This window comes from Nycticebus coucang, unplaced genomic scaffold (genome assembly GCF_027406575.1).
Source record: "Nycticebus coucang isolate mNycCou1 unplaced genomic scaffold, mNycCou1.pri scaffold_49, whole genome shotgun sequence".
NCBI lineage: Eukaryota > Metazoa > Chordata > Mammalia > Primates > Lorisidae > Nycticebus > Nycticebus coucang.
Window position 1 is genome coordinate 998860 of NW_026515580.1, and position 144179 is coordinate 1143038.

General features: G+C 42.6%; 2 pseudogenes; one reads left to right on the forward strand and one right to left on the reverse strand.

Moving 5' to 3' along the window:
• Positions 1 to 19041: 19041 nt before the first annotated feature.
• Positions 19042 to 102437, forward strand: LOC128579362 (F-box only protein 36-like; annotated as a pseudogene).
• Positions 102438 to 116902: 14465 nt separating this feature from the next.
• On the reverse strand, positions 116903 to 135230 carry LOC128579363 (monocarboxylate transporter 14-like; annotated as a pseudogene).
• Between the last annotated feature and the right edge of the window lie 8949 nt (positions 135231 to 144179).

The window sequence follows — 144179 nt, forward strand, 5'->3', positions numbered from 1 at the left end:
ATTCCCCAAACTTCTTTCCAAAAAGGTCGTGTTAGCTTGCATTTCCACCAGCAGTGTAGAAGTGTTCCCTTCTCTCCACACCCACACCAACATCTGTAGTTTTGGGATTTTTGTGATGTGGGCTAATCTTACTGGAGTTAGATGATATCTCAAAGAGGTTTTGATTTGCATTTCTCTGATGATTAAGGATGATGAGCATTTTTTCATGTGTTTGTAGGCCAAGTGCCTGTCTTCATCAGAGAAGTTTCTGTTCAAGCCCACATAGAAATGGGGTTATTTTTTCTTTTCTTGTTGATTAGTTTGAGTTCTCTGTGGATTCTAATTATCAGACCTTTCTCAGAAGCATAACCTGTAAAAAATCTTCTCCCAATCTGAAGATTTTCTGTTTGCTTTACTTACTGTGCTCTTGGCTGTGCAAAAGCTATTTAGTTTGATCAGATCCCAGTAATGTATTTTTTTGGTGTTGCTTCAATTGCCCAGCGGTTCTCCTCATAAAATATTCTCCCAGGCCGATTTTTTCTTAAGCTTATTTAATGAAATAAATTTTAGTTTTACAACAGATCTTCACAATTTAATATAAATAAACTGCATTATAACTTGCTATCCTGTTGTGATTATTTTTTTAAATTTCAGTTAATGTGAGAGAATAAACAATTAGGTTACAATGTTTGTGTTTGTTAGGGAGAGTCCATGTTGTAGTGTATGTATGTCCTGCACTCAGAAGCTGTGCCATATGCCCTTACATTGTGCCTAATAAGTGAGAGCACATTAATCTCCCTCCCTCCTCCTTCTCCTTCCTCCCTCATTCCCTCTTCCCCCAACTTGAATTTGATGGGTGTGTCTCTTATGTGAGTATTTGTTTGTCTGCTGCTGCGGTTCTCAACCTGTGGGTCGCGACTCACAGAAACTATATTAAGGGGCCATGGTGTTAGGAAGGTAGAGAGAAGTTTGAGAACCACTGGCCTACTGGCTTCATATTAGTATTGAGTATATTGGATACTTACTATTCCACTCTAGTGATACTTAGCTAAGAATAATGTGTTTCAATTCCATCCAGGTTAATACAAAAGATGTAAAGTCTCCATATTTTTATGGCTGAATAGCATTCCATGGTGTATATACATCACAATTTAACAATCCATTCCTTGGTTGATAGGCATTTAGGTTGTTTCTATGTCTTTGTAATTGCAAATTGTGCTCAATAAACAATTGATTGTAAATGGATGTGGATTGAAGGGAACACTTCTATACTGTTGGTGGGACTGCAAACTAATACAGCTTCTTTTGAAAGAAGTACAGAAAATCCTCAAAGAACTCAAAATAGACCTTTCATTTGACTCCACAATCCCATTACTAAGCACCTACCTAGAAGAAAAAAAAAATCATTTTATCATGAGGACATTTGCACTAGATTGTTTCTCACAGCTATTTATCCTATTTAATGGCTTTGCCCAAATCTGGTCCAAGAAAAGGGCTTATAGATGGTTAAGTCCCAGGATATGTGTGGATGGAGCCATTCTGCTCCTATTATAGCCTGGCCAGGAGATGGGACACAGCTGTGATCACAATCCTCACAGTAGAAATTCTGGAGACAAATCTCTGAGTTGTCTCACCATGACCTAGAGCCTTTCTCCCTCAGTCATTTATAAAAGGGACATTTGATAGACCTTTAGGGGAAGGGGCCCTGAGGTAACACAGGACCTACATTCTTCCTCTGGCCCCACAAGCCACATGTGTGTTGTGTCCCCAGACTCATGGCCCTCTGTCTCAGTGCATTGGTAACTTGCTCACAGCCTTCTGCAAAGGAAACTTCGGGAATGTGGTAACTTTCATGCAGTTTGGAGCCACCAGCTCCCATCAAGAAGCTCTATAAAGGTGAGGAGTGCTGTGCCCTGGGCTACCCCCTGAGCAGGAGGCCCATTGTAGACTAGGATGACAGCTTCAGAGGTGACTCTTTGCTCTGAGCCCCAGGAAAAGCTCTAAGACATGTTATCTGTTGTCTTTGCCAAGTGTTTTGCTCCACTCTCACTGTATTTCACCCGCTCTAGCTCATTAGAGATATAACTATCATATCTGGAAGAAAACCCTAAATATCTAAGGTCATAAATGCACTCAGGTCCAGGCTTCCCATTCAGGAATGACCAATGTGTGGCCCTAGGGCACCATGCAGAATATTTGAGACCTTTTTTTGCTTCTCTGCAGTGTTGAATATTGCAAAACTTAAGCACAGACCTTTATTTCTTTTTTCTTTTTTCTTTTTGTTTCTCATCAGCTTTCATTAGTGTTTTTGTATTTTAGTGTGGTCCCAAACAACTCTTCTTCTTCCAATGTACAGCGGAAAAAAAACAAGGTTGGACACCCCTGGTTGTCAAACCATTGATTTACCTTGTGTAATTTTATCATCTAATAGTTGCATATCAATGTTGAGAAACGAGGGCACTAAGGGGCTGGAGATACCTTTACATTTTCCTGATCTCTGGAAATGTCTCCCCTGAAGTAAGTAAGTAAGTAAGAAGTAAGAAGCTGTGTATTACCATATTATAAACATATTTCTTTTTTCTGTTTCTGTATCATTAACTACTTTTGTTATCAGGAATAGCTGTTAAAATTGGCCAGATTCTTGCAAAATCCATTCATACAATAATATTTTTTGTGATATAATAATATAGTGTATTCTATTAAAGACTTTATTATTATCAAAACAACCTACATTTCAGGAGTAAATTTCACCTGACAATGATGTGTCAATTTTTAAGTCTGGGGTTGAATTCAGGTGACCCAATCATATATCACCCCTGAGAGACTGAAGTCTAGACAGTGGCAGCAGGGGTCACTGTAGGCCTTGCAAGTACATGTGGGTAGGGAGCAGCCAGAGCTGCCTAATTCCCAAAACTCCCCAGAGCTGGGGCAGTGGAGTCTGCACTCATTGGAACAGACTCAGCAGTTGCGTCCTCCATGGGCTGGGCAGAGTCTCCTGCTCACAGGCCTGTGGAAGGTCACAGCAGCTGCTTCCTTCCTTGTCACTCCCATGGGGCAAACTGTGAATTTCACTCATCGGACCAAAAACTAAGCTCAAATGTCAAATAGTACTCAGGGTGGGGCAGAGACCTCCAGTTGGCAAAACAAATTAGTTTGAATGCCCCTCCTCCTTTTGGACAGTGGAGAAGATAAAAGAGCTCCAGGCCTCTCAGCCCTGCTCCAGGGCCTCAGGAGTCTGTGTCCACTGTGGCCTGGACTCCTCTCCTCCTCGTGCTCCTGTCCCATTGCACAGGTGAAGACAGGCTGCAGGTGCCTGGGCTGCTACCAACTCCTCTGGTTCAGACCAGCAAGACTCTTAATCTTGGTCTATGCCCCATCACCACAATGCCTGTGTTCGCAGGTTCCCTCTCCCAGCCTGTGCTGACTCAGCTGCCCTCCCTCTCTGCATCCCCGGGATCATCAGCCAGACTCACATGTACCCTGAGCAGTGACCTCAGTCTTGGATACTATGCAATATATTAGTTGTAGCAGAAGCCACTCCCAGGTATCTCCTGAGCTATGTCTCAGACTCAAGTAAACACCAGGGCTCTGGAGTCCCCAGCCACTTCTCTGGATCCAAAGATGCCTTGGCCCATGCAGGGATCCTGCACATCTCTGGGCTGCAGGCTGAGGACAAGGCTGACTATTACTGTCTGATACGGCACAGCAATTCTAATGTTAACACAGTGCTCCGGACCCAGGGGGAAGTGAGACAAATACCTCCTGTCCGCTCTCTGGATCTGATTCAGTCACCCTGCTGGTGGCCCTGACAAGCCCAGCTCAAGGTGACATCTAGTGTGAACAGCTAGTGTCCTCAGGAGAGCAGCCCTGGCAGGGCCATATTCTTCCCTTCAGTTCTCTTGACAGAATGAGCCATTGCATTTACTCTCTCACCTCGTTCACCTCGTTCATGTTTTCCCAGGAAGATACCCTTGTTCATGGACAGAAAATAAATCTTCCCAGTAGAGATATGAGGGGAATCAAGAGAGGTTGATCACTGCCATGTCCCACCAGAGTCCAGGAGGGGCTCATAGTGCTGTGATCTGCACTCGAGGATCTCCTAGTGCCCAGATTCAATCTGGGTTCACAAGACAACTCCAACCAACAGACATGGATGCATCCTGTATGCTAAAAATAAAATAGCAAGTATGATGAAATAAAACTGTTATCACTTATGATAGAATCAAAATGAAATACTTAAGGATAAAGTAAGTAGGGACAAAATGATACAAAATAATTAAATATTAAATAGGTGAAGAAATACTCTATTTTCAGTTTGTGTTTTCAAATACTTAATATGGCTAAATCAATATTTCCCAGTTTTTGATAGATTCACTTCAAGGTCTTCCTATAAAATATGCTTTCAGGGAATGATAAGGTAGAATTCTCAGCTAAGAAATAAAAAGCGTAAGAAAAGGCATCAAGAAACATAGCTCTGGGTCAATCTGCTCATGTTTCACATAACCTGACTATATCTGAGGAAGGGGTGTGGAGTGATAACAAACCAAAAAAAAATGTGGTTTGTATTTTGGAAAAAGTAGAACTTTATTGCTAATACAGTTCCTGCCACAGGCAGGAACACAGGAACAATAGTTTCACAGAAGAGACTTAAGAAGCAGGATTTGATACTGGGAGGAGTGGTTGAATAAACATATTCCACAAGATACAGGGGAGTCATGAATATTCAGGAAGTAGAATCATGAACATACATAATGATGCTTCTATCTCTTTCTGTCATGGCCAGGAACTCAGTTTTTATGTGTTTCTGCAGTGCTTGTGAATAAGAGGGCCTGTTCAGTTAGCAGAGGGCTTAGGATTTCTTTTTATTTTATTGTTGGGGATTCATTGTGGATTCAAAGAACCAGGTTACATTCATTGCATTTGTTAGGTAAAGTCCCTCTTATATTGTGTCCCTCTCCCAAAAGGTGTGTCACACTCCGTGACCCTCTACCTTCTCCCTGGTTCCCTCTCCCTGCCCTCCCCTTACCCCACCCCGCACTGTGTACTAGGTCATTATTGTCCTCATATCAGACTGGAGTACAGAGGATTCTTGCTTCTCCATTCTTGTGATGCTTTACTAAGAACAATGCGTTCTACTTCCATCCAGGTTAATACAAAAAAATGTCAAGTCTCCATCTTTTTTAATAGCTGAATAGTATTCCATGGTATACATATACCACAGCTTGTTAATTCATTCCTGGGTTGGTGGGCATGTAGGATGTTTCCACATTTTCTCAATTGTAAATTGAACTGTGATAAATGGTCTAGTGGAAATATCCTTACGGTAAAAGGATTTTTTTTTTTTTACTTCTGGGTAGATACCCAGTAATCAGATTGTAGGATCAAATGGGAGGTCTAGCTTGAGTTCTCTGAGGGTTCTCAAAACTTCCTTCCAAAAAGGTTGTATTAGTTTGCAGTCCCACCAGCAGTGTAAAAGTGTTCCCTTCTTTCCACATCCACACCAGCATCAGCAGCTTTGAAATTTTGTGATGTGGGCCATTCTCACTGGGGTTAGATGCTATCTCAGGGTGGTTTCGATTTGCATTTTTTCTAATAATTAGGGGTAATGAGCATTTTTTTCATATAATTGTTAGCCATTTGTTTTCTTTAGAGAAGTTTCTATTTATCTCTCTTGCCTAGTGATATAAGGTATTGTTGGCTCTTTTTAAGTTTATTAATTTGAGTTCTCTGTAGATCCTACTTATCAAGCTTTTGTCCAATTCATAATATGCAAATATCCTTTCCCTTAGTATAGGTTGTCCATTTGCTTTGTTTGTTGTCTCCTTAGCTATACAGAAATTATTTGGTTTAATTAAGTCCCATTTGTTTATTTTTGTTGTTGTTGCAATTGCCAAGGAAGTCTTCTTCATAAAGTCTTTCCCTATGCCAATATCTTCCACTGTTTTCCTCTGACTTTCTTTGAATATTTTTATCATTTCATGCCTTAAATTTAGGTATTTTATCCATCTTGACTCAATTTTTGTGAGTGGGGAAAGGTGTGAGCCCAGTTTCAGTCTTTTACATGTGAATATCTAGTTCTCCCAGCTTCATTTATTGAATAGGGATTCTTTCCCCCAGTGTATGTTCTTGTTTGGTTTATCAAAGACTAGGTGGCTGGGTGGCGCCTGTGGCTCATCGGGTAGGGTGCTGGCCCCATATGCTGAGGGTGGCGGGTTCAAACCCAGCCCCCGCCAAACTGCAACAAAAAAATAGCCGGGCATTGTGGCGGGCGCCTGTAGTCCCAGCTACTCGGGAGGCTGAGTCAAGAGAATCGCCTAAGCCCAAGGATTTGGAGGTTGCTGTGAGCTGTGTGACGCCACGGCACTCTACCGAGGGCGATAAGGTGAGAATCTGTCTCTACAAAAAAAAAAAAAAAAGACTAGGTGGCTGTAAGATGTTGCTTCCATCTCTGGGTTTTCAATTTGGTTCCAGATTTTCAGTTCACAGTCTTCCATTTTGGCCAAAGCGTACCAGAGGCAGCAGTGATGACTGAACTCTGTTTTCTCCCCTCATTGACAGTGTGGACTGCCCATTTGCGCTAAAGCCATGTAGGCCCTCACTGGGACCCTGATGGATAAGGAGAGCTTTAGAGTCATAAATTCTTACAGTCGATTAAACATTTTGTGTAAAACAGGACTGGAGTAACATAGGAACTCCTTATCCCCTTGAAAACTTTTAAGCAATGCAATTCAAAACCAAAAGTTAAAAACAGGTTTATAAATTAAGTTTACAAACTTACATGTATGTGTCAAGACACTGTAGTATTGCTTGTAGTCACAGACATGTAGCAATTTTTGTGAACATAAGCATTTTGCTAAGACCATTCTATCTCTCAAACTGGCCCTTACAATTTCCAACCCTTCTCCCTCCTGTGATGTTTCCTGGGTCTAGAGGGGGAACAGTCTGCAGAGTAACAGAAATAGAAATAGAAATAGAATAAAAATAGAAAACAGTAATAGAAATCAAACCAAGCCCCGTGAGATTTCAGATGAGGAAGCTGTGCAAGCTTTGTTAAGTCATCTCCAGTTTTCAGGATATCATAACACTTTTTTTCTTCTTTTACAGAAGTAAAATGAGAGATTATTATAATAGCATTAATTATCTGACAATTAAAGAGGAATTTGGCTATCAGAATGGAAAAGCATTGTTTTTAATTAGGGAGTCAAATAAAAACATCCTGAAGTAAATTCTGACCTTTTCTTATGTTTTCTTCTTTTGTAGACAAGAACTAAGTAGTATTCAGTCCAAACTTGGGATAATTTGTTATTAAAAAAACTCTATAAACAGAAGGACAAGACTAGCATTTGATAATGGATTTTTGATAATTTATTTTTCTCCTCACTTTTCCATTTTTACCAAAGACAAATCATATTAGAGCCAACTTACTCGCAGACTAAATTTTAGCCTCCTTATACCTGGCTTCAGTATATGCACAAAGTTCAGTGAAGACAATCATTAGCCGTATAAAGGTTTGTTTGAAACACTGGCTTTGCTAGAATCATCACCTCCTTTTTAAAAAGAATTTCAAGTTACTTGGCCCAGGCACAGTGGCTCATGCTTCTAATTCTAGTGCTCTGCGAGGCTGAGGTGGGTAGATTGCTTGAGCCCACGAGTTTGAGACCAGCCTGGGCAAGAGGGAGACCTCATCTCTCCTAAAAAAAAAAAAAATAAATAAATAAAAATAAAAATAAAAAAAAAAACTAGCTGGGTGTGGTGATAGGCACCTGTAGTCCCAGCTACTCAGGAGGTTGACACAAGAGGAACACAAGAGTTTGGAGGTGCTGTGAGCTATGACACCAGGGACCCCACTCTACCCAGAGACTCTGTATAATAATAATAACTAATAATTAACAAAAAAAACTTGTTTTCATAAATAAATCTCCTGTATATGGGTCATTATGAAAAGTTTTGAGATACCCCAAGTTATGAAATGTGAAATCTATGCAGATGGAAACAAATGAAGCCCTCCCAGTAACACTGATAAGCAAATAAATTTTAATAATTAATAATAATAATAATTATTATTATTTCAGATTACTTAAATGTCTCCTCAGGCGAGCCAGGGAGGTAACTTCCTATATATCCCCACATGAACTGGGCAACTCCTCCCTTTCAAGGTGCCAATGTAGGTTGAGGTTCCTGGACCTATCAAAAAGTAAGTTCTTCCCTTTCCACAGATCAGGGAACATTATAAATGAAGTATCAGCTCAGCATTTGTTTTTCCAGATGGGTTTTTATTGACCTTATTAAACAACCTGATTCCTCGAACCAGTCTGGGTATATTTGAAAATATGTCAAACCACTCAAAGAATTGGTAATACAACCCGTATCTCTAATTATGTCCTTTTATGCAAGTAATAGAAAAACCAATTATGGTTGGACTTACCAAAATGCCTATATTGCCACGACATAAGAACATGTATGAATTGTTTCCAAATTCTAGAGAAATCAAATAGAGGAACAAATAAATGTTTTGAATTACTTACAAAATATACTTTACCAATGTGTTATACGTTACAAATAGCTTATAAGTTTTCTTTTATTCTGGAAAACAAAACAAAATAATTAGCAATGTTTTTGCTAATTATTTAGCAAATCTAAATGGTCAAAAATTTAGATCTAAATGGTCAAAAATTTAGATCTGTCCTATGTAATTAATTTTGGAACTGCTTGAGGTTGGATTATAGATTTGTTGAGATGTTTGCCTCAGTCCCTCCTTTTGGGGTGTCAGCCCTCACTATGTCCATCATCAGTGTTGACAACTTTAGGCATTTATGCCTCATCATGAGACTCATCAGCCATCCCATGCAACTGCAGCTCTGTATGGGAAGCAATTCCTCATTCAGGACACAGAATCTCCCCAACGGACAAAAAGTATGTTGACATAGTTTTAATTTTTGTATAATACATGGGTCACTATGAAAGTTTTGAGACAGTAGACTGTGTTATGGTCCATTATTTCACTTCCAAGAAACACGGTTGACAGCATCCTTTCTGATTCACCCTTGCAAGTTTCAACTTGCTTTACTTATTGGTGTCACTGGGAGGGATTCATTTGTTTTCATCTGCATGGATTTCATGTTTCATAATCTTGGGGCATCTCAAAACTTTTCATAATGATCCATGTATAGGAGAGTTATTTATGAAAATGAGTTTTTTTATTATCCAAATGTGATTAGGAGGTTGACAACCCCAAATAGGTTACTGAGGCAATGAATGATTTCTATCAAAGGAGGTTTATTAAGCCGAAATGTGAGGATATGTCCAGGAGAAAAAAGAACTATAAAACAAACAAACAGAAACAATATGACTGCTTCTCCAAGGGAGAATTTTGGAACTATAATTTTTAAGTTGCATAGGGTACACAAAATAAATAAAAGAAGCTGAAGGGCACAGTGAGGCAAAACTGTTGCTTTCTTGTGAGGCCTAGGAAATGTATCTTTGACATAAGATAAAGATATTGTTAGAAGAGGGGAAAAAAGACAGTAAAAACATCAATTGTGTAGGTGTCCCTGGGTAGGTGAAACGTTGAATCTTTCCTTGTCCCTGTTCTACACCTGGAGAGATAAACTTGTAATTCTTTATTAGTGTAGACAGGGAGGGGACCCAGGCATCCTTGTCCTGTGTGAGAGACATTTCAGCCTGAGTGAATCCCTCCTTATTCAAGTGAGAGGGAGAGGGAAACGAAGTTCACTGTGAACATGTATGCACCACCACAGGGGAAGCAAGGGCCATGAAACATGAGATGCAAGCACAACTGTAATAGTTTTTCTATGTAATAAAAAATTGAATTTGATATTTCCTGTTGTTGGCTTGGTGCCCTGTAGCTCAGCGGCTAGGGCATCAGCTACATACACCAGAGCTGGAGGGTTCGAACACAGCCTGGGCCTGCCAAACAATAATGACAACTCAACCAAAAAATAGCCAGGAATTGTGGCAGGTGCCTGTATTCCCAGCTACTTGGGAGGCTGAGGCAAGAGAATTGCTTATGCCCAAGAGTTTGGGGTTGCTGTGAGCTGTGATGCCACAGCTCTCTATCCAAGGTGACATAGTGAGATTCTGTGTCAAAAAAAATATTTTTTTCCTGTTGTCTGTAAACACAATAACTTTTTAAATTGCATATAAAATCACGGTAAAAAAACAAAAAACAAAACAGCTTACAATAAAAAAGAATGTTTCAAATAATAACATTGCAAACCTAAAATGTTTCATATCTTTATATTCAGTTATCTATATGGGTGGGTTTTATTTACATGACTGTAGTAATTATTCCTTCTTTATTCCTTTTTTTTAAGCATTGTCACTGCCTAGTGATAAACTCACCAATATAGGGCAGCGCCTGTGGCTCAAAGGGGTAGAGTGCTGGTCCCATATGCCGAAGGTGGCGGGTTCAAACCAAGCCCCGGTCAAAAAAAAAAAAAAAAAAACTCACCAATATAAACATTAACAAATCAACCCGTATACCTAAAGCCCCCCCATTATAATGCCAGAACTCTTGCATTTGTAATAAAAATTACAAGTATATTTTTATTTTATTTTTGTTTTGATCAATGACATCTTTTGTTTTATTTAATTGTTTCTCAAATACATTATATTTTAGATATCTTTAAAATTTATAGATCAATAATTTCTCTCAGATTTATACCATCCCTGATAGCACTCATTTCTGAATATGGGCCATTTATTTTTATTCTCTAAATAAAATATTATTTTTATTTCTCTCTTTCTCCAAATAGGATGATGTCAGAGCTATCAGGCACCAGGCTCACCTGGAATCAGACACTGGTAGAAGCAATTTAAATTCCTAACTCTGCCCATTTTCACATACTGAATGTGCCTGTCATTTTTGCTCTTAAGAAAAATACTGTGCAGGCAGCTGCCATGGGTCCCTCAGACCTGCCTTAGGGTCTTGGAAGATCCATTCCTAGGGGAGGAGCACAGATCACAGTACATGAACGTATAGCTATGATTTCAAGTCTGTGGAAATTAGAATGGGAATAAAGAATTCCTAGAATAACCCTTTGGAAATGTTCCTGATGGGCGTCTCCTGTCACTCCTCTGTCATTGGAGAGAAGAGCTCCCTTTTTCACCAGCACTCTGGGAGGAAATCTCTGGCCACCAGGTAGGGATCATATATAAGGAAAGACCTGGTCACCCCCAGTATAGGGAAGTGAGTCCATTCTGGCTGGTCTCTGCTCTGGACTTGATCCTGACCCACAAAGACTGTGTCTACAGGGAATCCACCTAGGAACAGCTCAGGGAGCCAGGGACAGATTCAAATGAGGAGCCCAGTAGAGCAGGAAGATTTCCCTGAGCTGATGGGGAGGTGACAGGAGCAGCCACCTGACCCAGCCTGAGTCAGGGGGCAGCGGACAGAGCAGTGGGGAGGCAGGGCTGGTTATGGGACACTCTGGTCACCATGCCACATGATGGTGTGTCCAGGTTTGGCCACCAGGGGAAACATGTGGCTCATTTCTTCATGGTCTCAGGGTAATCAGAGCTGGAACCAGCCACCTGCTCAATTCCAACTATGACCTCCCCACCTACTGTGACCACACAGCCCTGTCCCTGCCTGCCCCTGACACCCTGACGTTGAGTGGCCTGAGCAGGGCCCAGGGTGGGAGGCTCATGTGCATGGATGGGGACTACCCTCTCAGGGTAAGAGGAGGGGACAGGCAGACCTGGGGGAGCTGTGCTTCAGCTGTGGGCACAGAAGGCAGGAATCAGGACATCCTCACCATGGCCTGGTTCCCTCTCCTCCTCACTCTCCTGGCTCACTGCCCACGTGACCAGACCTGGGCCAGGGGAAAGGCCCTGGGGAGATCCTGGGGCCCTGCTCTCTCCTCTTGTCTCCAGACCCAGAATCACCATGTCTGTCTCTCCTTTCCAGGGTCCTGGGCACAGTCTGTGCTAACTCATCTGCCCTCCGTGTCTGGAGCCCGGGGGGAGATGGTCACCAACTCCTGCACGGGAAGCAGCAGCAACATAGGGGTGGGCATTATGTGCACTGGTACCAGCAGTTCCCAGGAATAGCCACTAAACTCATCATCTATGATAACAGAAAAAGACCCTCAGGTGTCCCAGACCTATTCTCTGGCTCCAAGTCCAGCAGCTCTGCCTCCCTGACCATCACGGGTCTCCAGAGTGAAGATGAGGCTCATTATTACTATCAGTCCTATGACAGCAGCCTAGATGCTCCCATAGTGCTCCAGGGCCAGGGGGAACTAAGACAAGAACTCGCTTCTTACCCCTCAAATGGGTGAACACCCAGCAGCTGATGCTCAGGCCTGACATGTGGCTTTTGCTGCTGCTGCTTCTGTCACCCTTGGGCCCAGGTGCAGCCATGGGCACCACAGATTGGAGCCTCCTCCCTTTCAGTCCTCAGAGTCACTCACAGCAGCCAGGAAAAGGGCCTCCAAGGAAACAGCATGCCCTGCTCCACTGCATCTGGGGAAACGTGGTCTGTTGTACTGAGTTCCAGGGCCTGGCAGGCCCAGCTGTGTCATCTCAGAACCCTCCTCTGAAGGGGGAACCCTGAGTCTCCATCCTCCTGTCCATGTCCAGGACTTCCCAGGGCTGTCTTTTTCTCATTGGTCCTGAGGGTGGATCCAGGTTCTTTTCATTTTTCTTTCTCAGCCTATACTTTTTAATAAATCTCTTGTCATGAAGACATAACAATAGATGGCCCATATTGATCGTATAAAAGTAGGTACATTTTGAAATTTTTATGCATCCCTGAAAACCTCAGCACAGTGGAGAGATCAGTATGGGTGCCGATCCCCTAGCCTCCTCCTGACCCTTTGTAATACCCCTACGCCCTCCTGGGCAGCCCTGGTTCACCTCCTGTCAGTGCTGTTTGGTGTCTTGCCGCACCCTCGGCACCATGCCGCAGCGAGGTGGCGCTGTCCGCGTTGTAAAACGATGGAAAGGAGGTCAGTGCTCCCCGGAGCGAAGCCCCCAGCACCCCCAGTGTGCACAGCAACAGAAATGTTGCCTAGCATGCTGTTTTTGTCGCAAAAACTCAAAGGGTATGGCTTTTTCGTTAAGAAAGACCTTCATGTTGTGCTGAATGTCTGTTTGTCCTGATAAGTAATCAATAAGGTTTTAAATAATGAACACAATGGTTTACTGATCCAGATATAACACAAAAAGTATGACTGTGCCAGACTCAGTGGCTCCAAGTAAGCCTGCACAACAGCATGTTCCCACCATGAATGTCAGTAAACTGATACAATACAGACTCAGAAAACAAGATGTTTCAACACAACATGCACCATTACCACCTGCAATAAAACTTTACTTAGAAAAACATCTTACTTCACTAATTTTCATAAGTAATACAAATCAATAGAGTAGTTTAGTGTTTAACAAACAATTAATTATGAATTAAAGTATAGGAGTAAAAATATATATATATAGAAGTAGTCAAGCATTATACATAAAAGAATATGTCCAATTATTTTAAACAAGATTATAAGAAACTAAAAGAGTTGCAGAACTGAGAGGAGTTATAAGCCTTGACATTCCTAAGATGAAAAGAGTAACCAGGTGTTACTGATAAACCATCCCCCAAAGCAAAAACCTTGAAAACATGTAATGCATGATAAACCGCATATGCAGACACAAAGATAATTTATAAGCATAAGCAAAATAAAGATTGCATTGTTTGAACCTTGGAAAGAAAATGTATAAATACCAACATATGCTCTCAGTAAATTTTGTAGCTGCATACTTTAACCCGTAGTGTGCCAGACTGTCATTCCTGCGCCGACCTCTCAACTTTCCTCGTTCCTTCTCCCTACTTTCCCTCGGACTGGAGCCCACCGACAGGGCGGTCCATGGCAGTGTCTTTTCTCTGGATTTACAGATTTCCCATTCCATTTGCATCCGGCTTCTTTCACTCTGGTCACTTCTGTGGAGAGTCTCTGCGTTATCGTTGAACTGAATTCCATCCCATAGAGAGTTCATTATACCTTGAGGGACCCTAGGACCAATGTCTTTCATGGTTGTTCCTCACTAAAAACAACAATAACAAAAACAAAACATTTATTTATGTGTATTTTTTCTGATAAAAAAATACTTTTTCCCCCTTGGGTCCTAACATGAGGCATCCTCTAGGCACTGGGTCTTCTGTCTGGAGGGATGCTCAGCCCTGCTGTCCCCTTAGGCTATTATTTACTCACCTCTAACCAGTCAGTACTAAAATTGTGCCATATTCTTCTGATTTTTTTTTTTTTTGCAGTTTATGGCTGCGACTGGGTTTGAACCCACCACCTCCAGCATATGGGGCCAGTGCCTAACTCCTGTGAGCCACAGGTGCTTCTATTCTTCTGATTTTTAATCAGAACAAACTCCCAACTTAAACTTTGTAAAAGCACCACCTCATCCTAGATTCTTAATTCTGGCCCTTTGGATTCTCTCAGTAGCAGTGACCAAGATGCTGATTTTTTCTTTTTTATGTCACCCTCTGTAGAGTCCTGTAATGTCACAGCTCACAGCAACCTCCAGCTCTTTGGCTTTGGCGATTACCTTGTCTCAGACTCCTCAGTAGCTGAGACTACAGGCAGCCGCCACAACGTCAGAACAACACAACGCCCGGCTATTTTTTTCTTATTGCAGTTTGGCCGGGGTCGGGTTTGAACCCACCACCCTCGATATTTGGAGCAGCACCCTGCTCACTGAGCCACAGGCGCCACCTAAGATGCTGATTTTTATGTTCCTCCCAGTGGGGACCTCTTGTTATAGCGTGAACAATTGACCACCAGACAGATAAAATTCAAATGCCAATCAGGAGTCTTATTAATTGGCCAGCCGGCTGTCTCCCTAAGTCTGGAGAGCAGCCCCGACCAGTTGGGGAGTCTGGGTTTTTATAAGGCATAGGTAGGGTAGGGGCTGGTTGAGCTGATGCAAGCAAGCTGTTGGATTTTAGAACCAGCCTTCACTGAAGCAGACCTTGCAGGTGCGGTTAGCAGATGAGCAAACAATTTTCAAAAGAAGTCAAATTCAGTAAACTCTTATCCCATTCCTTCATTCCTCCCTCCTCCCCCCGCACTAGGTCTAAGGGAGTGTTTTCACCATTTCAGGGCCGAGGTGGCCTCACAGAATTCTAATCTCAGTTCCCCCTTCATTCCTGTTCCTTGTTGGGGGGTTCAAGAGGTTGTCAGTGATGGAGGGGGTACCCGTTTCACTCTGTGTGTATAGACATCAGTTCATATGTGCGCCTAAATCACTGTGTTTCTTTGATACAATTGGGACTTCACTGTTGATTGAGGATTCTTAAAATAACTTGTCTTGCATCTATTGAACGTATGCAATGTGATATTACAGCATAATTACACATAGAGAGTGAAAAATACTGATGTTAACAGGGGTGGTGCCTGTGGCTCAAAGGAGTAAGGAGCCAGCCCCATATGCCAGAGGTGCTGGGTTCAAACCGAGCCCTGGCCAGAAACTGCAAAAAAAAATACTGACACTAACCAATATGCCCTTTATCTCATATAGTTATCTTTTTGCGCGCGTGTGTGTGTGTGTGTGTGTGTGTGTGTGTGTTGTGGCAAGGCAGAGCCTCCTGGCTCTTGGGAACTAGGCAGAGCGAAAACCTGAAGAAAGATCCTGGGAGGCCAGGCACTGTCAAAGTGGAGCCATGACTCCATTTTCCGATGGATACTTACTGAGATTCAAACAAAGAATTGTAAGGGAAAATGTTACCATAAATGTCACACTGTGTAACAGGAGGGTAGGACATGCAGAAAGGGCAGATGTGACTGTTTTCCTGTGTGGATGTATCTAGCATGGGACACGCGAGCTTTGACACCAACTCCGTATTGTTCTGACGGGTATCTGCCTTAGCTATTTCTGCCTAGTTAAGTGATTAATTAGTTGTGGAAATGGTTGCAGCTGTTGCTGCTGACACACTCACCCTATTCTGCTATGCACGCGACTACAACTTTGTTGCAGTTCACATGCCCTGCGCTGTCTGACCTGGACATCCTGTTCCTCTGCACATCTTGAGATGTCTTCCTTACACGTTTCCCACACCTGTAATTGATGGCTCATGAAGCTTTTCTTTATCTCTGTCACAGTCACATAGCGAGCAAATAAGTACAAGGTTAAGCATAAAGAGAATAGCAGTGATTAAAGATTTCTCCACAATCATTGATTAACATAAAAAGAAACAGCAAATATCATTTCACAAAGGGATTCATATAAGGAACAAATGAATTTGTTCTTCCACAGTGTGTGTGGCAGGGAGGCAAGAACAGCTAAAATCTGCTCCTTTATCCCAAATTCCTTGAGCGCACAATTGTATTACCCATGGTTGCCATGGTGAACATTAGGACCCCCATCTACATATGTGATTTTTGTATATTCTGACCTTTCCTGGGACCCACATGCAGTTTTGTTCCCTTATCTCAGTCTGTTCTTGAACCCATAGCTTTTTAGGTCATTCAGTGTGTGACCTCGTGAAATCCTGCCAGCAGTTTTATTATTACCTCCCAGGCAGTGGCCTCCGAAAGAAGGATGCATGTGGCCTGAGGGAAGGGTTCCCCTATTTAACAAATAAAAATACTGAAGATCACTTGCATGTGAATTTATATGAACAGCATTAAAAAATAAATAAAGTTTGGTATAAGTGTGTCCCAAATAATGTTGCTATGTCCAGGGTACTTTTGAGGACTTAGAAAGGAAGGCTTATAAAACAAATCCCTAACCTATGCCCTAAGGTTTGCTCTTAATTCAGTACAAATATTCACACCATAAAATGCTAGAAAACAGTTGGTGGAGCTCTTTTGTGGTAACTGTTTTCTCTATTTTACATGACTAGACATTGAAGCTCAGAAAGGGGAGGGCACTCACTTAGGACCCATAAGTCAAAAGCCAAAATCATCCCCGGACTCAGCTGCACCTGAGGCCACAGACAAGCTTCACAGCCACACGGTGGGCTGTACCACCCTCTACCTCATCCTAAAAACATGTAGAGACAGGTTTTGGGAACAGTGTCTTGGTGAAGAGTCTGACTCACCTGGACCCTGTCCTGAGCACACTTGTGGGGCAGAAGGGAGTAAAGACAGCTGTCTTTAAATTCTCACTGTCCCTCCAGATACACTTCAGTCCAAAGTCCATCTCTGAGGACACACAGGGGCCCACACAGGCTTTCTCTCTCCTTTTCCATCCACCCTGCTGCCCTCTCAAGGGCCCAAACCCATAATGAAGTCCCATCTTCACCATGGAAGGGCAGCTTTAGGTCCCTGAAAACACAGCCCATAGCCTACAGGAGAAACACCTGCTCTGGGAAATGAGGACACCCTCCCCTTTGCAGTTCCCTGGGTCATGCTATGATGGAGCCTCCCCATCAGGGGTGAGGATGGAGCTCAGTCAGACAGAGCAGCGGGAGGAGAGAGTCGGGGAGAGGGCATCACATTCTCAGGTCTCCCATACTTGGAAGCCTTGGGGTGGTGGGGTCACCAGGTTCCTTTGCATTTTTGCTCCCCTGCATTGTGGACGGATTCTGAGTCTCCTACAACCACCTCACAAATAATGACAGCAAATACAGTCACCCTGAGGGTGGTTCCAAGGGGAAAGGACAAGGGATTTAGACTTAGCTGAGCCGGGCAGGAGGCTGCAGCCTTAGGAGGCTTCCAGGTGTAGAGAACCAGAGATTCCCAGGTGAGCATGGAGGCAGAGAAGTTAGGCAGCTGAAAGGCAAGGGATCCTAAAGATTCCCAGCAAGCCATCAGTAGCTAGGGAGAGACAAGGCAGGGGCCCCTCCAGTTTGCAGAAGGAACTTGTTCCTACACTGTGGATTCTGGACAGCTTGCCTCTGAAACTTTGAAGCAATTTATTTTGCCTTAAGCCACCTAGTTGGTGGTACATTGTTATGACAGCCGTGGGAAGTTATTACACCAAATAACAAAGGTAAGTATGTTTTGAATTTGAACACTCTTTACTCATGCAGATTTCTAATTTTTCCACAATTATGATCATATTTCTATTCATCTTTCTGTGTTTATGCACCACCATTGTCATTTAAGTTTAGTATAAATTGTTCGCTCTGTGTTAAAGACTATAATTTATATGATGACTTCATGTTTTCATTTTTGGTACGGATACAAAATTGTAGCTTTTGGCTAATTCTAATTGCTTATTAGTATCAATAAATATGAGACAGCCATATTAAAATCCTTCTGGTCATCTCTGTGGATCTGTGAGCTCAGGAGAAGGTTCCTTCCATGTTCAGTGGGAGGCCAGGAGTGCACCATGCCTGGAACATCCTGCACAGAGTGGGGCACAGGAGGGTAGTTTGCGGGGCTCACTGGCAGGAGGCGCAACAGACTGAGGCCTGAGGAACAATCCTTCACCAAGCCCACCAGCTCCCTCCTGCCTGTGTCAGACCAGAGACTCTCAGACGTTCCCGTGCGCAAGGGTTACCCGGGATCCTGTCACACGTGGACTCTGACTCAGGAGATCTGGTGGGAGCCTTGAATTTCTAATAAGTATCTTTCCCCACAAAATTCACATCACTAAATCTAAATAATAAGAATGATTGAAAATACTGGGAAAAGGCACTAGAGAAATTAAAAAAAATATTGACAGAGAGAACTAAAGGGTTTTGATTAGGAATTCCCCAAGTCTTAGCCACAAAATGACCACTGACCACAAAGGACGGCTGAGGTCCTTGGAGAGAGTTTACATTCTTCAGAGATGAAAGCAAACATATTCCAAACCTTCTCTATACCTGGTGTTAATCCCTGGCTCCTCCAGTGTCCCCACCAGCTTCTCCCTTTTCTGGCCTGGCTCAGTCACCTGAGCAGCAACCTTGTATGGCTGCTGCTTCCTCCAGGGCTCCCACAAGGGGCAAAGCAAACCTCCCCCTCCTCAGTCTGCAGGGATAGCTGAGCCCCAGCCCAGGGTCAGGGAGGGGCTGGGGAGTCCCTGGGTGGAAACACATTTGCATGAGCAGCCCTTCCTGTGCAGAGGCTAGAGAAAAGAAGGCTGGGGACAGCCCAGCCCCACTGTGGGACCATGGCCTGGGCTCCTGTCCACCATGGCCTGGGCTCCTGTCCTCCTCCTGATCCTATCTCAGTGCTCAGGTAGGGACAGGCCTCAGAGGCCAGGAACAGCCCCTACCCTGACTCTGGATCTTCTGGCAAAGATACCTGAGAAACTTTACCATGGATTCTGACCCAGTAAGAGTTTTTGTCTGTCTTTGCAGGTTCCCTCTCCCAGACTGTGCTTACTTAGCCGCCCACCCTCTCTGAGTCCCGGGAGCATCAGCCAGACTCACCTGTACCCTGAGTAGTGGCTTCAGTGTTGGTAGCTATTCAATATCCTGGCACCATCAAAAGCCAGAACGCCCTCCCTATTATCTCCTGAGATACTACTCAGATTCAGATAAGAACCAGGGCTTTGGAGTCCCCAGCTGCTTCTCTGGATCTAAGGATGTGTCGACCAATGCAGGGATCCTGCACATCTCTGGGCTGCAGGCTGAGGACGAGGCTGATTACTACTGTGCCATATGGTACAACAGTGCTTCTCACAGTGACAAACACAATTAGGGAAGTGGGTCAAAAATGGTTATGCTTATTTTCTTTATGTTAAATGTATCCACACTACTATGATTTAAACAAATCAGATTATTTTGGTTACTTACCAAATAATTATGAGATCTAACAAAAACAAATGCCAATCCAATTGCTCAGCCAACAGAATTACAGACACTATTGAAGAGAAATTTCTTCTGCTAAATTGCACCTGTACCCCAAATTCTGTCATCTTCAGAAAGCAGTTTATAATTAAAATTTGTTTCCATTTGATCAGCCTGGTTATCGTCCTCCCAGGTCCCCTTCCCAGCTCTGAGAATCCACTTTGGCCCCAGTGAGACTCCCTTTCCTCCTTCCAGCACCCACAGCAGTGCAGTCCATGGCTGGCCTTGCCCACTACACTCTGGGAAATGTGAAATGAAGGACAAGACTTCAGTTATATGGGGATGGAGGACAAAAAGAAACTATAACTGTGAGGCATTTTTGAAAAAATTTTGTTATCCATAAGTTGAATAAGTTGAATAGAGGCAATATTAGATTGTTCCTTTGTGCTGAAAGCCACTCCAAGTTGAAGTTTCACACATCCACTAAGTTTACGTAGCACAGAAATTTGTACCCCTCTTCATCCCAAATTACACACTCTCACCTGTTGTCAAAAGCTGAAGTATATACATTTTAATAAAACTTTAGATTAGAATATATCATGCAATAGAGTAAAATACAGTTTGTTTCCATAGTAACATGGATTATGCATGAAATTAATCCCTCTGAAAATGTTCTATAGCTCAACGCACACGCTGCTGACCTTGCTGCTAATTAAGAGATGAATTACTTTGAGATAGCAAGTTGCTGTTCACATCAAATCCATTCTTCACCTCGCTACTGAACATGTCAAAGGCATGATAATTCTTTTGCATGCAAATTATGGTTTTATAAAATATATGTTAGTATTTATCACTTGCTCAACCAGTGGTGGATACTACATATGAATACGTTTGTATTCTAAGTTGTTATTTCAATTTAAAATCTTGGATGAAATTAAAGTCTTATGCTTGTATTTCATATTATTTTTCAATCAGATCAGCATGGTTTTTGGCATCTGCTGAACAAGACATGTTTCTAGTACACACTTACATGTTCGACCATCTGCAGAGTAGATGCTCATGTGACGTGACTGTCACTCTTTGAAGCTACAAGTTCTTCAAGGCAAGAAAGTTTGGTGAGTTGTCTTTTCTTGAGATGCTTTTGATAAACACATTATAGTCTTGTTAAAGTAGACACCATATTCATCTTCAGGCTGAAAGGATTATCTCCTCTCCCCAAACACTCACCCTTTATAATGTACCTTATCTGCTTTTATGATATGTCTATTTCTTGAGTCACAGAAATTGTTAAGCCTCAGAGTTGGCCTTAATTCTCTCTGTGAATCGTATGGTGAACAGAGCTGGCCACGGGGGATGGAGGTAGGAATCCTCCATGGCTCACGGAACTGCCGTCTTTTTCCGCACAGCTGTCCTGTTCATCAGACCTGCACTGTTCCTCCTCGTGTGACATCTGACCTGAGTCCCATCTCTGCTCTGAGAAAGCTGCCTGGAACCAACCCTGGAATTTCTACCCCTTTCTCTCTCTCTCTCTCTCTTTTATTTTTTTTTTTCTTGTTTATCACATATGTCCTTCTCTATCTAGAGAGATCTAGCTCTAGATAACTAAACCCACACAGTCTGCAGAGGACAAAGTGCCTGGCCAAAGTGCCTGACCCAAACCCCATCCTCAGTTCCGAACCATCCAGCTCTCAATGCTGCCCTCAGCTGCCCACACTTCCTCCTCCCCTTATCCTTAAACATCCCTGTATGTTTAAGGCCACTCGGTTTACTGCAGTTTGTCACATTGACAATAAAAATAACAAGAAAAGAATGAAAACGAGGGCCCCAAACAGTCGCTCATGCCTGTAATCCTAGCACTCTGGGAGGCCAGGGTAGGTAGATTGCTTGAGCTCAGGAGTTTGATACCAGCCTGAGCAAGAGTGAGATCCCTGCTCTAAAAATAATTTCCAGGTGTTGTGGTGGGCACCTGTAGTTCCAGATACTCAGTGGGCTGAGGCAAGAGGATTACTTGAGCCCAAGAGTTTGAGGTTGCTGTGAACTATGACACCACAGCACTCTGCTGAGAACTACAAATCACTCTGCTGAGAACTACAAATGAGACTTTGTCTCAAAAATAAAAAAGAAAGAAAGAAAATGAATGCAAGTGAAAGGAAGAGGGGTGCTTCTCTAAAATGATATACAAAAGTGTTGGTGTAGTTTTGAAATTGGAAAGGAAGTAGAGATTGGGAGAACTCTGAGAAACCAGTTAGAAAAGCCTAGATCAGCAGTTCTCAACCTATGGGTCATGACCCCTTTGTAACAATGAAAATACATCCTGCACATCAGATATTTACATTATAATTCATAACTGCTAACTAAATAGTAGCTAAATAACAGTAGCTAAATTATAGTTGTGAAGTAGCAACGAAAATAATTTTATTGTGGGGGGGGTCACCACAGCATGAGGAACCGTATTAAAGGGCTGAGGCATTAGGAGGCATTAGGAAGTTTGAGAACCACTGGCCTAGATAGATTAAACGTGATGTCCCGAGAAATGTGGATGCTGAAGGATCTGCTGGGGTCAGTAGGAAGTGAGGAGCATGGCAGGGGACAGCTGCATTGTCACAGGGGCACCCAGTGCTGCACAGAGAGACTGATGGTGGAAACATGGCTGCTAATAGTGCTCCTGGTCTACTGGGGGAAGCTCATGAGGAATTAAGGGACACATTTTGGTGAGCTGGCAGAGAGAGCATCATTCTGGAAGGAAGCCAAGCTTTCCTGTGTGGCGCTGTTGTGTGGAAAGGAGAACTGGTAAGCCATGAACCTGGATAAGTCATATAGTGCTAATATTTTGAATCAAAGTAGTGAATGTGCAACATGGTTTATTCCGGTACATATAGCAAAATTTATGAAGACAGATATAAATTGAGGAAGAAAGTCTTAAACAGAATGAAATGAAGGCATAATAATTTGGAAATTAAAGGCATCCATATTATGCTAATTACTTGCTTGTTGCCTCTTTCCAAGGATACCGAAGTGTAACCATCACCCACTGCCTTTCATTCATTTCCTCCCTTGTCCGGAGAGTGGTCCAGGCCTCTCACAGGGAAGGTGGTCATGTCAGCAGTTCCTGTCCTTCGTAGGTATCCAGGTGTCCACTCCTCACTCTGCTGTCTCCAGATGCAAACTAGTGATCCTTGCTTGCTGAATCATTCACAGAGGAAGGGGTGGAGATGGACCCAACACTCCTTAGCCCTGTGATTTTACCTGAGACCTCTGAGGGCCTCATTTTATAGAAAATTCTGTGAGGATTACAGGTGCCCTCCCCACTGGTAATGAAGTTCAAATGATGCATCAGAGGTGATCAGAGGTGATCAGAGGTCTTTGCAATGAGCTGTAGTGTTCCTGGTGCTCACTAAGCGTTGATTCTCCCAGCTAAATCACTGTGCTGCTTGTGCCCAGGAGTTCCACAAAGACCACACTGCCAAACAAGCCAAATTCACAGCCGGCAACTGCCTAAGTGTCCCAACATTGGGTTTCTGAGAGCAGCCCCGAGTGCTTAAGGGGTCGGGTTTTTAAGGCTTGGTCTGCATCCTGGTTGGCACCAGGCTGTCCAGGTGCATCTGGGTAGATAGCAAGCAAGCATTGTACAGAATTTTGCAGTTAGTTAGCCATACGTCATGCATGTTTGTTTTAATATTTTCCTCTATACATCTTAGTTTCAGTATTTTTCCTCTTACATCTTAGTCTCAGTATTTTTGTCACTTGGTATTGTTTAAAAGTCAGTCTGGGAACAGTTAGTACTTCCCAGTTTGTCTCCCAGGGAGTTAGCCAAGCAAGAAACTGGGAATGAACTAGAAGCAAGAAATCAATTAGTACTTTCTCATTTATCTTGGTAGTGATCTAGACTTATTTCATTTCATTTGAAAGCTTGCAGTCCAGAAATTTGCTAGGAGTCAACTGGTATTTTTCCATTATAGCCTAGGCCTGACACCTTTCTGTCTTAGCCTAGGCCCACTAGGCCTATCACTACTGTGGCCGCCACTCCAGCCTCCCCTGTGCTCTTCAACAGAGCATTACTTTTGCACCACTCTATCCACCACGGTGGGGTCCAGGAAGCGGTAGGGTAAGTCTCCACCACCTGGATCCTGTCTTGTTATGCTCTGCGAGTCACCCGTGTAGGTGTTTATGCTGCCTCCTGTCTGGCTGTCCTTCCAAACCCCTCACTGCTTGTCCACTAAATTTCATTAGTCCCAGGAGGCAGCTGTCAGCACAACATACTTTGAAGGGGTCATGGGTAGTCCATTTGGTAAAAAAAATACTCCAGGGACATCCCTTCCTTATCCTGAGAGCATGGTGCTTTTGCACTCAACTCTAATGTGAACTTTTATGTGCACTGCATTTTGAAAACATGGGAATGATGATAATAAAAGAAAGGAATGGGAGAACTGGACGTGCCAACTGTGAAGGGTCCTGAGATTTCTGCCGATGAGACAAATGCAGTGTGGGAGACAGGTGGGATTTCTAACGCCATGAGCTTTACTTCATTCTGTATCAACATCAGGCCTCTGATAGCTGAGGCTTCTGTTTTCTGAAAATTTACTGAGTGGCAGCTGTCCCTCAAGATGCCCTTAATGATCTCTGACCCCTGGTACTTGTACTCTTGTACGTACGGAGTAGGGACCACTTGTGTAATTAGTAGGAAATTGAAGATATTACAGAGTTTGATTTCTCCTGTGGGGCTGTAATAGTTTGCACTTTGCATCTGCTCTCTCAGATCACCTGCTCTTGGGAAAGCTAGTTGCCCTGTTGTAGGGACACTCAAGTAGCCCCAGGCAGAGGCTCATGTTTCTGGGAACCGAGGTCTCCTGACACCTGTCTCGTGACCCAGTGCATGTGAAAGTTGATTTTCCAGCCTCCTTATGTCTGTAGCCACCATGGAAATTCTACTGTCATCTCATGAGCAAATCTGATCCAGAGCCACCCTGCTAAGCTGATTCCAAATTCCTATCACATGGAAATTGTGGGATCACACTTGTTTGCTGTTTTAAGCTGCTACATTTTTGAGAATTAGATGGGAAGTAACAGACACTGACCACACCCAGAGAGGGGAGTGGCAATGTGTGAGGGGAGATGGGTCCCCACTTTTATTGTCTGCCTTTAGTGAAACGTGATGGGACCGTGATGAATGCCAGCCCACTTATGATTCCAGTGGCCTGTGTACTGCACCAGCCCTTTCCGTTTATTTTTATTTATTTATTTTTATTTTTTTTTTGTAGAGACAGAGTCTCACTTTATCACCCTTGGTAGAGTTTCATGGCATCACAGCTCATAGCAACCTCCAACTCCTGGGTTTAGTCAATTCTTTTGTCTCAGCCTCCCGAGTAGCTGGGACTACAGGCACCTGCCACAACGCCCGGCTATTATTTGTGTTGCAGTCTGGCCAGGGCTGAGTTTGAACCCACCACCCTAGGCATAAGGGGCTAGTGCCCTACTCACTGAGCCACAGGCACCGCCCAATTTGTTTATTTATTTATTTTTTGAGACAGAGTCTTAAGCTGTCATCCTCAGTAGAGTGCTGTGGCATCATAGCTCACAGCAACCTCAAACTCTTGGGCTTAAATGATTCCCTTGCCTCAGCCTCCCAGGCAGCTGAGATTACAGGCACCCACCACAATGCATGGCTATTTTTTGGTTATAGTTGTCATTGTTGTTTAGCATTCCTGGGCTGGATTCAAACCTGCCAGCTCCAGTATATGTGGCTGGTGCCCTAGCCGCTCATCTATAGGCACTGAGCCAGCACTTTTTCTTTTAATCTATGACTCAGGTGTTAACATCCTGCAAGGAATTCTGCACATTTATTAAATTTTGTCAAGTTTCCCTGGCTAATCATTTGAATGTCAATTAATCAAAGTTTGACATAGGTCATATTTTCCAAATCCTGACTTTTTAAAACTGAATTCCTCAAATTCAAGGTCCTGATCTTCCTGTTGTCTTTGTCCTTCACCTGCCAGAGTCTGTCCAGGGCAGATGGACATGAGCTGTCACTCCCCTGTTCCTCTGAGCACTAAGGGGACACCTGTGTGCACTGCCAACCTTCAATAGGGAAGCTGATGATGTAACAAGCGGGGAACCCACTGGGAAAGAGACGAATAAAAAGACATCAGTTCCAAATTCTGTACGGCTGATGACTGAAGAGAACTTTCCAACCACAGTTTAGAAGAGATATGATTCTAGTTTTTCACCTCAGGAGGTGAGTTTGATAATGACTGTCCAAATGAGGAGGAAAGGAGGCCTTTTCACACTCCTCTGTGAATGCGGCATCAGAAACTCACAAAGTTAGGGCAGAAAAGAGAGAGGAAGGACGGGAGAGCCCAGGCTGTTAGCAAGTCCCACCCCAAAGACAATGTGAGTACCCATGTACCTGTCCAGGGAATGAAGGGAAACCAGTGAGGTTACATCCACATCCTCGGTGACAAAACTGTTGTTACCACTCAGACATCCCCCCTTCTTCCTCCACCCCCACCCATTTTTCTCTTCCCCTGATTTGCCCACGGTAGCCTTCCATGACTTCCCCTGTCCTATCCCTGTGGCTTGAACCTTCCTGCCTTGTATGACTCATTTCATAAACATTTTTGTAATGGACAATGACATCTTTACAAAGTCCCATGAGAGGAGATATTATACATATTTCAGGGCCCTGTGGCCCAGCTGTAATGACTCACTGGTGCACAGTGCTGTGGTGGCGAGGGCAAGGCCAGCTGTTCCAGGGCAGGCAACACAACATAAACATAAACCCGCACAGTGCCCTCCTTCTACAGAATCACCCAAGAAATAGCAGACCCATGGAAGTGAGAATTTCTGTCATTCCCCAGCACCCCACACCATGTGCAGTCTGAACACTTGTGCATGCTACTCCATCATATAGAAGGGTCAACTCATCTAATAATAGTGTTTTCCACATTTGTCCCTCAGCAGGAGCCCACTGTCCACTCAGACCCAGGGCACAGTCGACTCCTGCCCTGGTCCCTGGGGAAGGAGCTGCTCAGGGCTTTGCTCCCAGATCCCTCTGCATCCCCCAATCTCACTGCAGCTTCCAACACTGGACAGTCATCACATCTCACACATGGCCTCTCCTAGGGAGCCAGGAGTCCTCACTGGAAAGGCTGATTATGACCATCGGTCACTCAGGACATAGCAGTATGTGGCCGTGGACTCTGTGGACTGACAATGACCAGGCTGTCAGCATGATAACCATGTGGAGCACATCTGGGTTTTACGTAACTTGGGGCTCCACAGTGCCCTGCCGATTACCAGAGGTCCCTTTCCGACTTTACACCGGGGACCTTGTCACCTTCGTGCCTGTCTGTCGACCAGATGTCTCCTCTGCGTGCTTTGGCCTAATCTTTCCAGCAGGTGGCGGCCGTGTATAAGTTCTGGTCCCTCTGAGGCTCGGAGCCTCGCCTCGCTGCTCCCCATCCCGTGTTCCTTCTTTCCTGTTCGTGTTCTCTCTCTCTCTCTCCCACTCTCTCTCTCTCCCTCCCTCCCCATCTCTCTCCCTTTCTCTCCCCCACCTTCTCTCTCTCCCTTTCTTCTGAAAGGTTTGATCTGACAATACGCTCTGCTTGACTCCTGTGTAACCACAAGAGCTAAGGAGCGAACTCGGCAGTGTGTGAGCCCAGGGGGTGTGTAATTTCTATCTAAAAAAAAAAAAAAACAAAAACAACAACTCTTCTTCATTCACTTCTAGACAACCATCTAGGACAGTATATGTGTGTGGGATTATATATTTATTTATTTATTTATGATTTGGTGATACGCTCTCACTCCACCTTCATTGGGAGGAGCAGCGTGGCCCCATCACAAGTCACAGCAAACTGGAATTCTTGAGCTCCAGAGAAGCTTTTGCTTCACACTCCCGAAAAGCTGGGACTGTGGTGGGGAGGTTGCCTGTCATCTCCTGTCTCCACTGGCCTCTGCTTCCCAGAATGCTAGCATTACAGTGGAGATCAAGCGCCCCGGCCCCGCAACTTCTTTCTGTGCGTATGGAGCTGTTCCGCAGAGGACAGATCCGTCCTCTCAAAGCCCAGTGGGGAGGCGGTGCGGGTCAGGGCCGGGACAGATCCTAGGAGTTCTTCCCTTCAACCTCGGCTCGGGTCAGGTCAGGTAAGGTCAGGTCAGTTCAGCGCCTGAGTGTTTGGCTACTTATCTCTCCTGTAAAACGGAACAGATCAGAAATAAAGGTCAAAAACTTAACTGAGGACTGAAGTTTTTTTTAGGGACTAGAAATCGGGGGTGGGGGGAGAGGAAGGGTTTCTGTTCCAGGAACTGTGCTACGTGACTATTTACCTCTTTATTTGATTGATTTTAATATTTATTTATTTATTTTTTAATTTATTTGATTTTTTTTTTTTTTGGCGAGGCAGACTCTCACTATGTCACCCTCCGTAAATTGCCGTGGTGTGATGTCACAGCTCACAGCAACCTCCAAATTTTGGAGTTAATGATTCTCTGGCCTCAGCCTCCCAAGTACCTGGGACTACAGGAGCCCACCACGAGGCCGGGCTATTGTTGCTTTGTTGCAGTTTTCATTGTTGTTTTACCTTCCAGGCAGGGCTGGAATCCGCCAGCCTCCTCGGTTGATGTGGTTGGTGCCTTAACCACTGTGCTATGCACAACCTCCCCACCCCTCCCCACCCCAGCCTATTTATTTATTGAGTATTTTTCTTCTTCTGTGGTTTTTGAATTTGGCCGGGTTTGAACCCGCCACCTCCGGTATATGGGGCTGGTGCCCTACTCCTTTAGCCACAGGCAATGAACTACATTTACTCTTTGATTTTCCTTCCTTGTTTACTTCCTTCCTTCCCTCCCACCTTTTGTCCCTCCCTGCCTTCCTTCCGTCCTTCTTTCTTGTTTTTCATTTTATCAGTTTTTGGCCAGGGCTGGGTTTGAACCTGCCACTTGAGGCAAATGCGGGTGGGGGTGGCGGGGCGGCCTGCAGGCGAACTCTTTCAACTAAATGATTTTGGGGATGGGGCAGTTTTTTTTGCTACCCACCACCTCTGTATATGGGGCCGGGACCCTACTCCTTTCACCAACACGCCCCACCCGTTATCTTCTATTCTTTCTATTTTTTGTAGAGACAGAGTTTCACTTTATTGCCCTCGGTAGAGTGCCGTGGCGTCACACAGCTCACAGCAACCTCCAACTCCTGGGCTTAGGCGATTCTCCTGCCATAGCCTCCCGAGTAGCTGGGACTACAGGCGCTCGCCACAATGCCTGGCTATTTTTTCTTTGCAGTTTGGCGGGGGCTGGTTTTCAACCCGCCACCCTCAGTATATGGGGCCAGAGCCCTCCTCTCTGAGCCACAGGAGCTGCCCCCGTTATCTTCTTTTCTTAAAAATCGCTTCCCCCTGCCACACATACATCTCTCCAGAGAGGGTGAAACCAGGTTTGGGAGAATGATATTTAACTCAATCGAATTAGGCTGGGCAATGTGAGGTGGCTCAGGTCTGTAATCGTAGCACATTGGGAGATCTAGGTGGGCGGATCGCTTCAGCTCACTGAGATGAGCTCCGGAAAATTTTTTTGTTTGTTTGATTGTTTGTTTGTTTTCAAGGTCTGGCGGGGCCGGGTTGGAACCAATGCCCACGGTATAATATGGGGCCAGTGCTCTACTCCTTGAGCCATGGGATGCGCCCGCTCACACGCGCACACACACACGCGTTTCTGAACTGAGCAACTGCGCGCTGAGGCCCCAGCACCTGACCTCTTGTGGGCCTCCAACTGGCTGGGGAGTGTGCCGGTCCTCTGTTTCTGCAAGTTGTTGACTTGCTCTGACTGCGTGGCCAAAGGCAACACTTTCCGGGTTTCTTTTCTCCTCTTTTTTCCCTTCTTTCTCTCTTTGTCTCTTTCCACATCTCACACGTGTGCTTGAACACATGATCAGGACGCTTATGAACTACTAAAGGAGACGCTGTGACACACATCCGTCCCTCTTTCCCTCTCTCTCCCCTCTCTTTCTCTCCTTCCCTCATAACCCCTTCACAACCCCTCACCTCCATATGAAACGGGAGCTAGCTAAGAATGAGCACCCCTGGGTTCTCCTGCCAGGAAGGCAGGCAGGCAGGCATGCATGATACCCATGTGGAGCACATGTGGGTTTTATGTAACTTGGGTCTCCACAGTGCCCTGCCGATGTGGGGATGACCAGAGGTCCCTTTCTGACTTTACACCGGGGATCTTGTCACCTTCATGCCTGTCTGTTGACCAGATGTCTCCTTCTGCGTGCTTTGGCCTAATCTGTCCAGCAGGTGGCGGCTGTGTAGAAGTTCTCGTCCCCCTGAGGCTGGGAGCCTCGCCTCGCCCCTCCAAACCGCGTGTTCCTTCTTTCCTGTTTGTCTTCTCTCTCTCTCTCTTCCTCTCTCCCTCCCTTTCTCCCCCCTCTGTCTCTCTCTCCCCCCCTCATTCTCTCTCTCCCTTTGTTCTGAAATGGTTGTTCTGACAATATGCACTGCTTGCCTCCTGTGTCACTACTAGAGCTAACGAGCGAACTCATCAGTGTGTGAGCCGAGGGGGTGTGTCGTTTCAATCTAAAAAAAAAAAAAAATACAACTCTTCTTCATTCACGTCTACACAACCAGCTAGAACAGTATATGTGTGTGGGATTATATATTTATTTATTTATAGATTTTTTTTTGCCGATACACTCTCAGTCCTCCTTCACTGGGAAGAGCGGCGTGGCGCCATTCACAAGTCACAGCAACCTGGAATTCTTGAGCTCCAGGGACGCTTTTGCTTCAGACTCCCGAACAGCTGGGACTATGGTGTGGAGGGGGGCGGTCGTCTCCTGTCTCCACCGGCCTCGGCCTCCCAGAATGCTAGCATTAGAATCGAGATCAACCGCCCCGGCCCCGTAACTTCTTTGTGTGTGTATGGAGCTGTTCCGCGGAGGACAGATCCGTCCTCTCAAAGCCCAGTGGGAAGGCGGTGCGGGAAGGGCGGGGACAGATCCTAGGAGTTGTTCCCTTCAACCTCGGCTCCGGTCAGGTCAGGTCAGCGCCTCAGTGTTTGGCTACTTATCTCTCCTGTAAAACGGAACAGATCAGAAAGAAAGGTTGACAAATTAACTGAGGGGCGGCGCCTGTGGCTCAGTCGGTAAGGGGCCGGCCCCATAGACCGAGGGTGGCGGGTTCAAACCCGGCCCTGGCTGAACTGCAACCAAGAAATTGCTGGGCGTTGTGGCAGGCGTCTGTAGTCCCAGCTACTCGGGAGGCTGAGGCAAGAGAATCGCTTAAGCCCAGGAGTTGGAGGTTGCTGTGAGCTGTGTGATGCCATGGCACTGTACCCGAGGGCCATAAAGTGACACTGTCTCTACAAAAAAAAAAAAAAAAAAAACTTAACTGAGGACTGAAGTTTGTCTCTGGACTGGAAAGCAGGGGTGGGGGGAGAGGAAGGGTTTGTGTTCCAGGAACTGTGCTACGTGACTATTTACTTCATTTGATTGATTTTAATATTTATTTATTTTTTCTTTCATTTGATTTTTTTTTTTGAGGCAGAGTCTCACTGAGTCACACTCCGTAGTTTGCCGTGGTGTAGTGTCACAGCTCACAACAACCTCCAACTCTTGGGCGTTAACGATTCTCTGGCCTCAGCCTCCCATGAACCTGGGACTACGGGAGCCTGCCACAACGCCGGGCTATTTTTGCTTGATTGCAGTTGTGATTGTTGCTGTAGGTTTTTAAAAACCAGATTAAGATGTTTCCTTTCATTTCAAGTGTGCTGAAAGTTTGTGTTTTGAATGGACAGAGAATTTTATTTATAGAAACAACAAAAAAGATCATTTACCTATATATTAAAATTTAAGTTACTGTTTTTCTCTATATCATTCTTCGAATTACTGGAGGTTTTTTTTTTTTTTTTTTGCAGTTTTTGGCCGGGACTAGGCTTGAACCCGCCACCTCCGGTATATGGGGCCTGTGCCCTACTCCTTTGAGCCACAGGCACCGCCCTACTGGAGTTTTTTTTGTTGCTTGTTTTGGGGAGTTTAGGGATTTTTTTTTTGTTGTTGTTGTTGTTTTGCAGTTTTTGGCCAAGGCTGGGCTTGAACCTACCACCTTCAGCCTACGGGGCCGGCGCCCTACTCCTTTGAGCCACAGGCGCTGCCCAGGGATTTGTTTTTTATTGAGACAGATTCTCACTCTATTGTCCTGGGGTTGAGTGTCATAGTTTAATAGCTCACAGCAAGTTCAGACTCCTGGGCTTACTCAATCCTCTTGCCTCAGCCTCCGAGGAACTAGGACTATAGGTGTGTACCCATATGCCCAGCTAGTTTTTCTATTTTAAGTACAAATGAGGTCTCACACTTGCTCTGGCTGGTCTTGAACTCCTGAGCTTGGCAATCCACCGACTTAAGCCTTCCAGAGTGCTGGGATTACAGGTGTAAGCCACCACACCTGGTCCCAGATCACTGTTAACTGTGCGCTTTCTGGGTCTATGATCGCCGCATTCTGCATTGATTAAATAACACTTATCACTCTCATTGTTGTCACTGTGCATTTGGTGGCAATCTCCTGGATTGCTTTCTATAAATCTCCCCTTACCTGCTTCTCCCCATCTTTTGAGTCCCACACAAAATGCTCACTTGTCATTTGAAACCAATGAGGAAATAAAGAACCATTCAACAATTATTGTGATGACTGGGTATTAAAATTGTCACAAAACAGAGCAAAATTAACTAAATCTTATATACATTTAAAACTTACTATTTTTAATATTTATTTATTTTTGCAGTTTTTAGCTGGGGCTGGGTTTGAACCCACCACCTCCGGTATATGGGGCTGGCATCCTACTCCTTGAGCCACAGGCACCGCCCATATTTTTTTTTTTTTTGAGACAGAATCTCACTTTGTCAACCTGGGTACAATGCTGTAGCATCATACCTCATAGCAACCTCAAACACCAAGGCTCAAGAAATCCTCTTGCTTCAGCCTACTGAGTAGCTGGGTGTATAGGTGCAAGCCACAGCACCCAGCTAGTTTTTCTATTTTTAGTAGAGATTGGGCCCAACTACTTTTTCTGTTTTTAGTAGCAATGGGGTCTTGCTTTGCTCAGACTGATCTCCAACTCCTGAGCTCAAGCAATCCACCTACCTAGGCCTCCCAGAGTGCTACAGGAGAGTGCTAAGATTACAGGCGTGAGCCACTGTGGTTGACCTATTTAAAACTTTTTGTATCAATTGAAGAGCTAAGTGTTACACACAAAAACATAACACTCGAAAATACCATAACAGAATATTATTTTAGGGTGGCACTGGCCCTATATACCAAGGGTGGCAGGTTCAAACCCAGCCCCGGCCAAACTGCAACAAAAAATAGCCGGGTATTGTGGCGGGCACCTGTAGTCCCAGCTACTGGGAGGCTGAGGCAAGAGAATCACCTAAGTCCAAGAGCTGGAGGTTGCTGTGAGCTGTGATACCATATAACTCTACAGAGGGCAATGGAGTGAAACTCTGTCTCTAAAAAAAAAAGGAATATTATTTTAAATCCAGATCTGGAAGCCATAGGGAAAAGAATGGGAGATCAAGTACATTTGAAATAAAATGTTGATTGACTCATGCCTGTAATCCTAGCAGTTTGGGAGGCCAAGGCAGGTGTATTGCATGAGCTCACAGGTTTGAGACCACCCTGAGCCAGAGCAAGACCTTGCCTTTAAAAAAATAGATGGTTGGGCAGCGCCTGTGGCTCAGTGAATAGGGTGCCGGCCTCATATACCAAGGGTGGTGGGTTCGAACCCAGCCCTGGCCAAACTGCAACAAAAAAATAGCAGGGTGTTGTGGAAGGCACCTGTAGTCCCAGCTACTTGGGAGGCTAAGGCAAGTGAATCACCGAAGCCCAAGAGCTGGAGAATGCTGTGAGCTGTGACGCCACGGCACTCTACCAAGGGCGACAAAGCGAGACTGTCTCTAATAAAAAAAAAAAAAAAAGAACAAAAAGAAAGAGTGGGAGAAAATGTTGGCCACATATATAGTAGGCACAATTTTTTTTTTTTTGATACAGAGTCTCACTATGTCACCCTTGGTAGAGTGCTGTGGCGTCACAGTTCAAGCAACCTCTAACTCTTGGGCTTAGGCGATTCTCTTGCCTCAGCCTCCCTGGTAGCTGGGACTATAGGCACCTGTCACAACGCCCAGCTATTTTTTGTTGCAGTTGCCATTGTTGTTCTAGCTGGCCCAGGCTGGGTTCGAACCTGCCAGCTTTGGTGTGTGTGGCTGGCACCGTAACCACTGTGCTTCGGGTGCTGGCATGATTGTTAATCGTATAAATTAATAAGGTAAATAGCCTCAGGAGTAAATAAGCAAGTTATTTGAAGAAATATACACAGCTACTAATTATATCAAAAGATGCTTCATCTCACTAGCCATCAAGGAAATACAATTTAAAATTCACAAGATACAGGTTGCATGTGGTGGCTCACACCTGTAAATCTCAGCACTTGGGTAAACTGAGGTGGGAGAATCACTTGAGATCAAGAGATTGAGACCAGGGCGGCGCCTGTGGCTCAGTGAGTAGGGCGCCGGCCCCATATACCGAGGGTGGCAGGTTCAAACCCAGCCCCGGCCAAACTGCAACAAAAAAATAGCTGGGTGCTGTGGCGGGCACCTGTAGTCCCAGCTACTCGAGAGGCTGAGGCAAGAGAATTGCGTAAGCCCAGGAGCTGGAGGTTGCTGTGAGCTGTGTGATGCCATGGCACTCTACTAAGGGCCATAAAGTGAGACTCTGTCTCTACAAAAAAAAAAAAAGAGAGAGAGAGAGAGAGAGATTGAGACCAGCTTGGGCAATAGCAAGACCTCAGATAAATTTAAAAAATAGCATGGTGGTGTACACCTGTAGTCACAGCTACTCAGGAGGTTTCGGCTGGAGAATGGCTTCACTCCAGGAATTTGAGGTTGCAGTGAGCTGCAGTGAACCTGTTACACTGTAACCCAGGCAACAGAGACTCCATTTGTTTTTTTTTTTTTTTTTTGTAGAGACAGAGTCTCACTGTACCGCGGCTCACAGCAACCTCTCTTGGGCTTATGTGATTCTCTTGCCTCAGCCTCCCAAGCAGCTGGGACTATAGGTGCCCGCCACAACGCCCGGATATTTTATTTTTTGTTGCAGTTTGGCCGGGGCTGGGTTTGAACCCACCACCCTCGGCATATGGGACCGGCGCCCTACTCACTGAGCCACAGGCGCCACCCTTTTTTTTTTTTTTTGAGACAGAGTCTCAAGCTGTCACCCTGGGTAGAGTGCTGTGACATCAGAGCTCACAGCAACCTCCAACTCCTGGGCTCAAGCAATTCTCCTGCCTCTGCCTCCCAAGTAGCTGGGACTACAGGCGCCCGCCACAACACCTGGCTATTTTTTTCCCTTTGCAGTTTTTGGCCGGGGCTGGGTTTGAACCCACCACCTCCACCATATGGGGCCGGTGCCCTACCCCTTTGAGCCACAAGCGCGGCCCACCCAACTACTTTTGGGTTGCAGCCGTTGTTGTTTGGCGGGCCCAGACTCAGGCCCACCAGCTCAGATGCATGTGGCTGACGCCTTAGCCGCTTGAACTACAGGTGCTGAGCCCAGAGACTCCATCTTAAAAGAAAAAGGTAAATTAAAAAAAAGAAAGATAAAAGAAATACGAAATTTTCCACTGGCAAAAAATTGAGACTATCCAGATTGGCAAGAAAAGTTACAGATCATGCCAACAATACAAAGAGGAAACTCCTTCCCTCAAGAAGCTTGCAGTCTAGTGGGAAGACAGATAGATAACAGAAGACAACAAGTGGTTTGAACAGAGGAGGTAAGAGCCAGGTCTCATGAGAGCATTAGAGGGAATCCTGAGTAGGTAGCCAAGGTGGTGGTCAGGGAAGACTTCACAAGGACAAGATCGGAGCTGAAACTGAGGACAGAAGAGGTGAGGATGGTAGTCTGGGCAGAGAAACAAGGCTAGAAAAGCTAAGGTGTATGGATGCAGAGCTTGTTCCAGCACATGTGAAAAGTAATATGCTATATTGTATGAAATAAAGCTGAGAGACAGAACCCCCAAGAAGTTGACAGAGAGCAGATTAGGAAATGGGTGGCAAATCAAGAATTAAGACTTAGGGTCTGGCATGGTGGCTTCGGTCTGTAATCCTAACACTCTGGGAGGCCAAGGTGGGAGGATTGCTTGAGCTCATGAGTTCAAGACCAGCCTGAGCAAAAGCAAGACCCCATCTCTACTAAAAATAGAAAAACTGAGGCAAGAGAATCGCTTGAGCCCAAGAGTTGGAGGATGCTGCGAGCTATGATGCCACGGCATTCTACCCAGGGAGACAACTTGAGACTGCCTCAAAAAAAAAAAAAAAAAGAATTAAGACTTAATTTGGCCAATCATTGGTTTTGAAATTATCCTTTAGTTTTGCTAATAACTGTGCTTCTGAGGTTTCTTAAACACTTAAACCTCCTCTTTAAAAATATTCTTAACTAATTAAAAAATTATAATACAAAAGAAATACCTATAATCTCAAATGTATTTATTATATAACACATTTTAATGCCTTGTGCTTAACTTGTGCTTCCAAAATCTAGATAAACATGTTTTGGTGCAGGCTGCAGACAAAAGCATCTGTCATCACTGTGAATTCAGTAGAATTTCTTATAAATGTTTCATTGTTTGGGGAAGCTGAGCTCTGACCAACCCTCTGGATTTGTGCCTATACAAGTCAGGTATAATTGGAACAGAGAGAGAGAATGAAAATCACAAGTCTTAGATCCACCAGCCCAGCACAACATCTTGGACACTGACAGTTAACAAAAATACATTGACCACCTTATGACAATAGTATCAAGCTAGGCTGGGGATGGTGCCTCATGCCTGTAATCCTAGCACTCTGGGAGGCTGAGGGGGGTTGTTCGCCTGAGCTCAGGAGTTTGAGATCAACCTGAGCAAGAGCAATATCCCGTCTCTACTAAAAATAGAAAAACTCTAGCCGGGCGTTGTGGTGGGCGCCTGTAGTCCCAGCTACTCGGGAGGCTGAGGCAAGAGAATCGCTTAAGCCCAGGAATTGGAGGTTGCTGTGAGCTGTGTGAGGCCACAGCACTCTACCGAGGGCCATAAAGTAAGACCCTGTCTCTACAAAAAAAAAAATAGAAAAACTCATCAAGCGTTGTAGTGGGTGATGTAGCCCCAGCTACTTGGGAGGCTGAGGCAAGGAGATCTCTTAAGCTCAGGAGTTTGAGGTTGCTGTGAGCTATGATGCCATGGCACTGAACCCAGGTGACAGAGTGAGACTGTATCTCAAAAAGAAAAAAAAAAAAAAAAAGAGAGAATCTTTAAGACTACCAGCTATATAATTCCAGAGTAGCAATTATAGAGAAGCAAATAGGGACAGTGGCTGATTATTATTATTTTTAGCTAGGCCAGTGCCTTCGTAGAGTTTTAGGCCCTTACCACCGTTCTTGCCTTGCACCCCTTTATTTATTTGTAAAGGGTAGTTTCACCTGCATAAAAGTGTCGGTTAGTACCTTTGGGTCCCCCATCCCAGTTACCTGGTGCAATGGTTCTTTATCATGAGAAACACATAGAGATCACCTTGATAAGGAATTGGGGAAGCTGAGCCGAGCATGCTCCTGAGAAGTGAGGACCAGCAGCTCCCAGGGCCAGAACAGCTCTAGCCCAGCTGTGTCAGCAGCAGAAGCCTGCTAGGGCCTCTTTGCTGCTCTTTCACAGGACTCAGGCACTTCCCCCATCCTTTGATCTCTGTGTTCCTGCTTTTTCCACCCCTGCAAAAGGCTCACTTCTAGGGTTCAAGTTCCATTTCCTCCAAAGAGAGGATCTGTTTCCATTCATCCACTCATCCCTTTTAGGAAGCTTTTTCCCACCAAACCTCCTCAGTGGTCACAGTTGGACCTACCTCTTGCCTTGCTTTGGGTCATGTGGAAGGACCTGATGTTCTTACCACTAGCCTCTCTCTGACTTCTTGTGGTAATAGTGCCCTGATTTTCCATGAGAAAATCCTGCCTCCTTCACCCTCAGTCTGTATGGTGTGAATGTTCTTATAGGGGGGAACCAACATCCTCACTGTCCATAGTGATTCAGAAATGGACCCACTACTTAGTCCAAGGCAATTAGATGCTGAAACTCTTGAGAAAGGCATACTTCCTTGATCCCTATAGTGACAAGAGCCAGAATGTAGCAATCATCTTTGTCACACCAGGGATAACCTGCCTGTGGATATAGCCAACATAGAAGGGTAAGGAGCCAACCGGTGAAAGATTGAGTCTGTGGTGAAATCAGTTAGGGCAGCTTTACTGTTATGTAAGTCAGTGAGGTCCACCAGCTTAAGAAGGTTTTCTATCACCTATAACTGAAAATGCCCAAACTGGTCCAGGTCAGATGTATACCCTGGTCTAATCAGCAATGGCTATAATAGCAGGCCAGATGTCACCCTCAGCGCAAAATGTCCTCAAGAAAAGTCAGCCTTAGAGACAGGGGCTATGGGACAGGCAATGTGAAGCTCAGCATTTCTGCCATAAATAATGTTATGCAAAGCAACGTTAGTAGAAGTTTGGAGTTCATAAATTGCAGAGGCTATGGTTATGATACCAAAAGTAAAAAATAAAAATAAACAAAAAGCAGTAGCCTTGAAAAATTCATGGTGTTCATGAAGATGTGATAGGTCCGGGACCTCTGGCCTCTTGGTGATCTTGCTAGCACGTACTGTGGCCATGTGTGTGTTTGAACCTAGACGTACTGCTGATGTGGACATCTCCCAACATCCATTCCTCAAAACTCCATGAGGTGCGATGTGTTGAATCAGATGCCTGATACACAGCATGTGTTTGCTGAGTAAAATTCTTCCCATGTTTCAGAGAATGCCTCTCCTATATTCTCCACTTTAGAAATCAGCAGTGTTTGAGGAAGTAAAGTGAAATGAAATCTAAAATAAAACAAAGCTAGCAAACACAGGACACTTTAGAAATCAGCAGTGTTTGAGGAAGTAAAGTGAAATGAAATCTAAAATAAAACAAAGCTAGCAAACACAGGACATACTTGTGTGGACAGTTTAAGCAAATTTACATACCACGTCAAAATACTTGCATTCATTTACCAGTTCCATTATGACTTTACAGTTGTTTTATAAATATTATTCTGGCAGGACTCCAACTAGGAAAGTCATATCACATCTTTAAACATGAGGAAATCAAACAAATGGCTTAAGGCAAAAAGATAGGATTCTTTTATTAGTACCTGAAAGTCCAAACTATGTTACCATTTTAAATATAGAAAACTAAGTTCTTAGAGGCTAGCAAAAGTGGTATTTATTTTATTTTTTTAGAGACAGAGTCTCACTTTGTTGCCCTCATTAGAGGACAATGGTGTCACAGCTCACAGCAACCTCCAGCTCTTGGGCTTAGGCGATTCTCTTGCCTCAGCCTCCCGAGTAGCTGGGACTACAGGCGCCTGCCACAACGCCCAGCTGTTCTTTTGTTGCAGTTCGGCCAGGCCCGGGTTCGAACCTGCCACCCTCAGTATATGGGGCTGGTGCCCTACTCACTGAGCCACAGGCGCCGCCTGCAAAACTGATTTTTTTATTTATTTGTTTGTTTTTGTTGCAGTTTGGCCAGGGCTGGGTTTGAACCCACCACCCTTGGTATATGGGCCCAGCACCCTATCACTGAACCACAGGCACCGCCCAAAACTGGTATTTTTAAGTGTAAAATATTTAGTTTTATTTGGAAAAGAAACTTTAAGGATTTAGGGATTTGTGAACTACAGTTTGAAATAGTTTAGACAGCTAAAGATCTTTATTTATTTTTTTTTTAAGAGAAAACTTAAAAATATTGAGGCCGAGTGCCATGGCTTATACCTGTAATCCTAGCCCTCTGGGAGGCTGAGGTGGGATTATTGCTTGAGCTCAGAAGTTTGAGACCAGCAAGCCCTTGTCTCTACTAAAAATAGAAAAATGAATTGACCATTGTGGGGAGCACCAGTAGTCCCAGCTACTTGGGATGCTAAGATAGTAAGATCTCTTGAACCGAGGAGTCTGAGGTTGCTGTGAGCGAGGTTAATGTCATGGCATTCTAGCACAGGGCAACAGATTGAGATTGCCCCATAAGAGAAAGAAACTGATTGAAGAAATTCAAGAGAATGTGGTTTATTACTGTTCTGTTTTATATGAGGAGTGGTGGGCATTACTGGCAAAGCCACAAATTAGGAGTAGTGTGATGGTAGAGAAGGAAGGGGTGGAAGGAAGACAGCAGTGTGGTGAAGGAGAGTTTGCAAATCAATCATAACCAACACTATCAGAATGGCGTGATAGTTATGAAAAACACCTAGGCCATTTTGAGCTGTCTGGAATGCACTTTATTTATTTATTTATTTAGAGATGGAGTCTCACTTTTGTCGCCCCCAATACAGTGCTGTGCCATCATAGCTCAGAGCAAACTCAGATTCCTGGGCTCAAGCGATTCTCTTGCCTCAGCCTCTTTAGTAGCTGGGACTATAGACACCCACCACAATGCCTGGCTATTTTTAGAGGCGAGGTCTCACTCTAGCTCAGGCTGGTCTCCAACTCATGAATTCAGGTGATCTGCCTGCCTCGGCCTCCCAAATGCTGGGTTTATCGGCATGAGCCACCTCACCTGGCTGGAATGCACTTTAGCTCTCTGCTCTAATCACTAGTTTCTCCCTAATTTGTGCAAAATTTAGTATATGTGGATTTCCTTCTTTTTATTTATTTATTATTATTATTTTTTTTTTGAGACAGAGCCTCAAGCCTTTGCCCTGGGTAGAGTGCCATGGCATCTCAGCTCACAGTAACCTCTAACTCCTAGGCTCAAGTGATTCTTCTGCCTCCGCCTCCCAAGTAGCTGGGGCAGGCGCCCGCCACAATGCCCAGATATTTTTTGGTTGCAGCCGTCATAATTGCTTGGCAGGCCCGAGCTGGATTCGAACCCGCCAGCTCAGGTGTATGTGGCTGGCGCCTCAGAGGCTTGAGCCACAGGCGCTGAGCCATGGATTTCCTTCTATATATTTTCTCTATCTTTAAAGATTTTCAGTTCAAGAATATTCTTATTTGGGATAAACGTTAAAGGATGAAACTAGGAATTAGGAAGATAAAAAGGAGGTAAAACAGAGTAGAAACTTTGTAGGTGCTTCCCTGGGATGGGATGGGGTGGGAAAGCCAAGGCAGGTACTAAAGCCCCAGGGCTGCACTTCCACAGGACATGTGGACCCAGGTGGATGCAGCCAGATGTCTGTGCCTAAGGTGCTGTGAGTGGAGCCTCTGCAGGTTTGTTTATGGGGATTCTGAGAGTATCATCTCTTGAACTTATCCACGTCTTTTCGGTCCTTCATTCAGCCTCCTCTTGTGCTACTCCTCCATGTGGAACACATTTCCCCCAGTCTTTGCTTAGTCATTTCTCCCATTCTCATATCTGTCTTCATCTCTGCCAGGAATCCCTTAAACTTGCATTTTTCAGGGGTGAGTTTGAGGAGAAAGCTTAGGAAATCATAGGTCAAATAAAGGTTACCCCCAATTTTTCCATCTTCAACAGTCAAGGGACTCTGGATAATGGCAGCTACCAATATGGGAGTCATAAAAGCAAAGAAAAATAAACACTTGAATAAGCAACAAAATGTTGAAGAAAATACTTCTGGCGTGATCATCAGCCAGCAACATCAGTTTCTTAGCATCTCGTAGGGACTAATGGTAAGAGAGAATTTTTATTTTTTTTTTCTCCAGTGGTAAAATAGGACTTATATTAGAAGTTAGAAGGGAATACACAAGTAAAAGGCACCAGAGCTTCTGGAAGGGGGAAAGAAATGAAGAACTCACTCAGGAGTCTCTGCATGGACTCTTTTATCTAGGGGTTTTAAGTCTAGAGGATTACACAAGAGAGAATCTCTTTTCTAGCAAATGAGAGATGAGCCTTTGCTAATACAAGGTTTATAGTCTAAAAGCCACAAGGTTGGGTGGCGCCTGTGGCTCAGTGGGTAGGGCACCAGCCCCATATACCAAGGGTGGCGGGTTCAAACCCAGTCTGCAACAAAAAAATAGCCGGGCGTTGTGGAGGGCGCCTGTAGTCCCAGCTACACAGGAGGCTGAGGCAAGAGAATTGCCTAAGCCCAGGAGTTGGAGGTTGCTGTGAGCTGTGATGCTACGGTACTCTACCGAGGGTGACAAAGTGAGACTCTGTCTCAAATAAATAAATAAATAAAAGCCACAAGGTCTGTGTTCAACTCACCTTAGGTGACAAAGTGAGACTCTGTCTCAGATAAATAAATAAAACCTGCAAGGTCTGTGTTCAACTCAATTTAGCTCTTTATTTTATTTATTTATTTATTTATTTATTTATTTATTTATTTATTTATTTATTTTTGAGTGTCTCAAGCTATTGCCCTGGGTAGAGTGATGTGGCGTCACAGCTCACAGCAACCTCCAACTCCTGGGCTTAAGCGATTCTCTTGCCTCGGCCTCCCGAGTAGCTGGGACCACAGGCGCCCACCACAACGCCCGGCTGTTTGTTGTTGTTGTTGTTGTTGTTGCAGTTGCCATTGTTGTTCTAGCTGGCCTGGGTGGGGTTTGAACCTGCCAGCCTTAGTGTATGCGTCCTACCCACTGAGCTATGGGCACCGCCCATGAATTCAGCTCTTACCACAATGCTGAGCACAGTAGGAATTTAGTAAATATTTTTTGGATTAGAAATTGTTAGTACTGTTTGTTGTAGCATTTTAAAAGTATACACTTCAGCATTATACAAAGTATCCATGTAACAAAATCACTTGTACCCCCTTAATATTTTTAAATAGTAGAAAGGGGGAAGAAGCAAATACGAAGCGTAAAAATAGCACAAAGGAAGGAAGTAGGTCAGGAAGAGTTTTATACAGGATGTGACTATAGGATTTGAATCTCAGAAAAATGGAATAGATACTTTACAAGGAAAGAAAGGGTGAGCAGGAACATTCTAGGGAGAAGAGATCCATTTTAGCAGTCACTAAATTTGTGATACTATAGTCGTGGAAGTGTAGGTAAAGTGCTGAAAGTGGGCCACAGTCAGGAGCTAGTATGAGATGACGCAGAAGAAGTAGCAGGGCTCTCCTGGGCCTCCTGGGCCACCCCTGGGATTTCGGCCATAGGAAGTAAGGGAAGATCACATGCACAGCAGCATCTAAGAGGCCTTCAGCTCCTGTGTTGAGGACAGCCTGGTTCATTCAAGTGTAGAGGCAGAGAACTTTCTTTTTTATTGTTTTTATGAGACAGAGTATGACTTTGCCGTCCTTGGTAGAGTGCTGTGATGTTATAGCTCACAGCAACCTCAAACCCTTGGGCTCAAGTGATCCTCTTGCCACAGCCTCGCAAGTTTCTTTTCTTTTCTTTCTTTTTTTTTTTTTTGCAGTTTTGGCCGGGGCTGGGTTTGAACCCACCACCTCCAGCATATGGGGCTGGCGCCCTACTCCCTTGAGCCACAGGCGCTGCCCTCTTTTTTTTTTTTATTGAGACAGAGCCTCAAGCTGTCACCCTGGATAGAGTGCTGTGGCATCACAGCTCACAGCAACCTCCAACTCCTGGGCTTAAATGATTCTTCTGCCTCTGCCTCCCAAGTAGCTGGGACTACAGGCACCTGCCACAATGCCTGGCTATTTTTTGGTTGCAGCCATCATTGTTGTTTGGCGGGCCCAGGCTGGATTCAAACCTGCCAGCTCAGGTGTATGTGGCTAGCACCTTAGCCGCTTGAGCCACAGGCGCCGAGCCAACCTTCCAAGTTTCTGATAGGAGATTTTGTCACAAGCCTCCAGGGTACCATGGAGATGAAAAAAATGTCAAATGATGTTAAAGAACCGAAATTAATAGAATTTGACCATGAAGTTGATGTTTTGTGATGGCAGAGCTAAGAGTCTAGAATGACTCAATTAAAGCCACCAAAATTAGGACTGTAGGAAGAGGACAGAGAAAGGAAGATGATAAGATCAGTATTTTATAGCTGGGTATAAACTATACTCAACTTTGCCTGTAGATTACACAGGTAGGTGTGCACAGTAAGCAGGTGGATAATTCAGTAGGCCTCAAGATCAAGAATGAAGATAACAGATTTTGACTCAGCAGTATCCAAAAGCTCTATTTGAATGAGGTTATCTAGAGAGAGGAGAGAAGTTATGAAGGACAGAACTTTGTCATTTAAGAAGTCAAGGCAGAGGGACACTTGTGCCTCCATAGTTTCATGTTCTTTTTACTTTGGGGGTATTAGGTGTACATCACTGGTATTGGTATCATAAGCTACACGGGTTATCTGAGGATCTTTCCTCGTGAGTGATGAAATGTGTTTGTAGTGGAAACAGTCTGATAAAACAGTGTTGGTAATGGCAACGCATCATGTTCTTATATGATGTTCACAGGAGTGTAAATTGGTGCATCCTTACTGTGGCAGAAAGCATTAGTTGCCCCCAATAACTACTCTACCTTTTCCTTAGCAAATGATCATCTGACATTTAGTTGTACATACAAGCTGCAGAGGAAAACAAAAGACTGCTTTTCTCAACCTCCCCTGAAATTCCATCTAACCTTATGACCAAATTTTGGCCATTGAGATATCAGTGGAGGTGATGACTATGATTACACAGAAGACACCTTGAGAGCTAGACCCTTTTCCACCTCTTCCTGCTATCTAGGATGCAGATTCAATGCCTAGGACTTGAGCAGGTATCTCCTAACATGCAGAAACAGCAAAACTCTGAAGATGCTGGAGAATCAGAATGGAAGGGGTCTGGTTGCCTGGGGCATGGACCACCTCCTCTCTCATGTTAAACATCTGTCTTCCATAAGCCATCCTGTTGGGTCGTCTCTCACATTAGGTTGAATTCAGTCCTGACTGATAGGTTTCTGGAAGGATTTAGCTGATGTAATATGTGCATATTCTTTACCCCAGCAGCTTAGGATATTAATAAATTACCTTAGATTGGGGTGGGAAGATAAATTGCATAGAGTTACTTCAGTGTACAAGCCCATTTGTAAAAACTCAAAATTTCAGTGACATTTATAAGTTCTTATTCTGTGTGCATAAATACATTGTTATATTTAATAATGACTACTATAGATATATTTCTAAAGAAAAACTTAAATCTTAGGTGTCCTAAATCAGTGAAAATTACTCTGAAACCATAAATACATTTCCTTTCCTCACCACAGTTTCTCAGGGAATTTACCCTCAGGAGATGATCACACAAATTGGGGTAGGGGAGCATACTAAAACTCCTTCCATAGATAATTGTTAACCAAATTGTATTTCTGTATAAAGAAGTATTGTTGAGCGACTAAAAATGATGTTGGTATATTTAGACATCACAAAAATTGATGTCTATGACATTAAATGAAAGATTACACATGAGAATGTTTAAAATTATCCCGTTCATGTAAAACATTACACACACACACACACACACACACACACACAGACAAATGAATCTATAAATGTGTATAGATTCTGAGCAATGTCTGGTAGATGTCTGTAAGTGTAAAAATACTTGAATATTCTTTAATGTCTGGAAATTGGATTTTAGATTTTTTTTTATTTTCTCCCCGTGATTTATATTATTATTTGAACTATTTATGATAGCTTTGTCATTGTTATAAAAACTATAAGACCTGTTTAATTTTTTAAGTGTTCTGTTTTTTAAAAAAATACCATTAAGAAAATAATATAGAAAGTTTTGCCAGCTAACGTTTCAGGAAGAGGTGTGGACATTTCATCAAACAAAAGAAAGTACTCTCCAGAAAAACGGACTCACCTTTTTGTGGTAGTCCATATTAGGTCGAGACATTTTAACTTTCTGCTGATAAAACAATTGTAACTTAGATGACAGCTTTTGGATAACATTTTTCCTTTTTTTCATTTTGCATTTTACAGGTCTGAGAGGTTGCAATGAGGAAAAGCAATATATTTATGGTTTTGGAGCAATCTTTGGTAATTTAGAACTCTTAGTTTTAATTTTTTCTTTATACATATATCCATAGTAATAATTATTAAATTGAGCAAAAATATTTATGCACACAGAACAAGAACTTATTAATGTCACTGAAATTTTGAGGGCTTTTTTTGTTTGCTTGTTTTCTTGAGATAGGGTCTCACTATGTCACCCTCGGTAAAGTGCAGTGGTGTCACAGCTCACAGCAACCTCAAACTCTTGGGCTTAAGTGATTCTCTTGACTCATCTTCCCAAGTAGCTGGAATTACAGGCAACTGCCACAATGCCTGGCTATTTTTTGATTGTAGTTGACACTCTTGTTTGGCAGGCCTGGGCTGGGTTCAAACCCTCCAGCTCTGGTATATGTAGCTGGCGCCCTAGCTGCTGAGCTACAGGTGCTGAGCCTGTTTTGTTTTTTTTGAGACAGAGTCTCAAACTGTCACCCTGGGTAGAGTGCCATGGCATCATAGCTCACAGCAACCTCCAATTCGGGCTCAAACGATCCTCTTGCCTCAGTTCTATCTTTATTTTATTATTTTTTTTATTAAATCATAACTGTATACATTGGGAGGGGGATCGGTGGGATCAGTTCTATTTTTAATAGAAACAGGGTCTTGGTTTTGCTCAGGCTGGTGTGGAACTCATGAACTCAAGCAATCCACCCACCTCGGCCTCCCAGAGTGCTAGGATTCCAGGAGTAAGCCACCATGCCTGGCCAAATTTTGAGGGTTTTTTTTTTTTTTTTTTTTTTGAGACAAAGCCTCAAACTGGGTAGAGTGCTATAGCATCACAGCTCATAGCAACCTCCAACTCCTGGGCTTAAGCAATTGTCTTGCCTCAGCCTTCCAAATAGCCGGGACTACAGGTGCCCGCCACAATGCCTGACTATTTTTTGGTTGTAGTTGTTATTGTTGTTTGGCAGGCCTGGGCTGGATTCAAACCCACCATATCTGGTGTATGTGGCTGGCGCCGTAGCCGCTTGAGATACAGGAGCCAAGCCAATTTTTAGTTGTTGTTTTTTTTTTTTTTTTTTTAAGAGACAGAGTCTCACTTTATCACCCTTGGTAGTGTACCGTGGCATCACACAGCTCACAGCAACCTTCAGCTCTTGGGCTTAGGCAATTCCCTAAGTAGCTGGGGCTACAGATGCCCACCACAATGTCTGGCTATTTTTTTTGTTGCAGTTTGGCTGGGGCCCGGTTCGAACCCACTATCCTCGGTATATGGGGCCAGTGCCCTACCCAGTGAGCCACAGGTGCCACCTGAATTTTGAGTTTTTAAAGATGGGCTTTTACCCCAAAGTAACTCTCCATTTTCCACCCGCTCTAAGGTCATTTATCATTTTTTATGTTTTATTTCACGTACCTTAATAAAATCTTTATTTATGAGGAAAGCAGGTACATTTAAACAATTTGTAGCAGTTAAATGGAAATCAAATTGTAAGACATCTTAAATAAGTAGAGCTATGTATAGTCTGTTTACTTTTAGAACTAGGTAAGAGGATTGCTCAAGCCTAGGAGTTTGAGGTTGTTGTGAGCTATGACACCAGGCAATAGAGTGATACTGTCTCAGAAAAGAACTTTTAGAACTGTTCACCCCAGAATTTCCCAATGTTAAAATCCTGTAATAATGTATCCTCTTCCTTTTTTTTATTTGAAGGATTGTCTGCCAGCTTGATTAGAAATAATCTGAGGCCATTTCAGTCCTACTGCCTGAGAATCCCTTCTTTTTTTATCGTGTTAGTTTTCCCAGTGCCTGTCCTCACCATTTCAGAAAGAAGAAAATCAGGAGATCTTTTGCAGCCCCTTGTCTGCTTTAAAGTGAGAAGATTTGATTTAATTATAGTTTTAAATGTATTTAATATGATTTAAATACTAAATTTTACTTAGAAAATACTCTTTACTCATCCACAGAAAAGTGCTTTTGTGGTAATTTCATAACACTAAGTATTTCTCAGTTGTTTAGATTGTTAAGGTTATTATTATGATTTTGTTTTTGTTTTTTTGAGACAAAGTCTCACTTTGTCACCCTTGGTACAGTGCCATGGCGTCATAGCTCACAGCAACTTAAACTGTTAGGCTCAAGCAATTCTCTTTCCTCAGTCTCCTGAGTAGCTGGAATTACAGGCGCCTGACACAATGCTCAGCTATTTGTAAAGGTGGGATCTCCCTCTTGCTCAGGCTGGTCTCAAACCTGTCAGCTCAAGCAGTCCACCCGCCTTGGCCTCCCAGACTGCTAGGATTACAGGTGGGAGCCACCTCACCCAGCCAGTTTTTTCTTCTTGAATTTTACATTAAGATAAATAAATATATAAATGCATAATGAATATAAACAAAAATATATGTTTAAATAGAAATGAATTAATATAACATCATTCTAAATGTTCATATATATAAATCTATAGATGTAAATTTAAATATAAATATTATGTTCATAAATAGAATTATCTTCCAAAGTATAGATTTATATAGTTTATATCCCATATATTAATAAATTCTAATATCTAGAAAATGTCATTTTCAACAATATTGTTTAACGGAAAAGTCCCTGACCTTTTTTGATTTGATTCTGCCATTTACTGTCTGTGTGTCGTTAGATAAGTCAATGTATATATTCAATACTTCATTTCAGAAGCCTTTGTTGACTGTGTGCCCTTCGCCATAATAGACCCAGCAAATAAAAATAAAAATCTCTAAGATTTAGAAATTGCTTTGGAGGGCTCGGCACCTATAGCTCAGTGGTTAGGGCATCAACCACATGCACCAGGGCTGGTGGGTTCGAACCCGGCCTGGGCCTGCTAAACAAAAATAGCTGGGCATTGTGGCAGGTGCCTATAGTCCCAGCTACTAGGGAGGCTGAGGCAAGAATCGCTTAAGCCCATGAGTTTGAGGTTGCTGTGAGCTACAACTCTAGGGCACTCTACCAAGGGCGACAAAGTGAGACTCTGTCTCAAAAAAAAAAAAAAGATAAATAGTTAAGGTTCCCTGGACTACATTCCTGCTGAATGAAACTTTCTACCAAGGATCCTGGGTGGAATTTGGATCACAGAAGGCCTGAGTACGATGTGGAAAAAAGGGATTTGCCGCACCCTCGGCACTATGCCGCAGCGAGGTGGCGCTGTCCCCGTTGTAAAACGACGGAAAGGAGGTCTGTGCTCCCCAGAGCGAAGCCCCCAGCACCCCCAGTGTGCACAGCAACAGAAATGTTGCCTAGCATGCTGTTTTTGTCGCAAAAACTCAAGGGGTATGGCTTCTTGTGAAAGAATACTTACTTGTTATGCTGACTGTCTGTTTGTCCTGATAAGTAAGCAATAAGTCTTGTCAGAATGAACACAATGATAGCTGATCCAGAAACAGCACAAGAAGTATGACTGTGCCAGACTCAGTGGCTCCAAGTAAGCCTGCACAACAGCACGTTCCCACCATGAATGTCAGTGGGCTAAGACAATGCAGGCACAGCAAACAAGACGTTTAAACAAGATGTTCCAACACGACATGCACATCACCACCTGCAGTAAAACTTTACTTAGAGAAACATCTTGCTTCACTAATTTTCATATGTAATACAAATCAATAGAGTAGTTTAATGTTTAACAAACAATCAGTTATGAATCAAAGTATAGTTACTAATAAGAGTAAAAATATATAGAAAATATATATAAAAGTAGTCAAGCATTATACATAAAAGAATATGTCCAGCTGTTTTAAAAATAAAATCATAAGAAACTGAAAAGAGTTGCAGGACTGAAAAGAGTTGTAAGCCTTGACATTCCTAAGATAAGAGGGAGTAAGCAGGTGTTACTGATAATCACCTCCCTCCGGAGAGCAAAACCTTGAAAACATGTAATGCATGATAAACCGCATATGCAGACACAAAGATAATTTACAAGCATAAGCAGAATGAAGATTGCATTGTTTGAACCTTGGAAAGAAAATGTATAAATACCAACATATGCTCTCAGTAAATTTTGCAGCTGCATACTTTAACCCGTAGTGTGCCAGACTGTCATTCCTGCACCGACCTCTCAACTTTCCTCGTTCCTTCTCCCTGCTTTCCCTCGGACTGGAGCCCACCGACAGGGTGGTCCGCGGCAGGGATTCTAGGCCATGGATGCATGGATGCAAATGCTGGAAGATACTGCAAGACAAGGAATCTTTAGAGAACTTTGTCTTGAAAATCTCAGAACATTATGGGAAGAGGGAACCAAGTAGGATGTCAGACACTACAGAGACATAAAGATGGATGTGTCCTTAAATGTGGAAGCTGGAGGGATCCTAGTAACATTTACAGCATGGATTTAATAACATGATAAATATAAATGAAATATGAAATAAAGACAAGAAAAATAGGTAATTTTTCTTTCTTTCTTTTTAAACCTTTGATTTTTATTTATTTATTTTTATTTTTGTGGGCGGGGCTAGGTTTGAACCCGCCACCTCCGGCATATGGGACCGGCACCCTACTCCTTGAGCCACAGGCGCCGCCTATTTATTTTTTTTGCAGTTTTTGGCTGGGGGTGGGTTTGAACCCACCACTTCCGGCATATGGGGCTGGTGCCCTTCTCCTTTGAGCCACAGGCACCACCAAAAAAAATAGGTAATTTTTCTAAGAAACTTGTTTGTAAAGGAAGACTAAAGAAGGCTCAAGTTGTAGAGAAAGCATCATCAAAGGAGTGCTCTAGTTAGAAAAGTTTGAGGTGGGATGCAGTGGCTCATACCTGCCTTCTTAGCAATTTGGGAGGCCAAGGCAGGAGGATTGCTTAAAGACAAGAGTTTGAGACTAGTCTGAGTAACAGCAAGAGGTTAAGGCAGGAGAGGCTAGGAAAAGAGGATCACTTGAGCCCAGGAGTTTGAGGTTGCAGTGAACTAGGAAGACATCACTGTACTCTCTAACCCAATGGTTCTCCACCTTCCTAATGCCTCCTAATGCCGTGTCCCTTTAATATAGTTTCTCATGTTGTGGTGACCCCCAATCATAAAATTATTTCCATTGCTATTTCATAACTGTAATTTTGCTACTGTTATGAATTGTAATGTAAATATCTGATATGCAGGATGTATTTTCATTTTTACAAAGAGGTTGCCACCCACAGGTTGAGAACCGCTGCTCTAACCTATATGACAGAATAAGACAGAACAAGGGAAGGGAGGGAAGGGAATGAAGGAAAAAGTTTGTGTGTGTTTAAAGTGAAGGGGAAGAAGACAATGTAAGAGAAAAGATGACAAAACAGGAGAGAGGAGAGACGTGGTATAACTGAAGTAACATGAGCTTTGGTATTAGACCTGTGTTTTTTTAATTTTATTTTTATTTAATTTATTTTTTTTTAGAGACGGGATCTAGCTCTGTCATGCAGACTTGAGGGCAATGATTATAGACTTGAGCCATTGCACCCAGACAGACAGACCTAAATTAGAATCTTGTTAGCTGTGTGACTTTGACCAATGAAACTCACCCTCTGATGTCATTTTTTGCAATGAAGTGAGACCCTAATACAGAAGTGAAGTTTCCTTATTCATTCATATAATTAACCTGTACAGCAGGTGCTGGACGTGGAGAGATAAGACACATAATAGCCCCTGTCTCTAGAAAAAAAAAATTAAAACCAACGCTCAAGCCTATAATCCTAACACTTTGGGAGGCTAAGGATTGCTTGTTGTCAGGAGTTTGAGGCCAGCGTGAGCAAGAGCAGGATCCAATTTCTACCAAAAAATAGAAAAATTAGGCTCAGCACCCGTAGTTTGGTGGTTAGGGCGCTGGCCACATACACCAGGGCTGGCAGCTTCATACATGGCCTGGGCCTGCCAAACAACAAAGACAACAACAACAACAACAAAAAATAGCCAGGTGTTGTGGTAGGTGCCTGTAGTCCCAGCTACTTGGGAGGAAGAGGCAAGAGAATCTCTTAAGGCCAAGAGTTTGAGGTTGCTATGAGCTGTGGCGCCATGGCACGCTACTGAGAGCAACATAGTGAGACTTTGTCTCAAAAAAAAAAAAAAAAAAAGAAAGAAAGAAAAATTAGCTGGGTGTGGTGATACACCTTTAATACCAGCTACTTGGGAAGCTGAGGCAGGAGGATCACTTGAGCCCAGGAATTTGAGGTTGCAGTGAGGTATTATCCCAGGGTGACAGAGCAAGACTTTGTCTCTAAAGAAAATTAATTAATTAGTTAATTAATTAATATTACTGATACCCAAGTTCTTTGGCAAATGGTAATGTTCAAAGGTTTGCAGAGTTTTCTTGTAATAGGCCAACTAGGAAATATTATAGGCTTTGTAGGCCATGTATGGTTTCTGTTGTATATTCCTTTGTTTTGTTTGGTGTTTTTCACTTTACAATGTATGCTGGTAGGCCAGGTTTGGTGGCTCACACCTGTAATTCTAGTACTCTGGGAAGCCAAGGTAGGTGGATTGCTTGAGCTCATGGGTTTAAGACTAGCCTGAGCCAGAGTGAGGCCCCCATCTCTATTAAAAATAAGGAAACTGAGGCAAGAGGATCGCTTGATCCCAATAATTAAAGGTTGCTGTGAGCTATCCTGTGACCATGGCACTCTACCCAGGGTGACAGTTTGAGACTCTGTCTTAAAAAAAAAAAAAAAATGTGTTCTGGTAAATGCTTTACAACTGACTTCTCCAAGGAATATGCAACATGCCAATTTCTGTGGTGTAAATATATATATATATATATATATATATATATATATATATATATAATTTTTTTTTTTTTTTGAGACAGTCTCAAGCTGTCGCCCTGGGTATAGTGCCATGATGTCATAACTCACAGCAACCTCCAACTCTTGGGGTCAAGCAATCCTCTTGCCTCAGTTTTTCTATTGTTTTTTTTTTTTTTTTTTTTAATAGAGACAGGGTCTCGCTCTTGCTCAGGCTGGTCTCAAACTGGTGAGCTCAGGCAATCCACCCATCTCGGCCTCCCAGAGTGCTAGGATTACTGGTGTGGACCACTGCACCTGGCCTCTGATGTAAATATTTCTGTGGCTAAACTAAGGCAAATAGTGGGAGTATAGATAAATGGTGGATTAGAGGGGGATTTAGGAGTAGAATTGAATCTTAGTGTTGGATTGAATGAGGGATGTAGAAGTACAAGGTCTCCCAAATTTCTGTCTTGGGTGGTTGGGATTGGGATATCATTGAAATAAAGACAAAGAAATTAGCAAATATATTCCTCCCCCTACTAAAATATAACCTCCATTGGGATAGGGACTTTTAATCATTTTGTACATTGCTTTATCCCTAGCTCCTAACATCACTTTGCAACTATTAGTGCAAAGCTAATAGTTGATGCTCAATAAATATTTGTTGAGTGAATGACTGTTTCCTAATTAAGCCAGTGGAGAAATCACTGCTGACTTAAACAGTGGCAGTATCCATGAAGCAGCATGAAACCAGCTGTGGTGGGTAGAAAAGTAGGGGTGAGGAATTTGAAACAAGGCACAAGACTACACTTTGAAAGAGTTTGTGTCAGAAACAGGAGATAAGTTGGACAGCAGCCAATGGAGGAAATTTTACGTTTATTTTACATTTATTTGTCTCAGGAAAAATCAGTCTTAGCATGTAGCTTCAGTAATGCCCAGAGCCAATCTGAACTCTAGGACAAGGGAAACTTGGCCAGGGCAGGTGACAAGAGCAATGGGACCAGGAGCTTGCTTTAAGATCATAGTCCAAAGAAAAAAGAGCTGACTCTGTAGGAAAGTGAGGGCAGCATGTGAAGTGTGAAGGTAAAGTTAGCTCTGTGCAAAATCAGAAGTGTCAAAAGACAAATTTAGTAATAGATCTAATTGACTGTTATGTGCTATTCAAGGATAGGGCAGCCTCCATTCTGCAAAACAGAACGAGCACTCCCATCGGGCAGTAGCTTTTGTAAGGTGGAAAACAAGGAAACAGAACAATAGAAAAAAACTGATTGGGTCACATCCCGTTACTTCAGGTTACTTTTTTGCAAGGGTTAAAGCATAAAGGACTTCCTTATTATGCTGAGTCAGGTAGACTGGAATCTCCTGTTTTCAGGAAAAACTTGTTTGTTTTGGGACCTATATGGTTCCTGACAACTTCAGTTTGATAGTGTGCATTTAGGAGGAGTGACTCCATTTTGATTGTTTAACAGAAATGAGCAAATGGAAACAGGAAAGATCTTGTCAAATACCTGCAGATAGATGATTTGCTCAATTTCAATTTAGCTTTAACAGAAAGGGTCTGGGATTGTTTCGGCCAGCTGAGCCTGAGAACAAACCTCATAAATATTGGTATTAAAGCTCTTGCCAAATTTTGCACTGTGGTCATGGATGTAAAGGATGTTAGGGAAAATAACTTATTAAATAAAATATATATATATATATATATATATTTTTTTTTTTTTGTAGAGACAGAGTCTCACTTCATGGCCCTCGGTAGAGTGCCGTGGCCTCACACAGCTCACAGCAACCTCCAACTCCTGGGCCCAAGCGATTCTCTTGCCTCAGCCTCCCAAGTAGTAAATAAAATATTTTATTTAAACTTTATTTTTCAAGAAAATACTTTTTACCGTCAGGCGCCATGGCTCACGCCTGTAATCCTATCACTCTGGGAGGCCAAGGCAGGTGGATTACTTGAGCTGGGGGGCTCGAGAACAGGCTGAGCAAGAGCGAGACCTTGTCTCAACCAAAAATAGAAAAACTAGCCAGGGCATTGTGACAGGTGCCTTTAGTCCCATCTACTAAGGAGGCTAAGGCAGGAGGATCACTTGAGCCCAAGAGTTTGAGGTTGCTGTGAGCTACAATGACACCACAGTGCTCTACCCAGGGCAACAGAGTGAGACAGTCTCAAAAGAAAAAAAGAAAGAAAACGCTTTTTTCTCCCTAAGAGGATATTTTATAAATTATTTTATTTTATTTTATTTTATTTTATTTTATTTTATTTTATTTTATATTTGAGACAGAGTCTTACTATGTCGCCCTTGGTAGAGTACTGTGCTGTCACAGCTCACAGCAACCTCAAACTCTTGGGCTTAAGTGATTCTCTTGCCTCAGCCTCCCAAGTACCTGGGACTACAAGTGCCTACCACAATGCCCAGCTATTTTTTGTTGCAGTTGTCATTGTTGTTTAGCTGGCCCAGTCCAGGTTCGAACCCTCTAGCCTTGGTGTATGTGGCTGGCACGGAGCCTTTATAAATTATTTTAATTGCTATATCTAATATAAATTTTTTAGGCATTGCTTTAAGTTGTATATTTGGAAGTTTATATTATCATAACCAGATTGCAAAACCAAAACTTTAGGTTTGATGGAGAACTTTTCCAAGAATTTGTTTATCTTTCTTTAACCCTCAATATCTGCTTTCCTCCCATATACCCCTTCCCTTCATTATGTTGGGGGGTTTCCAAGACAACACTTTGAGATGCAAGGGCTTAGGGAGTTAGTTTTAAATTTCAGAAGGCCAAACAGTGGGTGAGGGCTTAAAGTTTTCGTTAATACCATGTGTCCCAAAAGTCAGCCCTAAAGTCGCCATACATCAGGGAAATGGGCACCGATTTTTGGGACACCCTGTAGATTAGCTAGCAAATACACAAAGCCTCTCTCTGACCAAGCAAAGCTCCCAAATTGCAAGAGGGAGAATAGATTCTGAGAGGAGGAAAACAGAATTTAGATGCTACTGGTCCCGGTGGAAAGTCCTCTGCTATTTCCTTCCAACCTAGTTTGGAGGTGAAGGTCAGCAACCCAGTGGCTGAGCAGACCTCCACCCTACTTTCCTCACCAAGGCCACAGATGAACAAGAGAACTGGCTGAGAGGCCTGTGGTACTTCCTGTCCCAGTATGTTACTAAAGAGAGCAATGGTTGGACGGGCCTGAGACACCCTCCCAGACCCTGCCTCAGGCTCGTTCAGGATTTGGGGAGCTATAAGACTCCTTCTGTAGCCCCTAGTGGGGCAGCCATGACCTGAGCAACTGATACCAAAGAATGGACAGGACAGAGGAGAAGTCTTACCTGATGCTGGCTTCTAGAACATGGCACAAAGAACTCACGACTACTCCTGAGAAACCTGGACGCAGTCCCAGTAAAGACGTGAAGGAGGCACCAAGCTGACCGAGATTTGGTTTAGGAAACACTCACTCAGGGTTTCAATGGAGAGAGACACTTTTCCCTGTGTGATTTGTTCATTTTGCCATATGCATTTATTGCCTATTGGAAAATAAATAACATTCATCTGGGACTACAGGCTTCTGTCACACACAGCTAATTTTTCTATTTTTAGTAGTGGCAGGAGTCTTGCTCTTGCTTAGGCTGGTCTCAAATTCCTGAACTCAAGCAATCCTCCCAGAATGCTAGGATTTCAGGCATGAGCCACTTCACCCAGCCTGCTACTGCATTCATGTCCTATATGTAAACAATTTAAGTAATGTTAATAATTTGATGGGAAAAAAAACTAAAAATGAACTGACACCTGTAGCTCAGGGGCTAGGCACTGGCCACATACACCAAGGCTGGTGGGCTCAAAGCTGGTCCAGGTCTGCTAAACAATGACAACTACAACAGCAACAAAAATAGCCAGGTGTTGTGGCGGGTGCCTGTAGTCCCAGGTACTTAGGAGGCAAGAGAATTGCTTAAGCTCAAGAGTTTGAGGCTGGTATGAGCTGTGACAGCACTCAACCCAGAGTGACAGAATAAGACTGTCTCAAAAAAAAGAAAGAAAGAAAGAAAACTAAAAATGTGGGCACATTCACATGTATCACTTCATTTCTCTTTTTTTTTTTAATTTTTTTTTGTTGTTGTTGTGGATTCATTGAGGGAATTTCTTTTCCTTTATTTTTAGAAATCTATTGCCCCTGCTAGAGAGCAGTGCCTCACAGCAACCTCAGACTTCTAGGCTCAAGCAATTCTCCTCCCTCAGCCTCCAGAGTAGCTGTGACTACAGGTGTCCGCTACACCACCAGCTAATGTTTTCTATTTTTCGTAAAAACTGGGATCTTGCTGGGGTCCAGGCTAGTCTCAAACTCCTAGCCTTAAATGATCCTCCCTCAGCCTCTCAGAGTGCTACAAATGTTGGCATGAGGCACCACGCCTGGCAGTATCACTTCATTTTTATCCTCCCAGAACATTGTAAGCAAGCTGTCATTATCTCCTTACAGTTGAGGAAACAGATTCTAGTGTTCTCCCAAGGTCACCCAGCTAGTAAGTCCTTAAGCCAGAATATCCCTCTGGCTCCTAAACTGCTGCCTGGAACAACTCTCAAAACCCCACTCACAGGGCCAGGCACAGTGGCCCATGCCTGTAATCCTAACACTCTGGAAGGCTGAGGCAGGTGGATTGCCTGAGCTCACTTAAAAGACCAACCTGAGAAAAAATGAGACCCCATCTCTAAAAAATAGCCGGGTGTTGTGGTGATGTACTATTCCCAACTACTCAAGAGGCTGAAACAAGAAAATTGTTTGAGCCCAAGAGTTTGAGATTGCTGTGAACTATGGTGCCACAGCACTCAACCCCAGGACGACTGAGTGAGACTCTGGATAAAAAAAAAAAAAAAAAAAAAAAAAAAAACACTTATGCCTTCACACTGTAGAACATAGTGATATCCTGTCCATTTTTATATAATATCCATGTTTTAGCCTCTTATTGCTTATATTCTTTATTACTTATGTGACTTTTCCTGAATGATAAGTAACCATGTTAGATTTTTTTTATTAAAAAAAATTTTTTATACACATTCTTCTCATCAGCCCATGGAACATACTCCAAAATTAACCACATCCTAGGCCACAAATCTAACCTCAGCAAATTTAAAAAAATAGAAATTATTCCTTGCATCTTCTCAGACCATCATGGAATAAAAGTTGAACTAAATAACAACAGGAACCTGCATACCCATACAAAAACATGGAAGCTAAACAACCTTATGCTGAAGGATACATGGGTTATAGACGAGATTAAGAAGGAAATCACCAAATTTTTGGAACAAAACAACAATCAAGACACAAATTACCAGAACCTCTGGGATACTGCAAAGGCAGTCCTAAGAGGGAAATTTATAATACTGCAAGCCTTCCTCCAGAAAACGGAAATAGAGGAAGTCAATAACTTAATGGAACATCTCAAGCAACTGGAGAAAGAAGAACACTTCAACCCCAAACACAGCAGAAGAAAAGAAATAACCAAAATCAGAGCAGAATTAAATTAAATTGAAAACAAAAGAATTATACAACAGATCAGTAAATCCAAAAGCTGGTTTTTTGAAAAGATCAATAAAATAGATAAACCTTTGGCCAGCCTAACCAGGAAAAAAGTAAAATCTCTAATTTCATCAATCAGAAATGGTAATGATGAAATAACAACAGACCCCGCAGAAATTCAAAAAACGAATACTACAAGAAACTCTACTCTCACAAATATGAAAATCTGAAAGAAATCGACCCATACCTAGAAGCACACCACCTACCAAGACTTAGCCAGAACGAAGTGGAAATGTTGAACAGGCCTATATCAAGTTCTGAAATAGCATCAACTATACAAAATATCCCTAAAAAGAAAAGCCCAGGACCAGATGGCTTTACGTCAGAATTCTACCAAACATTTAAAGAAGAACTAGTACCTATACTACTAAACCTCTTCCAAAATATAGAAAAAGAAGGAATATTACCCAGCACATTCTACGAAGCAAACATCACCTTGATCCCCAAACCAGGGAAAGACCCAACAAGAAAAGAAAATTATAGACCAATATCACTAATGAATATAGATGCTACAATACTCAATAAGATTCTAACAAACAGAATCCAACAATACATCAAAAAAATTATGCACCATGACCAAGTGGGATTTATCCCAGGGTCTCAAGGCTGATTCAATATACGTAAATCTATAAATGTAATTCAACACATAAACAAACTTAAAAATAAAGACCATATGATTCTTTCAATTGATGCAGAAAAAGCTTTTGATAATATCCAGCATCCCTTCATGATCAGAGCACTTAAAAAATTGTTATAGAAGGGACATTTCTTAAACTAATAGAGGCCATTTACAGCAAACCCACAGCCAATATCGTATTGAATGGAGTTAAACTGAAATCATTTCCACTTAGATCAGGAACCAGGCAAGGTTGCCCATTGTCTCCATTGCTCTTTAACATTGTAATGGAAGTTTTAGCCATTGCAATTAGGGAAGAAAAGGCGATCAAGGGTATCCACATAGGGTCAGAAGAGATCAAACTTTCACTCTTCGCAGATGATATGATCGTATATCTGGAAAACACTAGGGATTCTACTAAAAAACTTTTAGAAGTGATCAAGGAATATAGCAATGTCTCAGGCTACAAAATCAACACCCAGAAATCTGTAGCCTTTATATATACCAGCAATAACAAAGCCAAACAAACAGTCAAAGACTCTATTCCTTACACAGTAGTGCCAAAGAAGATGAAATATTTGGGAATATACCTAACAAAGGATGTGAAAGATCTCTACAAAGATAACTATGAAACTCTAAGAAAAGAAATAGCTGAAGATGTTAACAGATGGAAAAACATACCATGCTCATGGCTGGGAAGAATCAACATTGTTAAAATGTCCATACTGCCCAAAGCAATATATAATTTTAATGCAATTCCTATTAAAGCTCCATTGTCATACTTTAAAGATGTTGAAAAAATAATACTTCGTTTTATATGGAATCAGAAAAAAACCTCGAATAGTCAAAACATTACTGAGAAACAAAAACAAAGCAGGAGCGGGCGGCGCCTGTGGCTCAGTCGGTAAGGCGCCGGTCCCATATACCGAGGGTGGCGGGTTCAAACCCGGCCCCGGCCAAACTGCAACCAAAAAATAGCCGGGCGTTGTGGCCGGCGCCTGTAGTCCCAGCTACTCTGGGAGGCTGAGGCAAGAGAATCGCTTAAGCCCTGGAGTTGGAGGTTGCTGTGAGCTGTGTGAGGCCATGGCACTCTACCAAGGGCCATAAAGTGAGACTCTGTCTCTACAAAAAAAAAAGCAAAGCAGGAGGAATCACACTACCAGACCTGAGACTGTAGTATAAATCCATAGTGATCAAAACAGCATGGTACTGGCACAAAAGCAGAGAAGTAGATGTCTGGAACAGAATAGAGAACCAAGAGATGGATCCAGCTACTTTTAATTGATCTTTGACAAGCCAATTAAAAACATTCTTTGACAAGCCAATTAAAAACATTAAGTGGGGGGCGGCGCCTGTGGCTCAGTGAGTAGGACACCGGCCCAATATGCCGAGGGTGGTGGGTTCAAACCCAGCCCCGGCCAAACTGCAACAAAAAAATAGTCAGGTGTTGTGGCGGGCGCCTGTAGTCCCAGCTGCTCGGGAGGCTGAGGCAAGAGAATCGTGTAAGCCCAAGAGTTAGAGGTTGCTGTGAGCCGTGTGATGCCATGGCACTCTACCCGAGGGCGGTACAGTGAGACTCTGTCTCTACAAAAAAAAAAAAAAAAAAAAAAAAACATTCAGTGGGGAAAAGATTCCCTATTTAACAAATGGAGCTGGGTGAACTGGCTGGCTGTAGAAGATTGAAACTGGACCCACACCTTTCACCATTAACTAAGATAGACTCTCACTGGATTAAAGATTTAAACTTAAGACATGAAACTATAAAAATACTTAAGAAAGTGCAGGGAAAACTCTTGAAGGAATCGGCCTGGGTGAATATTTTATGAGGAGGACTCCCCAGGCAATTGAAGCAGTATCAAAAATACACTTACTGGGACCCTATCAAAATAAAAAGCTTCTGCACAGCCAAAAACATAGTAAGTAAAGCAAGCAGACAGCCCTCAGAATGGGAGAAAATATTTGCAGGTTATACCTCCGATAAAGGTCTAATAACCAGAATCCACAGAGAACTCAAATGTATTAGCAAGAAAAGAACACATGATCCCATCTCAGGGTGGGCAAGGGACTTGAAGAGAAACTTCTCTAAAGAAGACAGACGCACGATTTACAAACACATGAAAAAAAGCTCATCATCCTTAATCATCAGAGAAATGCAAATCAAAACTACTTTGAGATATCACATAACCCCAGTAAGAGTAGCCCACATAACAAAATCCCAAAACCAGAGATGTTGGCGTGGATGTGGAGAAAAGGGCACATTTTTACACTGCTGGTGAGAATGCACACTAATACGTTCCTTCTGGAAGGGTGTTTGGAGAATACTTAGAGACCTAAAAATAGACCTGCCATTGGATCCTATAATTCCTTTACTAGGTTTATACCCAGAAGACCAAAACTCACAATATAACAAAGACATCTGTACCAGAATGTTAATTGCAGCCCAATTCATAATAGCTAAGTCATGGATGAAGCCCAAGTGCCCATCGACCCACAAATGGACTAGCAAATTGTGGTACATGTTTACCACGGAATATTATGTAGCCTTAAAGAAAGATGGAGACTTTAACTCTTTCATGTTTATATGGATAGAGCTGGAACATATTCTTCTTAGCAAAGTATCTCAGGAGTGGAAGAAAAAGTATCCAATGTACTCAGCCCTACTATGAAGCTAAATTATAGCTTTCACATGAAGGCTATAACCCAACTATAGCACAAGACTATGGGGAAAGGGCCAAGGAAGGGGGAGGGAGGGGGGAGGTTTTGGTGGAGGGAGGTTAACGGGTGGGGCCACATCTACGGTGCATCTTAGAATGGGTACAGGCGAAACTTACTAAATGCAGAATACAAATGTCTACATACGGTAACTAAGAAAATGCCATGAAGGCTACGTTGAACAGTTTGATGAGAATATTTCAGATTGTATATGAAACCAGCACATTGTACCCCTTGATTGCACTAATGTACACAGCTATGACTTAAAAATAAAAATAAATACATTAAAAAAAAGAGTATTCCTAAAGTTACAACTGTGTAAGGAGAAGTGAAACAAACACCTACCATCTCTATAGTGAATTGGCGTGATCTGTTGTGATGCCTCACCCCTGTAATCCTAGCACTTTGGGAGTCTGAGGCAGGTGGATTGCTTTAGCTCAGGAGTTTGAGACCAGCTTTGCGTTGGGGGGGGGGATTCTATAATAAATTGGTAAGTTAAAATAACAGTTTCTTATCAGTCAACTCTAAAATTCTGGTTTTTAAAAATTATTTATTTAGGTATGCCCATGACTCAATGGTTAGGGTGCCAGCCACGTGCTCTGGGCCTGGTGAGTTTGAACCAGCATGGGCCAGCTAAACAAACAAACAAAACAAAAATAGCTGGTTGTTGTGGCGGGTGCCTATAATCCCAGCTACTAGGGAGGCTGAGGCAAGAGAATCACTTGAGCCCAGGAGTTTCAGTTTGTTCTGAGCTATGTCACCACAGCACTCTACTGAGTGTGACAAAGTGAGACTCTGTTTCAATTTTTAAAAAAATTATTTATTTATTTGTTTCTTTGCCTTCTCCCCCACTCTTTTCTTTCCTATTTCTTTTCTTTTTCAAGACAGAGTCTCACTTTGTTACCTCAGGCTACAGTGCCATGGCATCATGGTTGCTGTGAGGCTCACAGCAACTTCAAACTTCTGGGCTCAAGAGATCCTCTTGCCTCAGGCTCCTGAGTAGCTGGGACTACAGGTGTGGGCCACCATGCCTGGCTAGTTTTTTTAGATTTTTTTCTATTTTTAGTACAGACAGTATCTGCCTTTTGCTCAGGCTAGTCTCAATCTCCTGAGCGCAAGCAATCCATATGTCTCAACCTCCCAGAGTGCTAAGATTACAGGTGTGTGCCACCCTGCCTGACCTGTTTGTTTTTAAGGCTAGTCTGGTGAAACAGTAGGAGTGGAAAAGGAATCTGTAACTGGCTGTGATCAATTAGTTGTAAACATCCGTGCACTCAGACCAGCCTAAAATTCTTAAGATTTCAGCCAGACCATAAGAGTAGATTAATGGCACATACAGTCATTCTTAGTCTGGTGCTATACCTGGTTCCTGTACCTTTTTCTAAAATGAAAGTGATAGGGTGCAACCTGTGGCTCAAAGGAGTAGGGCACCAACCCCATATACCAAATGTGGCCAGTTCAAACCCAGCCCCCAGCCCCGGTCAAAAACTGCAAAAAAAAAAATAATAATCATAATCATAAAATGAAAGTGATATTATTTTTTGTTTGTTTGTTTTTGCAGTTTTTGGCCAGGGCTGGGTTTGAACCCACCACCTCCAGCATATGGAGGCCAGTGCCCTACTCCTTTGAGCCACAGGCGCCACCCAAAAAAGTGATATTATTGTTAAAGTAATACATTTTTGTATTGTTTGTTTTCTTTCCTTTTTTTGTGTGTGTGTGTGTCTTTGTGTGTGTGTGAAGATGGGCTCTTACTATGCGGCCCAGGCTCAAACTCCTTAGCTTAAGTGATCCTCCCACCTCACCTACTTGAGGAGCTCAAATTATTGGCCTATACCTCAGTGCCTGGCTAAAAGTAATACATTTAAAATTCTTTAGGTATTGCCAGGCATGGTGGCTCACTCTGTAATCCTAGCACTCTGGGAGGCCGAGAGGGTGGATTGTCAGAGCTCACAGGTTCGAGAGCAGCCTGAGCCAGAGCAAGACCTTGTCTCTAAAAGTAGCTGGGCATTGTGGTGGGCGCCTGTAGTCCCAGTTACACAGGAGGCTGAGGCAAGGGAATTGCTTGAGCCCAAGAGTTTGAGATTGCTGTGAGCTGACACCATGGCACTCTACCAAGGGCAACAAAGTGACACTCTGTCTCAAAATAAATAAATAAAAATAAAATTCTTTCGGTATAATTTTGTGCATTCCTCATATTAATCTACTTAGAATTTATTTTTGAGTGTGTTGGAGGTAGTTTAGCTTTATTTCTTTTAGATGGCTGTTTTAGTGTGTTAATACTGTTTGTTTAATAAATCATTCCAAATTTAAATGATGCCTTTCCATATGTTAGTTTTCTGTGTATACCTGAAGCTACTTCTGAACTGTTTTTTTGCACCAATCCATCTGTTTACTATATGCAAATACCATAATTTGAAAGCTGTTCCCAAATGTGAAAAAAAAAAAAATTTAGACAGAGTCTCACTTTGTTGCCCTCAGTAGAGTACTGTGACATCATAGCTCACAGCAACCTCAAACTCTTGGGCTCAAGTGATTCTCTTGCCTCAGCCTCCTGAGTAGCTGGGACTACAGCTGTTTTTAGAGATGAGGTCTCCCTCTGGCTCAGGCTGCTCTCAAACCCATGAGCTCAGGCAATCCATCGCCTTGGCCTCCCAGAGTAAACCACAACTCCTGGGTACATTTTAATATATTGCAAAACATTACTCTTTTTTGCCTACAATTTTCTCTTCTTTCTAGTTATTTTGCTTTCCCTTATCTATTTTTTTTTTTGAGATAGAGTCTCACTATACCACCCTCTGTAGCATGCTATGCCATCACAGCTCACAGCAACCTCAAACTCTCAAACTCACTTTGTCACCCCTGGTTGTGTGCCATGGTGTTATAGCTCACAGCAACCTCAGATTTCTGGGCTCAAGCGATTCTCTTGCCCACAGTGTTGCCCAGCTATTTTTAGAGGCAGTGTCTCGCTCTAGCTCAGGCTGGTCTCGAACTCATGAGTTCAGTGAATCCACTCTCTTTAGCCTCCTAGAGTGTTGGGATTACAGGCATTAGCCACCTTGCCCAGCTTTGGGAGACCTTCTTTTTTTTTTTCAGACAGAGTCTCAAACTGCCACTCTCAGTAGAGTGCTATAGCATCACAGTTCACAGCAACCTCAAACTCTTGGGCTTAAGCAATTCTCTTGCCTCAGCCTCCCAAGTAGCTGGGACTATAGGCGCCCACCAAACACCCAGCTTTGTTGTTGTTGTTGCAGTTGTCATTGTTGTTTTAGCTGGCTCAGGCCGGGATTGAACCCACCACCCTCCGTGGATGTGGCTGGCACCCTACCAACTGAGCTATAGGCACTGCTGGGAGACCTTCTTAATTCCGAATATTTATTTATTTAGAGACAGAGTCTCACTCTGTTGCCCCAGTCTAGCGTGCCATGGCATCAGCCTAGCTCACAGCAACCTCAAACACCTGGGCTCTAGTGATCCTCCTGCTTCAGCCTCCCAAGTAGCTAGGATTATAGGCAACCACCACAATGCCTGCCTAATTTTTGTATTATTATTATTAATATTATTTAAGACAGAGTGTTACTACGTCACCCTTGGTAGAGTGCTGTGGCACCACAGCTCATAGCAACCTCAAACTCTTAGGCTCAAGCGATTCTCTTGCCTCAGCCTCCCAAGTAGCTGGAACTACAGGCACCCACCACAATGCCCAGTTATTTCTTGTTGCAGTTGTCATTGTTGGTTAGCTGGCCCGAGCCTGTTTCGAACCCGCCAACCTTAGTGCATGTGGCTGGTGCCGCAACCACTGTGCTATGGGTGCTGAGCCTAATTTTTTGATTTTTAGTAGAGACAAGGTCTTACTCTTGCCCTTGCTCTTGCTCAGATTGTCCTTGAACTTCAGAGCTCAGGTGATCCTCCTGCCTCTGCCTCTCAGAGTACTAAGATTATAGGTATAAGCCACCATGCCCAGATGTATTTTAAAATTTAAATATAGGAAAAATATTAATTTTCTTAAATGCTGGATACAGCATAAACATCAGTAGACACCTTCATCAAATGAAGGATTATAAATAGTAACATAAAAAATCCTTTTATGGGGGCGGCGCCTGTGGCTCAAAGAGTAGGGCACCGGCACCATATGCCTAAGGTAGTGGGTTCAAACCCAGCCCCAGCCATAAACTGCAAAAACAAAAAAAAAATCCTTTTATGAATTGATAAGAAAATGTTAAGTTAAGGTAAAATAAACACAATATGATCATGCATATTACTAATTCAATACTTTAAACAAATCATACTATGTTATAGAAATATTATTCTGGAGCTAAAAGCAGTAAGCCAAATAGACAAATACTTCTGCCTTCTTGGACTGTATAATCTAGTCAGTGGATTCACTTCCCAATATATTCTGGAGATTACCCTATATCTGATATCCTCTTCATTGTTTTTATTTGTTTGTTTGTTTTTGAGACAGAGCCTCAAGCTGTCACCCTGGGTAGAGTGCTGTGGCATCACAGCTCACAACAACCTCCAACTCCTGGGCTCAAGCAGTTCTCCTGCCTCTGCCTCCCAAGTAGCTGGGACTACAGGTGCCTGCCGCAATGCCAGCTATTTTTTTGGTTGCAACTGTCATTGTTTGGCGGCCCGGGCTGTATTTGAACCTGCCAGCTCAGGTGTATGTGGCTGGTGCCTTAGCTACTTGAGCCACAGGCGCCAAGCCTTCTTCATTGTTTTTAAGGTTGTGTCCAAGTTTATTCAGCCAGTTCCCTGTTGCTGGACCCAGATTATTTATTTTAGCTTTGCCAATAATAGTTCAATGAAGAACCTTATATAGATGTCTTTTGTCATTTCATATGTGTGCAACACTTATCTGTAGGATAGAATGCTATGAATGAAATTCTTAGATCAAATGATAAAGGATCTGTAATTATATTAGATTATACCAAGTTTCCCTCCATAGGTTTTGTACCACAATGACAAGAGTACCTGCCTATATCCTTGTTAAGGGAGTGTTTTCATTTTTTTAGATTATGCCAGTCTGAATAGATGAAAAATAATATGTCAGTATGATTTTAATTTGCTTTTCCATTATTATGAGTAAAATTGAACATCTTTTTATCTGTTTATGGGCCATGTGAATTTTTAATCCTATGAACTATTTGTTGATCTTTTCTTTATATCTACAAACTCTTTAGAGAGATTATCCCTGTCTGTAATATTAATTGCAAATGGTTACCATAGTTTATCATTTTTTTGACATTGTTTTGATGTGTTTAAAAAAAAAGATTTGAGGTGTGCTTTTAGTACAGTAATTGTCACTCTTTTCAAGCTCCATGAATTTGACATCAGCTCCCTCATGTCCCTTTTTGATCAATCCTCTCTCTCATTCCCAGCTCCAGGTATCACTAACCTAATTTCTGTTCTGCCTTTCCCAGCATGTCCTAAGTGGAATCTTACAGAACATAGTCTTTTCTATCTGGCTTCTTTCCTGTAGCATAATGCTTTTGCAATTTAACCATGTTACTGCATGTTCAGTATTTCTTTTTATTCCTGAGTAGTATTTTCTCATATGAGTGTGCTATTCATTTAGCAGTTGATGGATATTTTGGTTGTTTCCAATTTGGGGTTATTAGAAACAGATTTATTTTAAACATTTCTATACAGTCTTTGGAGATCTTGCCATGCAGAAATTTTTTATGTTTGTATAGTTGCATTTATCAATCTTTCATTTTGTGCTTTATGGATTTTGAGACACAGTTAAAAAGATTAATAAAAAGATTCACCATATTTTCCTTCTAATATTTGTATGGTCTCATTTTTTTTTTCATGCAGATGTTTGATCTATTTGGAATTTATTCTGGTGTGAAGCATAAATCAATTTTCTTTTTTCCACATGCACTTTCAGTGGTTCACAAATCTTTTTTTTTTTTTTTTTTGAGACACTATGTCATCCTTGGTAGAGTGCTGTAGCATCACAGCTCACAGAAACTTCAAACTCTTGGGCTTAAGCGATTCTCTTGCCTCAGCCTCCCAAGTACCTGGGACTACAGGTGGCTGCTACAACACCACCTATTTTTTGGTTGTAGTTGTCATTGTTTGGCAGGCCCGGGCTGGGTTCAAATCCACCAACTCTTGTATATGGCTGGCGCCCTAGCCACTGAGCTACAGGCGCCGAGCCACAAATAAATCTTTTTAATCTGATCTGAGAAGCTCTACTTTACAGTTATTTATAATATTTAATGTAATATTAAGTATTATTATATTAAACTTTCAGCATACAACTTTACAAACTTAATAAATTCAATTATAAATAAATCAAGTAAATTTGTGTAAAATTAAAAACACGCCATTTTCATTGTATTTTGACTAATGTTTAGTTTATACATCTGATAGATTACAATCTCAAACATTAGAAAAACAAAAAATCTCGGGCGGTGCCTGTGGCTCAGTCGGTAGGGTGCCGGCCCCATATACCGAGGGTGGCGGGGTCAAACCCGGCCCCGGACAAACTGCAACCAAAAAATAGTCGGGCGTTGTGGCGGGTGCCTGTAGTCCCAGCTGCTCAGAAGGCTGAGGCAAGAGAATCGCTTAAGCCCAGGAGTTGGGGGTTGCTGTGAGCTGTGTGAGGCCATGGCACTCTACAGAGAGCCATAAAGTGAGACTCTGTCTCTGCAAAAACAAACAAACAAAAAAAAAACCTCAAACATGTAAACACTGTTTACAGAGTTTATCAAATTGTTTTAAACAATATAAATTAAAGCCACTAAACTTATAAATCTAGCAAATTAAATTTTCTAAAGTTTAAATACAATTTACAGACTTGATTAAATAATCATTAGCACTTTACAACCACAATTTAGGAGGAGGAGGACGATGAAGAGGAGAAAGCCTTCAGGTGTGGCTTCCAAACAACACGTAAACTAGAATGGCAATGTAATTTGCAGTAAGAAATACAAGCAGGCCAGATGCATGAGCCAGCCTTGCGCATGAGCCAGCCTTGCCTTAGAGCCTCTCCTTGCAGGAAGCCCTGTAGGAGTCCAGATTATCAGAAACACAAAACAAGCGCAGTTGGTTGGTCAGAAAGTCTCTCTCCAAAGGCAATGGATAGCTAAAACAATTTAGATAAAGAAGAATAAAGTGGGAAGAGTGGTATCAGTCAATTTCGAGACAGTATTTGGCTATCATAATCAAGTCTGTGCAGGACTGGTGAAGGAATAAACCTTAGATCAGTGGAACAAAACAGAGAACCAGCAATAGACTCATGCAGATTTGGCCAACCTATTTTTGATCAAGGTGAGCAAGCAATAAAATAGAGGAAAGATAGCCTTTCCAACAAATGATGCTGGAGCAGTTGGACACCTATAAATAATTTTTTGTTGTTGTTGTTGAGACAGGGCCTTAAGCTGTCACCCTGGGTAGAGTGCTGTGGCATCGCAGCTCACAGCAACCTCCATCTCCTGGGCTCAAGCGATTCTCCTGCCTCCGCCTCCCAAGTAGCTGGGACTACAGGCACCCGCCACAACACCCAGCTATTTTTTGGTTGTAGCCATCGTTGTTGTTTGGCGGGCCCAGGATGGATTAGAACCCACCACCTCAGGTGTATGTGGCTGGTGCCTTAGCCGCTCGAGCTACAGGCGCCAAGCCTATAAATAATTTCTTAAAAGACCTTGACCCAATATAAAAATAAACTCCATGGGGCAGTGCCTGTGGCTCAAAGGAGTAGGGCGCCGACCCCAAATACCGGAGGTGGTGGGTTCAAACCTGGCCCCAGCCAAAAACTTCAAAATAAATAAATAAATAAATAAAAATAAACTCAAAATGAATCATGGGTTTAAATGCAAAATATGAAACATAAAGCTTTTAGGAAAACAAATGGGAGAAAAATCTTTAGGATTTAGGACTAGTTCTTAGACTTGACACCAAAACCATGCTCACAGCAACCTCAAACACTTGGGCTTAAGCAATTCTCTTGCCTCAGCCTCCCAAGTAGCCAGGACCACAGGTGCCTGCCACAATGCCCGGCTATTTTTTGGTTGTAATTGTCATTGTTGTTTGGCAGGTCCGGGCTGGATTCGAATCCGCCAACTTCAGTGTATGTGGCTGCCGCCCTAGCTGCTGAGCTACAGGCTCTGACCCAAAGGAAATGTTGAATATATTTTGATGATGTTCAGGACATCAAGGGTAAGGCTAGAATAGCTCTGATGGCCATTCCAGAAAGAGTTCCAAAATGAAGAGTAAACTAGCCACTGGCACCAGAGCATAGCTTCTCAAGGGGAGTACTCCAAAGATGACTGTAATGATTTCAGCAATGAGGTACATATCACTTTTTCTAGGATGCATTTGTGTTCTTAATTGTCAGCTACCTGGGAGGCTAAGGTGGGAGTAGTGTTTGAGCCCAGGAGTAGCAGTGAACTATGATCAGTGCCACTGCACTCCGGCCTGGACAACAGAATGATACCTCATCTCCTTTTATTTTTTATTATTTTTTTTGAGACAGAGTCTCACTCTGTTGCCACAGGTACAATGCTGTGGTGTCATAGCACATAGCAACCTCCAACTCTTGGGCTGAAGTGATTCTCTTGCCTCAGCCTCCCGAGCAGCTGCACCTGCCACAACGCCCAGCTATTTTTAGAGATGGGGGTCTCGCTCTTACTCAGGCTGATCTCGAACTGGTCACCTCAGGCAATATACCTGCCTCTGTCAATACTCTATCTCGTAAAAAAAATGTTTTTAATCCTGAATGGTAGTAATTTTATGCAATGGAAAGAAAAGCAACATTATTAAAAACAGCAAAGATAGGCCAAGGCAAGTAGATTGCCTGAGATCCCGGGTTTGAGACCAGCCTGAGCAAGAAATAGCCTCGTCTCTAAAAATAGCCAGGCGTTGTGGCAGGCACCTGTAGTCCCAGCTACTCGGGAGGCTGAGGCAGGAGAATTGCCTAAGCCCAGGAGTTGGAGGTTGCTGTGAGCTGTGTGACGCCACGGCACTCTACCAAGGGTGATAAAGTGAAACTCTGTCTCACTATGTTGCCCTGGGTAGAGTGCCATGAGACTTTGTCTCAAAATAAATAAATAAATAAATAACCATTTCCTTTATCTTCAGGTAAAGAGAAAAGTCATGGGGGCCAGATCAGGTGAGTAGGGAGGGTATCCCAACACAGTTATTTGTTTACTGGCTAAAAACTCCCTCACAGACAGTGTCCTGTGAGCTGGTGCACTGTTGGGATGCACAAGCCATGAGTTATAATAGGACAAGATTACCAGTTTTCACTCTTGCCAAGTTTAACAAGAAATGTAATGGTTGTTCATTGCTCTAATTCAAACTCCAGCATTCTTGAGAGAGCACACAAAAACACACAACAATAACAAATGCCACTCAGCAAGACACTGCCATATGTCGACCCAAATACACCCATGAGACACTGGTATACCAAGGTTATCAATGATATAACAACCTTACTGAGTTGTTTGTACAGTGCTGCTAAGGTAAGGGTACAGTGGCAAGTTCACAGACTTAATCATCAAATCTCATATAGTTGTGAACCACCACACTCAGGTCCCCATTCCAGGATAAATTTTTCATAGCTGAAAAACTAAGTGTGGCTCAATTTAGGCAAATGGAATCAAACACAGACATATAGAAGAACTTCAATGATATAAATTTGCACTAAAACCACATCATAATTGTTCATAGTTTGAGAATGTCATGTAATAAAATAAAAAACGATTTAAGAAAATAATATCTGACTGGGTGTGGTGGCTCCTACCTGTGAGCCTAGCATTCTGGGAAGCCAAGGGAGGTGGATTGCTTGAGCTCAGGAGTTTGAGATCAGCCTGAGCAAGAGCAACACCTGGTCTCTACTAAAAATAGAAAAACTAGCTGAGTATAGTGGCACATGCTTATAGTCCCAGCTATTAAGGAGGCTGAGGATTGCTCAAGCCGGAGAGAAGTTTTTTTCTTTTTTTTTTGAGACAGAGTCTTAAGCTGTCATCCTGGGTAGAGTGCTAGAGTGCTATGGCGTCACAGCTCACAGAACCTCCAACTCTTGGGCTTAAGCGATTCTCTTGCCTCAGCCTACCAAATAGCTGGGACTACAGGCACCCACCACGACGCCCAGCTATTTATTATTTTTGTTGCTTGTGGTTGTCAGTGCTATTTGACAGGCCCAGCAATTCGAACTCACCAGCTCTGGTGTGTGTGGCTGGCACCCTCCCTGCTTGAGCTACAGGTGCCAAGCCAAGCCCAAGAGAGTTTGAGTTGCTGTGAGCTATGATGCCAGGGAGCTCTACCCAGGGTGACAGAGTGAGACTCTTTTTCAAAAAAGAGAAGAGAGGAGAGGAGAGGAGGGGAGGGAAGGAGGGAACAAAATCCAGCTTGACCTAATAAAAGATCTAATTTCATAAACTCTTCGTGACAAAATATATCTCAACTTCACTCTGTGAAATCCCCTAATTATATATTATTTCCAAAACAGGGAGAAAATTGATCTTGTGGAATAAAAATGATCTGCAAGGGAAAGCAGAGACCGCAGGATGGACAGCCTTTACACATGTATTTCCTAGACAAATACTTAGAAAGATCCAAGTTTGTCCCTATTTGGTATGTAGTATCTAGCACATCACTTTGTTCCTTCCTGAGCAACTTATTTTATTAACTGGATACATAGATGACTCTGCTCAATTATGCTGTCAGACAAATAGTTATAGCAAGGTACACAATTCTTAATGATGATTAGAAAAATTGGGTTATCAGGTTTTGTTTTTGTTTTCTTTTTGAGCCAGAGTCTCACTCTGTCACCCTGAGTAGAGTGCCATGGAATCATAGTTCACAGCTACCTCTAACTCTTGGGCTTAAGCGATTCTCTTGCCTCAGCCTCCCGAGTAGCTGGGACTACAGGCGCCCACCACAATGCCCGGCTATTTTTTTGTTGCAGTTTGGCCGGGGCTGGGTCCGAACCCGCCACCCTCAGCATATGGGGCCGGCGCCCTACTCACTGAGCCACAGGTGCCACCCTATTTCTCAAGTTCTAACTAGTGAGCTCTTGTGCTGATGATTCTGATTTTTCGTTATCGTAATTCTCTTATGACATCATCTTTAGAAAGAAATGTATCCATCTCCAATAAATTCCTCAGAATAAATTCTTATAAGTGGAATGTCTGGGTCGGAAGGCATGGATGTCTTTTTTTTTTATTATTGTGAAACCAATTTACATTCCTCTCAATGATTTGTTAAAAGGCTGCCAAACCAATACAGGGTTTTATCACTTAAAAATACTTTACCAAACAGTCTATGAAACTAGTGTATGGTGCCCCATAATCACATTAATGTACACAGCTATGATTTAATAAAAAAAAATACTTTATTAGTTTGAGAGAAAATAAGTGTTAGAAAATGTCTATTATTCTGTTTTAATAAGTACAGTGCATGGAACATAATTGAGTCTTGGGGCTAATTTGTGATTCTGAATATGAGTTTTCTGTGTGGTACTCTGTAGACGTGTCGGTGTAGTATAAAGGTTGTATAAAGAAGGGGCAGCGCCTGTAGCTCAGTCGGTAGGGTGCCGGCCCCATATGCCGAGAGTGGTGGGTTCAAACCCGGCTCCCGGCTGAACTGCAACAACAACAACAAAAATAGCCGGGCATTGTGGCTGGCGCCTGTGGTCTCAGCTGCTTGGGAGGCTGAGGCAAGAGAATTGCTTAAAGCCCAGGAGTTGGAGGTTGCTGTGAGCTGTGAGCTGTGTGAGGCCACGGCACTCTACCCAGGGCCATGAAGTGAAACTCTGTCTCTACAAAAAAAAAAAAAAAAAAAGATTATATAAGAAGGCTTTGCGCCTCAGAAGGAACTCTGTTGAGTTTTCAGTGAAGAGGCTTGAATTCTGATCCTTACCAGCCAGGTTTCCTTAGGCAAGCGTTTTATTCTCAGTAATTTACTTTAAATACCTTAGAGGAGCCAGTAGAAAGCTTGAATCCCTGCCGTGGGGATTGGCATAGAGGCCATTGTGAAGCACTGCCTTCTAAATCAGCTCTGGAGGGTTTATTAATTAGTATAAGGAATGTCAGAAACAATATTTTGTTGATGAAATGAATGGTGTGCAAGATCTGAGGCTGACAAGATTGTACAAGCATCTCTGCCTGTTGTTGAACCAGTTAAAAAGTAAGCTTGGCAGCAGAGCCTTTTGGAGTAGTGCCCTGGGCTGGAGCTTTATTTGTTCCAGAATCTCCCAACTTAACAAAATCCCAGGATTTTGTTGCTTGACCTGGCTAGAAGGGTGGCTAATTATGTCATCATAATATAGGGGCACTTGTCTTAAGGAGAAACTTTTCTGGGCAGGGTGCTGCAGAGTGCCAAAGTGGACACTGCTCCAGGAACAGGTCGTGGACTCATGGTGCCTGCTTGATAGTAAATGTCTTTCTTGTGACAGAATTCAAACTGAGGCTCGTTAGGTGTCAAAAGGTGGTGGGAAAGTACTGCAAAGAAGCAGGCCAAGTAGAATTAATAGTAGAGATTTATTATTTTATTTCATTATTATTATTTTTTGAGACAGAAAAAATGTCTCACTATGTTACCCTTGGTAGAGTACCATGGCGGTACAGCCCACAGCAACCTCAAACTCTTGGGCTTAAGCAATTCTCTTGCCTCAGCCTCCAAGTAGCTGGGACTACAGGTGCCTGCCACAATGTCCAGCTGTTTTGTTGTTGTTGTTGTTGTTGTTGTTGTCATTGTTCAGCAGGCCTGGGCTTACTTGGAACCCACCAGCCCAAGGTGTGTGTGGCCACTGAGTTATAGGTGCCAAGCCCAGAAATTTATTAATCTGCAAACAGATGGGCTTACACTGAATATGGAAAACGGTGACAGCATGGAGTGAAGGTAAGGGGCCTCTTTGAGACGGGGTTGAGTCTTGTCTGATGAGTGTTTCTGGCACCATTCAGGAGGTGCCTGGTATGCCAATCATAACTCAGTAACAGAGAAGTCATATAAAAAAAACAGAGGCCATCTGCTTTGTTGCCTTTTAGAAGGTGGAGCGTTATCTGCTGTAAATCTTCTACAACCTGGAAGGATTATTTCACAGAACCAGAAGAACCACTGCAGTCCTATTCTTTGCTTAATGAATGTCTAGACCCCTTGGAGTTAGAGAAAGACTGACAAGTCCTATTTGCTTAAGAATAGTTAGATCCTTTGGAGGTAGAGGAAGACTAACAAGTCCTATTCTGTTCTTAATGAATGTTGAAACCAGGGTAGATAAAGACTTAATGAGTGTTTAGCCCTCCTGGCTCCTGGAGGTAGAGAAAGACTAACAGGGTTTGCTTTCATGGTAATACAGCATCTGGGGGTGAGGTTGTGGGGAAGGACACAGATCACTTCTACTCTAATTTCTCTGAAACTCTTTGCTCATTTTCAAGATCATGGGAGATGGACTAAATAATTTCTGACTTTTCAATTATTCCTAAAAGTTCTAGATTATGTGGTATAAAGAATGCGGGCAATGGGCGGTGCCTGTGGCTCAGTCGGTAGGGTGCCGGCACCATATAACAAGGGTGGCTGGTTCAAACCCGGCCCCAGCCAAACTGCAACCAAAAAATAGCTGGGCGTTGTGGCAGGCGCCTGTAGTCCCAGCTACTTGGGAGGCTGAGGCAAGAGAATCGCTTAAGCCCAGGAGTTGGAGGTTGCTGTGAGCTGTGTGAGGCCATGGCACTCTACCGAGGACCATAAAGTGAGACTCTGTCTCTACAAAAAAAAAAGAACGTGGGCATTAGAATCAGACAGCCTGACATCTTCATTCAACAGAAAGGAAATATTTCTAAAACTTAATATTAAATAATCATTAATAGAAAGGAAAATTGATGTGCAGAGAGATTCAAATGTCTAGGCCTGTCCTGCTTCAAATGCATGTTCTTTCTTCCCCTCACAACATATACCCCTCTGTTATGGACTAAATTTTGTCTCCCTCCAAATTCTTTTTTTTTTATTGAGACAGAGTCTCGCTTTGTCATCCTGAGTAGAGTGCTGTGGCGTCATAGCTCACAGCAACCTTAAATTCTTGGGCCCACGCGATTTTCTTGTCTCAGCCTCCCAAGTAGCTGGGACTATAGGTGCCCACCACAACGCCTGGCTATTTTGTTGTTGTTGTTATTGTAGTTGTCATTGTTGTTCAGCAGGGATGGGTTCAAACCCACCGGCCCCAGTGCATGTGGTCAGCACCTTAACCACTGAGATACAGGTGCAGAGCCTCTTCTTTTTTTTTTTCCTTGAGACAGAGTGTCACTATGCTGCCCTCAGTAGAGTACTATGCCATTGCATCTCACAGCAACCTCAAACTCTTGGGCTTAAGCGATTCTCTTGCCTCAGCCTCCCAAGTAGCTGGGACTACAGGTGCCCACCACAACATCAAGCTATTTTTTTTGTTGTTGTTATTGTTTTTGTTCTTGTAGTTGTCATTGTTGTTTAGCTGGCCTGGGCCAGGTTCAAACCCACCAGCCCCAGTATATGTGACTGGTGCCCTAACCACTGAGCTACAGACGCCGAGACTGAATGACACTCTTTCATGTGTCAAGTGTAACAGTGCCTTCCCTGGCCATGTCGTGTCACTCTCTGTGAACTGCCCACTCGTTTTTTCTTTAAGTCTACAGCACTCAGTAGTCCCAAGCAGTCTCCCACCCAGGTATTCTCCAGGATGGTCTCTGCGTAAGCTTGTGAGTTGACCCAGTTGGCCATATTCAGGGTAACACAGCCAAAAGCTACTCTCATCAAGTCTGCTATTTAGATAGTGAAGGACAGAGAGCCGGGCAATTACTTTGATTGGCTTCCCAAATTATGGGATATCTGTTCTCACACATCTTCAAGAAAAGGATAAACATTTGACTGTGGTTGATTTTAACATCAATTGACCTGAGAGACTTTGATTTTTTTTTTTTTTTTTAAGATGGTAGTTACCCACCAACCACCCCTTTGTCCCCATATTCCCTAGGCTGGTCGGAAACTCCTGAGCTCAAGCAATCCTCTTACCTCAGCCTTCCCAGTAGCTGGGACTGTAAGGATCTACCACAGTTCAGATAATTTGTCTATTTTTAGCAGAGACTTGTCTCCCTCTTGCTTAGGCTGGTCTGAAGTCCTGAGCTCAAGCAAAAACTTCCCAGAAAGCTAGGATCGCAGGCATAAGCAACCCTGCTGGACACCCATGGATTCTTTTTCTTTTTTTCAGAGATAGAATCTCACTTTGTCGCACTTGGTAGAGTGCTGTAGTGTCACAGCTCACAGCAACCTCCAACTCCTGGGCTTAGGTGATTCTCTTGCCTCAGCCTCCCAAGTAGCTGGGACTATAGGTACTCACCGCAATGCCCGGCTATTTTTTGTTGCAGTTTGGCTGGGGCTGGGTTTGAACCCTCCACCCTCGGTATATGGGGCCGGCGCCCTACTCACTGAGCCACAGGCACCGCCCCACTGATAGATTTTTAAGATTCCTTTTCAGCAGTATGGTTTTGTGACTCTAATCTCTAAGAAAAATGTTCTTTGATGCCTTGAGTTCACTTCTGGTTTGATGTGATACCAGACTGCAAAGTGATAGCTGATGCTGAATACAGTATAAGTACCTATCACAGTGATTTTTTCAAAACCCCAAAGTTAACATAGCTCTTGGTATTGACATCAATTTTAATTCATATAACCTTCCATTCAATTATATGTCATCTTTAGATGGTGGAAGATTTCTCTAAGGAGTGAGCATCGATCAACAAAACCTGGAGAAGTAAAAGAAACACATGAAGACTTCCTAGAAAATTCACATCTTCAAGGTAAGGAAGGGAACAGTTTATATACTTAATATTGTTCAGTTCTCTTTAATCAGTGATAGGTTTTGTCAGAGGAGTTTCAAATATATCATCACTTGAAATATTGATATATAATTATGTACTTAGATATAGAATACTAGATCTTTTTTTATTAGACAGAGTCTCACTTTGTTGCCCTCCATAGAGTGCTCTGGCGTCATAGCTCACAGCAACCTCAAACTCTTGGGCTCAAGTGATCCTCTTGCCTCAGCCTCCCGAGTAGCTGGGACTACAGGTGCACGCCACAAGGCTGGTAGTTTTAGAGATGGGGGGGTCTTGCTCTTGCTGAAGCTTGAACTCCTGAGCTCAAGTAATTCACCTGTCTTGGCCTCCCAGACTACTAGTATTATAGGCATCAGCTACCACTCCCAGCCCAGAATATTAGATTCGTTAAAAAACAGAAAATTAGGGAGGCGCCTGTGGCTCAGTGAGGAGGGTGCCAACCCCATATACCGAGGGTGGTGGGTTCAAACCCAGCCCCGGCCAAACTGCAACAAAAAAATAGCCGGTTGTTGTGGCAGGCGCCTGTAGTCCCAGCTACTTGGGAGGCTGAGGCAGGAGAATCGCCTAAGCCCAGGAGTTGGAGGTTGCTGTGAGCTGTGTGACGCCACGGCACTCTACCGAGGGCAATAAAGTAAAACTCTGTCTCTAAAAAAAAAAAAAAAAAAAAAAAACCTGAAAATTATTAACTTATGCTGAAATTTCTTTTTTTCCTTTTCTTTTCTTTTCTTTTTTTTTTTTGAAACAGAGTCTTACTATGTCATCCTCAGTAGAGTGCCATGGAGTCACAGCTCACAGCAACCTCAGACTCTTGGCCTTAAGTGATTCTCTTGTCTCAGTCTCCCAAGTAACTGGGACTACACACTCAGGCCACAACCCTGGCTATTTTGTTGTTGTTTTTGTTATTGTTGTTTAGCAGGCCTTGGGTGGGTTTGAACCCACCAGCCTGGGTATATGTGGCCAGTGCCCTAATCACTGAGCTATGGGCACCAAGCCCTAAAATTTCTTTGTTAAAAAAAAAAAAAACCCGAGTGTTAAAGATTCCAGATTAACACATGTATTCCATTAATGAAGTCAAGTAAATATATTTTTTTCACAAATTGGGCAGTGCCAAAATGTTGGGTTTTAAGGCAGCTGCCAATCTCCTAAAATGTCAGGGTTCTAGGCAGGTACCTGGGTCCTTTTGGAATGCTCTTGTTCAAAAAATGACTAGACATCTCAAGGTAAGGCAAGCATGAAACAAACTTTATTAAGGAAGATAAAGATAGGTTTACAGAGTAAGAAAGTTTACAAAGCAGAATTCCTTCACCACAGACAACAAATGGGCTTCCTCTGTCAGGGCACGTCGGCATTCTGGGAGGCCAAGGCAGGTGGATTGTTTGAGTTCAGGAGTGTAAGAGCAGCCCGAGCAATAGTGAGACCGGTCTTTACTAAAAATAGAAGAATTGAGGCAAGATGATCACTTGAGCCTGAGGTTGCATGAGTTATGACACCTCAGCACTCTACCCAGGGCAACAGAGTGAGACTCTGTCACACACACACACAGAAGTTAAGGCACTGAAGAATTCTCAGCCCAGTGGCTTACCAATTAGTTATTCTAATTAATTCTCAATATGAACATTTAAAACATAAAAAGTAGTATTAGAAATATTTTACCTCAAAATATATTTCTTCTACATATTTTGGGATGGCTGTGGTGGGTCTCACAGATAGAGTTAATGCTGCAAAGCTGTCTTTTGTGTATATGTGGAGAGGGGATTTGCATCTGTTGAGAAGGCAGCCAGGTCTTTCCTATCCCAATCTAGAAAAGATTAACTTAAGAGTCAGACACTTTTAAAGGTCTGAAAAGAAACATTTACAAACTATTCTTTCTGTGGTCTGCTACCTGTGAGGTTCATTTACATAAAAACCCACCTTTGCTGGCTGCCTAAGCCTCTTTCTTCCGCCCCCAAAGTGTTCTGCTGCTTCCAAGCCCGTATTCTTTCAAAACTTCTGTACCTCACTGAAGAGTTGAATCTTCATTCTGAGGGTTCCTGTGTATACATGTTATATAAATTTGTATCTTTTTTCCTACTATTAATCAATTTGCCCCATGTCAGTGATATTTCAACAAACCTTTAGGAGGCAGGAGCCTTTGCTTGTAACTCATAACTCAGCTTCAACAATACTCAGAGCGTGGCCAGACCTGTACATGAACTCACTGTTTCCACTGGCAAATCCCAGTTGTTACATCATTTCATCTGAAACTACTTAAGTATGTGTCTCTAAAGGGACTGTCTACGACTAAGCCCTTTAGTAATTATTCCTTAATAATAAAAATTTTTAAGTGGAAGGTACCTTAGAGTAGTCATAGTTAACAATATTATTTAATACCAAGTACTTCACATGCATGTTCTCATTTTTGTTACAGTATCCTTGTGAATTAAATATTATCCCTATTTTACAAGTGACATTCAGAAGGGATGTCATCTTCTAGGGTTTTACAGCTAAGGACTGACATTACCAAGACTAAGCATTGAAAGCTAAAACTTTAGGTTTGGCACCTGTAGCACAGTGGTTACAGCACCAGCCACATGCACTGAGGCTGGCGGTTTTGAGCCCAGCCCGGGCCTGCCAAACAACGACAACTGCAACAAGAAAATAGCTGGGCGTTGTGGTGGGCACCTGTAGTCCCAGCTACTTGGGAGGCTGAGGCAAGAGAATCGCTTAAGCCCAAGAATTTGAAGTTGTTGTGAGCTGTGACGCCATGGCACTCTGCCGAGGGTGACATAGTGAGACTGTCGCAAAAAAAAAAAAAAAAAAAAGGAAGTTAAGTGCACTTACTATCTGTTGGGGGTCAGGGGTCCCGATTCCCCGAACTCAGTTGACCTGGCTCAATTACTGAGCTCAGCTAGAAAGTTCATCCAAGGCAGGGTGGTAGACAAAAGCAAAAGTGAGTGGAAACTGAAATCAAACTGGAGCCGCATAGGCAGTGTGGATAGGAAGCAAAAGTAACCTATACAAAGGGGTAACAAAGAGAGATTTTAGTTGGGAAGAACAAAGAGAAAGTTTAGAGCACTTCCAAAGAGAGTTGGAAGTGGGTCCCTCTCCTGCAGGAGAAAAGTCAAGAGAAGGAGACAAAGGCCTGCAGGGCTGTAAATACTTTCTCCATTTGAACCTGGCTGTAAGTCTGTCATTGGCATCTCTCCGCCTCCAGGCAGTGTTGCCCCTTTCTATTGGTCATTGACTGTCTCTTTCCATTGGTCATTGGTTACCTAGGTTAGTTCACATCCACGTTCTTCTGGGCCCTCCAGACTTCCTGGTTCAGCAGGTCAGGTTTTCCTCTCACATCTCTTGAAGCCCTTTTCTTAGTTTCTCTTCTCATTAATCTTAAAAGGTAAATGCTGAGTGGATCTTTGATAAGCAACATTTTTTTTTTTTTCTGAGACAGGGTCATCACTTTGTGATCCAGGATGGAGTACATGAGCATAGCTCACTGCAACCTCAGACTCCTGAGCTCAAGCTATGTTCCCACTTAGGATTCCTAAAAAGCTGGTACCATGGGCGCGTGCCAACGTGCCTTGCTAATTTTTCAGTTTTTTTGCAGACAGGGTCTTGCTGTCACTCAGGCTGGTCTTAAACTCCTGGCCTCAAGTGATCCTCCTTTGCCTTAGCTTCCCAAAGTCCTGAGATTACAGACTTGAGCCCCCGTGCTCGGCCTTGTTGAGTTTCAAGGCAGCTGCCTGTGTCTTAAAATGTCGGGATTTCAGGCAGCTGACTGTGTTCGGGGTTCTTGGAGCACTCTTGGTGGAAAAATGACCAGGCACCCCAAAGTAAGGCAAGTGTGAAACATAGTTTATTGAAGAAGAGACAGAGAGATTTGCAGAGTAAAATATAGATGTACAAAGCGAGATATATTTGACATAGACAGCAAAAGGACCCCGCTAGCATGGGAAGTAAACAAAGAAGCCTTGAACCTGGGGGAGGAGGAGGGCATTTTCTTTATATTGCCTGGGTAGGGCCTACCTCGTGATTCAGAGGTCACCTTGGAAACAGTCTGAATGGGCTATAGACCTCCCATGAGCTCTGAAAACCATTGTGGGGTGCGGACTGCAATGTTGATTTAGGCTAATGACATGATAATTAGTCTTAAGGCTAATCGCCTCCAAGACTTCATTGCACCTGTTGCTAGGCCCATGGGCTAGCAATAACAATCAACTCCAGTCAGCAAGACACTGCTGTTCCCAGCCCAGCATGGTGGCTCACACCTGTAATCCTAGCACTCTGGGAGGCAGAGGCAGGTAGATTGCTTGAGCTCACAGGTTCAAGACCAGCCTCAGCCGGGGCAAGACCTCGTCTCTAAAGAAAAAAGCTAAGTGTTGTGGCAGGCACCCATAGTCCCAGCTACTTGGGAGGCTGAGGCAAGAGAATCACTTAAGCCCAAGAGCTGGAGGTTGCTGTGAGCCACGGCACTCCACCCAGGGCGACAAAGTTAGACTCTGTCTCAAAAAAAAGAAAAAGAAAAAGACACTGCCATATGTTGACGTAACATAATTGTTAGACACTGATACACCAAGGCTATAAAACTTTGCCAAGTTGTTTGTACACTGCTATCAACATAAGTACATAGTGGCAAATTTATGTACTTAATTGTCAGACTCTCTGGTCTCCCGCTTTCTCGTGTAAGACCTTTGTGATGACATTGGGATCACCAGATAATCCAGGATTATCTCTACATAGGAAGATTCTTTATTTTTATTATTTTTATTTTTTTTATGAGACAGAGCCTCAAGCTGTCGCCCTGGGTAGAGTGCTGTGGCATCAAAGCTCAAAGCAACCTCCAACTCCTGGGCTCAAGTGATTCTCCTGCCTCTGCCTCCCAAGTAGGTGGGACTACAGGTGCCCGCCGCAACTCCCAGCTATTTTTTGGTTGCAGCCATCATTGTTGTTTGGCAGGCCCGGGGCTGGATTCGAACCAGCCAGCTCAAGTGTATGGGGCTGGCGCCTTAGCCTCTTGAGCCATAGGTGCCCAGCTGAGATCCTTAAATTAATCATACCCGCAAAGTCAATTTTTCCCTGAGGTCCTATCTTCACAGGGTTTGGAGATCAGGACGTGGACATCCTTGGGAGGGATTATTCTGCCTCCTACATAAGAGTATGTCAAAACAGCCTCAGTTGCAAAATCAAAAGCATTGCTGAATTTTTTCCCCCAGATTTGCTTTTTTTTTTGAGATAGAGTTTCACTTTGTCACCCTCAGTAGAGTGCTGTGGCGTCACAACTCACAGCAACCTCACACTCTTGGTCTTAAGCCATTCTCTTGGCTCAGCCTGCCAAGTACCTGGGACTATAGGCGCCCGCCACAATGCCCGGCTATTTTTTTGTTTTTGTTATAGTTGTCATCATTGTTATTTAACAGGCGTGGACTGGGTTTGAACCGGCCAGACCTGGTGTATGTGGCCAGCACCCTAACCACTGAGCTATGGGCACCGAGCCAGCTTTACATTTTTATTTTAATTTTTTTTTAGATTTTTATTTTTTGTAGTTTTTGGCCAGGCTGGTTTTGAACCCACCACCTCTGGTATATGGGGCTGGCACCCTACTCCTTGAGCCACAAGCACCCCAGAGTTTTATTTTTATTGATTTATTTTTTGGATTTGCATTTTTTTTTGAGACAGAGCCTCAAGCTGTCGCCCTGGGTAGAGTGCTGTGGCATCACAGTTCACAGCAACCTCCAACTCCTGGGCTCAAGAGATTCTCCTGTCTTAGCCTCCCAAGTAGTTGGGACTTCAGGCACCCGCCACAATGCCAGGCTATTTTTTGGTTGCAGCCATCATTATTGTTTGGCAGGCCTGGGCTGGATTCGAACCTGCCAGCTCAGGTGTATGTGGCTGGCACCTTAGCCACTTGAACCACAGGCGCTGAGGCTGGATTTGCATTTGTAAGAGACAAAACTGGCAGGCAGTGCAGTGGTTCATGTCTGTAATCCTAGCAGTCTTAGAGGCTGAGCAGCTCACTTGAGGCCAAGAATTTAAGACAAGTCTGAGCAAAAGTGAGATTCCATCTGTACAGAAAATAGAAACATTAACTGGAGCCACCTGTAGTCCCAATGACTTGTGAAGCATGATAATCCCTTGAGCCCAGGAGTTTGTGGTTGCAGTGAGCTATGGTGATATTACTGCACTCTAGCTGCTCTGACATGAGACTGCCTCAAAAAAAAAAAAAAAAAAAAAACAATCCGAGTTTGGTGGCTCATGCCTGTAATCCCAGCACTCTGGGAGGCTGAGGTGGATGGATTGCTTGAGCTGAGGAGTTCAAGACCAGCCTGAGCAACAGTGAGACCTTTGCTCTACTAAAAATAAAGAAACTAGGGCAGTGCCTATAGCTCAGTAGGTAGGGCGCCAGTCCCATATACTGAGGGTGGCAGGTTCAAACTCGGTCCCAGACAAACCTGCAAAAACAAAATATAGCCAGGCATTGTGGCAGGCGCCTGTAGTCCCAGCTACTCGGGAGGCTAAGGCAAGAGAATCTCCTAAGCCCAAGAGCTGGAGGTTGCTGTGAGCTGTGACACCACAGCACTCTACTGAGGGCAACAGAGTGAGACTGTAGAAAGATCACAAAATACAGATATAGAAGGAAGAAAGTAAAAGTCATCAGATTTAACCTCTGTTTATTTATTTATTTATTTTTTTGTAGAGACAGAGTCTCACTTTATCGCGCTCAGTAGAGTGCCATGGCATTACACAGCTCAAGCAACCTCCAGTTCCTGTGCTTAAGCGATTCTCTTGCTTCAGCCTCCCAAGAAGCTGGGACTACAAATTTTTTTTTTTTAAAGTAGGCCCTGGCAGCCCTCTAACCACCCCCAGCCCTCTAACCATTGAGCTCCAGGCACCCAATCTCTAGTCTAAATTTAAACATCTATCTTTCCAAACATGTTTCTATTTGTTTATTCAGAGGGCTGGGAGCGTGGGACGATCCTGGTATTTTTCCTACATCAAACATGGCTAGGTAGACTGTTATATTAGCTGATTCCTTATGAACTATCTCCTAATTTGGAAAATAAGTGAAAAAGAGTGAAAGATATTAGGCAGGAGTAAAAAGAAATTTTAGCAATAGTCATCTGTTTTTCTCCTTGCCTCTCTGCTTTGTCTATGGTATGAAGATAGGGATGAAAGAAGATAAAAAGGGAAGAAGAAAGTTTGGTAGAGGAACACATGTAAAAATAAGAGAACAAAAATCAATTACAGGCAGCGCCCATAGCTCAGTGAGTAGGGCATTGGCCCCATACACCCAGGCTAGTGGATTTGAACCCGGCCCAGGCCAGCTAAACAACAAAGACAACTGCAACAAAAAAATAGCTGGGTGTTGTGGAGGGCGCCTGTAGTCCCAGCTACTTGAGAGGCTGATGCAAGAGACTCTCTTGAGCCCAAGAGTTTGAGGTTGCTGTGACACATGGCACTCTACCAATGGTGATATAGTGAGACTCTATCTCAAAAAAAAAAAAAAATTATAAAAATCAATTAGAGACAGTGTCACACAGACCAGCGTCTTTTTCCTCCATGTAGCTGCCCAATTGGAAGAGCTGTAAGGGTTATGCAGAGACTAGTGAAGTCAGTGGTGTAGGCTGGAGTTCATTGCTGAAGGGATCAAGTGGGTGCAGAAATCATTGTGCTAAATACTGAGTGTCCCTAAAAGATTCTGATCTCTGAGCAGGGAAAGCAGTTGAAAACAAATGTCTCAAAAGTCCACGTCCAAAGGCAGTTTGGGGGAAGTAGGCATGACTTCACATAGCCTAACATCACTCCCAGGGGAAAATACGCCCTAAGGGTGGCACCTGTGGCTCAGTGAGTAGGGCGCTGGCCCTATATATCGAGGGTGGCGGGTTCAAACTGGCCCAGCCAAACTGCAACAAAAAAATAGCCAGGCATTGTGGTGGGTGCCTGTAGTCCCAGCTCCTTGGGAGGCTGAGGCAAGAGAATCGCCTAAGCCCAAGAGCTGGAGGTTGCTGTGAGCTGTGACGCCACAGCGCTCTACTGAGGGTGACAAAACAAGACTCTGTCTCTTAAAAAAAAAAAAGGAAAGAAAGAAAATACATCTTAAAGCTTGCATCTCACTGATTATTGCTATAGCTTTTATGTGACTGCACATGATAACCATATTGGTTTGTTGGTTTCTTTGAATTACAGTTCAAATTGCCTTAATATTTTGTGAAAGAATATTAGACTATAGCTTCAATTTGTGTGAAGGTAAATTTGACTTCCTTGAACGGCTCTCAGACAATTTGCTCCTGAGTATCATATCTTATCTGGATCTTGAAGATATTGCCAGGCTTTCTCAAACATCACGCAGATAATCAAAGGTAACAGTCGATTTTATCATGTCTGTATAGAATTCTCCATGGTGCTTTTTCAATTTTTAAATAAAATAGTAGTGGTTTATTAATTTGCATCTATCTCAATGATCATTTGTTGAGTACGGACTTGGTGATGGACACAGTCCTAGGCACCTAAGCAGCACAGATGAAAGAAGGTTTCAACCTTCAAGGAACTTATAGTCTAATAGCAGAGATCCATACAGATACAAATAATTATAATATAGTGAGATCAATTCAACAAGGACTGTGTGTGCAAGGGACAAAGACAGTGCAAAGGGATTTTTTTTCTGCCTGGCTTCACAGAAGTGGGTTACTTTCTCTGGGTTTTGAGGGGAAAGTAGGAGTTTGACAGGTGGTCTGAGTCAGGGAGCATTCCAAGTCCAGGAACAGCTCAGGCAGAGGCATGGTGGTATGAGAAAATAAGGCAGGTGGTAACTACCCCACACCCATTTCCATTTCTTCCAGCACCTGTGTGTGTGGCAGGCTGCCCATTGCAGTGCCTAGTTCTCCTTCTTCCCCCAAGCTGACAAGATAAACTCTCAGCAGAAGATCCAAGAAAAGAAAAAACAGTGCTGATTCCAGCCAGTGTCAAGGGCTTGACGTGACCTTTCTTAGTTCCATTTCTTGGGTCCTAGAAGGTGCCTTGGTTCCTGACCCTTCAGTCGTTTCTTCAGTTGTGAATCCCTGACCCCCACCCCACATTCATACACACACTAATTTTCCATTAACTCCCTTTTGGGCTTAAGTTAATCAGAGGTGGACTATGTTCCTTGCAACTGAGAAACCCTGACAAGGTGATACTGAGCTATAACATATCAGGGCAATGTCCCTTTATAAAAAGACATATATTTTCTGAGGTGAATCAGATTATAATCTTATTACCTAAAAGCCAACATTTTTTCACAATAATGCCATAAAAATGTTTTATTTTTAAAATTAAATTTAAGTAATTCAAGCTATACTATAGTATTTAATATATGTGCATATCCCTTTTGAATATAGAAATATATATATATATATAACCTTATCTTAATTTTTTTCTCCCTGAAAATGGAGGGCCCCAAACAAGTACTGTTGTATATATTTTTTTGGCTATTAAAAAAAGTCTATTAGGGCCCAGGAGTTGGAGGTTGCTGTGAGCTGTGTGAGGCCACGGCACTATCCCGAGGGCCATAAAGTGAGACTCTGTCTCTACAAAAAAAAAAAAAAAAAGTCTATTAGGGGTGGCACCTGTGGCCCAGTGAGTAGGGCGCCAGCCCCATATACCGAGGGTGGCAGGTTCAAACCCAGCCCCCGCCAAACTGCAACAAAAAATAGCTGGGTGTTGTGGTGGGCACCTGTAGTCCCAGCTACTTGGGAGGCTGAGGCAAGAGAATTGCCTAAGCCCAAGAGCTGGAGGTTGGTGTGAGCTGTGACAGTACAGCACTCTACAGAGGGTGACAAAGTGAGACTCTGTCTCTAAAAAGAAACACACACACACAAAAAAAAGTCTATTAAAGTTGAGATTTTATACTTACTGCTGATAAGCTGAGTATTTATACTGTAAATGAAAAGAGAACCGTAAGTAAATAAAATATCCTAGTGAGGATCTATGAAAAGCTTCCAGCAGGGCCTGGGTTTGCTTCTGAGAACAAAGGATTTGGTAGGAAACAGCCGCTCCTGCAGCGTCTGGTGGTATTTATTATTTTCATGGAGCAACTGTCTTCTCTCCAAGTCTTATTTACTTCTACTTTCTATTACTCTTGCTCTCAATGTCCTGTTATCATTTTAGCTCAGTCTTGAAAATATCCTCCACAATTTGCCTGGTGCTCTAAAGTATGGCTTTTCCAGGTTGCCGATTTCAGCCCTCAGCGTCCTTGTAGAGCGGAGTTTTTAGAAGATAGAACATGACTCAGGCTGGTGCTTTTTCTTTCCGTGTAATGTTGACCATATCTCTCGTCAGTCTAAGTTTCACCTGTGCGCTATTTACCGATTGTGTCTCTTCATTTAGAAATTATTTTCATTTAACTACTTTTTTTTAAAGTATAAGTTTATTTTATCTTTTAGAAGGAGAAAGGGAGTGAAAGAGGAGAAGAAAGTGGGGAAAGAGAGAAGAGAGAGCAGGGAGACGGTGTGGCATCCCATCATTTCACTGCTGTTTTTTAATGAAAAAAGCCTTCCACTGCAAATTCCTGAGGACAAGGCTGTTACCAAATGATCTGTGTCCACGCGCAGCTCTTTCATCTCAGGGAAGGTGGTGTTCCTCTCCTATTCAAGGTCACTGCTACCTGCCACCTGGCTCTGGTTTATTTCCTTCCTCCTCTGTTTATTGTTGTTATTAAAAAAAAAAAACAACTATTTATTTGTAAATAATTTTAGATTTATAAAAGTGTCGCAAATACAGAGTTTGCACATATATATATGTATGTACCCTTCACCCATCTCCCACAATGTTGACATCTCCCATAACCAGGATACATTTATCAAAACTAAGTAATTAATATTGGCACAATATTATTATTATCATTTTTTGAAACGGAGTCTCACTTTGTCACCCTTAGTCACGGCAACCTCACACTCTTGGGCTCAAGTGATTCTCTTGCCTCACCCTTCCAAGTAGCTGGGACTACAGGTATCCACCACAACGCTCAGGCTGGTCTCAGACTCCTCATCTCAGGCAATCTACCCACCTCAGCCTCTGAGAGTGCTAGGATTACAGGCGTGAGCCCCTGCACCCAGCCGTGGTACAATATCATTAACTAAAATGCAGACTTTATGGTTCGGCGCCCATAGTTCAGTGGTTAGGCCCATAGCCGGCCACATGTACCAGGGCTGGTGGGTTCAAACCTGACCTGGGCCTGCTAAACAGATGCCATGGCACTCTTCCAAGGGTGACATAGTGACATTCTGTCTCAAAAAGAAAAAACAGACATTATATGGATTTCATTAGTTTTTGTATTGTTGTTCTTTTGCTGTTTCAGGGTCCCATGTACCTTACTATATTGCATTTAGTTCTGATTTTTAAATCTTTCCCCCTCTGTTCATTTATTTTTTTCTCACATCAATTTTTTTTTTAGAGACAGAGTTTCACTTTGTCACCTTCAGTAGAGTGCTGTGGTGTCACAGCTCATGGCAACCTCCAGCTCTTGGGCTTAGGCGATTCTCCTGCCTCAGCCTCCTGAGTAGCTGGGACTATAGGCGGCCACCACAATGCCCGGCTATTTTTTGTTGCAGTTTGGCCAGGGCTGGGTTTGAACCCACCACCTTTGGTATATGGGGCTGGTGCCCTAATCACTGAGCCACAGGCATCACCCATCAATTTTCTTTTTCTTTGTTTTTTGCAGTTTTTGGCCGGGGCTGGGCTTGAACCCACCACCTCTGGCATATGGGCCGGCGCCCTACTCCTTTGAGCTACAGGCACCACCCTTTTTTCTTTATTTTTCTGAGACAGATTCTCAAGCTGTCCCCTTGGATAGAGTGACACAGTGTCACAGCTCACAGCAACCTCAAACTCTTGGGCATAAGCAATTCTCTTACCTCAGCCTCCCAAGTAGCTGAGCGGTGCCCACTACAATGCCCAGCTATTTTTCAGTTGTAGTTGTCACTGTTGTTTGGCAGGCCTGGGCTGGAATCGAACCGCCAGCTCTGGTGTATGTAGCTGGTGTCCTAGCCGCTGAGCTACAAGCGCCAAGCCTCTCATGTCAATTTGATCCTTCCAAGAAACAGAAACTCTTTGTTCTCATCCAATCTCTTTTCTTCTCTAAAAATGGTTTACATAATAGTTCAGTAAACTAGCCTCATCAATCAGTCTGTGATTGTTTAATAATCTGTGATGAAACAAGAAAAATGAGGATAGTGTAAAGGGTTTTTTTTGTTGTTGTTTGTTTTGCAGTTTTTGGCTGGGGCCGGGTTTGAACCCATCACCTCCGGTATATGAGGCCAGCACCCTACTCCTTTAAGCCATAGGTGCTGCCTGGCATAAAGAGTTTTTTATAAAGCTAAACTTACCTCATGTCAATGACCATCCTTTATTTATTTTATTTCATTTTATTTTATTTTTGGAGACACTATCAAGCTGTCACCCTGGGTAGAATGCGGTGATGTCATGGCTCACAACAAGCACCAACTCTTGGGCTCAAGTGATCCTCTGGCTCAGTTTTTCTGTTTTTAGTAGAGTCTCATTTTTACTCAGGCTGGTCTTGAACTTATGAGCTCAAGCAATCCACCTGCCTTAGCCTCCCAGAGTGCTAGGATTACAGGCATGAGCCACCGCACCATTTAGTGGATGGTAGGACACTCATATTTTGGGGAGGATTCAAGTGTCCCTTCCTTTATGAAAGTTGTCCTTACTTGGAAAAATTTAAAAGTCAGCAAACTTTTCAGTTCTTTATTTTTATTTTGTTTTGTTTTACATTTTTTTTTAATTTTTACATATACATGTGTTTATCAGGTTTCCATTTTTTTGCCTTCACAAAATTAAAAAGGCTTAAAATTTAATAACAATAACAATGATTAAGATAAGGACTAGAAACAAAAACCTCGTAAACAACCAAGGTCTTTACAAGGACAGAGTCTCTCTTTGCCACCCTCGGTAGAGTGCCCTGGTGTCATTGATCACAGCAACCTCAAACTCTTGGGCTCAAGCCATTTTCTTGCCTCAGCCTCCCAAGCAACTGGGACTATAGGCGCTTGACACAATGTCCAGCTATTTTTAGAGAAAAGATCTTGCTCTGGTTCAGACTGGTCTGGAACCTTTGATCTCAAGCAATCCACCCACCTCAGCCTCCCAGAGTGCTAGGATTACAGGTAAGCCACCACACTCGGCCCATGTTATTATTTTTATTTTATTATTATTATTATTATCATTATTATTATTTGCAGTGTTTGGCCAGGGCTTGGTTTGAACCCACCACTTCCAGCATATGGGGCCAGCACCCTACTCCTTTGAGCTGCAGGCACTGCCCTTGTTTTGATTTTTTTTTTTATCTTATAGCCAATTTATTATAATTATTATTATTATTTTTTTTTTTTGAGACAGAGCCTCAAGCTGTCGCACTGGGTAGAGTACCATGGCGTCACAGCTCACAGCAACCTCCAACTCCTGGGCTCAAGCGATTCTCCTGCCTCTGCCTCCCAAGTAGCTGTGACTACAGGTGCCTGCCACATCACCTGGCTATTTTTTGGTTGCAGCCGTCATTGTTTTTTGGCAAGCTCGGGCTGGATTTGAACCTGCCAGCTCAGGTGTATGTGGCTGGTGCCTTAGCCACTTGAGCCACAGGTGCCGAGCCTATAATGTGATTTTCGGTCTTCTGGATATATACCTAGTAGAGGAATTGTAGGATCAAATAGCAGGTCTATGTTTAGATCTCTAAGTGTTCTCCAAACATCTTTCCAAAAGGAACATGTTAGTTTGCATTCCCACCAGCAATGCAGATGTGTTCCCTTTTCTCCACATCCATGGCAACATCTCTGGTTTTGGGATTTTGTCCTTGTTTTAATTTTTAAAGAATTCACTGGTCTTATGCCACCCAAAATTCTGTGTGGCATTGTCTACTGTGAGCCTAGCCTCCTCGCCTAGTTCCCCCTGGGTCCATGGCTGCAGTATATCCCAATTACAAGAGATGCTCAACGTGATTTGTATTCATCTTTTGTTATTGGTGTATATTGAGTATTACAACTTTAATATAGGTTTTTTCTTTCTTAAAATGTGTATACATTTTTTACACCCTCTGTATATTGTTTATCATCTATTGTTTTTCCTACTTCACAACATATTTTCAAGATTAAAAAAATCAGTACATATGAATCTTCCTTAATATACAAAAGCATCATAGGATATCATTGTATAGACAGTTCATAACTTATTTAACTGGGTGTATATTGATAGGCATTAGGTTGCTTCCCCTCTGCTATTTATAAATAATGCTTCATACTTTGTATAAAATATGCATGTTTACCTGTAGAAAAAAATTGCAGTACTTGTAACTATTTAAAATAATCAAATAGGTCAAGCACAGTGGCTTGCACCTATAATCTCGGCACTTTGAGAGGCTGAGGTGGGAAGATTGCTTGAGCCCAGGAGTTGAAGACCAGCCTGGGCAACATGGTGAGACCTTTCCTGTACAAAAAGTAAAATAATTAGTTGGGTGTGGTGGTTAACACCTATATACTTGGGAGGCTGAGGCAGGAGGATCACTTGAGCCCAGGAGTTTGGGGCTACAGTGAACTATGATCATGCCACTGCACTCTGGGCAATAGAGAAAGTCTGTGTCTCAAAAACAAAAAACGAGACAAAATAATAAATAAAAAAATCCAATAAATATGTTGAAATGTACAAGATATAGGTAGTATACAGAGAGATAACAATGTGTGTCTCCATGAGTCTGGATAATGAGAAAGTTAAGTATGTACTCAGGGGACAACATTTATTGAACATTGACTATATTTCTGGCATTTCACTAAGCACTCTAATTACATTATTTCACTTAGTTCTCATAGAAATCTTAAAAGTAGATATTACTATTATCCTTATTGAACCTCACTGGTCACATAGCCAGTGAGGGGCAGAACTGAGGTTCCCTCGGGTGCCTGCGTGCAGTTGAGGAGTCATCACCCTGTGAGCCAGACACAGTGTTAGGTGCTGGAGACCTGAAGGTGAACAGGTACATGTGGTCCCTGCCTTGGGGAAGCAGGTGCTCTGGAGCAAGCAAAGGAAGACTGGAATGGCTTGGAAGGAAGGCTGGAGAGCCGGGTGCAGATCTGTAGGCACGTGGTCAGGGTGTTGTTTTAATGGAGCCTGCTGAAAGCGGGACCTGCAAAGTTACCTCTATGAGACAGAAAGGTCCTCAAGGCCAGACTAGATACCCCAGTATTGGGTCTGTGTGACACCCGTGAGACACAAACTGTATGGGGACTGTGGACGGGAAGGTGGCCCTAGCCCAGACAGTCCATGGTGGTGTCTCCTGGTTAAGGATGGAAGCATTCCCTGTCATAGACAATGCCACTGGGAATCAGGATCATCCATCTCCTTGCCTTTGCTCTGGGTCCTTGTGGACAAAGGCCCGTGGCCTGTGGGCCCAGAGCCATGACTGAGCAACTGAAAATTATGTGGGCTTGAGGGTTACATTTCTCAGCATAAACAAGTAAAGAGACCTTCTGTGCGATCTGGCAAATACCAGCACAGCCCTGGAAGGTGATTCCAGTGTCTCAGTCCACTGGAAAGTCAGAGTCCTACTCAGAACAAGGGCCAGTATGGAGTGAGTCAGGTTGACCAAGGTGTGCCGTGGGCGCCTCCTGGCTGGATCCAGGTGGCACTAGGTCTTGATGCTCTCCTCTTCCTAAAAACTGCAGCAGATTAGACCTGAAGAAATCTCCAGTGCAGCTAGATGAGAAGACTGCCCAGCCAGGGAAAGGGCCCATCAAGACAGGTGTTATATAAACACATGTATCTTGGTCATGATTCAGGAATAATCATGAGACCCACTGAGGAAGAAAATCTTTGCTCTGTCACTTTTTTGACTGTGGAGAGACAGATTTTCCCTTGTGTTCCACTAACTGCCTACAACCATGATTCTGAGTTCCAGCCAAGAAGGTCAAGCACCTGGAAATCAGGATGAAATCCAGATGCTAGGCCCAGCCCCTGAGTGTACAATTTGGTAGGTCTGAGATGGAACCACCACTGGTGCCCTTTATACATTTCATTGTGTCTGTAGTGACCCAGTTCTAAGGGTTTGGTCTAGGAATTTTCTTTTCTTTCTTTCTTTATTTTTTTTAAAACAGAGTCTCACTTTGTCACCCTCAGTAAAGTGCTGTAGCATCATAGCTCACAGCAACCTCAAACTTTTGTGCTCAAGCGATTTTCTTGCCTCAGCCTCCCAGGTAGCTGGAACTACAGGCACCCACTACAATGCCCAACTATTTTTTTAGAGACAGGGTCCTGCTCTTTCTCGGGCTGGTCTCGAACCTGTGAGCTCAGGGCAATCCACTGTCCTGGGCCTCCCAAATGTTAGGATTACAGGCATGAGCCACCATGCCCGGCCTTGGCCTAAGAATTTGATAAATGAATATTAAAATTCTATAGATAAAATGTTTCCAGAGATACTAAAAGGCTGGAAGCTTGTTGGGCAGGCGTTCTTATCTTCACTGTACACAGGCAGTGTGGTGCATTTAAATCAGCACTATGCCAGAGAGCTGGCTTCTGTTCTTAGCTCAGCTACTCCCCACCATGAGCCTTGAGCCGCATCCTTTACTCTTATGTGTCCTTTTTGACTCTAGTTTCCTCACCTGCAAAAGGAAAGATTTTAACTATTTAAGCCCTAGAATTCCTTGCAACTTCTGATGGTGTATTAAATTACACACCACCACCAGGGGGAGCTAAATCCTGGACTGGTTGTGCTTTGGATCCAAGCAGCTGAAAACATAGGTGGGTTCCTTGCATTTTGCAACCTGCCAGCTTCTGAGCACAAGAACTCCTGGGTTTGGGGGAAGGGGTCATAGATGAGGGCATTTTGTAAATCAACTTATAATATAAAACAAAATTGTAAGTAGTTTCATTATACAATATGATGAGTCGTAGTGGAAATTTTAGCTTTCTAGAATTCCTTCCTTTCCCCCCAACCCTTGTAGTTTTCTCCCTAATCTCCATTATACAAAACACACTGATATCTTCAAATTTACTGTGCTAGTAATGGGATAGTAAGCTACATTAGTGATGGAATTTGGATCTTTTAAGGAAGGTTCAGACAAATAAATGTCTTAATATTGAAAAACAAACAGATCTGCCTGGGCACCAGTGGTTAGGGCACTGGCCACATGCTCCGCGACTGGTGGGTTTGAACCGGGCCTAGGCCTGCTAAACAAAAAAAATAGCCGGGCGTTGTGGCGGGTCCCTGTAGTCTCAGCTACTTGGGAGGCTGAGCCATGAGGATTTCTTGAACCCAAGAGTTTGAATTTCCTATGAGCTAGGACGTCATGGCACTCTACCTAGGGCGACAAAGTGAGATAACTATCTCAATAAAAAAAAATCATCTGAACCTTCCTTAATATTAAGACATTTTCTAAGAATTTTCCTTTGTTATTTATATTTAGATTGTATTGTGATCTGAGTAGAGAAATTTTTTTGTTGTTGTTATTGAGACAGAGTAGCTGAGACTACAGGCGTCCACCACAATGCCTAGCTATTTTTTAGAGACAAAGTCTCACTCTGGCTCAGGCTGGTCTGGAACCTGTGAGCTGAGGCAATCCACCCACCTGGCCTCCCAAGTGCTGGGATTATAGGCATGAGCCACTGCGCCTGGCCCTTAAGTTAGTTTTAATTTTTAAAAATAGATAGGGTCTCACTGTGTTGCCCAGGCTGAGATCTTGAACTTCTGGCCTCAAGCAATTCTCCTGTCTTGCCTTCCCAAGTAGCTGGGACTACAGGCGCACTGCTGTGCCTGCCTAGAGTACTTTTAGAAGAGCACGAGATGTAGAAGAGTGCTGGCTGCTTTCTGTTCAAAAGTGACTGTAGTGGGGTAATGAAGTACAGATGGTGCTTATGTTCCTTTCTCCTCAGGAGGAAGGAAGTCAGAATGCTTGGAGCAAAGCATGGCAGTGGCAGGGCCAGGCCAGGGTTGGTGTTAGTACAAGTTTGGCTGTTTGGGGTTGGGGGTAGGGTGGGTAGTGGGTGGCTGGGTGTGGGCCATGCTAGCTGCAGTGATGATCCATGATAGGGACACAGCGATCAGGGCAAACTCAACTCACCTTCAGATGGCTGTTGGATGTGTTTAGGGGCATCTGCTCCCTGGTGCTCACATGGGGTTGCAGCTTGGGAAGGATAGGCAGAGATGGTGGTGGCAACTGGCAGAGCATGTCTGGGTTGGGGCAGAAGCAAACCCAGCTCCTTTGAACATGAGTGTGTGTTAGGGGTTGGGGTTTGGTAATAGCTCAGGCCTCCATCCCAGGGACACGGGAGGCGTCTCCACAGGTGCATTCAGGGACCTACACCCAGCACAATCTCTGAAATGCTCAGGGTTTCAACCCTTAGGTGTGGTGCTGTCCACCCCAGACCCATGCTTGCCCACAGATCGGGATGAGCGAAGGCTCTTGTTTTCCCTGCCTCCCACTGGCCAGGGCTGGTTGCTCAGGGAATGCCTAGCAACACTGCACCCTAAGAATGTAGGTGGGTCTACTTCTCTTGAGTTTAGTTTCAATGATCTGGAGGGATAGGACATTCCAGAACTCTCTCTGAAAGGATGATCAGAATTGTAACTAATGCAACGTTGTTTTTAATTTTTTTTTAATTTTGCTTTTAATTTCAGCTGGCTTTCACTCTTCTTAGTTTGAAGGATTTATTTTTTTTTTTTTTTTCCTTTTTCTTCCTTTATTGATTCTCTTGCCCTTTGCCTCCTAAGCATGAGCTGGGATTACAGCTGCTGGCCACAATGCCTGGCTTTTTTTTTTTTTTTTTTTTTTGGTAGAGATGGGATCTCACTCTGGCTCACTACAGCTCATGCTGGTCTCGAACCTCTGAGCTCAGGAATCCACCGGCTTCGGCCTCCCACAGCCCTAGGACTACAGGCATGAGCCACCACGCCCGGCCTAATACAACATTTTTTAAAAATTCACCTTACATTTGGGCTTTTTTGTTTCATTCCATCATCAGTACAGAACATATTATACTTCTTTAACTGAGAATCTGTTTTCTTCAATATTCTGTTGGTATCCCTCATACCTGGCAAATACAGGTTCTAAAGAAATGCCTGTATATGTGGATAGAGGATGGGCGAATGATTTGGTACTTTAGGTCTTTAAATTTGTCTAAATGATTAATTAGAAAAGAGAAAGTACATTTTCTCTGGCCTTAAGCTCTGTAAACATGAATTAATCAGTCACGTTATTTGCTGTCAGCAAATATGTGTTCCTTGATATGCCTGTGTTTGTATGTGACTTCCGATTCTTCCATTCTGTGAATTGAGGGTCTTTCCTGGCCTTTCCAAACTCCCAATTATGGCAACTGAACTGTCCACCCAGTAGTTTACTACCCACGAGGCCTTTCTTTTTAGAGTTTTCTGAGACTTGGGTAAGATGGCATGCTGTTCTTTCTCTTTCCTGCTCACTAATTACATATGTTCCAGTACTTTACATATGTTGTTCCTAGTTCTCACAGCATAAAAATGTTTATTTCCATATGAGCATAATAACTATTATTTACTGAATATCTACTATGTGCTAAGCATTCAGTGCATATAATCCATTGTAATCCTTGAAACAGACTTGTGAGATGGGTAGAGGCTGTCTTGTCCTGATTTTATAGAAGAGGCGGTAGAGGCTTAAAGTACACAGATCATGAGGAGCAGAGCCACATACTGCCCCTGAGCTGTCTCACTCCATGGCTGATGTTCTTTTTTTTTCTTTTTTGAGACAGAGTCTCTCACTTTGTCACCCTCAATAGAGTACTGGGGCTTCATAGTTCACAGCAACCTCAAACTTTTGGGCTTAAGCGATTCTCTTGCCTCAGCTTCCCAAGTAGCTGGAACTGCAGGTGTTTGCCACAATGCCTGGCAATTTTTTGTTGCAGTTGTCATATTTAGCAGGCCTGGGCCGAGTTCAAACCCACCAGCCCTGGTGTATGTGGCTGGTGCTGAACTATGGGTGCAACACCCGGCTATTTTTTAGAGAGAGGGTCTTGTTCTTGCTCAGACTGGTATTGAACTCCTGAGCTCAAGCCATCCACCTGCCTTGGCCTCCCAGAGTATTAGGATTACAGGCATGAGCCACTGTGCCTGGCCACTGGCTAATTAAAAAAAAAAAAAAAAAAGAACATCAGCCATGGAGTCTTGTAGCTATGGAGTCTTGCTCTGTTGCTCAGACTGGTCTCTAACTCCTGGCCTAAAACAATCTTCCCACCTCAGCCTCTGGAAGTGCTGGGATTACAGGCGTGAGCCAGCACATTCAGCTTCCTGTCTTGACTCGTAATTGATATTGTTTCTTATTTCACTGAGAAATTAGAAGCAATCGTAAGAGAACTGCCTTGTTCCCTGTCAGGGTTATCAGTGCCTCCTTCCTCTCCCCATTTTCTCTGTTCATTAGAGTTGATAAATTCTTTTTATTGTTATCCATGGACAAACCTCTACTTCTGGCTTCCCGCTCCTCTGCTCATGCAGTTGTCCCCTTTCTGTCCTGCATCGTTAATTTGATTCCCTCTACTGGATCATTGTCATCGGCACTGAAGTATAGTTTTAAAACAAATTGCCTTGACTCTACTCCCCCTTCTGTTCTTTTTTTTTTTTGAGACAGAGTCTTACTTTATCACCCCGGGTAGAGTGCTATGGCATCGCAGCTCACAGAAACCTCAAACTCTTGGGCTTAAGCGATTCTCTTGCCCCAGCTTCCCAAGTAGCTGGGACTGCAGGCACCCACCACAGCAACTGGCTATTTTTTGCTTCAGTTGTCATTGTTGTTTAGCTGGCCCAGGCTGGGCTCAAACCCACCAGCCTTGGAGCATGTGGCTGGTGCTGCAACCACTGTGCTACGGGCGCCGAGCTCCCCCTTCTGTTCTTAAGGCAGAAGTTTTCTTTCTTTCTTTTTTTTTTTTATTGTTGGGGATTCATTGAGGTACAATAAGCCAGGTTACACTGATTGCAATAGTTAGGTAAAGTCCCTCTTGCAATCATGTCTTGCCCCCGTACAGTGTGACACACACCAAGGCCCCGCCCCTCCCCCGTCCCTCTTTCTGCTTGTTGTACTTGCTTCTCTACTTCTTCAGTTCCTCCTGACTTGGACTCACTCTACCAGGCATTCGTCCCCACCACGCCATGAAATTGCTCTTGCCAAGGCCACCCTTGTGTATCATTTTGCAAAATAGACCAGTCATTTTTTAGTTCTCATCTTGCCATGCAACATGCTAGCTGCAAAGGCATTTGGGAAATCTTTCTCCCCTCCGTAATTCACAAAGACAACTCCATCTGGCATAAGGCAGTTGAAATGGGTGTTGAGCAGATCAGTCCACAGCATCCTCCTTGGTCTTATCTTTCGGCCATTCTCATCCAAACACACTCTTCTTCCCACACTTAAACTTTGAATGCCCTTGCCACTGGCATGTTGGATACAGCCTAGCCTTTGTCAAGCAGACCTCCCTGCAGGAGTTGTGGGAGGAAGATGTGAGCAAGGCGAGGCAGCCTCCACACACACAGAGACCAGCTTTCATGGCAACAGTGCTGGAGGCACCCGGGAGGGCCTCAGGCCTGGCTCAGGGTATCCTTGCGTTCATCACAGGTGCCTTGTTGGGGAGCAGAAGAAGTTAAATTTCTACTGGAACAGTCTGTTTTGTTTTTCAATCTGTTGTTGTTCATGGCTATATAGCATTGCACCTTTCCCTCTTACTTTACTAGATGTTCTGTGAGCTACCTCTTACCTACATTGCATCCCTTTATGCTTAAGCTGCCTAGAATAGGCTCTGCAATTTGACACCAAGAGCCCTTGTCCAATACGATAGGCATTTCATACAGGTGAGGGGGATGAGTGCATAGGCTACTGAAAATTGTGGGGCAGTTCACCCCACACTAAATGGCCCCAAACTATAGGGATTCTAGTTTATAATTCTCTTTTCTATTTTTCTCTTGCCATTTCTCACCTGTCATTCTTCTCTGCGTTCAGTATTGTGCCTCTGATAGTATCAGCCACCCTTCTAATTTGCTGTGGCTAAACTGCTAAAGGCTAACAGCTGCACATGAGGTGAAAATGAATCCTAGGGAAAGAAAGAATGTCCAGGCCTTTCCTGCAGAATCAAGGGTATAGATTTAAGCACTCTGGTTCCTGACAGCTGTTTTAGCCATTCAAGTGCCTTTTCTTCTTTGTCACTATGTGCCTAAGTTTCCAGAGGTTCACATCCCCTAAACCCTGACCTCTCTTTAAACAGAGCACAACTGGATTCAGTATTGTGGACTCTCAGAGATTTTTACCATGCCTCTCTCCTTTTCCTGTTAAGTGGTAGAGTTGCCCCATAAAACATTTTAAATGGTGAAAGTAATTTTAACCTAATTTTTATTATATCAGTAATAAGGTGAAGTCTATTATTCACAGGCAGGTAATCTTCCCTGTAGACAATCTTCACTATAGGCAATCATTATCTATGGATAATCTGATTTCCCACCCCATTATTGATCTTTGAAGAGTTCATCAGCTTCTTGCCTTTCTTGGCAGTGAATATAGGAATCCTCCCTCCCCCCAACAAGCTTCTACCCCTTAAAAAATTTTTTTTAAGTGGTGGGCACCTATAGTTCCAGCTGCTCGGGAGGCTGAGGCAAGAGAATCACCTAAGTTCAGGAGTTGGAGGTTGCTGTGAGCTGTGATGCCATGGCACTCTACCAAGGGTGATAAAGTGAGATTCTGTCTTTAAAAAAAAAAATAAATAAGTTGTATAAAACATTTAATTTATTGGTCTTTGGGGGGAATTAGGTGCATCACCACTGTATTAAACTGAGCCATTAATCTTGTAGCTTCATCAACATTAACTGGTTCACTTTGATGAGGCTGCTGAGGATCAATTCTTTCTGTACAGGTTTCAGGGAGTGGCCTTTGAGAAGAGTACAAGTTCCTTTTGTATATTTACAAAAGCTTTATTCACTCTATTAACATTTTCATCTTTCATAATATTTATCTTCTGAAGATTAGTGGTAACTGGTTTTTCTTTGTAGGCTTGAAGTTTTTTTGGCTGGCTATGTGAAATACATGCCTGGACTTCGGCCTCTTAATTTGTTCTTGGCTATTGGCAGATATTTGATATCCACACGCAACTTCCTAGAGTCCCGGTGACACCATTTGCATGCGTCCAGGCTTGTAACATTTATTGAAACGTTTTACCTGGACAATTTTAACATCCATTCCTCAAATTCTTAGGCCAAACCCTTAGAATTGGGTTACCGTAAACACAATATAATGCACTAAGGAGACCAAGAAAAGCAAGAGAAATGAGAGAAGTCAGTTACCTGGGCAATTCGTGGAAGTTCCTACACAGGGGGCATGTGAGACAGGGCCAGTGTGCCCTGGCACCACCAGTGCCTAGCTCTCTCCACTTCTATATTGTCACATGTGACAACCCCCAAATAGAGGAGATATAAGGGAAAATCAGGTTGGTGATTAACTTCCTCAGATGCACGTGTGGCATGTGGTGGAGCTAGGAAGTGTCCATCACTGAGGACTTCTCACGGCACACGTCTGTGTCACCACTGTGTAAGGCCAAATATCCCAGCGCCTTTAAGTTTTACTTCTATAAACGAAAATCCATGGCTGTCACTAAAGTCAGAGACACTAAAGAAAGATAACTGATACTTTAACATCAGGAAGGATCTGGGGGTGTGTTAGGTAAGGGGCCAGGAAATCTCCTTTTTAACAGTGTGTAGTAGCAGGAGACTAATGAGAGTAGATGCGTAATTAATACTGAGGTAGTTGTAATATTAAGAAATCTTAGGTAAATGGAAGCTGAATTATGGCAGCTTTGAAATTGGTGGGAGGGCAAAATAGTTTCGTACGGATACATTGGGCTAGGGAGGGTCTTGTCTGTCCTTAACTTTGTGGCCCTTAATTAAAAGCCCTCAGACCACAGATGAACATCCAAGTTACATTATTCTTGGAGAATGGCTGACTTTGCCTTGTGGCATCTAGGCTCAAGGAACAGGCAGGATCTTGCAGTCTCCTCTGGTGCTGGGTGTAGTAGCAGGTATGCCAACACTCAGAGCAAAACTTGTGGATGGGATGCTGGCTCCTGAATGGTGGATTTCAGCCATGTTGGTTGGCAGTCTCTGAGGGCGGCTTTGTTCATTGGTGCATTTCACGCCTGCAGTGAAGGGAGCGGTTACCTGCATAAGCCCAGGACTGGGGGAGAACTGGCTTAACCAAGGGTTTAAAATGAGTGTAAACAACATGAGTTATCAGCATTTCCACCCCAGAAACTTATGCAGCACTGGGTGGAAGATTGATCAGCTATACCAATGTTAGCCTCTATTATGGGGATAACTGGAAATTAGTGACATAATGTTGTATAGGAAGCCAAATTGTCTATAACTATTTTGCATTTTAGATGAGCTCAACACTTGGCTTATTCCATTGATCAAGTACTGCTTTATCCTTTAGACACATTGTTGTGCTTAGATGATTGGTGGACTTGCCTTTTTCCTCAAAGAGGAGGTTTCTTAAGGCAAGGCCTGGGTCTGACTCACCTTCATGCACACACAGGAGAGGGGTGGTGACTTTGTGAGTAACACCTGTGTGCTGTAACTACCTCTGACTTTTTCCGCCCACAGTTATGCATGTCTGAGAAACTGTGGGAGCAGATAGTCAAGTTGTCCTGCGACACCATCACTCCAGACATGCAGGCCCTGGCAGAGGACATGGGCTAGAGGCAGATGTTCTTCACCAACAAGCTCCAGCTCCAGTGGCAGCTCTGCAAGAGGAAGCAAAACCACAGGAACCACAGAGAGAAGCCATTATACGGGCACATTTTCCTGCTAGCAGGGGACTGAGGCATGGCTGTGTTTCTCGTCCATGTCCAAATCTCTTCCATCTCCTTAAGAACTTAGAGGTTTTGCTGATTCAGGGAGCCATTTGAAAAGCACAGGGGATCTGCACACAAATGCAGCAGAACCTGCCTACCTAGTGCCTTGTTTGAATCACTATGTATCATTTTAACTGTGGCCCAGCCACGTACAAGGGCTATAGGACAGGAAACCTGCCCTATCCTGACACCCATTGAGGCTTCCGCTATGTATATGCAATAAATGATTATTAACAGGTTCAAAAACAAATCAGTTACCTACTTTATCTAAGCATTCAAAAGCATAACTGGTCTTTTAAATTCTTTTCTGGCATTATGTCATCTGAGCCCATCCATGGAGTAGTTAGCTGAGTGGCTCCCCGGGAAACTGAGGGGCAGGTGCCACTGAAGACAGTGGGGTGAGTGTAGCTGCCTTCGCCACTTTGTCCTTGTTTTGTTCCATAAAGTCTGTATTCGGGGCCCTGTCCCAGGACTCCAGGCTCTGTGCCCCCCAGTAGACAGACTCTGACCTGGCACTGGGGCTTGGCTGGAGAAGTCCAGGCATTCTGCTTGCAGACCTGGTTCAAAGTACAACTTTCCAGGACATCACATTGTTAAATAAACCTGTAAACAGTTCTTGGGCGGCGCCTGTGGCTCAGTGGGTAGGGCGCCGGTCCCATATGCCGGAGGTGGCGGGTTCAAACCCAGCCCCGGACAAATTATAAAAAAAAAAAAAAAAAAAAAAAAAAAACAGTTCTCAGAGGGATGCTGTTTCCTGGAGGAAGGGCAGCTGCACTTTTTGAAAAGATTTTAAAGAAAGTCTGTGGGTAACTAAGTGAAAATAGAAGTACAGTTTGCATTCTTTTAACATGTCTGAGGGGTAAAAACAGTGCAGTCTTTGGGGAGAAAGGTCTACCTTACTGAGAAGAGTCATTTAAAAATTCTTTTCTCCCTACACTTTTAGTTAATTACCCCTGGATAATTAACTAACTCACAGCAGCAAATAATCTAATGACTTTTTTTAGGTCACAGAGCAAAGTAGCTTTCTTTCTCTACATCATCTTTTTTTTTTTTGAGACAGAGTCTCACTATGTTGTCCTCGGTAGAGTGCTATGGTATCACAGCTCACAGCAACCTCAAACTTTTGGGCTTAAGTGATTCTTTTGCCTCAGCTTCCCAAATGGCTGGGACCACAGGGACCTGCCACAATGCCTGGCTATTTTTTTGTTGTAGTTTCATTGTTGTTTAGCAGGCCCGGGCCAGGTTGGAACCCACCAGCCCCAGTGCATGTCACCAGCACCCTAATCACTGAGCTATGCCAAGCCAATGCATCGTCGTATTAATCTTATAAGGCTTTCTTCTCTGTCGCCTCCACTCTTCTACCCAGGAAAAATAATGTACATCCTGTGCCAGGGACACTCCCCAGGATGTACCAGGCCCTCCCAAATGGACTCTGCCCCTTCTTCCCACCTAAGTCCTTTCAGAAGGGCTCAACAGCATGGCTTAGTGACAGATTTTTTTTTTTTTTTACCATTAAAATTTATGTTACTATCAAACTGGATTTTAGCCTCCATTCACATACCCTTGAAACCCAGTCACCTGGGCAGCACCTGTGGCTCAAAGGAGTAGGACATTGGCCCCATATGCCGGAGGTGGTGGGTTCGAACCCAGCCCTGGCCAAAATAAAAAAAAAAAAACCAGTCATCTTACTCCCCAGTGCCAATGTGACATTCTACCTAGCCCTCTCTGCTTCTCACTGTTACAAGTCCACAGTCCTAAGTGTCCAGGGACATCTATGAAATCAAGTGCAATCTGTTTCCTGGCAGATGAGGAGCCATCAGAGTTGCGTTTGGATTTAGTCCAAGGACAGAGCAAAGGTTTGTCAAGAGACCCCAGCCTCATTCCCTGGCCAGGAGAGTCTTCCAGGGTGTGTGTGGATGACCGGCAGGCAGCTCCGAAAGCAGGAGGGTATGTCTGTCCCTGAGCTTCTGGACATCACTCGTGACCTGGTCTCCAGTGACAGAACACAGGTTAAAACCATGAGTATGCACACACGGCCACAATTTAGTATGTTGACATAATTTGTAAATGTATAACTTCAACTCATTTGTAACATCAGTGCGAAGTGTCAGGAGCTTAAAGCTTCACATGTAGTGTTTTATCAACAAACTGAGATTCTGAAATCGAATGATGAGCATTATAGTCAACATTCAACATGAATCAATAAGAACACAAATATGGCCACTTGAAAACACTATATAACTACATATATCCAATACATATAATTTATGTTTTACATACAATATACACTTACATGTAGTATACAACACATAACAAAATATTATTAAAAAGATGCTAAATTATAATTTAAAATATGTTATTAATAGATTAACTATTGTTAAATAACAGTTAATATATATTATTTTAGTAATTATTTGCCCTCATAATTTGAGTGCCTTATTACTTGATTACAATTATTTTTGCTAAAATATTAACAGTAACATCAAGCTGACATCCTGTATGTCACCAGCATCCTTAGTGGGTGAAACATTCTTCCCTTCTACCGCCCTCATCACCCAAGGTCCCACTGATGATTCCATCTGATGGAAGTAGGTAGCGATGGTCTTCCTCTGCCCTTGTTAATGGCTTTCATGTGAATGGATAAATCTGCCTCACTTATGATATAAGATTTCAAGAGTGAAATGCCACAGTATTTTATCATCTTGTACTTTGTCATCTTTCCAGTTAAATGTGTTTGTATTCTGTTACCATTTCCCTTTGCAATTATAAAAGTAAAATGCTGATATTTTCTAATGATTTATATATTTAGTATTATAAAACAATTTACTAACATAACAAACATAACTAATTTATAAACTAAAATAATAAATATATTTTACTTAATGTTAACTTCTGCTACTACTTTTTTCTTGAACAGATGGGCATAGTATGTGCATTAAGCCTCAGTAATATAGAATCCAAGAAATTTTATTTTGCTGAGTAGGCCCTGGAACTTAGGCTGAGATTATGATTTGGGGAGAGACGGGCAGCAGGGTTAAGGACAATGTGCTAAGTACCCACTTGAAGCCACTTGTGTACACCATGACCATCAGTCCTCATTTTTTACCTCCTACTGGCGCCTAAGATGCTAAAGAATAATATAAAACAACCAAACTAAAAATGAAGCATGAATAAAATTTTTTGCTCTGAGTTTTAGTGTAATGACCTTCACCTTCAGTTTGTGTTAAGACCGTATACTTAGGCCAGGCGTGTTGGCTCATACCTGTAATCCTACCACTCTGGGAGGCCAAGGTGGGTGGATCGCTTGAGCTCAGGGGTTCGAGACCAGCCTAAGCAAGAGCAAGACCCTGTCTCTACTAAAAAATAGTGGGGCATAGTGACACATGCCTCTAGTCTCAGCTACTCAGGAGGCTGAGGCAACAGGTTTGCTCAAGCCCAGGCATTTGAGGTTGCTGTGAACTATGACACTATGGCACTCTACCCAGGGTGACAGACTGGGACTCTGTCTCCAAAAAATAAAAATGAATAAAATAAAAAACAAAAAAAAAATTTTAAAGGCTGGTTAGTAATTCATTAAAAAAAAAAAGACAGTATACTTAAATAGTGTTTAAGCTTTTCAACAGTTAGTTTCAACTAGAAATGGATGTCTGATTGGTTGTTACAAACATCAAGCCATAGGCATGGTGTGGTGGCTCATGCTTGCAATCCTAGCACTTTGGGAGGCTGAGGCAGGAGGATTGCTGAGGCCAAGAGTTAGAGACGAGTCTAGGCAACATAGCAAGAACCTGTCTCTACAAAAAATAGAAAAATTAGCCAGGCATGGTGGTGGATACTCTATAAAGATATGTGCACTCCCATATACATTACAGCATTATTCACACTAGCCAAGATATGGAAACAATCTAAATGTCCTTTGCTAGATAGATGGGTAAAGGAAATGTAGCATATCCTGTATTATTATTATTATTATTATTATTATTATTATTCAGTCTTCAAAAAGAGGAAGATCCTGAAATTTCCTACAAAATGTATGAATCTGGATGATGCTACACTAACTGAAATAGGCCAGAAACGGAGGGGAAAATATTGCATAATCTCACTTTCTCTCTCTTCTTGCTTTTTAAATGAAGTATTCAATATATAGATAATGTTACAGAAGCTACCAGTGGTGGAGGCTGGGGGAAGAGGATATAGGAGGATGTGTCAGTCAAAGGACACAAAATTGCAAATGTGTAGGCTGAACCGGTTTAGAGATCCAAAGTATGACACCAAGACTCAAGTTCATAAAATTGTATCTGGGATTTTATTTAAATAAACATTTTATTTACTCTGGTTACCCAGAAAAAAAAGTATGTAAGATAGAGATTGTTAATTTGTTCCACTATGGTAAGCATTTTATAATCTATATGTATTCCATAGCATCATGTGGTTAACCTCAAATATACCAAGAACATTTATTTTTTGGGGCAGATGATAGCTCACTGCAGCCTTGAACTACTGGGATTAAGCAATCTTCCCACCCGAGCTACTTCCCAGTAGCTGGGACGACAAGGGGAGATCCCCTGCGTGCAGGGCAATTTTTTTTTAAACAAATAAAAACATCGAGTGAACAAAATGCCACCTCACGAAAGAAAAACTGCAAATACAGTGAAGAGCATAACAATATGTATTAAGTCATTTTACAAAGTAAAATTAATATCTCTGCTTCACCTTTCTCTTGTTTTAAAAAGAAGTCATCCTCACGATGAGGGAGCATCAGTTTGCTCTTGTAGCAAGGAAGTGTCAGGGCAGGGAGCTACCTAGGACATTATGTTCCTGCTTATCATATGGTTTCCCACCCAGGAAAATTATTTTCAGTTGTGAAATCTATTATTCCATTAAGAAAGTCTCAGACACATTGATCTGTGGACACAGATTGAGTTGGAACAACAGAAAAAAATGGCAGGTTCCATCTATTGCCTACCATGTGCTAAGAAAGAAACAGGCGGTAAACAATTTAATTCTTAGAGCAACCCTTGAAGGTAAGTGATATTATTTTTGTCTTATTTCTCTCCAGGTCTACAACCTGTGGCATGAGCCTTGCCTGATCAGCCTCCTGATTTTGGAAATGAAGTTTTCTTGGAACACAGTGTACATGTTATCTATGGCTGCTTCATGGGGCAGCGGCAGAGTCAGGTACTAGTTATACAGACCACATGGCCTGCCCAAAACCGAAATTGTTCTTGGACAAGTTGATTTTCCCAGTTTCATAAAGCTGAGACTCAAATCTCTACCATCTAAGGCTGTGTTCTTCACCACCAATGCCACACCACTTCTCCTTTCATAGCCAACACCATGTTTGACCAACAGGACTTGACAAGGTGACAGGATTTGTGCAAGTCTCATTTGAAACTGTAATAGGAAGGGCCTTGAGCATGACAGGAGACCATTCTAACTAGGCTGCCCGGGGAACACTCCACTCGGTTTCTCTTCTTGCTACTTTCCGCCACTTGACCAACTGGAAACCTGCTCCTCCCAAGGAGTTCTGACCTCTTTCTGTATCCCCTGATGATGGAAGAGGAAGTGGGATTGGCCCTCACCTCGCTCCCCAGTGCCCCTGACCACTGTCTCTGCTTTTCGCTGTTAGAGGTCCCCGCAGTCTGACTGCGGCACTGTCACTGCAGGGATCGCCCTCCACCACAACCTCTTCTGAGGTGACAAATGCTTTCTCTTCCCAGTCTGCAATTCAACACCAGTGTTACCTCTCCACCTTGCAGTTCTCTGACCGCGTTGACTCTGGAGACCTCCAGTACATATCGGCCACACTCCAGCATGGCCAACCTAGCCGCTACCACTCCACAGCTCCTACATCTGAGACTTCTGGTGGGGAGCCCTTCATTCTTGAGGTGAGCCTCCTTGCCTTCTTGAGGAGTTGCCTTGTTTCCAAAGCTCACTTCTTCCAAGCTTCTATGAATCTGCTCTTTGCCTTAAACTGGGCCTCCTATGGCCTGTCTCTTCCAGTAGCCTCTTGCTGACTGTACTGACTCCCTGCCCTCTCTGAGCTCAGGATTAGAGAGGCCCTGAACAACACTCGAACTGTTCTTGCCTCTTTATCCTGTAGCACATCCAGGAACGAGTGATCAGCTTCCCCTTCCCACAGGTCAGACTGCAGAGTGTCGCTGGAGAGCAGCAGACCAGGATTCCTTTATCTAGCTTCCTTCTATTGCCTTAACAGCCCTTTTATCATTGATTTCCCAGACTTCACACAGTGGATCTTCAAAGCCTACCTCCCACTTGGTAGAGATTAAAATTTCCTGCATGAACTTCACAGCTCCCTTCTTTCCTGCTGGAAACCTCCATCCAGGGCCTGACGTTTCTCCCTTCTGTCCTCAGAGGGGCGGGCTGCCTTGCTTCCACTGCTCCATCTTCCATCTCTCCTCTTCACAATTCTCTTTTGATTTCCTTTTTTTATGAACACGGGTCCCCCCTTGAAAGAAGTGTCTTTGTTCTACTGTCCATCTCAGCACGCTCCTTTTTCCTTTTTTTTTTTTTTTTTTGAGATAGAGTCTCACTCTGTTACCCTGGGCAGTGTGCTGTGGCATCACAGCTCACAGCAACCTCAAACACTTGGGCTCAAGAGATCCTTTTACCTCAGCCTCCTGAGTAGCTGGGACTATAGGTGCCTACCACCTATAGCTAGCTATTTTTTTTTTTTTATTGTTAAATCATAGCTGTGTACATAAGTGCAATCAAGGGGTACAATGTGCTGGTTTCATATACAATCTGAAATATTCTCATCAAACTGTTCAACATAGCCTTCATGGCATTTTCTTAGTTGTTGTATGTAGACATTTGTATTCTGCCTTTAGTAAGTTTCGCCTGTACCCATTCTAAGATGCACCGTAGGTGTGGCCCCACCCATTACCCTCCTTCCACCCTAACCTCCTCCCTCCCTTCCCCTTCCTTGGCCCTTTCCCCATAGTCTTGTGCTATAGTTGGGTTATAGCCTTCATGTGAAAGCTATAAATTAGCTTCATAGTAGGGCTGAGTACATTGGATACTTTTTCTTCCATTCCTGAGATACTTTGCTAAGAAGAATATGTTCCAGCTCCATCCATGTGCACATGAAAGAGGTAAAGTCTCCATCTTTCTTTAAGGCTGCATAATATTCCATGGTATACATGTACCACAATTTGCTAGTCCATTTGTGGGTTGATGGGCACTTGGGCTTCTTCCATGACTTAGCGATTATGAATTGGGCTGCAATAAACATTCTGGTACAGATGTCTTTGTCATATTGTGAGTTTTGGTCTTCTGGGTATAAACCTAGTAAAGGAATTATAGGATTGAATGACAGGTCTATTTTTAGGTCTCTAAGTATTCTCCAAACACCCTTCCAGAAGGAACGTATTAGTGTGCATTCTCACCAGCAGTGTAGAAGTGTGCCCTTTTCTCCCCATCCACGCCAACATCTCTGGTTTTGGGATTTTGTTATGTGGGCTACTCTTACTGGGGTTAGGTGATATCTCAAAGTAGTTTTGATTTGCATTTCTCTGATGATTAAGGATGATGAGCTTTCTTTCATGTGTTTGTAGATCGTGTGTCTGTCTTCTTTAGAGAAGTTTCTTTTCAAGTCCCTTGCCCGCCCTGTGATGGGATCATGTATTCTTTTCTTGCTAATACGTCTGATTCTCTGTGGATTCTGGTTATTAGACCTTTATCAGAGGTATAACCTGCAAATATTTTCTCCCATTCTGAGAAACTTACTATGTTCTTGGCTGTGCAGAAGGTTTTTAGTTTGATCAGGTCCCAGTAGTGTATTTTTGATACTGCTTCAATTGCCTGGGGAGTCCTCCTCATAAAATATTCACCCAGGCCAATTCCTTCAAGAGTTTTCCATGCACTTCAAGTATTTTCATAGTTTCATGTCTTAAGTTTAAATCTTTTATCCAGTGAGAGTCTATCTTAGTTAATGGTGAAATGTGTGGGTCCAGTTTCAACCTTCTATATAGCTAGCTGTTTTTAGAGATAGGGTCTAAGTCTTGCTCAGGCTGGTTTCAAACTCCTGAGCTCAAGCAATCCAGCCCACCTCGGCCTCCCAGGGTGGTAGGATACAGGCTTTTGACCTGGACCCAGGATGACACCTAACTTGACAATCAACCTGACCTCCCACTTTGCAGAGATTAAGCTTCTCAGTGTGACCTTCACAGCTTCTTGTCTGTCAAGGTTTTATACAAACAAACTTTACTAACCTGTTCAGCCTGGCCACATACCTAATCCCGCTCACTTCAGACTATTCAGTGAACCGACTGAGACTGTGCTCAACCCTGTTGTTCTGAGTCCCCGTCCTTGTGCTTCTCGCTGACCAAATCCTACACAGCCTCCAAGGCCACTGAAACCTCCAGCCATCTCGCCTTCAGATTCTTCCCGCACAGAATTCTCAAAGTGTGCTGCAGGAACCCTTGGGGACCCCCAGTTTCCTTCTGGTGGTCTATGAAGTCAAAACGATTTTCCTAATAATACTAAGACATTATTTACCTTTTTCATTCATTCTTTAAATGATGGAATCTTCCAGAGGCTACATGATCTGTGATATTATCTCTCTGATGACTAGTGGAATGCCTACTTGCCTGTTTTTGTGTTTTCTAGAATTTTCTAAGGTAGAAAGTTTAGGTTATAAATATTTTGACTTTCAGAGGCTCAGTTTGTTTTCAGTACCTCTACTGGGCTCTTGCTAGTTATCTTAGTTATGCCTGCTATTGTTGATGCAATCTCATCATCATCCAATAATTAAATATCCTGAAGTTTTCCTATGTAGAAATATAAGAGGTAGGTATACGTTGTTGTCTTATTTTGCGATTGTATTTTAAAATATTTCAAATTAGTTTCAAAAAACTAATTAGTTGGTTTAAAATATGTTTCAACTAACATTACTTGTATTAGTTTATTTCAAAAAACAAATTAGTTAGTTTAAAATATGATTCAAATTAGTTTTTTGTTTTAATTTTTGTTTACCAAAACTCCAATTTTAGATTTTTAAAAATTAAAACCAAAAAATTTAAAATATTGAGATGGGATCTTGCTGTATTGCCCAGACAGGTCTTGAACTCCAGAGTGCAAATGATCCTCCCATCTCAGCCTCCCAAGTAGCTGGAATTATAGGCATGGCCTGGCTCCCCTGATTTTAGAATTTAATATTCTAAAATTAAAAAATTATGTTTTTATTATACTTAAGGATAGGTCACTAACTTTAAAAAGGGAGATTGTAAATCCTGCTTTGTTAGCCCACAACTGCATCATCTAAGACAACAGATGCTAAGAAAAGATGAAGTTGACATAACAAAGAGTTTTCAAACTCATATAAGAGAAAATCTCTTTCAGCTGCTGGAATCATATAGATCATTAACCCTTGGCTATATGGCAGAAGCATTTGGTGTTGGTGTGGAATTCATTGACCAGAAACTCTCCAGATTTATTGCTGCTGGGAGACTACACTGCAAAATAGATGAAGTGAATGAAATAGTGGAAACCAACAGACCTGATAGCAAGAACTGGCAGTATCAAGAAACTATCAAGAAAGGAGATCTGCTTTTAAACAGAGTTCAGAAACTTTCCAGAGTAATTAATATGTAAAACCATATAACAAAGGATTTCCTTTAGAGATAATTATTTGCAATTTTTATGGTTTACTATGTTCCCACTTCAGCTGAATAAAATAAGTACTGCAAAAAAAAAAAAAAAGAAAGGTATGATGGCACATAGCACTTTGGGAGACCCAGAAAGAGGATTACTTGAAGCTAAGTGTTGGAGAACCAGCCCAAGCAACATAGCAAGACTCTGACTCCACAAAAACTTAAAATATTAGCTGAGCCAGGTGGGGCACACCTGTAGTCCTGGCTACTCAGGAGGCTGAGGCAGGAGGATTGCTTGAGCCTAGGAATTTGAGGTTGTGGTGAGATATGATGACACCACTGCACTCTAGCCCGGGGCCCAGGCAACAGAGCAACAAACCTTCTCAAAGGAAAAAAAAGTGTAAATATGACTCAAAGGTATTTTTCCTTGGCTTTATAATGTTAAAAATTTACCTTTTTGTTACCTATTAAGTCATGTCATCATTTTGAGAGGAATCTTCCAGAGTTTAAAGAAAAAGAGAATTATTATAAAAGAGAATATTATAAACGTAGATGTGGTAGGTTTGTTAAAAGCCCCAAATTGATCATTTACAGCTTTTCAAACCAGAAATGAAAAATCTGTTAAGTACCACGCAGGGTAAGTTACCCTACTGCATTGCCCTGAGAAAGGAACGTGGGCCTGCACGGCTGACATCACTGAACACCTGCTGTATGGAATGTCAGCCACAGAAAATCACAGCAGCTTTGCTTGCTAATGATACAGGAGCTTGTTAAGTCAAAGATTTAGCAGCAAACATGAAACCTGAGCTACTGTCTTCTCTGAAGAACTGTAATGATGTCTTACAAATGGCCAGATCAATAGAGATGGCTGGACTTGCTGTTTTGCTTGTGATCATTTAGTATCAACATCGACCAAAGACTTTCTTTCATGTGAGTGCTTGGAAACAAACACAAGTGGTGCTAGAACTTTCAAAGTGCTGAATAACTTGACTCACTCTTATGGTTGGTCCTGGACCGACCTTGTTGATGTCTGCACTGAGCAATAGCAGTGGTGGGTAAAACTGCTGAAGCTTTAGCACAGTCCAGGCGGTGGCCCCAGAATGTGCCGGTCGTTCTCATAAGCCTTCGTGCTGTGCAATTGCAGTCTCATAATAGCCAGATTCACTTAAGGATGTATCCTTAATGAGACAGTAAAATTATGAACTTTTATGAAATCTTTGCCCTTAAGTCTGCATCTTTTTAATATTCTGTATGACAAAATGGCTAAATAAGCATAAAGCATACAAGTCAAAGTATAACAGTTGTCTTGAAGAAAAGCAGTTGTACAACTGAGTTGCAAGCTGAACTACTGCTTTTTTCATGAATCACCATGTTTATACTTGGCAGAAACATTACTGGAAATGAGGCTATCCCTTCAAGGAAAACAACTGCTTGTTATCTGTTGCCAATGACAACATTCAGGCTTTTGAAAGGAAATTAGAATTTTGGATAACTCACATCAACCTCTATGAGCTTTTCCACTTTCCAACATTGAATGTATTTTTAAGTACTTTAAATACTTTGAAGTACTTTTCTAATGAGATTGGTGGTAATATTAACACATGCAATTTTAAAGAGAGTTAATTCATATACCTTAAAATTCATCCTTTTAGAGTGTGGATGTCAGCATAGTGGTTTTATTTTATTTATTTATTTTTTTTGTAGAGACAGAGTCTCACTTTATGGCCCTCGGTAGAGTGCTGTGGCCTCACACAGCTCACAGCAACCTCCAACTCCTGGGCTTAAGGCGATTCTCTTGCCTCAGCCTCCAGAGTAGCTGGGACTACAGGAGCATAGTGGTTTTAAAGTTATGCAACCATCACTCTTTTTTTTTTTTTAATATTCACTTTTGGTTTTTTTTTTTGTAGTTTTTGGCTGGGGCTGGGTTTGAACCCGCCACCTCCAGTATATGGGGCCTGCGCCCTACTCCTTGAGCTACAGGCACCGCCCCAGCAACCATCCTTCTTATCTAGTTTTAGAACATTTTTGTCTCCACACAAAGTGACCCTATTACCCATATGCAATTCCTTCCCATTCCCCTCTGCCCCCAACCTCTGGAAATCACTAATATGTTTCCTGTTTCTGTGGATTTGCCTACTCTGGGCATTTCATACAAGTGGAATAACTATGTTTCTTTTTTTCTAACTATGTGATTTTTTAAATGTTATATAAAAATATGAAAATATTTGGGAGATCCACAAAACTCAGGAAACAGTATTCTTCAAATTACTAACGTATTAGGTTACAAAATCATAAATGGGTAAAAGATTCATCCAAAGTGTAAGCTATATCAAAGGATTTTAATGTGCAAAAAGTTCATTATTGTGGTTTTAGATTCCATGCTGCAAATAACCTTTAAAAAATACCACTTGTTGAGTTTGGTGTGGTATCAAAAATATATTTAGATTAAATTGTGGACATAAATATGGGAATCCAGCTGTCTTCTGTTAAGCCAGCCATTAATGAAATTTGCAAACCTGTAAAATCATGCCATTATTCTCTGCATTTTTTGAAAATATAATTATTCCTTTTCATAAAAATGTTATTTATAGTAACCTCATAGGCTCAATAATATTATTTGAAATGAAGTAATACATAAATATTTTTTAAATTTCTCAGTTTTGATTTCTAATATGTTAAATATTTATAGATATAGCCTGCATGAGGAAAATATCTTTGGGTCTTTATTGGTTTTTAAGGGTATAAAGAAGACTTAAACCCAAGCGTTTCAGAACTGCAAGTCCAGCGCTTGTAATCTGTGTTTTTCCTTTTATAAGTCGCCATTTCTTTTCTTTTCTTTTCTTTTTTTTTTTTTGAAACACAGTTTCACTATGTTGCCCTCTGTAGAGTACCCTAGTGTCATAGCTCACAGCAATCTCCAACTCCTGGGCTTAAGTGATTCTCTTCCCTCAGCCTCCCGAATAGCTGGGACTACAGGCACCTGCCACAATGCCTGGCTATTTTTTTGGTTGCAATTGTCATTGTTGTTTAGCAAGCCTGGGCTAGGCTCGAACCCACCAGCTTTGTGGCCAGCACCATAACCACTGTACTACAGGCACCGAGCCTATAAATGGTCATTTCTAGCAATAGTTCGAGTGTGTTCTTGAACTTCTCTGCTTCTTTTATATTATCAATTACAGTTTCATTTAAACAGATTCTGAGTTCAGTTGCCCTGGGTGTTATCACTTTGGTGCTCTGTGAGAGCTTCCTCATGCTCCCAGGCCACCTTGCACCAGCCTGCCATGTGTATTCCTATAGAAGCCTGCTTCCTTTTGTTGATTAGAAAAGGACTGAGTAAGCTGACTTTGTTAAATAAAAATGGTACATGCTGCGAGTGCTCCATAGATAGTAACTGAACAGAATGCCATATAAAAGGAAATAATCAGTGCTAGAGAGTCAGGACAGGCATTTGAAATTGATCACAATGCATTGCTCTTAAATATGTTGAGTGGGTCTCCAATTTTTGTGTATATAAGAATAACTGATAAGCTTACCTAAAAGCCAGGTTTACTGGCCCCCATCTCCCCAAATTTATAAGTTTTAAGTAGGCCCAGTAATCTGCACTGTTTAGACGTAAATTTTAAATTGAAAAAGAGTCATATACATAAAGAAGAAAGGGTCAGACCCATCCCAAATTTTCTTCCTTGGAGTCAACCACTGTTCATGGTTTCTTGCGTTTCTTCCTAGAAATGTATTCCTGTATACGTATGAATGACCTTTTTCTTTTCTTTTCTTTCTCTCTTTCTTTCCTTTTTTTTTTTTTTTTTTGTCAATAAACACATCTAATTTGGAGCATTTGCTAATTTAGAGACATATTGCTCTATCTTGCTTTTTTCTTTTACATTTTTTTGGGGGGATTTAGAGATAAGGGTCTTGCTCTATTGCCTAGGCTGGCCTCAAAACTCTGAGCTCAAGTGATCCTCCTGCCTCAAAGCTGGAATTACAGGCATGAGCTACCATTCCCCTGCATCCAGCATCTATCTTGCTTTTTCCTTTTAGAAATATACCTTGAAGACTATTTCCTAAATAGATGTCTTTAAAGAAAAAGAGTTGTTGGCTCAGTACCTTTTGCTCAGTGGTTAAGGCACCAGCCACATACACCCAGACAGGCAGGTTCAAACCTGGCACAGGCCTACTAAACAACAATGACAACTGTGACAAAAAAAATAGCCGGATGTTGTCACAGGCTCCTGTAGTCCCAGCTACTTGGGAGGCTGAGGCAAGAGAATCGCTTAAGCCCAAGAGTTTGAGGTTGCTGTAAGCTGTGATGCTACAGTACTCTACTGTGGGTAACATAGTGAGACTCTGTCTCAAAAAAAAAAAAAAAAAAAAAAAGAGTTGCATAAATTCCACTATATGGTTATGCCACATACCATAATTTAACAGTTCTTCATTGATGGATATTTAAATTGTTTCCAGTCTTTTATATAACAAACAATAAAGCAAAGAGTCCTTGTTTGTTTGTGTTCATTTGTAGGAAAACATTTTAGAAATTCAACTGCTGGATTAAAAGATGTATGCATTTTAAATTTAACATGTGGACTCAGTACTTTTCACAGTTGCCCTCTATGATCCTCTCCAGGTGGTTCTGTGACCAGACCTAGAGAAACACTATTCTGGGGGAAAGATAATCAATCAACAGCTACATTTTAGGGGCATTCTCTTTAAGGCCTGCCCCCCAGAAATAGAGTTTTATACAAAAACTCACCGACCATGTTTAAAGAGGACAACATTTATTTAGTTGTATGCAAATAAAAATTATTTGGATATATGAGGGGAAACTATTAAGCACATAATGTAAATACACAATTAACAAATATCTTCAAAGAACAGTGAATAATAACATAATCAGGAAAGATTTGCTGTAATTCTTTCTAGCATTCTCTATTATTGTGTGGTCAACATGAATATTGCAAGCAGTGCTCACTGTATTTTTGTAATATAGGAACTTCCGATTTGTGAGAAGTCACCACTTCCAAAAATATAGTAAGTCAACAAACAACTGTACAAACTGAATGTCAGGGAGTCTAACTCGGATGTAATCAGAGCTGGGTTATTGGAGATAAAGTTCATATTTGCGATGTACAGCCAGCAGCGTGAACATGCAAATGCATTGGCTATAGCACCATTCAAAATATTTAACACTGCCTCTTGTTAATTTGGTGTTGTCAGAAAATAAAAGTAACGAAGTGATGCAGTCAACTTTAAAATATACAAGTTCTTCAACCTAATCATCCTAATTTTGTGGTCAATATACTATACATGTATATAGCACTGCTTCAGCTCTTAAGATTACTTTTATCAAAATAGAGAGCTGGATTCTTTAACAGCAGCCAAAGCTGTAGTGTTAAAAAACAGGTGACTGGGTTGAGGTAAATGGAGTATAACATGCAATTTATTATCTACAATAATTTAATTTACAGGCAATTCTCAACTCATTGGAGGTAAGACTGAGTGTGTATATCAGCTATGCTTTTGTTTCTCCTTTCCATTAGCTGCCTTTTATTATTCGGTGGCCCTTTCAATGTACAACCCTTCCCACTAGACATTAGAGCAGGAAATAATGGAGATGAAATAAAAAGGAAGCTTGTCCACTGAATCCCTCATTCACAGCTTGGAAGGACTTGGCGGAGCACAACTGAAACTGCCGGCTAAAATTAGGTTTGGGGTAACATTCTGTGACTCCAATTCCTAGTAGCACTCCTGCCTCTGATTACCAAGGATAATTGAGAATAGGCTGTGCTTCACTTTAGATAAATTTGACCTCAGACACTGGCAATAATATTAAAGAATTTTGGGGGGTGCATGATGAGCAAATTGTAAGTAGAAATTTAAATGGTCTTAAAATATGTGTAAACAAGTAAGGCAGCCAGAAATTTTATAATGATTCTGGGAAGAACATTCTGTAGTCTGAAAAATGCTTGGCATAGAAAAATACACATCTCAAATAATGCAAGAGCCTTATTTGATGTCATGGATCACAGTTATCTTTTGTACAAAATCAATCAAGAGAACTATTTTTAAAACTATGAGGCTGTCAGGCAAGTGAATGATCTGTTTAACAAGAGGCACTGGAGATGGGCTGTGTGTTACCACTCCTCCAACATCAGGTGCACAGGTGACATCTAGACCAATGACAATCCATTTATTAACCTCACTCCTTGATGGTCACAAATATAAGATTTATATTTTTTAAAATTTCAGATAAACATGGAGGTCTATACAATTAGGTTACTTTGCATCTGTAAGGTAAAGTCCCAGTTGTAGCTGTTTCCTTCAGTTAGGAAGGGTGCCATATACCGGTGCTTTGTTCCCTTTGGGTGGAACTTGCTGCGCCCTCTGCCCCTCCCCGCTTCTTAAATTTAACTGGGACTTTGAAGGAGCCTGTAGTTGTTAATCTACTAGTTTTGACTTGGCATTGAGCACACGTGGTGCTTGTTTTTCCATCCCTGTGATACCTAGGAGAGTGTTGTCTACATCAGGGGTCTGTAGTCAACAACATACGAGTGGTCTCGTATTTTGGATTAGCAACATGCTTTACAAGTGATTTAACCACCAACTTCACATGTCAATTAGTAGTTAGTTGTGTGTAATATTGGGGAGAGGAGAAATCCAGAAAAATTATTAGAAGACCCAGATCATGCTCATAATCTAAGTCAGAGACTAATGATATGAATAAAAGTGCTTGAATTGTAGCCCTTGATTCAATGGTTGTGCATACAAATTCATGTACAGCTTTCACTAAGGAAATCATTAATATTATTTATTAACTGAAGTTTTGTCTCAAGATTCAGTTTATAACGAGATAATACTGAACTAGGATTGATGGCAAATGCCTTCTCTTGGAGGAAGATTTAAAAATCACATGCCCTAGCTACAGAATTCTTTTATAAAAATATAAACTGTGTTTAATTGTTACAGCCTGCCTTTGTTTTATAGTGGTAGACCAATAGCTCCCTGTAATAATTAATTTGTGGAATAGAGTCATATTCTTGTGCTTGAAATCCATTTATCCTAGAGCTTTCCAGAAGCATAGAGAGACTTCAGTTTTGCCTTACAAAGAAGCAGTTGAGTTGAAAACCTTTTATTCCCTGTTTTTGCCTTAAAAACTCTAAAACCCTAGTCCCAGTAGAGGATGAAAGAATAGTTTTTATTAGGGCATGTCTACCAATCATTTAATACACTGTCTTTGAAGAACATTATCATCTCTAAACACACGTAGACCTTCTGTATTGCGTCTCCACAGAGGCAAGTCCTGCTTACAAATGAGGCCATAACAGTGACATTTATAAATGACAATGCCAGCTACTGCACAAAGTGCTTTCCCACGTTTTGTCATAGGTGCCTCACAGCAACCACGTGAGGTAGGTGTGAGTTATCACAATGAAATCTGACATGAGACGTTACATCACACTAAACACGGGCACCATCCATGTATTTGCGTCTGTATTGTTCTATGATTCAAATACATGGTTGAATGAGCAGGAAGAGTATTCCTACCATGTAAAGCAGACCACATATATAGAAGGATAAATCATATTTTTGTGTCATGTCGTAGATCCACCCTACAAAACAAAAAAAGAACATATTTAATGCACCATAGTTAATACAACAAAAGTCACGAACACAAAGCAGGTATTTATTGCTACTGTACATATTTCTTAAAGAATTTACATGTCATCTAATGCCAAGATGTTTCAGTGAGCCATTTCCTATATAAACCCACGTTTCCAATGCCTGGAGTGGCTGTGATCATCTTTTAAGTCATTCAGGAATTTCGGAAGGTACCTGAAGCAGGACCCGGCTGACCCCTGGGGAGAACCTTATGGTTAACTTGAAGGATGACACAAGCCAAAACAGAAAAATGAATCCAATGATCTTTTTTCACAAACGCAAACACTAATCTTTTCCAAAATCTTCAAGACCCTTCTTCAGAAGTTTAAAGTGTGTCTCAGGACTTTACCTAACAATTGCAATCAGTGTAACCTGGCTTATTGTACCCTCAATGAATACCCAACAATAAAAAAAAGAAAAAGAACGTGTGTCTCAAAAGAGGTCAAGCAGAAGGCAATAGAATTTTCATTCATTCTGAATGAATGAATTTACCCATTTGAGGGCAAATATCTGTTCTAGAAAGAATAAAAATCTCCAGATTTTATAAATTTCACATTTAAAGAAAAACAAATACTTAATAAATCTATCATCTTTTCTTTTAGCAAGTTAAATCTACGAATTCGGGATCTACTTTCAAAGTAAAGCAAGTTTTTCCATTTGTTATTTCATACAGAAAAAAATAACAGATTCTTCAAAAGTGGCTCAGTAAAATGCTGTATCATCTTTTCTTAATCTACAAATTAAAACAAGAAAGACAGAATTAAATATAACCTAATAATAATGATTTGGTTTCAGAACTGAATCTCAACACTGACATATGAACAAAAATACACCCCACCTCAACTCCGTGTTTCAGTGGTCAGCTGTGGAGGGCTGTGAACTGTGCCAAAGTGAACAATTCACCTGTTGACAGTGCAGAGTGGGGTGGATCTATGGAGAGTACGTGATGGGACTATCTATAATCTACAGTGTAAAAACATTAATAAATACAGGGCAGCACCTGTGGCTCAGTAGGTAGGGCACCAGCCCCATATATCAAGGGTGGCGGGTTTGAACCCAGCCCCGGCTGAACTGCAACAAAGAAATAGCCAGGCGTTGTGGCGGGCGTCTGTAGTCCCAGCTGCTCGGGAGGCTGAGGCAGGAGAATCGCCTAAGCCCAGGAGCTGGAGGTTGCTGTGAGCTGTGAGATGCCATGACACTCTACCGAGGGCGATAAAGTAAGACTCTGTCTCTTAAAAAAAAAAAAAAATTAACAAATACAAAAAAGGTTCTCCTGTTCTGCTCATCTCATATGAAAGCTGACTATGTTATTTATTTTTTCTTTTTTTTGTTGCAGTTTGGCTGGGGCCGGGTTTGAACCCGCCACCCTTACCGTATATGGGTCCTGTGCCCCACTCACTGAGCCACAGGCACCTCCCAGATGACTGTGTTATTTTAACAGCTAACTCCTGTATGATCAAGTGATTGAGCACAGAAATGATGGTTCTCAGTAGCAAGCCCTGACAGCTGAAACAAGTTGAACTATTATTTATTGCTGCTTAAAGTGAACCGCAGAAATAGAGCAAAATCCTACCTGACTGGAAAATTAACTTATCTCTAGTTCAGACTATTTATTTACTTTTTTGTTTGAGGTGGTTGACTTTAAGTTCCCGGCCTCTGTGATGTGGCCTCTGGCTACATCTCTCCCCTGCTGCCCCAGCTTACTCACCAGCACAGGCCACGCTGAAGATTTGGGAGTATCAAGTGCATTTCTCTCGGTTCTTTCTGTACATATCCTGTTCTGCCTTCTGGTGGGGACAGTAATAAATACCATCCCCACAGAGCACCCTAGAACCCCCTTCTCTCCACCCCATCCCTCATCTTTACTTTGCACAATATAGAAAATGTCTTCTAAGTATTGCTACAGCCTTAAATTCATTAGTTAAAAAAAAAATCTTGTCTCTTTCCTCTAAAAGTAAAAGCATCCCCATATACCCACCAAGTTTCAAAAGTAACTCATATGTCAATTTTTAAAAAAAGTACACCCAACTTCACCGAACTATTTAATATGTACAAATTACAGGAGTTGTCCTCAATTTTATGTTGAATCGGTCCCACAGGTTTCCTCCAACCTTTAAGATTTATTCATAAATAACTCCAGGTCCTGTCCTCTCCCTTTGCTGTCTATTTTAATATTTCTGCTATTTTGGACTCACCAAGACAGCGCAGAGCAGGTCAGGAGACACAGTGCTTTACCTGGGTTTTGACCAACAGCATGCATTGACACAACCCTTTCCGACAAACTGCCTTCCCCACTCATCCTTCCCGGCCTGCCCCTCAAAGTCGGATCTTGGTTCCTTGATTTGGAACCCAGCAGCCTTGGCAACTCTGACCCAACCACCAATTCAAATCAAATCAAATCAAATCAACAGCTTCAAAGTAAAACCTGGCTCCCTATTAAATTGCATTCTTTCTCATTTGAGTCTGTCAAATGAGAAATAATAGCTGTTTTTCTTATTATTAAATAAGTACTCGGGGCGGCGCCTCTGGCTCAATGAGTAGGGCGCTGGTCCCATATGCTGGAGGTGGCGGGTTCAAACCCAGCCCCGGCCAAAAACCAAAAAATAAAAAATAAAAAAAAAATAAGTACTCCCAGCCCTTGATGAACAACACTGCAAATTGTTTTAAGGTGTTAGATTCTGTGGCCTGGAGGAGGTAATGTGTCTTATTCTTGTCAGCCAAATCTGAAGGCACAGCAATTCCATAGGTGAACCAGCTCGAGATGTTCATGTTGCTTAGAGGCATGGATGAAATGTCTGCTCAATATCTCTGACTGTACATTACATTCGTCTCCTAAGTGAAAATGCGTCATTGTCTACCATGGCAGTACATTGTACCAAGTCTTTTTAATGCCAGCAGAAACCTCTTTGAGAAATGGAAAAGACACTTATTTCTGAACCATTTTTTAGAACAGGTAATGTGAACAGTAATTTTCCTTGCAACAAACCCAGCTAAGTAATAATTTCCAGCCCATCTTGAATCTCTAATAAGAATTCAATGTGGTCATTTAGGCCCTCACATTGGCAGACACTCTGACCCTATGGTGTACAAATTAGTGACAAATTCCATTTCTGCACACAATGTCTCTGAAGGACCTATGACAAGAGGGTAGAGGAGCTACTCCTATGTCCTTGTAGCCTCAATGGACATTAAACATCTCTAACAGGTTGCATTGGTTAACTGACCCAACCCACAATCCCCGTTCTTTTCTCTTTTCCTTCCTCTGATACAGAGGCTGGAAAGCAAAAAACCCCAAATCACAGCTCTTCTTGAAGTCTGGACTAGTGACATAGCTCTAGCCAATCAGATGTAAGTGGAATTCTGCTGGGACTGAGCCTTTCCCCCCCTACCTCCTCCCTGTTATAAACAATGTTGTAATGGCTGGTGCTACAGCATCCATTATGGGATCAGGAGGCAACAAGAGGAAAAGGCCAAAGAAGATCCCAAGACACTGTCTCAATATCAGCCAGTGCCTGGACTCTATATTCCAGTTATATGACACAAGTCTGTTTAAACTATCATTGTTAAGGTGTTCTCTTATAATCAAATGTATCCCTGCCTGATAGAAAACTCTGCACAATGAGATCAGTGAGCACTTTCAGCTCTTTCAACTGCCAAAGCAGTTTGCTACACTGCTACGGTTACTGTTACCTAAAATGCTGCATCTTATCTCCATGCACAGACAACAGGAGCAGCCTGATCCAGGAAGAAGCCCATAGGTAGCCATGGGGGTTCCTAAAGTGACTCTTGGGGCTTAAACCTTTAGTCAGCTAGCTGCCATTTGTTAGCTGAATAGACAAAAATCCATAATTTCGTGAACTTTGGATTGCAACAGGGACTTATAGATGTTTGTTGGCGGATCCCTGTGCCAGTGGGGTCCTAAGACAGGAGATGACTTTAGGATTTATAGAGAGATTGGGAAGGAAGGAGCAGGGAAGGCTCTGTCCTGCACCATGGGGTTTCCCCACCTACTGGGGAGAGGTATTCCTGCCAGAGGACAGGAAAACGAAGAACAGGGAGAAGCCAGACAGGCAGAGGTGGGCAGGGAGGGAGGACGTCTGAACAGGTGGGGTTCCACTAAGTCTGGGGTCTTTGACAGTTACCACTGGTCTGGCTCGCCCTCTGACGGCCACCTCCGCAGAGCTGACAGTCACCACTGGTCCTGTTCGCCCTCTGACAGCCACCTGCATAGAGCACTTTGTGTTGAGGTTGGGCCCCAGCCCCTGCCACCTGACATGGGCTCTGCTTCCAATTCTTGGACACAGGATAGACTTGTCACTTTTGCACAGTACCTGGTATCTTGGAGCTTCAGTCCACCTCCCCGACCCTAACTTGCCTTTGCCACATAGCCTAACCCAGTTCACAATGACATTTTCAGGGAGTTACTGGCCCGGACACAAGACTCTTCAGTGCCCGTGACTCCTGGTAAGCCCATTGCAGGAAGCACATTCTTGGGTGAACTGAGGTGAATACAAGGAACAGATTTTATTCTTGGTATTGCCAACTGGTGGCCTTTAGGCCTGCGGCCCTGGATGCTGTGAATGTGTAAACTAACAAGGCAAAATGGACTTTGCAGATGTGCTCAAGCTACAGATTTTGAGATGAGCAGATGACTCTGGGCTGTCCAGGTGAGTTCTGTGTAATCCTTATAAGTAAAAGAAGGAGGCAGGGAGCGAGAGCAAGGGAAAGATGATGCTTCTGGCTTAGACCAAGCAAGGAAAAAAACTCCCCCAGGGCCTCCTGAAGGAGTGAAGCTCTGCCAACCCTTGGTTTTAGCCCCATGGGACCCATTTTGGACTTTCAACCTCCAGAGTTGTACTGTTTTAAGACACTAAGGTTATGGCAATTTATTACAGGAGTGTTAGGAAATGAATATAGGGCCAAACCATGGCTGTGTTCTGTGGAACTGAGCATGCTGTTTGGAAAATCTAAAAATGCCACCCCAAAGTCTAGATTTCTAGTTTCTTTTAGGGGAAAAAAAGCAACAATAAGATCTGACAACAATCTTCACTATCTCTTGGTGACAGAAATCAGCTGGAGCTGGGCAGGGACCCTGCTGTGTCCCCTGGTCCCCACTTCTTTGTTTCCTTGATTTACCAGCCTGGCTGCTTTAGCGTGTGCAGAAGGATCGAAAGTTCAAAGTTCAGTATAATATTCATTATACTATTAATGACAACGTGCCCTCACTATCTACGTGCCCACTGAGGTCTTTAACCCTTAGAGAGTTTACCTGCAAAAGGTGGTCCCAGCAATGCAGATATGCCATTGGCACAGATGATGATGCCGTAGGCGTTGGCCAGGTGTTCGATGCCAACAAGGTCTTCAGTCACGACAGGCATTAGGGAGAAATAACCACTGGAAAAGCCTATTAGTGCACAGATGTCCGCCAGGCCAGCATACGTGTGCATCAACGGCAGAATGAAAATACTGACGACGAGGGTGAAGTTGGCCATCAGGAAGAGGTTCCAAAGGCTGATGCAAGGTAAGTCAGCCACGATGCCCAGGATCACCTTCCCAAAGATGTGAACTATTGCTATAATTGAAGTCAAAGGGAAAACATCATTTTGCTCCAATAAATTATACAGATTGACTATTTCAGGGAGTGAATGAAAGGGATGACAAAGCTGCTGTATGCAAACAAAGCCCAGAAAATAAAGGCTACAAGCATCCGGTTGGTAAAGAGCGAGGCTGTCCCAAAGTAGCCGGAGTACCAGTCAGAGAAGCCCCTCCTGACACTCAGGGTCAGCTGGCTGACTGCCTTCAGAACCCGCAGGGCACACATGTTCTTCCTGTGCCAGGCCTCTTCTGGGCTCTCCTGGGCTTGACGGTCACAAAGGGTCTCCTCGTTCCCAAGCCCCCCACGCTTCTCTTCTGTTCCCCCCAGCCGTCCGTCTGACTTCACAGATTCCATGGAGAGCACTGTGGGGAGGACCCCCGGATCTTTTCCCCCTGGGTTGTTTCTGTCTTTGGGAAGGGAGAGGGGCCTCATGAGCACCCCGCAAACACACGGGTTTAAGGAGACGGCACCCTGGATGAACATGGCGTTCCGCCACCCGTACTCGGCGCACAGGTACTTAAGCAGCACGGTCATTAGGAACGTGCCGAACCCAGTCCCCGTGGTGCTGAGGCCCTGGGCCAGGGCTAGTCTCTTCTGGAAATACTTCCCCACCATGACCACGGCTGGCAGGTAGGCCATCCCGCTGCCCAGGCCTGCGCGGGTTGAGAGGGAAGAAAAGGCACAGGCTACATCAGTGGCTGTTTCCCAAATTCACGGCATTTAAAGATCATCCGCATTACCTTACATTAATGTCTACCTGTACTTTTTCTTTCTACAAAGAAATAATAATGATTTTATTTATTTTTTGTTGAGACAGAGCGTCACTTTTTCACCCTGGGGTTGAGTGCCCTAGTGTCACAGCCCACAGCAAACGCAAACTCTTGGACTCAAGTGATCCTCTTGCCTCAGCCTCCCAAGTAGCTGGGACTACAGGTGCTGCCACAGTGCCAGGCTAATTTTTTCTATTTTAGTAGAGACAGGGTCTCACTCTTGTTCGGGCTGGTCTCTAACTCCTGAGCTCAAGAGAAACACCCACCTTGGCCTTTGAGAGTGCTAGGATTTCAAGCATGAGCCCTGTGCCTAGCCAACAATAGTCATTTTAAATAAGAAGAACTGATAATAAAGACCAGGAGGACCATCCCAAGAGCAGGTTTCTTGCTCATCGTTTCTCCCAGCCGGGCTTGAGGACACGTGCCCGCAATAGCAACATGAAGCCGTGTTGTCACGTCAGAGTCTTAGCTCTACGTGGGCAGAGCTGGGTCTGTATCTTCACCACCAGTGCACCTAAGACTGACCAGAACACACAGTAGGTGCTTAGGGATTTGTTAAAAAAAAAAAAAAAAAAAACAAAGGAAGAAGAAAGAAAAAGAAAAAAGAGGCTGAGGCAAGAGAATCAGCTAAGCCCAAGAGCTGGAGGTTGCTGTGAGCTATGACAGGGGACCAAGGGGACTTGAGGGGCCCAAGTCTAGGTCCAGAATCAGAACCTGATCGCTCTCAAACCAAAGTAGAAAGAACTTTACACCATCATCCTGACGACACCCATGGTGGGGAAGGTGCAACAAATCCTCACTTGGAGTCCCTGCAGCCAGGAGACCTGGTGTGAATTAAACGACCATAGCACTCTATGGAGGGTGGGCAACAAAGTGAGACTCTGTCTCTAAAAAAAAAAAGAATGGCTTCTCCAAGGGGCCGGGCTCTGTTGTCTTAGGCTTCTGCTAATTGCCTATGTGCCAGGGGATGAGGAGTGACGCCATGCAATTTGCAGAAGCCTCAGGAAAAGGCTAATTTGGTTACAAATTAATTGGAAGAATAAAAGGAATTATAATGTGCCCATAAATATACACAGCTACCTAATGTCCATACTACATGATCCTTATGGTATCATTGATTTGTAATTGTATGAAAACAAGGAAAATAGGTAGTTTATTATTTACATTGACAAAACAAAATGCTGGTGGCCTCTGTACTTGACGGTACAGTACAGTACCTGCCACATAATCAATTTTTCTGAGAACTGAAAATTTCTTCTTCTTCTTTTTTTTTGAGACAGAGTCTCACTATGTCGCCCTGGGTAAAGTGCTGTGGCATCACAGCTCACAGCAACCTCAAGCTTTTGGGCTTAAGAGATTCTCTTGCCTCAGTCTCCCAAGTAGCTGGGGAGCCTGGCTATTTTTTGGTTGTAGTTGTCATTGTTGTTTGGCAGGCCTGGGCTGGATTCGAACCTGCCAGCTCTGGTGTATGTGGCTGGGACCCTAGCTGCTGAGCTACAGGCGCCGAGCCTGAAAATTTCTTTTTTTTAAAAAAATGAAGTCTATTAAGAAAATACTACTCAGGAGATTGTGTTCTCAACTTCCAGGTATAGGCAGGCGGAAACCTGCTTGGGATGATCACGGGGCCCACGTGGTCCCAACATGCAGCACCTGTGACACTGGGGAACAGCATGACAGAATGCAAGAGGCTTTGACCAGCATCACTCTCCAAAGCTGAAACCTCCCCAGTTCAGCATCATTTAACAGTTTCAGAATTATCTGAATTTGGAAGGAGACCACAGCAATCACACATACAAATACAATAATAACTCCCACTGAGTGACCTCCAAGTCACTGCCACTTGCTTTGCTCGCTCTACCTGATTCGGTTTCCACAATAACCCCTAAAGCAGCTGTGGTTATCACTGTTTTACACATGGGGATGTTGAATGTCGTGGGATTAGGGTCAGGGCGCCAGCCACATATACTGGGGCTAGCAGGTTCGAACCCAGCCCGGGCCTGCCAAATAACAATGGCAACAACAACAACAACAACAACAATAGTCAGGCATCATGGAGGGCCCCTGTAGTCCCAGCTATGTGGGAGGCTGAGGCAAGAGAATCAGTTAAACCCAAGAGTTTGAGGTTGCTGTGAGATGTGACGCCACAGCACTCTACCAAGGGCATAGAGAGAGTCTATCTCAAAACAAACAGCAGCAGCAACAACAAGAACAACAACAAAAAAACCCTAAACCTAGTATGTTAAGTGAATACCCTCTGAGAAATGAAAATTCCTTACAGATTGCTATAGCTAATATGAATTTGGGGGACTTCCTCCCTTTGGATAAGCTGGTTGTCAAATGGAGCCTTCCTACTCTCAGGCAGACCTAGGACTTAGGCCCACTTCTCCTGCTCATCTCTTACCTTCTTTTTATTTTTATTATTTGTTTTCATCTCTTACCTTCTTAGTGAAGTCCATTCTGACCACTCTATTTAAAATGCAACCCTCCCCCTGCCCACCATCCCCATTCCCAATCTCCTTTACCCTATCTGCCTTTTCTTTTAACTATGGTACTTAGTAATATAAAATTTACTTCTGTATGTACTGTTTGTGCTCTTTCCCTATATCTCCCTTTGCTAGTCTATAGGCTCCATGAGGGCAGGGAGTTTTTTCTGTTTTGTTCACCGATGTATTTGTGTCAATAGCCTAAAACAGTACCTGCCACATAAGGAATGAGATGAATGAAAGACAATTCTATGGGAAGATGAAATAATGTTATTTTAAAATATGATTTTAAAGCAACATTTTTCATATATGATTAATTTTATATTTCCAAGGTTAAAGTATAAAAACTTCAGCAGCAAGATGAATGGATCTCTGGCTATTTTGAGAAACTAGTTACTGTATTTCTAAAAGAACCAAGAAATTCTTTAAGATTAAATATTGTGGCATAAGATTATTGCCCTGGGATAGAATTGGGATGATGTGTACTAAAAAAACCCAGATGGCCTTAGGTTCAAATCCTGGCTGTACTCCCCATGGGTAGCCATTTGATTTGATCAGTGAAGGTAAACACTCTGAAGCTCAGCTTTCCCCTTGGTAAGTCAAAGACAACGCTATTGGCTAATGAAACAGTTTAAATCAAATTCAAAGTAAGCTTTTTTTTCTTTCTGAGACTGAGTCTCACTCTGTTGCCCCAGGTTAGAGTGTCAAGGCATCAGCCTAGGTCACAGCAACTTCAAATTCCTGGGCTCAAGTGTTCCTCTTGCCTCAGCCTCCCAAGTAGCTGAAACTACAGGTACCTGCCACAAGGCCCAGCTAATTTTTCTGTATTTAGTAGAGACAGGATCTTGCTCTTGTTCAGGCTGGTCTTCAATTCCTGAGCTCAAGTGATCCTCCCACCCTGGCTTTCCCAGGGTGCTAGGATTAACAGGTGCAAGCCACCCCTCCAGCCCACAAAGTAAAATTCTATTTTATTTATTTATTTAGAGACAGAGTCTCACTCTGTTGCCCTGGATAGAGTGCTGTGACATCATCATAGCTCACAGCAACCTCAAACTCCTGAGCTCAAACGATCTTCCTGACTCAGCCTCCTGAGTGGCTGGTATACAGGCATCTGCCACAATGCCCAGCTAATTTTTTTCACTTTTTAGTAAAGACAGAGTCTCACTCTTGTTCAGGCTGGTCTTGAACTCCCAAGCTCAAGAAATCTGCCCACCTTGGCCTCTCAGAGTACTAGGATTATAGTCACCAGCCACTTCACCCAGCCCAAAGTAAGATTTTAAAAAAAGGAATGATTTAATGAATCTTCAAATACTGATCAGCTTCAACAATTACCAACTCATGGCTAGTCTTTCCCTCTCCACATCTCCTACACCCTACTCCCTTCTTTGTATTATAAGATATCCCAAAAGTTGTCCATAAAGTCTCCTTACATAGGGGAAATGGGAAATTATAGCTAAACGTACCTTTATCCATAAAATAGTCATTACAAAATTTTATAAAATACAGTATTTACAAAATGTTCTCTATGTGCTGGCTCCCTCTTTGTAAAAGACAAAAGGACACCTAAACACAGATTTTGTTTGCTGCCTGGGTTAGAGTGCAGCTCTGTTATCATTGCTCACTGCACCTCCAGCTCCTGGGCTCAATGACCCTCCTGCCTCAGCCTCCCGAGTGTGGAGACTACAGAAGTGTGCCACCATTCCCGGCTAACTTTTCTTTCTTTCTTTCTTTTTGAGACAGAGTCTCACTTTGTTGCCCCCCATAGAGTGCTGTGGCATCACAGCTCACAGCAACCTCCAGCTCTTGGACTTAGGCAATTCTCTTGCCTCAGCCTCCTGAGTAGCTGGGATTACAGGTGCCCACCACAACACCCAGCTATTTTTTGTTGTTGTTGTTGTTGTTGTTGCAGTTTGGCCAGGGCCAGGTTTGAACCCACCCCACTCTGTATATGGGGCCGACGCCCTACTCATGGAGCCACAGGCACCGCCCCCCAGCTAACTTTTCTATTTTTTTTTTTTTAATTTGGCCGGGGCTGAGTTTGAACCCGCCACCTCCGGCATATGGGACTGGCGCCCTACCCGCTGAGCCACAGGCGCCGCCCACTTTTCTATTTTTTTAAAGATGGGGTATTGCTATGTTGCCCAGGCTGGTCTCAAAGTCCTAGCCTCAGGCTATCCTCCCACCTCGACCTCCCAAAAAGCTAGGATTATAGACTTGAGCCATTATGCCCAGTCTTCATACTATTTTGAAGAAAATCCCAAATATATTATTTCATGTGCAAATGTTTTATTTTTTATTTTTTTGAGACAGAGTCTCACTTTGTCACCCTGGGTAGAGTGCATGGTGTCATAGCTCACAGCAACCTCAAAATCTTGGGCTCAATTGATTCTCTTGCCTCAGCCTCCCAAATACCTGGGACTACAAGTGCTCGCAACAAGGCCCATCTATTTTTAGAGATGAGGTCTGACTCTGGCTCAGGCTGGTCTCAAACTCCTAAGCTCAAGCAATCCTTCCACCTTGGCCTCCCACAGTGCTGGGATTACAGGTGTGAGCCATTGCACCTGGCCATGTGCAAATATTTTAGTATAAATCTCCAAATATAATGTAAGGATTCTTTAAACCGCATAATCATATCATTATCTCATCTGAATAAAATGAATAACTTGTTATCATTAAATATCCAGAGGTGGGGCGGCACCTGTGGCTCAGTCAGTAAGGCGCCGGCCCCATATACCGAGGGTGGCAGGTTCAAACCCAGCCCCGGCCAAACTGCAACCAAAAAATAGCCGGGTGTTGTGGCGGGCTCCTGTAGTCCCAGCTGCTCGGGAGGCTGAGGCAAGAGAATCGCTTAAACCCAGGAATTGGAGGTTGCTGTGAGCTGTGTGAGGCTACGGCACTCTACAGAGGGCCATAAAGTGAGACTCTGTCTCTATAAAAAAAAAAAAAAAAAAAAAATCCAAAGGTGTTTAAATTTCCAAATGTCTCAAATGTTTTTTTAAAAAACTTTTTTAAATTTATTTTTCTTAATTTTTATTTATTTATTTTTCGAGACAGAGTCTTATTATGTCGCCTTCAGTAGAGTGATATGGTGTCATAGCTCACAGCGACCTCCAACTCTTGGGCTTAAGTGATTCTCTTGTCTCAGCCTCCCAAGTAGCTGGGACTACAGGCACCCACCACAATGCCTGGCTTTTTTTTTTTTTTGCAGTTATTGTTGTTTTAGCAAGCCTGGGTTGTTTGAACCTGCCAGCCTCGGTGTATGTGTCTGGTGCCGTAACCACTGTGCTGTGGGTGCTGAGACTATTTTTATTTTTTTTGAGACAGAATTATTTTGTTCCCCTTAGTAGATTCCCATGGCATCATAGCTCATAGCAACCTCAAACCTCAACCTCAACCTGGAGCAATCCTCGTGCTTCAGCCTCCCAAGTAGCTGGGCTACAGGTGCCTGGCATAATGCCTGGCTATTTTTAGAGATAGGGTATTACTCTTGCTCGGGCTGGTCTCCAACTCTTGAGCTCAAGCAATCCACCTGCCTTGGCCTCCCAGAATGCTAATCCCAACATTTGCATTCTGCATGTGTAACCTAACTGACTCAACTGAATTTTCCACTGAAATATAGTTATTGGAGAAATATGGGTAAATTAATTTTCAGACACTTTATTCATTTTGTTTTTCATGTATAAAAAGTGACAGAAGTAGTGCTTCATGAAACTCTCCTTTCACCAGCCTCCCGATTTCCTTCCTACTTCTTGGGCTCCAAAAATATTTGCACAGTAGATAAGTGAATGAATACAGAGATCATACTATTTGAGAATTAGTAAGCGATGAACTCCAAGAAATACAATTCCACTTAAACAGAGTAACCATAGCAATCTCTGCATGAGGAGAATAAATCTCATGTCCCCACTTTTGGGATCAAGTCATAACCTACACAGTCAAACACCAACACATTAAGTCAGTGGATTCCACGTTTCTCCCCAGATACTCCGAGGCTGGGATTGCAGGCGTGGGCCACTGTGCCTGGCCAACAGTAGGTTTTTATGTTCACCTTCTCCTACTGTCATAAGGCATATACTTAAGCTTTTATACAAAATATAATAAAATGCCATATTGATATACGAGCTAACATTTACTGAGCACTTTGTTATGTGCCAACTGCTTTATACAAATTATCTCATTTAATCATTCCAACAACCACGTAAGCCAGGTACTTTTCATTACCCCCATTTTGCAGATAGGGAAACTAAGGCAAAAGTAGGCTAAATAACTTGCCCAAAGTTCACACAGATAATAAGTGGGTTAAAAAAGAAAAAGCCAGGGCTCCGTGCCCATAGTGAGCAGGGCGCCGGCCACATACACCGAGGCTGGTGGGTCTGAGCCTGGCCTGGGCCTGCTAAACAATGACAACTGCAACCAAAAAATAGCCAGGCTTTGTGGTGGGTGCCTGTAGTTCCAGCTACTTGGGAGGCTGAGGCAAGAGAATTACTTAAGCCCAAGAGTTGGAGGTTGCTGTGAGCTGTGACGACACAGCACTCTACCAAGGGTGACATAGTGAGGCTCTGTCTCAAAAAAAAGCCAGAATTCCAAACTAACTTTTGTGCTAACACATGCATTAGGATATGTATGTATATGCGGATACAAGTACTGTACTCAAAAAGTGGAGCTGAATTAGGTTCATTAAAATATAATTGTACAAGTAAGTACTTACCCGTGTAAATCCCATTACCTGTTGAGAAAGGAAATTCTGGCTGGGAATATATTAATATTTTGCAGAGCAAATAATGCAACTGTACTGCCTGGCAGCCAATTTCAGCCTCTTCCCTGGGGAATGACACCCTAACTGTGCTCTGCATTTGCTTTGTAGAGAATCTCTGTGTATGTGGGTTTTGTGCTATTTCATTCATTTGAACAGAGCTGAAGGAATAAATGGTTATTCTGTGACTTGTGCTTGATTCTGCTGTTATTAAAAGAGAATGATATTTGTTCACCTCAGTCTGCACCATTACCCTCCTTTTCTTCATAGGAGAAAGGGAAATTTAATTTGATTCTATTAGGTCAAACAAGTGCTGTTGTTAGGTTGGTTTTTCCCACTGAAGGCATATTGGACATCTTATAAAGCATTTCCTGGAGTGTGGGGTGGGGTTGGGGTGGGATGGAGGAAACAAAACTAAGCATTTCAATGGATCTCTTTTCTCTACAGCTAAATTAGTTGCCAAAATGCCCAGTGAAACATTTAAAATCACATTAACACAAATCCACACGCTTACCGGCTGCCACTCCGAAGGTAAGGAAGAGATAGTGCACATTGGCGGCATAGGCGCCCAGCACCCAGCCCAGGGAGTTGACCAGCCCTCCCACTATGGCCGTCCGGTGGCAGCCGCAGGTGTTGATGAACAGGCCGATGAAAGGTCCTGTCACAGAGCAAGGGAAATGGAATTGACTAATGGCACTTGATTTTCATTATTTCTTAGTAAATCTTCATGTGAAGACAAATAATAAAATGTTATTAGAGCTGTTAAACAAAACAAAACAAAAAATCCCACATTGCTTTTTTTTTTTTTTTGAGACAGAGTCTCAAGCTGTCACCATGGGTAGAGTGCTGTGCCATCACAGCTCACAGCAACTTCACACTCCTGGGCTCAAGCGATTATCCTGCCTCCACCTCCCAAGTAGCTAGGACTGCAGGCACCTGCCACAATGCCCGGCTATTTTTTGGTTATAGCCATCATTGTTGTTTGGTGGGCCCAGGCTGGATTCGAACTCGCCAGCTCAGGTGTATGTAGCTGGCACCTTAGCCGCTTGAGCCACAGGCACCGAGTCTTAATGCTCCAGTGGCACAATCGGTTAGTGTGTGGTACTAACATGACAGTGCTTTTTTTTGAGACAGAATCTCACTATGTGGCCCTCAGTAGAGTGCTATGGCATCACAGCTCACAGCAACCTCAAACTCTTGGGCTTAAGTGATTTTCTTGCCTCAGCCTTCCAAGTAGCTGGGACTACAGGTGCCCGCTGCAACACCCAGCTATTTTTTGGTTGCAGTTATCATTGTTGTTTAGCTGGCCCAGGCTGGGTTCAAACCTGCCAGCTTGGGTGTATGTGGCTGTGCCCTACCCACTGAGCTACAGGTGTCGCCTCCCACATTGCTTTATATGACAAAAAAACATTAGTGTGCAGAGATGGCATTAAATAATTTCATCACAGAGCACAAGGTTCTGGGTTTTCATCAAAGGCAGACCTGAAATAAATATTCATTCTTTTGTCTACAACAGAGGTCCTGAACTAGTGGTCTAGGGCTATATCCACCTGTGATGCATTTTGTTGATCCCAAATTAATTTTTAAAAATGTCTGAAATCCTAGCACTCTGGGAGGCTGAGCAGGAGCAGATTGCTTGAGTTCAGGAGTTAGAGACAAGCCTGAGCAAAAGTGAGACCCTGTTTCTACTAAAAATAGAAAAACTATCCAGGCGTTGTGTTGGGTGACTGTAGTCCCAGCTACTCAGGAGGCTGAGGCAAGAGCATCTGTTGACCCCAAGAGTTTGAGGTTGCTGTGAGCTATGATGCCACATCACTCTAGTCCGGGCAACAGAGCAAGACTCTGTCTTACAAAAAAAAAGAAAAGTCTGGGCTTTGTTGCCAACATTTAAAAATTAAGAGAATTCACAAAAAATACAGTGGCTACCCAGACAATCTTTCCAGGGTCAAAATTGGCTGGAGTTGTATAGTCGTGGCCCCTGTTCAGCAGGCTCACACTCCTGGCCTCCTTTACATTATCTGTGTTTACGCAAAAGTTTTGATTCCAGACCTAAAAGGAGCACACAAAGCGGGTTCTCAGAACTCCCATGCTTCAGATAGGGAATGGATTGCCTGTTTTCAAGAGGACACCCAAATGTAAGACATCGTCTTGGCTGTATTCACCCTCCAGCCCCTGCTGACCTGCACGCTCCCATCTGGACTCCCCAGGCTGTGTTTTTATGGCCCCATGTGAAGATTCAGGAGTACGTTTTGTCATGCAAGATGGGACAGTCCTTATAGCAGTGCCATACTTTGTGATACACATTCTGATTTGTGTCCTTTGCTTTGATATTCTAGTTTTTAATTGTCAACCCTCCTTGCTACCTTCCTGATTGGGGAAATTTCTGAAGCTGAATGCTCACTTGTGATCAATGATTCCTTTTTCAAATAGCAGTCCAGCTCTTACAATACAATGGGAGGGATGTATAATACCCAATATTCAGTAAGATGGTACATTTTAATTATCTAATTTTTGATCATTATTACCATGCATGGTGATTAAACCCTATATGCAGGTGGGAATATTTCAAGTTAAAAACTTGTTAAACTCTCAAGAGCTACTTCTTGTTAACCCAAACTGAAATAAAATTTTCCTTTAAAGTTCTAATGTATTTATATGCATATTTGCATACAGTCTGCTAACAAGTTTTTTTCTTTTCTTTCTTTCTTTTTTTTTTTCTAGTGGTTTTCAGAGGACCTAATCCTAAAAATTATGTTGGTAAAGACTTATTGATTTAATTAACCCTGTTACATTATAGGAAATAATCCAGTAGATAAACATCTTAGAATAGCCTATTTATATATATATATGATGTATAGCATAAAATATGCACATTATGGAAATAATACATAAAATAAGCACATTCATATAAACATTTGAGTGAATTACTGGGGGCAAGTGAAATTCATATAGCATAAGTTAAAGATGTTTCTTTGATTTTTTCACACATATTTTTATTTTTCTAAACTCCTGGTCACTTGACCACACCAAACATGGATAAGTGGGTAAAAAAGAGAAAAATGCATGACTTGTTGGCCTGCTGTTAATAGCCCTTTGAAAGGTCAAGAGAGCATAGTTCAATAGCACAATCATATTTTCCACATTACAGAAAGGACCCAGAGCAAGTTTCTCTGAGACGCTGTATGTCTCTGAAAATTGCATTAAGGTGGCATTTGGAGATAACAAAAGGAGTTAATTCCCAAATCAGTGCAAATATTCATGCCTGGTGGAATTTCATGAATCGAAAAGAATTAACTGCTTTACTGATAAAAACATTATGTTGTTAGTTAACCAACTCTTGCTTGCTTGGAGCCTCAGGCATTTATGATTTGCAGATGGGCAAAGCCAGACCCACAAAACTGATGCCTCCACAGTTACAAAATCGTACCTTAAAAACAATTAAAACCCAAGCTTTCTGACTTTTAGTTTCATTTTCTAACCTTTGCTTGGTGATGGTCTGCTAGTAGCTCCAAAATAGAATTGCCATTTCAACAAAATAAAAGAACTCCCCACATCATCTAGGGAGAGGAGAATATACAGTTGGGTTCTGTCCTTTGGCCATGACTCACGCTTCTGTAGAGTAATTCAGGGTTTGGGAATAAGAGCATACTCATTATCAGACTTTTCCTCTTTGGAAGGAATCTGAATCTTGGATCATCTCCCACATAATAAATTGTTATGTTGCTGCCAGGAACACTCTCAGGAAATCAACATGTTTTGCCTACCCCAGCAGGTGATAGGTTGGAAAAAGCTCAGGTGAGCACAGGAGAATCTGAGGTGAACCTTAGCAGGAAGAGTTAGGAGCCTTTCAATCAATGGTGCTGTGCCTTGGTTGAACACTGGAGTCACTTAGGAGCTTAAAAAAATAGTTCTGACTCTTGGAGCCCATCCCAAGAGATTCTGATTTAATGTTTCTGGTGCAATGTGAACATTGGGTTTTGTCTTTTTTTTTTATTTTAAAAATAATTTTTTTTTTTTTTGTCTAATTCCATTTTGGCAAACGATGGGGTTTTTTAAAGCACCACAAGCAGATCCAATATGCAGCCAGGATTGACAACTGACTGCTTTAAATCTACCTTGCAAGTAAATTACCTTTTTTTGGCCTATGGATTGACCTCACCATAATATGGTGTCCACCAAGAATTAATTATACAGACAGCTATCATCAAAAAGGCTGCTGTGGATATGAATGAAGTGACTGATTATATTTCATTAAAAGTTAGGTCTGGGCTGGAGGCGGAGCAAGATGGCAGCCGAGTAACAGCTTCCTTGCATCTGGGCACCGTGAGTCTGGGGATATAGGACTCCAGACATCTCTTGCTGGTGGGATCTGCCTATCATCACCCCTGAGAGGATACAGGGAGTCAGCGAGAGACTTCTGGACCCCAAGAGGAGGACTAAAACAGTGGAAAACCGGCAAGTGGTCGCGTGTGTTCAATCTGTATAAACCCGCCCGCAACTTCCACAGGCACGAGAACGTAAAGAGCAAGAGGAAGTGAAAGGAAAATTAGGGCAAGGAAACAGATAAAAGAAATCACCCATGAGGAAGAATCAGTAGAAAACTCCAGGCAACATGAAGAACCAGTCCAGAACAACCCCGCCAAGGGACCATGAGGTAGCTACTGCAGAGGATTCCACCTATACAGAAATGTTAGGAATGACAGAAAGGGAATTTAGAATACACATGTTGAAAACAACGAAAGAAATGATGGAAACAATGAAGGAAACTGCTAATAAAGTGGAAAATAACCAAAAGGAAATCCAAAAACAGAATCAAATCAGAGATGAACGATATGAAGAATATAAAAAGGATATAGCAGAGCTGAAGGAAATGAAACAGTCAATCAGGGAACTTAAAGATGCAATGGAAAGTATCAGCAACAGGTTAGACCATGCAGAAGAAAGAATTTCAGAGGTAGAAGACAAAGTTTTTGAGATAACTCAGATAGTAAAAGAGGCAGAAAAGAAGAGAGAGAAAGCAGAACGTTCACTGTCAGAATTATGGGACTTTATGAAGCGTTCCAACATACGAGTTATAGGAATTCCAGAAGGGGAAGAAGAATGCCCCAGAGGAATGGAAGCCATACTAGAGAATATTGTAAAAGAAAATTTCCCAAATATCACCAAAGATTCTGACACACTGCTTTCGGAGGGCTATCGGACCCCAGGTCGCCTCAACTCTAACCAAGCTTCTCCAAGACACATTGTGATGAACCTGTCCAAAGTCAAGACAAAAGAAAAGATTCTGCAAGCTGCCAGGAGTAAGTGCCAGTTGACCTACAGGGGCAAATCCATCAGAGTGACCGCAGACTTCTCTAATGAAACTTTCCAAGCAAGAAGACAATGGTCATCTACCTTTAATCTACTTAAACAGAACAATTTCCAGCCCAGAATTCTGTACCCTGCTAAGCTAAGCTTCAAAATTGACAGAGAAATCAAATCATTTACGGATATACAAACATTGAGGAAATTCGCCAGAACAACACCAGCTCTACAGGAAATAGAGCTGTAGAGAACAGCTGCCAGAACAGCTCTTCAACCTGTTCTGCACACTGACCACCACAATGGATCGGCAGCAAAGTAAGAACTCAGAAATTAAAGGTAAGAACCAAACGTCCACACTGATGCAAAAGATAAAACTATGCAATGGACTCTCACCAAATAAGACGAATAGAATACTACCACACTTATCAATTATCTCAATAAATGTTAATGGCTTGAATTCCCCACTGAAGAGACATAGATTGGTTGACTGGATTAAAAAACACAAGCCATCCACTTGCTGTCTGCAAGAAACACACCTGGCTTCAAAAGACAAATTAAAGCTCCGAGTCAAGGGTTGGAAGACAATTTTTCAGGCAAATGGAATTCAGAAGAAAAGAGGAGTTGCAATCTTATTTTCAGATACATGTGGATTTAAAGCAACTAAAGTCAAAAAAGACAAAGATGGTCACTTTATATTGGTCAAAGGAAAAAATACAACAAGAAGATGTTTCAATTCTAAATATTTATGCACCCCATTTAAATGCTCCCAGATTCTTGAAACAGACCTTACTCAGTCTGAGCAAGATGATATCTGATAATACCATAATAACAGGGGACCTTAACACTCCTCTTACAGAGCTGGACAGATCCTCTAAACAGAAATTAAACAAGGATATAAGAGACTTAAATGAGACCCTAGAACAACTGTGCTTGATAGACGCATATAGAACACTCCATCCCAAAGACAAAGAATATACATTCTTCTCATCACCCCATGGAACATTCTCCAAAATTGATCATATTCTGGGACACAAAACAAATATCAACAGAATCAAAAGAATTGAAATTTTACCTTGTATCTTCTCTGACCATAAGGCACTAAAGGTGGAACTCAACTCTAAAAAAAATGCTCGACCACACCCAAAGGCATGGAAATTAAACAATCTTCTGTTGAATAACAGATGGGTGAAGGAAGAAATAAAACAGGAAATCTTAAATTCCTTGAGCATAACAACAATGAAGACACAAGCTACCAAAACCTGTGGGATACTGCAAAAGCAGTTTTGAGAGGAAAATTCATTGCTTTAGATGCCTACATTCAAAAAACAGAAAAATAGCACATCAACAATCTCACAAGAGATCTTATGAAATTGGAAAAAGAAGAAAAATCTAAGCCTAAACTCAGTAGAAGAAAAGAAATATCCAAAATCAAATCAGAGATCAATGAAATTGAAAACAAAAGAATCATTCAAAAAATTAATGAAACAAGGAGTTGGTTTTTTGAAAAAAATAAATAAAATAGATAAACCATTGGCCAGACTAACGAGGAACAGAAAAGTAAAATCTCTAGTAACCTCAATCAGAAATGATAAAGGGGAAATAACAACTGATCCCACAGAGATACAAGAGATCATCTCTGAATACTACCAGAAACTCTATGCCCAGAAATTTGACAATGTGAAAGAAATGGATCAATATTTGGAATCACACCCTCTCCCTAGACTCAGCCAGGAAGAAATAGAGCTCCTGAACAGACCAATTTCAAGCACTGAGATCAAAGAAACAATAAAAACTCTTCCAACCAAAAAATGCCCTGGTCCAGATGGCTTCACTCCAGAATTCTATCAAACCTTCAAGGAAGAGCTTATTCCTGTACTGCAGAAATTATTCCAAAAAATTGAGGAAGAAGGAATCTTCCCCAACACATTCTATGAAGCAAACATCACCCTGATACCAAAACCAGGAAAAGACCCAAACAAAAAGGAGAATTTCAGACCAATCTCACTCATGAACATAGACGCAAAAATTCTCAACAAAATCCTAGCCAGTAGATTACAGCTTATCATCAAAAAAGTCATTCATCATGATCAAGTAGGCTTCATCCCAGGGATGCAAGGCTGGTTTAACATACGCAAGTCTATAAACGTTATCCACCATATTAACAGAGGCAAAAATAAAGATCACATGATCCTCTCAATAGATGCAGAAAAAGCATTTGATAAAATCCAGCATCCTTTTCTAATTACAACACTGAAGAGTATAGGCATAGGTGGCACATTTCTAAAACTGATTGAAGCTATCTATGACAAACCCACAGCCAATATTTTACTGAATGGAGTAAAACTGAAAGCTTTTCCTCTTAGAACTGGAACCAGAAAAGGTTTTCCTCTGTCACCTTTACTATTCAATGTATTGCTGGAAGTTCTAGCCAATACAATTAGGCAACACAAGGAAATAAAGGGAATCCAAATGGGAGCAGAGGAGGTCAAACTCTCCCTCTTTGCTGACGACATGATCTTATACTTAGAGAACCCCAAAGACTCAACCACAAGACTCCTAGAAGTCATCAAAAAATACAGTAATATTTCAGGATATAAAATCAATGTCCACAAGTCAGTAGCCTTTGTGTACACCAATAACAGTCAAGATGAGAAGCTTATTAAGGACACAACTCCCTTCACCATAGTCTCAAAGAAAATGAAATACCTAGGAATATACCTAACGAAGGAGGTGAAGGACCTCTATAAAGAAAACTATGAAATCCTCAGAAAGGAAATAGCAGAGGATATTAACAAATGGAAGAACATACCATGCTCATGGATGGGAAGAATCAACATTGTTAAAATGTCTATACTTCCCAAAGCAATCTACCTATTCAATGCCATTCCTATTAAAATACCAACATCGTACTTTCAAGATTTGGAAAAAATGATTCTGCGTTTTGTATGGAACCAGAAAAAACCCCGTATAGCTAAGGCAGTTCTCTGTAACAAAAATAAAGCTGGGGGCATCAGCATACCAGATTTTAGGCTGTACTACAAAGTCATAGTGCTCAAGACAGCATGGTACTGGCACAAAAACAGAGACATAGACACTTGGAATCAAATTGAAAACCAAGAAATGAAACTAACATTTTACAACCACCTAATCTTTGATAAACCAAACAAGAACATACCTTGGGGGAAAGACTCCCTATTCAATAAATGGTGTTGGGAGAACTGGATATCTACATGTAAAAGACTGAAACTGGACCCACACCTTTCCCCACTCACAAAAATTGATTCAAGATGGATAAAGGACTTAAACTTAAGGCATGAAGCAATAAAAATCCTCCAAGAAAGCATAGGAAAAACACTGGAAGATATTGGCATGGGGAAAGACTTCATGAAGAAGACTGCCATGGCAATTGCAACAACAACAAAAATAAACAAATGGGACTTCATTAAACTGAAAAGCTTCTGTACAGCTAAGGACACAATAACCAAAGCAAAGAGACAACCTACACAATGGGAAAGGATATTTGCATATTTTCAATCAGACAAAAGCTTGATAACTAGGATCTATAGAGAACTCAAATTAATCCACATGAAAAAAGCCAACAATCCCTTATATCAATGGGCAAGAGACATGAATAGAACTTTCTCTAAAGACGACAGATGAATGGCTAACAAACACATGAAAAAATGTTCATCATCTCTATATATTAGAGAAATGCAAATCAAAACAACCCTGAGATATCATCTAACCCCAGTGAGAATGGCCCACATCACAAAATCTCAAAACCGCGGATGCTGGCGTGGAATTGGAGAGAAGGGAACACTTTTACACTGCTGGTGGGACTGCAAACTAGTACAACCTTTCTGGAAGGAAGTATGGAGAAACCTCAAAGCACTCAACCTAGACCTCCCATTCGATCCTGCAATCCCATTACTGGGCATCTACCCAGAAGGAAATAAATCCTTTTATCATAAGGACACTTGTACTAGACTGTTTATTGCAGCTCAATTTACAAACGCCAAAATGTGGAAACAGCCTAAATGCCCACTAACCCAGGAATGGATTAACAAGCTGTGGTATATGTATACCATGGAATACTATTCAGCCATTAAAAAAAATGGAGACTTTACATCCTTCGTATTAACCTGGATGGACGTGGAAGACATTATTTTTAGTAAAGCATCACAAGAATGGAGAAGCATGAATCCTATGTACTCAATTTTGATATGAGGGCAATTAATGACAATTATGGTTATGGGGGGGAAACAGAAAGAGGGAAGGAGGGAGGTGGGTGGGGCCTTGTTGTGTGTCACACTTTATGGGGGCAAGACATGATTGCAAGAGGGACTTTACCTAAGAATTGCAATCAGTGTAACCTGGCTTATTGTACCCTCAATGAATCCCCAACAATAAAAAAAAAAAAAAAGACTGCTAAATAAAAAAAAGTTAGGTCTGGTCACAGTGGCTTGTGCCCGTCATTCTTTTTTTTTTTTTTTTTAATTAAATCATAGCTGTGTACATCAATATGATCATGGGCATCATACACTTGTTTCATAGAATATTTGACACATTTTCATCTCATTAGTTGACATAGGCCTCCTGGCATCATGCTAGTTACTTTGTCAAGACATTTACATTCCACATTTGCCAAGGCTCACATGTACCTTTGTAAGATGCACCTCATGTGTGATCCTTTCAATCCCCCTCCCTTTACCCACCTCCCGCCTCCCTCCCCACGCTTTCCCCCTTCCCTCTATTCTTAGGTTGAAACTTGGTTATAGTTTCATGTAAAGGTCCTAAGTTAGTTTCATAGAAGTGGTGAATACATTGGATATTTTTTCTTCCATGCTTGAGACACTTTACTGAGAAGAATATGTTCCAGCTCCATCCATGTAAACATGAAGGAGGTGAGGTCTCCATCTTTCTTTAAGGCTGCATAGTATTCCATGGTGTACATATACCACAATTTATTAATCCATTCGTGGATCGATGGGCACTTGGGTTTCTTCCATGACTTAGCAATTATGAATAGGGCTGCAATAAAGATTCTGGTACTAATATCTTTGTTATGAAGTGGTTTTTGGTCTTCTGGGTATATGCCCAGCAGTGGGATTACAGGATTGAATGGCAGATCTATTTTTAGATCTCTAAGTGTTCTCCATATATCTTTCCAAAAGGAATGTATTAGTTTGCATTCCCACCAGCAGTGCAAAAGTGTTCCCTTTTCTCCACATCCACGCCAACATTTCTGGTCTTGAGATTTTGTGATATAGGCTAGTCTCACTGGAGTTAGATGATATCTCAGAGTAGTTTTGATTTGCATTTCTCTGATGATTAAAGATGATGAGCATTTTTTCATATGTCTGAAGGCCGCTCACCTTTCTTCTTCGGAGAAGTTTCTTGTCAATTCTCTTGCCCAGCCTGTGATGGGATCCCTTGTTCTTTTCTTGCTAATGCGTTTGAGTTCTCTTTGGATTCTGGTTATTAAACCTTTGTGAGACACATAACCAGCAAATATCTTCTCCCATTCTGTGGGCTGTTTGCTTGCTTTACTTACTGTGTTCTTGGCTGTGCAGAAACTTTTTACTTTGATTAAGTCCCAAAAGTGTATTTTTGAAGCTGCTTCAATCGCCCGGGGGGTCCTTCTCATAAAAAAATCACCCAACCCAATTTCTTCAAGGGTTTTCCCTACACTCTCTTCTAGTATTTTTATAGTTTCATGTCTTAAGTTTAGGTCTTTAATCCAGTAAGAGTGTATCTTGTTTAGTGGTGAAAGGTGTGGATCCAGTTTCAGTCTTCTGCAGGTTGCCAGCCAGTTCCCCTAGCACCATTTGTTAAATAGGGAATCTTTTCCCCACTGAATGTTTTTAATTGGCTTGTCAAAGATTAAATAACGGTAAGTAGCTGGGTTCATCTCTTGGTTCTCTATTCTGTTCCAGACATCTACTTCACTGTTTTTGTGCCAATACCATGCTGTTTTGATCACTATTGATTTGTAGTATAGTCTGAGGTCTGGTAGTGTAATTCCTCCTGCTTCGTTTTTATTTTTGAGTAATGTCTTGGCTATTCGAGGTTTTTTCTGATTCCATATAAAACGAAGTATTGTTCTTTCAAGATCTTTAAAGTATGACAGTGGAACTTTAATAGGGATTGCATTGAAGGTATATATTGCTTTGGGTA